This window comes from Oryx dammah, unplaced genomic scaffold (assembly GCF_014754425.2).
Source record: "Oryx dammah isolate SB20612 unplaced genomic scaffold, SCBI_Odam_1.1 HiC_scaffold_3, whole genome shotgun sequence".
NCBI classification, from domain to species: domain Eukaryota; kingdom Metazoa; phylum Chordata; class Mammalia; order Artiodactyla; family Bovidae; genus Oryx; species Oryx dammah.
Window position 1 is genome coordinate 34,949,892 of NW_024070187.1, and position 144,179 is coordinate 35,094,070.

General features: G+C 39.9%; 1 protein-coding gene across 1 annotated transcript; it reads left to right on the top strand.

The window, feature by feature from the left end:
- The first annotated feature begins 20,542 nt into the window (after nt 1-20,542).
- GPRIN3 (GPRIN family member 3) lies at nt 20,543-86,285 on the top strand. Its single transcript, XM_040237860.1, has 2 exons — nt 20,543-20,721; nt 82,859-86,285. Exon 2 carries the CDS (start codon nt 82,974-82,976, stop codon nt 85,317-85,319), a length of 2,346 nt encoding a protein of 781 aa, XP_040093794.1. The 5' UTR covers nt 20,543-20,721; nt 82,859-82,973; the 3' UTR covers nt 85,320-86,285.
- The last annotated feature ends 57,894 nt before the right edge of the window (nt 86,286-144,179 follow it).

Sequence of the window (144,179 nt, forward strand, 5' to 3'; positions counted from 1 at the left end):
ATAAGTTCTTTGTTCTCAAATATTGAAAAAGTGTTTTAGGTGAAACTGACCCACTCCCACCCCTGAGGATATTCACATCCTAGTCCCCAGAATCTGTGAATATGGTACCTTACATGCTAAAAGGAACTTTGCAGATATGATTACATAAATGATCTGGTGATGGTGAGATTACGATGGATAATGCTTGTAGGCCCAATAAAATCATAAGTGTGCTAATAAAGAACATGGGCAGGTCAGACAAAGGAGAAGACTGTGATGATTGAAGCAGAGGGTGGAGTGATTTGGCCACAAGCCAAGGAATGCCAGCAACCCCTAAAAGCTGGAAGAGACAAGAAGACAGATTCTCCCCTAGAGCTTCCAGAGAGAACCAAGCCTGCCAACATCTTGCTTTTAGCCCTGTGCAGTCTTTTTGCAGACCTCTGACCTGCAGAACTTGCAGAGGATGAATTTCTGTGGTTTCAAGCCACTAAATTTGTGGAACTTTCTTACCATGGAAACTGGAAACCAATACCAAATGTAAAACCAATTTATTTATAATCAAATTTCATTTTTTTTCTGAGCTCCATGAGAGCAGGGAGTTTTATATCCTAGCACCTAAAACAGTGCCAAAAACAGAGTATATGCCTGATAAAAAACACAATGAAGCAGTGAATGTTCATTGTGGTACCATGACATTTGACAAATATAGGAAAATTAAAAGTGAACCTAGAAGCGCATTCCTACAGGGAGAAAAAAAATGTTTTAAAATGTTATATATATTAATAGATATAAAGACAAGTATATCTTTGTCATGTGTTTACACCCCAAAGATGCAAATACAAGAGAATTATTAAATAAATGTTAAGGTGAATTGATTGATTATTCAGTCAAATTCTCTAATGCACTAGTCCTTTCCTCATATAATCTTTTGTTATTTATGAATGAGGAGGTCCAAACTCAATTCTGCTTAGCAAATGACTATATTTTTATTTTTCCTCACTTCTGATCACTCCTGCTATTCTCCTTGGAACTGGGCAGCGAAAGAATTAAGGAATCATGAATCATTTAGAGGTTGCTGTGGGGAGGAGGCTGAAGCTTATGACTCCTACAAACTGTGAAGTTCATGCCCATACCTCACAGCATCACTAAGACAAAAGATGTGACTATCCCCCTTCTCTTTAAAACAAAAGGCTTCAGATTGATCTTCTATGGCCACTTTGCTTATATAAGGTTTTCCCTCCCAAGGGAAGCTGATGGGGTGATGTTAGGGTAAAGGATTAAGAAAAGAAAAAGAACTCAAGTACCAAATTCAATAGATGCCTCTTTTCAAGTCTCACCTACTAAAAGCTTTATTAGTTAGGGTCAATGATTGCTGATGATACCTGGAATTACAGCCATGAGAGGCAGTACCATTAGATAGATATTATAAGTGTGAAAGATGTCCAAGGACAAGAGAGAAGAGGATGGGAGAGAAGAATTCTAAATCTTGTGGCTTAGCATAGTTGCTCGTATTTTGTTAAAGCAAATATTCCTAGTTAGTGAATAGGAATGTGCTTAGTTAGAGACCAGGACTGCCCAAGGTCTGAGTCCTCCATGAGATGGGAAATCAAAGAAATGAGAGAATTACACAGAACATTTACATGAATAAGACTGGGAGTAATATACAGTACTTATACCACATTCCAGGGGTCAGCTCCCATTACTTCATGGCAAAGAGATGGGGAAACAATGGAAACAGTGAAAGACTTTATTTTGGGGGGCTCCAAGATCACTGAAGATGGTGAATGCAGCCATGAAATTAAAAGACGCTTACTCCTTGGAAGAAAAGTTATGACCAACCTAGATAGCATATTCAAAAGCAGAGACATTACTTTGCCAACTAAGGTCAGTCTAGTCAAGGCTATGGTTTTTCCTGTGGTCAAGTATGGATGTGAGAGTTGGACTGTGAAGAAGGCTGAGCGCCGAAGAATTGATGCTTTTGAACTGTGGTGTTGAAGAAGACTCTTGAGAGTCCCTTGGACTGCAAGGAGATCCAACCAGTCCATCCTAAAGGAGATCAGTCCTGAATATTCATTTAAAGGACTGATGCCGAAGCTGAAACTCCAGTACTTTGGCCACCTGATGCGAAGAACTGACTCACTGAAAAGAACCTTGATGCTGGGAAAGATTAAAGGCAGGAGGAGGAGGGGACGACAAAGGATGAGATGGTTGGATGGCATCACTGACCTGATGGACATGAGTTTGAACAAACTCCGGGAGTTGGTGATGGACAGGGAAGCCTGGCATGCTGCAGTCCATGGGGTTGCAAATAGTCAGACACAACAGTGTGTCTGAACTGAACTGAGGGGTCAGAGCTCTTTCATATGGCTGCACACTCCCACCTGCAAAGAATTCCAGGCAATACAGTACGGCTTCAAAACTAAGAAGCAGAGAAAACAACTTTGGTAAAGATAAGTATTTCACGTGATCTGGCCTCTGGCCACCTCTATCAACTCATTTCCTATTGTTCTCCCCCCTCATTTACGGTGTTCCAGCCATTTTGGCCTCTTTATTTTTAAACCTATTAAACCAAAGTCCTATCTCAGAATCCTTGTACAGACTGTTCCTAACAACCTAAATGTAGTTCCCGTTAGATACTCACACGACTTGCCCTCTAATTTCATTCTACTTAAAACCATTTCTTCAAAGAGGAATTCCCTGACCCCCACCTCCATCTAAAAACAGAACCGTGTTGCTCTCTGGTCCCTCACTCTGGTTTTTTGTTTTCCTTTCTGTAATTCATCACTACCTGATATTATGTCTGCTTGTGTGCTCAGTTGTGTGTGTGACTCCATGGACTGTAGCGCTCCAGGTTCCTCTGTCCATGGAATTTTCCATGAAAGAATACTGGCGTGGGTTGCCATTTCCTATTCCAAGGGATCTTCCCAATCCAGGGATCAAACCCATGTCTCTTGCATCTCCCACATTGCCAAGCAGATTCTTTACTACTGCACCATCTGGGAAGACCATCTGACGTTATAATGTCTATTTATTTGTTCATTCCATTTTTATGTTTGTCTCACTAGAACGTAGACTCCTAAATGTCAGAAACTTTAGTATGTTTTCTTAATTGCTGTATTTACAGCACCTAGAACATTGCCCCATAGATGATAAAACACTCAGGAAGCATTTTATTGAATGAAAGATGTTTCTTAATAAAGACTTCAAATATATAAACACTGCAGTGATGCTATTTTCTAGTCACCCATTTTGAGCACAGCCAGGTTACCCTCTTTCACAAATATTTCTTATTCATTCCACTTCATCCCACTAACTCCTATCCGTCTTGAATTTAAATCAAGGATCCTCTCTTTTCCCAAAGCTCCAGCTGCTCTGTGCTCCACATTGCTTCACACATGACTCCTTCCTGTATGGAAGTCAACCGATGATGTGTCTGTCTCCCCCACAGTACAATTAATTCCTCCTGGGCAGGGCCGTGTATTCTTTAACTTTGTGTCCTTATTGCTTAGTATAATATCTGACATATGGTAGAATCTTAACAAATATCTGTTCAACAGAACTGTTCAATAAGTTTGAAGATTTCTTGCTGCAGAAAAACTTATCAAGAGAAAAAAAATCAACCACTCAGACTTCCCTAAGCAGATTTTATAAGAATTTGGCAAAACATGATTCTTCCCAGCTCCTTCCAAATTGTTAGAATACAAACAAAATTGTTCCTTGAATCATATATAATTAATGCAATGGTTATTAGAGCTGGATTATTTGTTTTGAATGCATCATTATGATGCAGTAAAGTGGTAATAGTTTAGTGTTATAGATTTAATTTGTACATTGAGATACATGAATAATTGATGCACACATCCTATTTATGTCATTTTATAAAATTTAGAACATAATCTTATTTTAAATGACTGTAGAAATTTTAGTATTTGTTAGTTTTTAACTTTGGATCATCTTGCTGTTGAATTCATGATCAGAGAAGCCAGGCCTAATGGTAACATTATTACTAGATGAAAAAAAAGATCGATTTCACATTGATATGCTTTATGGTGTAACTTGCAGCAATGTCTTATAAAGAAATGTAGAGATTCCTTATAGGAAATGGATAATTGGAGAGACAAGTTAATCCTGGAACTAACAAGTAGAGAGCTTCCTTCCCAGGTGGCTTAGTGGGAAAGAACCCAACTGCCAGTGCAGGAGATCCAGGAGACGTGGGTTTGATCCTGGGTCTGGAACCTCCCCTGGAGGAGGAAACGCAAACCACTTCAGCATTCTTGCCAGGAAAAGCCTGTGGACAGAGGAGGCTGGTGGGCCCCAGTCCACGGGGCTGCAAAGGGTCAGACATGACTGAGCACACACACACAAGTAGGTATGATAACCCACTAGGTGACTAGTAAAATCAAGTATTTTTTCTTAACTAGAGAAGTCTTTATTGCATTCATTTTCCATGTGTATAAAAGGTTTCTAGAAAATATGGTAACATTTGGACAAATGTAACTCTTGTCAGAGACACCTTCAATCTGTAAAAAAACAAAGCATATTATTTGTGTATCTAGACTTTGTGTATCCCCCATGTACATGTATATATTCTGCGATACAGACTTATATTTATGTGTCTATATTTATGCTTAAGGCATTTTCTTTCTCTATATAAATATACATATATATATACATACATATATATACATTATATATATATATATATATTTAGTATGGTTAATAACCATGCCTCCCAGGGTAGAGAATCATGGCTTTTAGAAATCCTGTTCCACTGTGTCACTTACAGTTCATGAACTGATTAGATGTTTGGTTCTGTCTTCACCCATGCCAAAAGAACAGGCTTAAGACACAGCAGCCAAACCAGATGTGAGTTTACAAAATGCATCTGTTCAATTTCTATTTGGATCTTTACCTAAAAATCAATAATGGCTCAGCCACCAACTCATCATGAAGTCCACCAAAGAAAACTGAGCCAACTGGATATCATAATATTAACACAGATATCAATGCATATGAGTCTATGAGATCACTAAAACCAAATACAGCTTAAATTTCTCTGGGGTCTTGGGTAGGCATCAATCCCATTGACTCATCAATAGTGAGTGCTGTAGTGACTTCAGGTTTCAGAAAGTAAAGTGAGAAACCTGGTACAATTCTACGTTTGGGTGAAGGAAGAGGAAAGACAGGATATAAAGAAACAATTTTTCTTTGAGGTGCCAGGTTTTCCTACCATTCTATCAGATAAATCAGATTTTCTATTTTGTTCAACTTTGGAAAACACCATGTATATAGAATACGAGTTGAGTTGTGCAATTTCATGATAATTAGATAAACTTAATCCATCTGGGGCAAATGAGATACATTCATCAGTCTAAAAAAATATGCTTAGGATATAAGTTTATTCATTCATTAGTTCAGTTCTTATTGATTACTGATGTAGTAGTGATGCGGAAGGCCAAATCACTGTTCATTCTTGCCATGGTTTCACATCTATTACATCAGAAGACAAGATCAGTAACTATATATTATTTTCATTTATATTTGGTTTATTTTTCTTCTGTGATGTGATACTCCACATTTCCAACAAAAGTGTTTATAGTTTTGCATTGAAAAATAATATTCCATCTAATTTAATGTAGCTTAGATCTGTCAAGAAGAAAGAGCAAGAGGCCAACCTACTGACTGACTAATAATTTTAGGCAGGGTCTCTTGGGGATTCAGTATCTGTATGTGGCTAATACAGGCCGGACATTTAGCTTTGCAGTTTGCTAAAATCAATTCCATCAGTTCATCTCAAGTGCAACAAACTCTGGGGGAGTTATTTGGACTGGAAAAATCACAAGAGATGGGCATGCAAACCAGAGTATCAATTTATTTGCATGGTTGATGTACTTGGCAGAGTAAGCATCATTGATCAGGGTAATGCACTAAAGAAACTAAATTAGAGATGAAAACAGTCGCTTGCATGCTCAGCCTTAGAATTATGGGAGTTAAGAATTCTCAAAAAAGTACTCCATCCAGCTAAATTAATTGTTAAGATAATATTTTCAAACAGCTTTACTGAGATATAGGTGTCTCTAATGCGAAGAGTTGACTCATTGGAAAAGACTCTGATGCTGGAAGGGATTGGGGCAGGAGGAGAAGGGGACAACAGGGGATGAGATGGCTGGATGGCATCACTGACTCAATGGACGTGAGTCTGAGTGAAGTCCAGGAGTTGGTGATGGACAGGGAGGACTGGTGTGCTGTGATTCATGGGGTCGCAGAGTCGGACACGACTGAGCGACTGAACTTAACTGAACTGAATAGTTCAGTTGGTAAAGAATCCATCTTTAATGCAGGAGACCCTGGTTCAATTCCTGGGTTGGGAAGAACCCCTGGAGAAGGGATAGGCTACCCACTCCAGTATTCTGGCCTGCAGAGTCCAGAATGTATAGTCCATGGGGTTGCAAAGAGTCGGACAAGATTGAGTGACTTTTACTTTCATTTCAGTTCAGTTCAGTTCAGTTCAGTCACTCAGTCATGTTTGACTCTTTGCGATCCCATGAATCACAGCACACCAGTCCTCCCTGTCCATCACCATCTCCTGGAATTCACTCAGACTCATGTCCATCGAGTCAGTGATGCCATCCAGCCATCTCATCCTCTTGTCGTCCCCTTCTCCTCCTGTCCTCAATCCCTCCCAGCATCAGAGTCTTTTCCAATGAGTCAACTCTTCGCATGAGGTGGCCCAAGTACTGGAGTTTCAGCTTTAGCATCATTCCTTCCAAAGAAATCCCAGGGCTGATCACTGAGATATAATTCACATGTCATACAATTCATCCTTTTAAAGTGTACAACTGAATATTTTTACTGTATTCACCTCTAATTTTAGAACATTTCCAGCCCCTCAGAAAGAAATCCTATACCCGTTACCAGTTATTACCCATTCCCTCTTCCCCTCAACCTACACCTCGAGGCAACAACTAATCTACTTTCTGTTTCTATTGATTTGTGTATCCTGGACATTTTAGATCAGTGGCTTCCTGCAATATGTGTTTCTTTGTGACTGGCTTCTTCACTTAGCATGTTTTCTTGGTTTTCCTATGGTGTATCATATATCAATACTTTGTTACTTTTTATTTCTGAATAAAATCATATTTTATGAATATATTAAATTTTATTTATCTTTTCATGGCTGATGTATATTTGGGTTAATACTAATTTGGGGCCGCCATGAACAATGCTGCTATGAACACTCACATACAAGTTTTTGGGTGAACATATGTTTTAATTTCTCTTGAGTATATACTTAGGATGGAATTGCTGGTTCATAGGATAACTCTGGGCTTTCCTGGTAGCTCAGAGGGTAAAGAATCTGCCTGCAATGCAGGAAATCCCAGTTTGATTCTTGGGTAGGGAAGTTCCTCTGGAGAAGGCATGGCAACCCAATCCAGTATTCTTACCTAGAGAATCCCCATGGACAGAGGAGCCTGGCAGGCTATAGTCCATGTGGTCACAAAGAGTCAGACATGACTGAGCTACTAAGCACAGCACAGCACAGCACAGGTTAACTTTATGTTTAAATTTGGGGTGGGGGGCCTACCAAACTCTTTTTCAAAGGAATTGTACCATACTTAATTGCTATCAGCAATTATAAGCATTCCAATTTCTCCACATCCTCACCAGCACTTGTTATTTTCTATTGTTTGTTAGTAGACATCCTAATGGGTGAGAGGTAGTATCTCATTGTGGTTTTGATTTGCATTTCTCTAACTAAGATCATGGCATCTGGTCCCATCACTTCATGGCAAACAGATGGGGAAAAAGTGGAAACAGTGGCTGACTTTATTTTTCTGGGCTCCAAAATCACTCCAGATGGTGACTGCAGCCATGAAATTAAAAGACGCTTACTCCTTGGAAGGAAAGCTATGACCAACCTAGATAGCGTATTCAAAAGCAGAGACATTACTTTGCCAACAAAGGTCCACCTAGTCAAGGCTATGATTTTTCCAGTGCTCATGTATGGATGTGAGAGTTGGACTGTGAAGAAAGCTGAGTACTGAAGAATTGATGCTTTTGAACTGTGGTGTTGGAGAAGACTCTTGAGAGTCCCTTGGACTGCAAGGAGATATAACCAGTCCATTCTAAAAGAGATCAGTCCTGGGTGTTCATTGGAAGGACTGAAGCTGAAACTCCAATACTTTGGCCACCTGATGCGAAGAGCTGACTCATTTGAAAAGACCCTGATGCTGGGAAAGATTGAGAGCAGGAGGAGAAGGGGACGACAGAGCATGAGATGGTTGGATGGCATCACCTACTCGATGGACATGGGTTTGGGTGGACTCCAGGAGTTGGTGATGGACAGGGAGGCCTGGTGTGCTGCAGTTCATGGGGTCGTAAACAGTGGGACACGACTGAGCAACTGAATTGAACTGAACTTTGGAGAAATAGCTATTCAGATCTTTTGTCCACTTTTTAATTGGAGCATGTATTAACATTTCATTTGTTTTGACAAGCAATGTTATATTATACAGATATACCACATTTTATGTATCCATTCATCAGTTGACAGATATTGTGGAATAATGTTTGTATTTCTATGGAGAATGTTGTGATGTCAGCAGGATGGAGAACCAGGGAAGTGTGTACTATAGAAATTAATCTGGTTTATGGGACTAACTGCTGAAAGAAGTAATAGTCCCTGAAAGAAACCAGAAATTTTAATAATACATAGCTAACATATTTAATGTACGGGGAAGGTGAAGCAGTCTTAGAAGTCTCTGCTCCCCTAAGAAGGTGAAGCCATCTTAGGCAAGGCAGCCAGCCTCTAGATAGCAGTTATACTTGAAGCCATGTATTAGTTGCACTCTCTTTCTAGCTGTGTGCATGCTTAGTTGCTTCAGTCATGTCCAACTCTTTGCAAACCCATGGCCTATAGCCTGTCAGGCTCATCTGTCCATGGGGTTTTTCAACAGGAATACTGGAGTGGGTTGCCACGCCCTCCTCCAGGGGATCTTCCAGGAGGTGCATCTAATTTAAAGCTGAACTTCACCCAATTACTGGAGAAACAGCACCAACGTACAATTAGCCCATTGCCCTTGCAGAAAAAGGATTGGCAAGGAAAAAGAATGGTCAGGGTCTTCAGCAAGCAAGCTGAAATGCCAGCAGATGGAGCATTACTGAGAAATCAGGCAGAAGTGGAACCACATGAACCAGGAAAAAATGGTAGATAACAGAGATGCAGGTGGATCATCATTGTAGGGACAGTAGCCCAGAGCCCACCTCAGTCATTTTATGTTCAATGCAGAAATTTAGTGATATTGTTTTCTATATTTTACCAGCTAGAGGGTGAAAGTCCACTACCTGTCTTGGTCAGACTTGGCTTTGGATCTGAAGTCTTGAGCATACATGGTAAAAAGCCTACATTAATAGCAACATGGAACAAGAGAAAAGCAGTGACTTCCAAGCCTCTGTAATCAAAAGATACAATCAACACTAGTTCATCTATCTGTCTGTCAGTCTATCAATCATCCATCAATTCTTTTCATTAGAAGAAAGTGGTAAATCCTCTTTTGGACCCTTTCTTTCAGCACTCGAACAGATTTCTGACCCTTTAGTCTAATACCAAAGCAAGTGGTTGATAGTGTTTAGATGCCATATTTTATGAGGTTGGGGCAGTGGACCTTTAAACATAAAAATCATCCCCAGTCTGTTAAGAAGATGCTACTATGAGAGCCTTACTGAGGGAATAGCAGGTTTTTGTCTCTTATCACATGCTAATCCCTGGTCACATACTAAATGGTAGAACGTCATGCCCAAATCCCATATAAATTGTTATTGCTGTATTTCTTTTACCATCCCTCCCCAATACTGTATATTTGTATTTACATAAGTTAAATGGGCATATAAACTTTCAACTCACTCTACAGTTTTCTTTACATAAGCTATATTTCAGTCCTTTTCCTGATGTTACACCTTGAATATATTGAGTGAACTAACTCTGGAGACCCCTTGCTGTTTTGGTCAATGGTATTTCTGATAAGAGACTTGGGATACACCCTAATCTCACTGTTAATTATTTTATTCAATAGTTAACCAAAATTATTTTTTATCTGTATTGTGCTTGATATAAGTCAAGGAAAAAATCCTGTCCTCAAAGAAATTACTGTCTAGGAGTGGTAGTAAAGAGGTGGACAAATAAATAGACAATGAATGCCTAGTAATAAACAGGTAGATGCTTTAGAAACACGGTTCAGTTCAGTTGCTCAGCCATGTCTGACTCTTTGCGACACCATGAATCACAGCACGCCAGGCCTCCCTGTCTATCACCAACTCCCGGAGTTCACTCAAACTCATGTCCATCGAGTTGGTGATGCCATTCAGCCATCTCATCCTCCGTCGTCCCCTTCTCCTCATGCCCCCAATCCCTCCCAGCATCAGGGTCTTTTCCAATGAGTCAACTCTTCACATGAGGTGGCCAAAGTATTGGAGTTTCAGCTTTAGCATCAGTCCTTCCAAAGAACACCCAGGACTGATCTCCTTTAGAATGGACTGGTTGGATCTCCTTGCAGTCCAATGGACTCTCAAGAGTCTTCTCCAACACCACAGTTCAAAAGCATCAATTCTTTGGCACTCAGCTTTCTTTATAGTCCAACTCTCACATCCATACATGACCACTGGGAAAACCATAGCCTTGACTAGACGGACCTTAGTCAGCAAAGTAATGTCTCTGTTTTTGAATATGCTCTCTAGGTTGGTCATAACTTTCCTTCCAAGGAGTAAGCGTCTTTTAATTTCATGGCTACAATCACCATCTGCAGTGATTTTGGAGCCCCCCAAAATAAAGTCTGACACTGTTTCTACTGTTTCCCCATCTATTTCTCATGAAGTGATGGGACCAGATGCCATGATTTCGTTTTCTGAATGTTGAGCTTTAAGCCAACTTTGTCACTCTCCTCTTTCACTTTCATCAAGAGCCTTTTAGTCCCTCTTCACTTTCTGCCATAAGGGTGGTGTCATCTGCATATCTGAGGTTATTGGTATTTCTCCTGGCAATCTTGATTCCAGCTTGTGCTTCTTCCAGTCCAGCGTTTCTCATGATATACTCTGCATATAAATTAAATAAGCAGGGTGACAATATACAGCCTTGACGTACTCCTTTTCCTATTTGGAACCAGTCTGTTGTTCCATGTCCAGTTCTAACTGTTGTTTCCTGACCTGCATAGAGGTTTCTCAAGAGGCAGGTCAGGTGGTCTGGTATTCCCATCTCTTTCAGAATTTTCCACAGTTTCTTGTGATCCACACAGTCAAAGGCTTTGGCATAGTCAATAAAGCAGAAATAGATGTTTTTCTGGAACTTCTTGCTTTTTCCATGATCCAGCAGATGTTGGCAATTTGATCTCTGGTTCCTCTGCCTTTTCTAAAACCAGCTTGAACATGTGGAAGTTCACGATTCACATATTGCTGAAGCCTGGCTTGGAGAATTTTGAGCATTACTTTATCAGCGTGTGAGATGAGTGCAATTGTGCAGTAGTTTGAGCATTCTTTGGCATTGCCTTTCTTTGGGACTGGAATCAAAATTGACCTTTTCTAGTCCTGTGGCCACTGCACAAAGAAGTACTTAACCCAATTCCAGAGTCTCAGATAGATTTTGTAGAGGAAATGTCTTTCCCTGAGACTTGAAAGATGCATAGACATTAGCCAAAAAGAGGTGGCGGGGGCGGGGGGTAACCCTGGCACAAGAAAGCATGCCAAAGGGAACAACCTGTAAAAAAGCACTTTATACATTTAAGGGACTGTATCAAATAGCCAATCAGATTCTCTTTCTTGGGAAGTTTGAATGCAGGTTGTGCAGTGAAAAAGACTAATTCAAAGAATAGTGGTGTAAGCAGAGAAGCAGAAAGAAACACAGTTTCAAGGTCATTTGCAGGCTTCAGAAAAAGAAGCAATAGCAGATGGCTGCTTCTAAAAGAATAGTGTGACCAAGTCACCAGAGACCTTCTTATTGGACCACAAGCATCACTGCCAAACACCAGGTGTGCTGCTCTATTCTGAGAGACATATGAAGCCTCTCTGTGCATCTGTTATAAGAGCCTACAAGAACTCTTTCCTTGCAGGAGACAAACCCACCTCGGAAATGACTGAGCAATGAAAATTTCAATAGTAGAACTTGAATCTGGGGATGGCTGAATGTAGTGGTTTAAATGATATCACCAGAAACGGAACTCATCTCTTTCTCTTCATCCGCCAGCCCTGCTTTCCTTCCTGTTGTCTTTATGTTTCCCTCCTGCAAACTTCTTCCAAGTGGCCCCCATGAGTAGCCTCAGTTTTACATTTTACTAGCCAGGGGACCCCATTCTCCCAAGAGTTCCAGCAATAGCTTGGGTCTATCTGTGAACTGACCACTGTGGCCTGGGACAGGTGAACCTTCTATTGCTCTATCCTAGGTCTTCTGTTCACCTTAGATCAAGGTCAGACCCACCTACTCACATGGACTGAAGTGTGGTTCCTCAGTGGAAAATTGATCAGCAAGGAGTAAATGGAAGCTTAGAAGACAGAAACAGCAGTTCCCTTCCATAAATTGTCCTTGTGTGTCCTTGTATCTTTCAAATAAGTTTGTAGTAGCTGATGTCAACTCAGCACATTTTTGTGGGGTTATTTGTGTTTTTTTTAAATTTTTTATTAATTGTTTGCTCCTCACAGCCTGAAAATTCCTGGAAGAAAAGTAATCACTTGAAAAATGGTCCTGTATAAAATAGATTTTTACATGTATGACATACAATTTGTAAATAGAAGTGATGATTATTACCCTTAAGCACATATGGCTAAATTAGCCAAGTGTAAACCAAACACTGCCACACTGCATACCTATGAAGACAGCGTAGGCACAACCAGTTTTCAGAGCCTAAAGTAATTTAGGACTTCTTGCTCATCTTAAAGTTAACTGTATACCTCTTTTTATAAAAGGATCATTCCATCGTCTCTGACTTTAAATAGACTGATAAACTTTAAATTGTCTAGCACAACAACTAAAGCATAGTAAGACCCTTTAAAAATTAAGTTGGCCTGGAATTCAAAAATTGTTAACAATCAATAGGCAATATGTCAAGTTTGATAACAGAAATAATATACCAAGATTTAATCCTTCTGGAATTCAGAGTCTATTAGAGGAGAAGAACAAATAAAAATACAAAATTATAGTACAATTTTTAACTACAACAAAGACTGGTACTAGGTGTGTCTACAGAGGAAGAAGTAATTAAATATGGGAATGGGTGGTCTGGGCAAGGATTCCAGGAGGTGATCGCTAAACTAGATAGATTCGGTAAGTGGCTCTGAGAAAAGGGCACTGAGGAGGTGGGTTGAGGCGGGCACAGATCAAAACAAAGTCATGGTGCTGTGGAACAGTATACTCTTGTGTTTTGCAAACTACTAGGGCAGGAATGGAAAATATGAGTTTAGGGAGCTGCAAAACATCACACTGGTATGACTAGCAGTTACTTGAGTGTCTCTTAGCCAATCAGTTGAACAAGCCTATTGTGAGAATATTTCTGATGGTGAGAATCTAAACATTTGACAACAGGGGACTGACTAAATATATAGTAGACTACTAAATACGACCAAAATGATGCTGCAGAAAGCCGTTTAGTATTAGAGGCAGGGAGAGGGAAAGAAAGAGAAAGAAGGAAGGAAAGATTGAAGGAAGGAGGAACTGAAGGAAGGAAGGAGGGAAGGAAGGAGGGAAGGAGAAAAGGAAAGAGAAGAAAAGAAGAATGAGAAAGGGGAGAGGAAGGAAGCAGGCGAGAGAGACAGAAGGAGAAAGGGAGGAAACTACGCAGGAGCCTGACTTAACATGACTTGCAGAAATCGAAAGACAGTCAGGTAACATCAAAATGGACCTTACAGTGAGTCTTCAGTATTTCCATCCTGATTTCTCTGTGAAAGAACTGCTAAGGGCTGATCCTAGAGCCTACCTTCCTTCTCTCTTAAAAAGAGAACCTCAGTTTCAATCGGGGCACTGGGACATCTAGCCTAGAAAAACCAAAGCAAGCCTGTTCTTCCTGGCTACGTGCTCACTTTCACAAACTCCTTGAGTGATCTGGTTACTGGATTCTGGTCAATGACTTGGAAATAGGAAAATAGGTTCTGGAAAATATTTTTTCCTCCATAAAAAGAATATGTTCCCTTTTCCAATGGAATCCTTTTCTTTCTATTATAGAGAAGAGAAAAGGTTTTTTTCCCTCTATCCTCCTAAGGTCTCTAACTGGGGCCCTGCATATTAGACAGTGAAAATACATATTAATAAGAGAAAAAGAAATAGAGTTTATTAATATGTATCAGGCATAGATGCAGAAGAAACCCAGTGATGAGTAACTCAAAGAGGCAGTCAGAACTTGGGCTTAAAGAGCATTTTCACAATAAACTTGTATAGAAATGACAAGACAAAGAAAAAGGAGGGTTAGGCTTTTAGGGGCAGCAAACTGTGGGAAGGCAAATATTAGGGGGAAACCTAATGAAAGGGAAGAATTACTTTAATAAGATTTGCTTGCAGACATCAAGGTGCAAGGTTTCTGTCCTCTTCATGGCCTTACACTAACCCAGGAGAGGGGCTTTAGGGTAATCCTCACTTCTCAGAAATTTCTGCTTTTAGTCATATAAGGGAAACTCTAAGAAAGCTTCTTTCTGCAACTGTTGGTTCTCATTTTCCTCTGGTTCAAAATAATCTTTATGCCTAAGCAGCATATTTTGCAGTGGCATATTTGAATCCCCTACACTGTCTTGAATGTGGTTTGTAAGGATATGGTTTTTAAGGCAATGGCAGCCATTTTGTAACCATGCAGTGATAAAATCTATTTAGAGTCCAGTACTGGGCAGAATGGGCTTCCCTAGTGGGTCACTGGTAAAGAATCCACCTGCCAACACAGGAGACATGGGTTTGATCCTTGGATGGGGAAGATCCCCTGGAGGAGGAAATGGCAACCCACTCTAATATTCTTGCCCAGGAAATCCCATGGACAGAGGAGCCTGTTGAGCTACAATGCATGGGGTTGCAAAAGAACTGGACACAATTTAGCAACTAAAGAATAACAACTGGGCAGAATGCGTGGATATAAAAGAAGTTATAGTCCCTGAGCCAAAAAGTGTAATACACAGTGTCAAGATACACACATATGAATTAACTAGAGAACAATTACAAAATAACTTACAGTATGACTCAGCGCCACCTAATGCAGCACTGATGGGAGTCCTCAAGAATTGACCGTTGCTAACTTCCTCCTGTCAATGCTTCCTGCCAATCCAGCTAAAAGGATGAAGTTTTTAGGCAAGATGTGACATTTAGAGAAGATTCTCATCTCAAATTCTTATCCTTTTAAAATACAGTACTGCCCCTGTTTAAATGCCCCTAAGACCTTTCAGTTAGAACCGGACATGGAACAACAGACTGGTTCCAAATAGGAAAAGGAGTACATCAAGGCTGTATATTGTCACCCTGCTTATTTAACTTCTATGCAGAGTACATCACAAGAAACACGGGGCTGGAAGAAGCACAAGTTGGAATCAAGATTGCCAGGAGAAATATCAATAACCTCAGATATGCAGATGACACCACCCTTATGGCAGAAAGTGAAGAGGAACTAAGCCTCTTGATGAAAGTGAAAGAGGAGAGTGAAAATGTCCACTTAAAGCTCAACATTCAGAAAACTAAGCTCATGGCATCTGGTCCCATCACTTCATGGCAAACAGGTGGGGAAACAGTGGAAACAGTGTCAGACTTTATTTTGGGGGGCTCCAAAATCACTGCAGATGGTGATTGTAGCCATGAAATTAAAAGACGCTTACTCCTTGGAAGGAAAGTTATGACCAACCTAGACAGCATATTCAAAAGCAGAGATATTACTTTGCCAACAAAGGTCAAGGCTTTGGTTTTTCCAGTGGTCATGTATGGATGTGAGAGTTGGACTGTGAAGAAAGCTGAGAGCTGAAGAATTGATGCTTTTGAACTGTGGAGTTGGAGAAGACTCTTGAGAGTCCCTTGGACTGCAAGGAGATCCAACCAGTCCATCCTAAAGGAGATCAGTTCTGGGTGTTCATTGGAAGGACTGATGCTAAAGCTGAAACTCCAATACTTTGGCCACCTCATGCGAAGAGTTGACTCAGTGGAAAATACCCTGATGCTGGGAGGGATTAGGGGCATGAGGAGAAGGGGACGACGGAGGATGAGATGGCTGAATGGCATCACCAATTTGATGGTCATGAGTTTGGGTAAATGCCGGGAGTTGGTGATGGACAGGGAGGCCTGGCGTGCTGCAATTCATGGGGTCGCAAAGAGTCAGACACAACTGAGCAACTGGACTGAACTGAACTGAACTGAAGACGTTTCACTCAGAAAGGAAACAGACTATCAAAAAAGCACTGGGCTGGACCCTGGGCTTTAGTCTTGGTAAAGGCTCTGAACAACTGTGGGACATCACAGAGTTTATTTAAATATTTGGCATTTTGATTCCTGATGTATAAATTAGAGTAATGATTCATTTAATTTACTGAGCCCTTAATAAATGAATGTAGTTTTAGGTGACAGAGATTTAGCAGCAAAAAGAAAGATAAAGTCCCTGCCCTCAAAAACAATAGAGAGACAATAAACAAATATGTACTCTATCAGAATGCAGTAGGAAGTCTGCTGGAAACACATAAAGCAGGCTAGGGAGGACAGGAAGAATGACAGGTAAAGGGGGAGGGAGCTGCTATTGCATACAGAGTGGATGAGAACACATCTTTGATAGGAAGGCTGTATTTCCTTCTCCTTGTGCCGTGAAGTATATATGTGTTCATGAGTCTGTGAACACATTGCCCTGCTTCTCCAGGGTCAGAGGAGAAGAAATCAAATAGCTGAAAATACGTAAAAAGTGCTTGGTAAGTTACTGGGCATTATGTGGACATGCTACTGCTGCTGCTGCTAAGTCGCTTCAGTCGTGTCCGACTCTGTGCGACCCCATAGATGGCAGTCCACCAGGCTCCCCCGTCCCTGGGATTCTCCAGGCAAGAACACTGGAGTGGGTTGCCATTTCCTTCTCCAATGCATGAAAGTGCAAAGTGAAAGTGAAGTTGCTCAGTCATGTCCGACTCCTAGCGACCCCATGGACTGCAGCCTACCAGGCTCCTCTGTCCATGGGATTTGCCAGGCAAGAGTACTGGAGTGGGGTGCCATTGCCTTCTCCGTATGTGGACATAAGGTATCGTTATTGTCATTATAATTTCAGGTTAAGTCTAAACTCCGTAACTTGACATTTAAGACGCTTTACAAAACAATTTTTCTAATCTACCTTTCCAGCTTTATCTCCACTCCCCTGTATAAACCTAACTTCCAAATAAAATTTTCACTTTAATTCACTTGGCAATTAATCATGTACAGACTCACATTGCTTCTCCTATTGTTTCTTCTGTTCAAATCCATTATTATTTTTATTTCCCACAAACCCTGTGTTCCTAATAATATTTTAAAATTGTGTATGTCAGTCTTTCTATAAATTCCTTGAGGTATTCAATAATATGATTTGGCTTTGCTTCATGTACTGGCATACTATTTATCATCACTCTGATAGTTATTATGCTTTGGAATTTGGTGTTATACTCAATTTTTTATGGGTTTTGAATTGCTTTATTCATCATGGAACAACGTACCTTTGAGAAGCAGAATTTTTTTTTAAAAAATTCTGTATTGCTAAAATGAGCCTGTAACTGTGCTTAGGACTTGCCTTAAGGATTACCCGAGTTCCACTCAGACCAACAAGCACCTCCTAATCCTCTGTGTCCACTTCATGACCACATGACCACCATCCTAGCCATCCTCTTGGCTTTTTCATGGCCTTGGGGTTTCTCTTGCTGGTATACATTTGCTATTGTCTCTTGAACGACTTTCAAGTGAATTTTTGCATTGAAAGAACTTCCCAGCAGTCTGAGAAATCAAGCAGAAGAGATGGGTGAGTAAAATATAGTAGAAACTATAGGATAAGTACTAAGTGAAGCTTTGGTAGACATAATGATCCTACCAAAATAGCTAATCCCTGGAACCCCTGACTATCTTACCTTGCATCACAAAAGGGCCTTTGCAGATATGAATAAATTAAGGATTTTGAGATGGGGATATTATTCTGGGTTATCTGGATTAACCCAAAATAATCACAAGAGACTTTATAAAGGAAGGATACAGGAGAGTTAGAGTCAGGGTAGAGGATAAAAGAGGTCTGAGTGATGTGGTCGCAAGCCAAGAAAGGCAGGTGCCTCTAGAAACTGAGCAAAGAACAGTAAGGAACAGATTCTCCCCTTAGAGCTTTCAGAAGGAATGCATAGCCCTGATGAAACTTTGATTTTAGCCCCATAAAACCAATTTTCAGGCTTTGTACCTCAAAAACTATAAAATAATAAATTTGTGTTATATTAAGCCACTAAACAACAGGAGAAAACTACCCTGGGTTTGATCCTTGGATTGGGAAGACCCCTTGGAGAAGGGAACAGGAACCCACTCCAGTATTCTTGCCTGGAGAATCCATGGACAGAGGACCCTGGCAGGCTACAGTCCATGGGGTCACAAAGAGTCAGACATGACTAAGTGACTAACAAGAAACTAATACAGTAGTTTAATAATTTAAAAAAAAAAAAAGCCTGAGCTAGGGATCTGTCACAATCTAGCCCCTATCACATATTTTTAGTTGTGTAATATCAGGAAAATTGCTCTACCTCAGTTTCCTTTCCTGTAAAGTAAAATTATACCTGCCTTACAGAGTCATTATGAAGACAGATGAAATCATTCATATGAGCATTTTGTAAAGTACTTTGTGCTATGTAAATGTGAAGTGTAAAACCACAGAGTTGGACACGACCGAAGTGACTTAGCAGCAGCAGCAGCAACAAGGGTTGGGTATAGAATGAAGATAACCATCCTTATATGTTGCATCATAATCATTCTCAATAACCAACAAGTTATTTTAAAACTGGTAGAAGTAGCCTACTGCCGGGATGGCCACCCAGCACACTTGTCACAAACTTCCTTCTATTAACCAAACTGGACATGGCTAATGGGCTTCCCTTGTGACTCAGATGGTAAAGAATCTGCCTGCAATGCAGGGGACCTGGGTTCGATCCCTGGGTTGAGAAGATCCCCTGGAGAAAGGAATGGCTACTCACTCCAGTATTCTTGCCTGGAGAACTCCATGGAGGAGCCCAACAGGCTACAGTTTATGGGGTCACAAAGAGTCACATACAACTGAGCAACTAACACACACACACAAAGGACTGCAACATTCTTTGTGCAAGAGCCAAGACACAGCCTTAGAATCCTTCTTAACTTACCTTTAGGAAGTTACAATCAATCATCTAGGGCTGGCATAAAAGAAGAAATTTATTAAAATCCCTCACTTAATGGTTTAGAAAGTTTGGTCCCTTGGCCAGCAGCACAAACACCCCCTGTGAACTTGTTAGTAACCACAGATCCACAGGTCCACCCCAGGCCTACTGAGTCAGAATTTGCATTTTAACAAGATCCCCAGGTGATCCCCATGAGTGAGAGGATCTCTTTTGCAGTGTTTTGAATTCCAGTTATGCAGTTACTACTGTGTGACCTGAAGCAAAGTGTCTAAATCACTGAAGCTTTAGTTTTCTCATCAGTCAAGCGGAGAATATCACTCACTTCACTGGGTCCTTAAGAGAATTACCGAGGCTGCATATAAGACATTTTGCACAGTGTCTGCCAACAAATAGTCGGTGAACATTACTTCTTTTCAGTTTCATTTGCACCATCTGCAGCTGCTAACCATACTACACATCCATTCAGTGTTGCTGGAGCCACTTTGAGTGGACGCTTTCCAAAGCCATCTATGCCCAGGAGAGGTGAGTTGGGGCGGTAGGGGGCAGGGGGCAGGAACACTGTCCGCAATGCCATCTCCAAGTGCGCGGGGTATCGTACTTTTTGCAACACCGAGGAAACCTCGGGTGGTCTCCTCGGTTTCAGATCTCTGCACGTGGCTCTCCTGGAAACCGTGTGCTGGAGTCTGGCGGCCTGCGGGTGGGAGCGAGGGCCAGAATTCCTGCGGAGCTGCTCTGGGCCCCGGCCCTCTACCTTAATCTCCTGAACTTTCCGCCTGCTGCCGGTCTCCTAGCAGCAGCACCGCAATCCGCCAGCGGGGACCCGGTTGCCCCCTGGCCCGCAGCAGCCGCCGCCGCAACCCCTTCCCACGGGACGGAAGGCTGGGCGGGGGCGCGGCGGGGGCGGAGCTTGGCGTGCTGCTGCTGCTGCTGCTGCTGCTGCCGCCGCCGCCGCCGCCGCCGCCGCCGGTGCTGCCGGTGCTTCGGCCGCCGCTGTCTGCGCTCCTGCCGCCCCTTCCTCGGGTACTCCGGCAGGGCAGCACTGCCCGGCGAGGACAGATAAGCGCAGCCCCGGCCTGACGGACGAGCAGTCGGGGACGTGAACTCCCACCTCCAGTTTGGCTCAGTGCCGGGCGGCGGCGGCTGCAGTCCCGGAGTGTGAGGTGGCCCCCGCGGTCTCCGCCCGGTTCCTGCGCGCCGCCTCTGCTCTTTGCATAGTAATTTCAGTTCCTGCTAGCACCCGGCTCCCTCCCGGAACAGGTCTGAAAAGGACCGCCGCTCTCGAGCCCACTGAGGCATCGGTGGGGCGCTGGGAGCCGCTGCGTGTGATATGCGACGGGAAGCCCTCGCCAAAGCGCAGGCAGCGGCCCCGCCACGCCAGAGACAGCCAGGCAACAGCAGGTAGGTGACCGGCGGCCGCGGGAGGAGACGCCCCCCGCGCCACCTCTGCCCATCTTGCAACCCTGGGAGACCACAGCTTGCGGTGTGATCGGTACTGATGGGGGATGGATTCGGTCCCACATTTTGCCTGGTGATCCTTTTTGCCTGTTGCTCTCGTTCCCATCCCGTCCTGAGCTCCAAGAGGGGCAGCCTTTCTCGCAGGTGATGAATTTCTCGGCAAGGTCATTGCTCCCTTAGGCTCTGGCTTTGAAGGTAAACCGGCGAAGACGCCTGTTGTTCTTGTTCTTGGGAGAGGGGGATTTGCAATCAGGTCTGCATACTGTGAATATCCAAATAGGGGTGTGTGTGTGTGTGTGTGTGTGTGTCTGTGTCTGTGTCTGTGTGTGTGTGTTGTGTGTTTGGCAATACTACACAGGCATTTTTCTCGTTTTCCTACACTTACTCCGTTTAAAGTCAGCATACTATCGTTCTATATAATATACATGCATTTGTATGCGTGTGTATACACACATTACATATATAGTTTTTCTTGAGATAGGCAGAGAGAGAAGGGCAGTCAGAGGCTGATAAAGGGAAATCATTGTAGAGACCTGTTCAATATCTAGAGGTGAACTTTGGAACCACATTAAATCAGGGTAGACTAGAGGCTATAAACAGTTCTTTGGAGATGGATTTTAGAAAAGAAATCACTGAAAAACACTGTCAACCAATACACACAAAAGATCCCTACGCCATCCAGGCAGATCGAAAAGATACAGGCAAAATTTCAGACGCAACAATGGGCAGTGAAAGAGTGGGGAAAAAAAAGAAGGGGGAAGAATTTAGACACTGGAAAGTGATTTTGGCTGGTAGGAAGGCAGCAAAGTCTGGTCAGGTTTAAAGTGCTTTTTAGAGGGGCCTAGGGAGAAATCTTGGCTTGGGGTGTAGGTAGTTCAAGGTTAAGACGATGTAAATGTCCTGAGAGTAGCATAGGTAGTGGGGGAAAAGGCAATGGTTTGGAGGGGGAGGGGAGAAAGGAGGCTCTGAAAGTCATCAAGAAGCAACCACCTTTATTAAGGTATACTCTTCTTCCTGTTAAGGCAATACCTTGGATATTCTCTATCTATTAATAAATATTTTTCACACCACATTTGTTAAAGATCCATTGGATCGTGTTTTCATTTTGTTTTTGCAAAGAATCTGGGTCATGGTGGGACTGGAGGAAACTGAAGTGTTTACAACACCAGCAAAATTTGGAGAGAGAGTTGATTAAGGCTTTAGCTTCATGAAATATTTACACATCTCTTGCGTGGGCTTTTGTTTGCTCTTGTTGGTAATGCTGCATATTTTACTTTGATAATGATTTGAGTGTACTTCTTCTGAATGTGCTTATTTTCCAGTTATAAACTCTTCTTTCTTTTCCATTGTGTTCACCACTGGCCTGCCCTGAGTAGCAGCTGTGGGAATAAAGATACATGAGTCACAGCATAAAGAAGAAAATCTTCTCTGTTGCTATCTGGGAATGGCAGGAGTTTGTATTAGGGAATATTCTTTTCAAATAGGATCGCAAAGAACATTTTTCAAGAGCTTTGCTGCTTTTAGTTTGTTGGCAGGTGGGGGGCGGGGGGGCGGAGGTTGTTGATTCATAAACAGAAAAAATAGTAGTAATTGCCATGGCAAGCCTAGATGTTATATCATTGGAATTTATTCTGGAAACAGTGCAAAGGAACTTATGAAGATCCATGCAGAATGTGTGTGTGAGACTTCACCTAATCACTAACTAGACTAATGAAAATGATGAGGACAAAATTGCAAGTGCATGGCTTCATGTGGGAAATGGAGATCTGAGGCATGGTCAGAACCCCCAACTGGAGGTCAGGGTGGGTTCCAACCAGCAGTTTTTTGTTTTATTTTAAGAGGCTAATTACTTTACAATATTGTATTGGTTCTGCCATACATTGACATGAATCCACCACGGGTGCACACATGTTCCCCATCCTGAACCCCCCTCCCACCTCCCTCCCCATTCCATCCCTCTGGGTCATCCCAGTGCACCAGCCCCAAGCACCCTGTATCATGCATCGAACCTGGACTGGCGATCCGTTTCACATATGATAATATACATGTTTCAATCCCATTCTCCCAAACCATCCCACCCTCGCCCTCTCTCACAGAGTCCAAAAGACTGTTCTAAACATCTGTGTCTCTTTTGCTGTCTCGCAAACAGGGTTATCGTTACCATCTTTCTAAATTCCATATATATGCGTTAGTATACTGTATTGGGTTTTTTTGTTGTTGTTTTTTCTGGCTTACTTCACTCTGTATAATAGGCTTCAGCAGTTTTAAAATCTGAGTAATTTTTTAAAATTGCCTCAGTACAAGTGCCCAATATACTTATTTGTCCCTTCAAAATACCCTTGTTTGTGCACTAAATAAAGTTGAAAGAATGTATTAGACACAGCTATCCTTCACTATATGAATTTCCAGTCACAAAATCTGCACCCTTCAGGGAAACACTAAAATCATGGTCATAGAATCATAAAGTCATGAATGATTGGCCTTGGAGGGTTAAGACACACAATTCCAGTCCCAGATCACACTCAAGCTTTTTCAGTGGCTGTTCTTTATGCGGTCACTTGTAGATTCATTTATGCCTTCTCCATATTTTTATCTTGAATTCAACATGGCCCTAGATTGTAGAATAGAAGTCTCAGCCTGTAAAACTCGGGAGGGAGGGAGGAAGAGCGCAGGGTGCTATGAAAGTCACATTGTGGGAGAGGAGAGGAGTAAGGACAGTTCCCAGGGATTTGAAGGATGAGGAACTAGCCTGGTAAAGATGAAAAGAAGGGCATTCCTTGTATAGGGACCAAAATATACAGTGGCCAAAGAAGAACAAGTAGTTCTAGGTGGCTGAAAAACTGAGGAGATGAACGTGGAAAGATGGGGATAGAGAAGGAAGTGGATCCATCTTCAAACTGAAGTCCAGAAGAGCTGTTAACTCATTTGATCCAGACGAGTTAGGTAAATACATTCATACTGAGGCTCTGTGTTGTTCACATTACCCAAGCTTATCTTTTTTAAATGTCTAGAAACCATATTTACCTGAATTTATAATAGCCTGATTAAAAGGGAGATATGTCATTGAGAAAGTCAGAATTCTCTGTGCCTAAATTTCTTCATCCACGAAATGTCTACCATCTACTGTGCATATTGTGAAAATAAAAGAGAATGAGGGAATGGAGATTTGAGTTTTACAGAAATTCAGGGAAGCTTATCTTTTGACCAGCAGTGCTCAAGGCAAAAGAATGAAAAATACTGTATAGGCCAAGCGTTTAATTGTCCCAGATGACTCCAAAAGGCAAAAAAATAAATAAACCAAAAATAAAAGTAATGCAAGAAAAGTCAGAGGCCAATGGCCACAGATAATTATAATTTTTTTAAGTAAAGGAAATATATATAGCAGTCCCAGAGTAATCAACTGGTCATAACCCACTATGAGGTCATTTACTGGGTCTGATAGCATTTTTATTTTCAAAGAACAAAATAGAATAAAACAATAGAAGGGTGAATAAATATTGTTCTTGTAACAATATTTGTGTGTGTGTGTGTGTGTGTGTGTATACACACACATTGGACTATGGTAAAATGGATATCATATCATGCATCATTTTAAAAAGTCTGAAAGCTACTGCTTTAAGTGATGCAGAGATGCTTCCAGTTTGCAAGTCACCTAGAGATCTACATAAGCATTTACACCATATTCTGAATAGCAATCCGAATATAGGGCTTCCCTTGTAGCTCAGTCAGTAATCTGCCTGCAATGCAGGAGCCCTGGGTTTGATCCCTGAGTTGGGTAGATCTTCTAGAGAAGGAAATGGCAACCTACTCTGGTACTGTTGCCTGGAGAATCCCATGGACAGAGAAGCTTGGTGGACAACAGTCCGTGGGATTGCAAGAGTCAGACCCAGCTTAGTGACTAAACCACTGAATAGCAAACTTGTCCTGAGAGAGTCAAGTCATCATAATTTACCAGTAAACTCATGGCAGTAAAGTCAGAAGACAGGGAGATCCTTAGGAACTGAATTAATTTAGAAAAGTTCAAAGTGGAGGTAGATCTTGAGGTAGATCTTAAGGTAGTTTATGAAAGATGGATGGATCCAGATGGGCAGTGAAGAAGAGATGGTGATATAGGAGGAGAAGTAAAGAAGGAGGTGGGGATATGTGAGATTTATTTAAAAATCATTAAAAAAAAGAAGAAGAACAAATGATTATCAAGGTAGGGGGAGAAAATAACAGCAGAATTTCTGTTTAGATTAAAATACGACTCGAAAATAGTTATTTATTTTCTATCTAAGGTTTCTTTTCTCAGTCCTACTACTTTAAGAAAGCTAGACAGAAAGGCCATAATGTCAGTCACTTATTTGTTATTTTCTGCCATATTTTTTATTTCTTTTGCAATAATTTACTGGATAAGCCTTGCTTCAAACGAATTTAATAGCTGAACTACTGAAATTATATGACACACCACAATATAGCATGATTACTTCATTTCTCAGAACACAAAGTGTGATCAAGTGAGTGTCTTACGTGGAGCAAACCCTGCTTGCACTGTTCTCAACACCCTTCTTTCCTGAGCGCCTTATAGGTGCAGCCTCCCATGCTTGATTCTGGCAGCTCTGTGAGGATGAATCAGACCACCTGATACTCAATCCCAAAAGGAAGGGCAGAAACTGCCAGACTTTCTTTTATAGTTGCTCTGTGACTTGTCCATCATTTTAACTAAATCTGTAAATATATCTGTATGCATTTTGAGAAATTAACATCTACTGTACAAACAGTTATTTTAAGAAGATAAAATCAGAGAAGAAAGTATTTTATATGTGTTTCTGAACACTTTTGGTGGGCTTCTCTCAGCTCTTGCTGTCTTTCCTAAGCAATAAAACAATCTTAGGAATTTGATACCCTCTTGAATAAACCTGTACCTTTAACCAAAAGAACCATTGCCAGTTAAAAATAGAGCCTCATGTGCTTCAATTAGTTGATTTGGAAGGCAATTAAATATGGAAATTCACTTTTTATAAATATGTCTCAGACTCCTCTTTCATCTTTCTCCACTTCAGAATGTTTACATAAGTAATAATCTAACTTTTTTGCATGAGTCAAGTCTGGGATAATAAAAACATGTACAGGCTGCATTTGAGTTGAAAAGGCATTTGTTAAATGTCATGGAGGAAGACATAAATACATACATATACATACATACTGTTACAATTCAAAGTACTGTCTTGAATGCCAGTGAGAAAAATTTTCACAGCTTTTGATCTGGGCATGTTACAGTTGGCAATACAATAGCAGCTTTCTAATTTTACATGCCTGTGATTAGACTGACAGCTTATTTTGAAGCTAGCAGCATAACTGAGGGCCTGAATTATTATTTCCAGTCAGTGATAACTGACCCTTAGCTGGAGGCTTAGATGCTGTGACCTGTGGAATCTGAATCTATAGGTAGGGCTTAGACATCTAGATTCTATAATAGTTAACAAAGGATTTTAATAGCCAGTTGTGGACACTCCTGTTTAGTGTCCAGCCTTTACTTATAAGGAAGAGGAAAGATTACAGATGAGTCCCAGAGAAGTTAATAAATTGTCCTAAACCACTGGGGCAAAACAACCTAGACCTCCGCTTTCTAGTTCACTGATTCTCTGCAAAGGGGACGAGGAGCAGGACCTGAAGTGAGGGTCTGCAGGGCTCCTGAGTGGTAGGGGAGGGAGACCCCATTACTCCTGCCTCCTTCTTCCTGGGTTGTGAGTCAGTACAGTGATCTCTGTCTCAAGGGTCTAATGAGGCAGAAGAATTTTGAGGATCTACTGTGTGATCTGAGACCAGGCACTTTCTTGGCCTCACAAATCAGATTCAGTTTTAAAATGTTAATTCTTGAGTCCTAAACCTCGTAGATCCCCAAGCCATCCCTAGGAAGACTGCCTTAGTCAGTAGTCGCAGCTGGTGACACTAGCAGAACCAAGCAAATCCTGAAAAAACTCAAGACTAGAGAGTGAAAATCTATAAAGTCACAAGCACCTTGAGGGACCTCAGGACTGTTGCTAATTCAGTAATGGAAGGCTGGACAGAGACCTCCAGACCTCCTTAAAAAATCACATCTGCATCTACTAATTTTCTGGAGGGAAAGGAGTTAGAAAACCTTTTTTTGTTTGTTTTAAGCCTGAATTGCAAATGGTCCAACAAAGTAAGAGATCTAGTTTAGGGGGTATTAATCAAGATGGTTTACGTGGATAGATTCTTGATTGTTTTTTTTTTTTTTTTTCAGAATATTGACTTCTAAATAGACTCAAATTAAGCTAACCATATTGTGTTTATGGGAGACTCTTTCTTTATAACAAAACTTGGAGTAATGAAAGGCTTGAGGGAGTTAACTGTGTTCAGTATATTTTCTGAGTAATAAGAGCATCTTTCTGTTTGAATTCTTGTTGAAATTTTTTCTGAAATCTAATACCCTATGCTTGTGTGTCTGCCTTAATAAGGACAATATGGCAAATATTATCAGAATTCAGAATTTTGTATTGCCTCTGGGTTTTTATTCTGAATTATATCTGTGTAGGACAGGGCTGTGGAATATAACATAGGATTTTTGAACTGTTTTTTGTTCATTCTGATGTAAATGTGTTTTCTCATCATGTACTTTAAAAATTTTTGTTGTTCAAAAATGCAAAAGATATTTGATTCATTGTGGGTTTTACTTTGTTGGACTTTGATCTTTGCTTTTGCTGTTACATCATTTTGGAATGCTTATTTCTTCATCTGAAATTAGTTTCTCAATCCCCTCAAAACATGGTTTAAAGCTCAATTAATTCAGCAAACTCTCCATGCTTCATTTAGACCTGTTTCTAACTACTGTTTTATACATGAATTCGTAATTTATCCTTACTTGTGTTATTCTCTAAGCCTCCCTTCCTTTGAATCCTATAAATGATTTCTCCTTGAAATAGGCAAGCAAAAAATGAAGTGACTAGAATTTTTATGCTAATGAGAATTTTAATCAGAGCTAAGGTTAATAAATTGATGTCCATTTCCCCCTGCATCCTTGAATGAGTAAAAATTGCTTATGACAGATGGGTGTGGAGGACTGGCCTTGTTTTCATGTTGAACAAGTTCTGAAAGCAGTCAGAGAACAGAGAGAAATCTGTCAGGGTCAGGGTCAGGGGCTAAACTCTGACTGAGTGAATATGCCTCTGCCTTTTCCTTTCCCTTGGGGGATGATTTCTTGGCTGCATATGTAGATTCTCAAAGCGGGAGAGTCCTTTGTCTTGAGCACCTGAGGGGCCTGGTGTGCTTCACTTAAACCTCTCAGACGGGGTTGAGGATGTATGTGTGTGCTGTGAACGTGTGTGCTAAGTTGCTTCAGTCAGATTCTTTAGTGCTGAGCCACCAGGGAAGCCTGAGAATGTAGGTACTAGATCAGAAATTGAAAACTGGCCAGCAGGAAGATCATGTTCTATCTGATCTGCAGGTATTTCTTTTTAATTAAGCCAATAATTTAAAATAAGAAGATCTATTATAAAAAGAAGACACCAACCCACACTCTCTAAGCCAGAGTTGAGTAACAGTATGTGCCTTTATTACACTTCAAACTTTATTACACTTCAGACCCCACTGCTCCCTCATCTCCCTGACACTGAAACTGCGTATAATCCCTTGTACTCAACAGCTTCCCTTAATTGTGCGAGCTATAGATACTGGGTTCTCAAAGCCTGAACTAGATGTTTTCTGAGTACCACTGAGCTCTCCAGTGCTCTGAATGTGTTCATGAAATTGATGGGACTCTACACAATAGAGAGATTATTGTGCAGTGTGTAGTTAATTCCTATACACTCTCATGAGAATCTAAACAGTTCTCATCATCAAAATATATAAATTCTGTGAAAGGGTAATGAATGCAAACTGAGTTGACCTGCTCTGTTAAGAACAAACTAGTGGAAATTTTTGTTTGCTTGCATGCTTTTTATGGTACCACATTGGAAAATATAAAACAAAGAAACAAAAAGTTTGATCAGTTATCAATTTTACATTGGATTGCTTTATGTATTGAAGTACAGTTGAATTATAATATTTTGTTAGTTTAAGGTATAAAGTGATTCAGTTATGTGTGTGTGTGTGTGTGTGTGTGTGTGTGTATATTCCTTTGCAGATTCTTTTTCCTTCTGGGTTATTACAAAATATTCAGTATAATTCCCTGTACTATATAGTAGGTCCTTGCTGGTTAGCTTTATATATTTTAATGTACTATATCTTTGTTTTATACACAACTCTTTCTGTAGACACTACACATGTGTAGCCTCCTGAAAGCCCAAAGCATATCTCAAGCTTTCAGTGGATGCTGTGTTCTGTTTCGTAGACTGGGGAGTTGAGAATAAACTGTCAGGGGTGGTATTGACTTGTATCCCAGTTTGTGACTGTGTCTGTGCAACTGAGGAAGGGTCATCTAATGATGGTAGTTGGTAATGATTCCAACCCATGGCTATGGCGGCCCAAATCCCTGTGCAGTCTGACCACTACACTGTGTGGAACTGCTCTGTTAATATGGCTGAAAATGAAGTGACCCTGTCAGTGTTGATTTATTCATGTTGCAAATAAAAGCAAATGTCCTTTGGAGACAACAGGTGGAAAATGCAGGCAGATCCCTGAAGTAGAGAAAGCCCTTCCCAGCTCTCTGAAATCTCTCCTACTTTCTCAACTTCAGCTGCCACTCTCTTTCCTCGTGCACACTTCATGCCTGCCACCCCCTCATCATGCCTCCCACTTTACTTCTAAAAACATCCTCGCACCTAATTATTAATCCCAAAGTGTCGGTGCTTCAGCAGCTTCACTCCAAGAAGACAATGCTGAGAATAGTATCAGTGGAAGCCAACAGAGGACACGGTGCCACATCAACTCTATGCCTCCTTGGGACAGAGTGTATTTCCTTTTTGAATATTGTCTAAGTCTTCAAGTAATAGGCATCATATCCCCTTAAGTATATTGATAATATATATAAAACCAGAGGTGTCCACTGACTTTAATTGACTTACACTAAAACTTTTATGTTCTCTTATGAAACCATCCTCCTTTTCCCCTGGTGGTTATTTTGACGTTTAAAATTGCAGCGATGGGCTTTTAAAGATCATCCCTCTGGGGGTTGTGGCTTTTGAGTGCTGGGTCCAGGTCTCAGGAGGGATGATAAAAGTTAGTAATCTGAATTGGACTGGGTTGAGGGTACATCAGTACTTCCGTTTGGTAAATCAAATAAAAACATTCCTCAAACTGGAAATAGGAATTCAGTTAGGAGCTGAAGTACAGAATGTGAGAAGGGATTGGCAGAAGGCCCTGATTTAAGGAAGACGGATGTTTGGATCATTTAGTAAGTTGTTTTTAAGTACTTTATAAGTAAGGCCCTGTGCTATGTGCTAGGGATTCAGAGTTGGATAAAACGTAGTCTGAATTCTCAAATAATTCCCAGACTACTGGATTGATAAATTTATTGATAAATGTGGCTCAGCAAAGTGACAGTGGGCTCTTTTTCTGGTCAGGATCTCCAGGAATTCCCCCAGTAGCTTAACAACCAGGCTCCTTTCTCAGTCCTAACCACACACACCCGCACGCCTCCCTCTTCCTTACTTAGGCCTTAGTGATTCAGATCATTTTCCGTCCATCTTCACAGCTTCACTACCTGTTCATCACACCTGGGTTCCTTTTTTCCCCAGCCAGGCCAGCATGAAAACTGGAAGTCTTTCCGCCACTGTACTTCCTTCATGAATTTGAAAATAAAAACGTAGACAAATGTATTTTCAACTTTATCCTGCTAAAAACAACTAAGAAACAGAGGATCACAAGAGTGACCAAGATGGGGTAGATAGAAGATCAAGAAATCTTCTGAGTTTCTGCTGGTGTCTAGTCTGAATACTATAGGGAGTTTCCTCCCCATGAGTACATAAGAAATTCTGTGTAACTCCATCCCCTGTCTCTTTTCTCTATTCAGGAAAATATCTACAAATGCAAGTGAGGTGAATGAGAGTAACATTATTATAGAAATGACTTTATTATCGAGATCAGCATGGTTGACATTAGAGAGAACTGCTTTAATTATTCTTTTAATAAATCATTTACTGTCATTGATACTTTATCTTTGCTCATAAACTGTTTGTGATACACTAGTGAATTATTAGATGGTTTAAAGGTCATGGTTTTAGAGTACTGCTTAGATTCTCAGGGATCACGTCCACCCTGGGGGGATTACTTTGAGTTAGATCATTACTGGGTTGTGTACCCACTTCAGGGCACTGAAAATACCTGGCTGTTTTCATAGTTGTTTGGCAAAATGCCTCATACCCTCACACTGTCTTTTGTTTCTGAGGTGGTGCTCATCACTTTCCCCTGGTTTTCCTCTTTGGAGTTAGGGCCCTGGAGGTTCAGATGGTAATCCATGTCTCTGCAAAGCCCTGGTGAATGAGCCCATCTCTGTGTGTTTGCCCCTACTCGCAGAACTTCCTAGCCTTGCTGCCTAGAAGGTAGTAGTGCAGGGAGAAGGGAGACGGTACCTGGATTACAGAACCAGTGATGACAAGAGAACAAAAGGCCAGCCAGACACGAGAGAGAAGAGGAATTTAAGTGGGATAAATGGGAGCAAGAGACCAAAGGACCCACTCAGGCCACTTTGCCATCTTGGTTCCGGAGCATGAGAGAATGGAATACGTTTCTTTTTATCTATTTGCTTTCCAGTGTAAGGAAACTAAAAGGAGCAGATCATGCTGTGCTTGGTCTCTCAGTTGTGCCCTACTCTTAATGTCCCCATGGACTGTATCCCGCCAGACTCATCTGTCTAAGGGGTTCTCCAGGCAAGAATTCTGGAATGGGTTACCATGCTCTCCTCGAGGGGATCTTCCCAACCCAGGGATCGAACTCAGGACTCCCACATGGCAGGTGGATTCTTTACCGTCTGAGCCACCAGGGAAGATTATAGGTTTGTATTATTAATGACCTCCAGCTCTTTCAAAACTTCATTCTTTAGGCTCGTCTGCCAATAGCATCTGCTAAACTCGTTTCTCATTTAAACAGATCTATGAGGTTTGGACTTCCCTGGTTGGGTCAGTGGTAAAGAACCCACCTGCCCTTGCAGGAGTTGTGTGTTCAGTCCTCGGGGCGGGAATCCTCTAGAGAAGGAAATGGGAACCATCCCAGTATTCTTGCCTGGCAAAGCCCACAGACAAAGAGCCTGGCAGGTTATAGTTCATGGGTTTGCAAAGAGCTGGACATGACTGGGCGACCACACAACAACAACATGAGGTTTGTATAATACTATTATCTCCCCCATTCTGGAGAGGAGGAAACCGGTTAAATAACATGCCCAGAGTCCCTCAGATACTAAGTGATGGAGCTGAGAATCCAGAGTTGTCTAACTTCAAAGGCTACACCCTTTACCACTATGTTATATACCTTGCAATATATTAATATGAACGTTATTAATACTGTGGGTCAAAATATAAGGAATGGACAGGATCTTACAGACTATTTTTTCCTATCTCAGATTTCATTTTGTGTTATTTAAAAAGAAAATGTGAAAGCTTCTAGATCAGTGATAAGTCATTCTTTTAGCAAACAGGGTGAGCTCATGGACAAACATTTTAAGTTGAAACTTCATAAGCCATAGTATGGACAGAAAAATTGCAGAACAAAATGTCTTATCAGAATATCCAGGTGACACATATGTTGTACAAACAACATCTTTGTTTCTTGAAAGAAAAACCAAATATATTGTATGCAGTCACATGTTTACACATGTGCACATACACACATATAACAAGAAAGAAAACCGGGCAAGTCTGTGTTTAGCTTTACCTTTGGACTTTGGACCTAGAAACTATTTATAGAACTAGTGTTTCCGTGATTGAGGTTTTAATCACAGTCATTTACTTATGAAAGTGAGCGATTCCTTATTATAGCTTGCCGCTAAGTGTTCTAGTTGCAGACTGAAGGATGAACAAACGGTGGTCTATGCACAGGAGGCCCATTTAAACAAGTTTCTTCTTAAAACTCTATTTCTAATAAACTAATGGTACATGACAGGAGGATTAGTATACATAGATTTGTCTGTTTCAAACATGATAATTCACTCATTGGTTTAAAGTCATTATTTCTGCTTTCATTTTTTAAGTATTAATAATAAGCAATTGATTTTTTCTAGTTAAAAATAAAAACAAAACAGAAGTCCCCTACAGGCACTAGGCTTATTACTGGACTCTTACCATCAATCTGGAATGTCTTTACCACTTGGTGTTGTTTCAAAACCCAAACTCTTTGTTCCAGAGTGTGGCACAGTAGAATGCACTGCTTTCCAAAGTGCAAGAGATTTCTACCCTGACCTGTGAGATGATCTTAGGTAGTATACATATTTACTTTGTATTGAATAGTTACAAATTTATCTTAATAGAAAAATACTTAGAGTAAAATTTTAAAGTATATATTTTTAAATATGCTATATGAAAAATATATCACTGACACAACAAACCTGTGACTTTATGGGTACCATTTCCTAAGGCTTGGCTAGTATTTTTAACTAATGCACCAGTTACATTCAATTGAATGAAAAATATTAAGTAAAAAATCATTTAGAGAAGAGGGCTTCCCTGGTAGCTCAGTTGGTAAAGAATCCATCTGCAATGCAGGAGACCCTGGTTTGATTCCTGGGTTGGGAAGATGTGCTGGAGAAGGCATAGGCTACCTATTCTAGTTTTCTTGGGCTTCCCTTGTAGCTCAGCTAGTAAAGAATCTGTCTGCAATGTGGGAGACCCAGGTTCGATCCCTGAGTTGGGAAGATCCCCTGGAGAAGAGAAAGGATACCCACTCCAGTATTCTGGCCTGGAGAATTCCATGGGGTCACAAAGAAAACTATTAAGTAAAATATTTTGTAAATGAAAATATTAGGTGAAAAATCATTTAGATAAGAAGTACCTAAACCAGAAATCATGAGGTTCACAAATGTCTCAATCTGTGCAGGTGGTATATGAAACCACGTCATTGCCCTAGGCATCTCAGATTCTCTCTAGAAATGAAAAGGCTGGTCCAGAAATCCGTAAGATCAACTCGAGCTCTAAAGCCCAATTATTTTTAACAGACTTGCATTTTTTTTCTTTATCCTTGGGCCCATTTACTGAAATTTTAAGTCTTTCAGCCTTTTCTGGATCTTAAAGATATCCTTCTTATCTGCCCCCCTCCTCTGTCAGCACCAAGCACTCATACATTCATTCATTTATGCCAGGTACTCCTGAAACAAATATTCTATGGAGAACTTACATACTAGGTAACGTGGGCAAACAAGAAAGCCACACAATTCTATACCCTTGACTTCATTCTTAAATGAGTATACATGTCTGTGGTTCCCACTAAAGTTAAAACCCTCAGAAACGCTGGACTTCCGTCATCAATCTATTCTTTGTACTTCCTGAATGACTAAGAGATCCTCAATGGAAAGTCCCTTCATTGATAAAAGCATATTATCAAGGCTCATATTACAAATTTAAAACATGTGCTGTGAAAATCCTGAGTAGGATTATATATGAGAATAGACAAAAAAGACTTTCTATTTTTCATAGCTAGAATGGTCTAATGCTTGGGCCATTTTGAACACGAAGGGAAAAATACAGTACTTTTTCTGTAGAGGGTAATAGAGTTGGTTGTCTGGACATTTTTACAGGTATGAGTGAAATGAGGAATTTTAACACATCAGGTGTTTTTTTAATTCAGTGACACTGAGGGAGGAATTGAGTTTCAGCAGTGTTTACTGTTTTTCTGTATAACTTACCTCCAAATACATAATGCTTAGTCGCTTATCGTGTCTGACTCTATGACCCCATGGACTATAACCCTCCATGCTGCCCTGTCCATGGAATTTTCCAGGCAAGAATCCTGGAGTGGGTTGCCACTTCCTACTCTAGGGGCTCTTTTCAACCCAGGGATTGAACCTGCGTCTCCTGCATTGATGGGCGGATTCTTCACCACTGAGCCACCTGGGAAGCCCCAAAACATAATTATGGTATAACTATTATTATCACTATTTTCCTTTGGGAATTCGTCCTTGAGAAACATTTGAGAAAGTACTGTAAAGCACCTGAGTGTGGTGAGTAGAAATTGTCACAAACATCTGTGTGATGTAGGTAGAGTTCTTTTATGCTTGCCAGCAATTCATAAGATTTTCCTGTACTGGTAAAAAGGATATAGCTGTGGTTTCCTGCTGGGGTTTTTATATAATAGTGAGAAAAGCATCAGAGGATCAGTTCGTTGTGGTCGTTCATGCACTGCTGCTCTTTTCTTTTTTGCAAAAAAACAGGAAGTTGAAGTTTACTCTTTACTCACTTCAATTATGTTTAATAAGGACTTATCCATGTCCTCCTCTATAGGAGGATATTAAGATGAAAAATGCCTTTAAAGACCATAAACTCTTAATATTAAGAAAAAGTAAAGAGGTTGATGCACATACATTATGATTAAAAACTGTGAAATTGTTTTCAAAATTTTAATGTTTATGTTTTATCTTAGCATATATAAGATTCCAAGTGTCACATTGAAACATATTTTGAAGAAACAGCTAGTTAAAAACAGGTGGTTTTTAATGCTAGTAATTACACCAACGTTCAAATTATAATAGTTTCTTAGTTCTGTATTCTCTAGTGATAGCCCCAAATCTTGATTTCCTAGCCCAGTAATTTTGAGGGGAATTGGGCAGAAGAGCATAGTCCAAGTCCTTTTCTCAAAAACAAAGTAAAATTGTGTACTTAGATTTAATAAATCAATATGATTACACTTAACACTTTAAATGAGTGAACTCATTTAAAAAGAAAGAAAGCCATGCACAAAAAAGAACATTTGTAACCAAGTATGTATTCTGAATGGGGCTTTCCGATGGAGGAGAGGCAGAAAATGTGGGTTCGATCCCTGGGTTGGGGAGGTCACTTGGAGGAGGGCACGGCAGCCCACTGCAGTGTTCCCGCCTGGAGAGTCCCCAGGACAGAGAAGCCTGGTGGCTACAGTCCATGGGGTCGCAAACAGTCAGAGACGACTGAGCAACTGAGTGTGCATGCACACGTATTCTGAATAAAAATGATTTAATGGAAACTGTATCAGTTAGGAAAGTAGTACTGTATGGTCCTGAGCACACCGAAGAACTGATGCTTTTGAACTGTGGTGTTGAAGAAGACTCTTGAGAGTCCCTTGGACTGCAAGGAGATCCAACCAGTCCATTCTGAAGGAGATCAGCCCTGGGATTTCTTTGGAAGGAATGATGCTAAAGCTGAAACTCCAATACTTTGGCCACCTGATGCGAAGAGCTGACTCATTCGAAAAAGACCCTGATGCTGGGAAAGATTGAAGGCGGGAGAAGAAGGGGATGACAGAGGATGAGATGGTTGGATGCCATCACCAACTCGATGGACATGAGTCTGAGTGAACTGCAGGAGTTGGTGATAGACAAGGAGGCCTGGCGTTGCATGCAGAAGAAAATTTGTATAAATAGAAGAAAATGTTTTAAACATAATCCATGAGCAGACTGGAACCTGAGTCCTTCAGTTTAAAGGATTCTCGCAGAACTCAAAAACAAGGGGCTGTCTGACAGAGTCAGACATGAGTGAGCAACTGAACTGACTGACCGCTATGGTGATATGGAATAACGGGTTCATTATAAATTTTAGACCTTGCACAATTGTGAGAGCTTATAGAAAAGTTTATGAAAAGTAGTTGCTTTTGCGTCTGGTATTGGGTCTGAAGTCATCATAGGTTAACAGAGCTGGTGTGTGTTGTGTGTGTGTTAGTCAGTCATGTCTGACTCTTTGTGACCCTGTGGATTGTAGCCCACCAGGCTCCTCTGTCCACAGAATTTTCCAGGCAAGAATACTGGAGTGGGTAGCCATTTCCTTCTCCAGGGGATGTTCCTGATCCAGGGATGGAATCTGGGTCTCCTGAATTGCAGGCAGATGCATTGCCATCTGAGTTAGTAACAGAGCTGGCTACTAACGGAAGCCCTAACAGCGCTGGGTAGTGGGAAGAAAAGCTGGATGTTAAGAGAGGACGGGCAAAGGCAGACTGGAAGCTATGTCGGACCACTGTCCCATCCAGCCCGTGATCTGGGAGAACTGTGGAAGGAGCTGGCACTCTGCATTGCAAAGCTGTTCATGCACCTGGCCCAGAAGGTGAAGATGGGGATCCGTGTGCTCAGTCAGGTCCAACTCTTTGCGACCCCATGGACTGTAGTCTGCCAGGCTCCTCTACCCATAGGATAGAATACTGGAGCGAGCTGCCATTTCCTTCTTCATGGGATGTGGATTTGGTGGGAGGCAAAGAACCACAACCTGGCTGCTACTTGACTTCACCAAGGTGAACTGGAAGATCTGTGCCCAGCACCTGTTGCACCACATTGCCCTTCTGAGAGTAGTAACACTACTGCTTCACTTCTGCCTTCCAAAGCTCACCTCGATTTTCCTTGTAGTCAAGTGTAATGAAGAAACATTTAGAGAAGAGAATTCTGGAAATGGTTTTGCATCTAAGCTAAACTGCCAGCTGGTACAAAACCATCACGGAAACTAGTCAATAAGTAGAAAGTAATGTCTAAGGTCAGACAGCCCCTTGTTTTTGAGTTCTGCAAGAATCCTTTAAACTGAAGGACTCAGGTTCCAGTCTGCTCATGGATTATGTTTAAAACATTTTCTTCTATTTATACAAATTTTATTCTGCATGCAACTATGAGTTGTTGGTTTACCTACACTCAAAGACTAAAGCTTCAAAAGTAGTATCTATTAAAAATAAAGTTCCTGGATTCATGTCATTTAAGCCACTGAGCTCATCACTTCAAAATATATATCATCTTGCAATACAGTAGTTAATGAGATTAACTCAGCACATGGCTGAATGAGGTAATGATGAACATATTTTCTGCCACAAAAGACTCCAAACTCCATTTTTAGATTTCCGTAGGTGCTACAGAAGGTTCATATAATATAATGTTACAGAAAAGAAAAGGCTCATTTAGAGACAAGCTGCCTTCTCCACCTCTTTGCGACCCCATGGACTAGCCCACCTGGCTCTTCTATCCATGGAATTCTCCGGGCAAGAATAATGGAGTGGATAGCCATTCCCTTCTCCAGCGGATCTTCCCAACCCAGCAAGGAAGCCTGGGTCTCCTGCACTGCAGGCAGATTACCATCTGAATCACCAGGGAAGCCCAATGCAGCATGTATCATTTGCCTGTTGTTGCAAATCTCTGCACTTGGGTTAGGGTGACAGTGCACTCTCTATACACAGGTGGCTACGATTTACTCCTTGTGCATGCTCGGTCCCTTCAGTCACGTCTGACTCTTGGAGACCCTGTGGACTGTAGCTCGCAGGCTCCTCTGTCCATGAGAGTCTCCAGGCAAGAATACTGGAGTGAGTTGACATGCCCTCCTCCAGAGGATCTTCACAACCCAGGGGTCAAACCTACGTCTCCTGCATCTTCTGCACTGCAGGCAGATTCTTTACTGCTGAGCCACTGGGAAAGCCCAAGATTTACTTCTTACCAAGAATAAATCTGTAATCTAGTGAGAGAGAGAATACAGAGATTCAAGTGAGGGAGAGGAGCAAGTGTTTAATGTGGGCTTAATATGGAAGTGGAAATATTCTGGTTCTAAAAAGATGAAGTGTTAAAATACTGTCCCACACTATGCATCTAGAATGAGAAGGACAAAACAAAAACTTGACAATACCAAGTGTTGGCAAAGATGTGGTATAACTGGAACTCTCACATGTCACCAGCAGGAATACAAAATGGTACAGTGACTATGGAACGTATTTTGGCAGTTGCTTATAGAGTTAAACATTCAGTTACCCCATGATCTGGCACCTCCACTCCTATTAACTTAAGTGAAATTAAAACCTACAGTAACCCAAAGATCTATTTCTAGTGGCTTTATTCATAATTGCCAAAACAAGACATACTGAAAATATAGCTCAACTAGAGAATGTATAACCAAACAGTGGCACACTTGTGCAATGGAATACTATCCAGCAGTGAAAAGGAAGAAATTATTGATACAACCAACAGCACAGATGAATTTCAAATATATTATGCCAAATAAAGAAGCCAGTCTGAAATAGCTCTGTACTTTTACTGTTACGTGACAATCTGGAAAAAGCAAAGTCAGAAGTGGAAAACAAATGAGTGGTTAAGAGTGGGGGAGAATTTGACTACAAATGAATGGTCAATAGTCAAGGACTTTCTTTGGGGAATGACAGATAGTTTTGTATCTTGACTGTGGTGATGGTTGTACAGCATTTGTCAAAACTCATAGAATTGTACCCCCCAAAAGTAAATATTACTGTACATTTTTTTTTAATTCTTAAAAAATAAAGCCAGCTTTGAATCATGGTCCAGAGTTTAGCATCCTCTTTGTTCTGAGATCAGAAAATCAAGCCATATGGAGAAGATGCTAATCCTATTCTCTGTTTATTGACATAGAAAAATGTACAGACTGAACAGATTTGTGCTCTGATGTCCAGAAATCTTGGGTTAGTTTAGATCTCAAAACTCTCTTTAAAAGGATGGAGGCAGGGATCATGGGGCCCTGAATATCAGCTAAGGATTCTGTTGCCAAAAATGCTGTTACGTTAACCACATGGTGGATTTGGTGAGGGTATTGTGCGCTTGCTGTGTCTTCTACTGGCTGTGTGTGAATGGGCTATGACCCCTTCTCTCAACAATCTCATGTTCACAGACCCTGAAGGTGATTGCTCACTCCAATCTTATTTATTAAGGTCTTATAATATGGGACGTGCTAAACTACATGCTGTGAGCACTAATACTGAGCTACTTAGAGTCTGTATCAAAAATGGAGCTTACAACCTAGGGTGAGAGATAAAACATGATAAATCCTGTAATAAAGGTCTTCTCACTGGACTGTGGCTGTTGAGAGATCGAAGTCACCACTTCCTGCCAGGAGCATCAGAAAGGTTTACTTTGAGGAGAGGATGGTGTTTGTCCTGAACTTTGAGATTCTTAGTTCCTAAGGTCTTTGAGAAATGGGTCTTTTCTATCTTATTTATTACTTTCCTCCATATTTCATCCAGTCCCTGATACACTATGTTTTATTTATACATCAATGTTTTATAATTAATAAATGAAATAAAAGACAGAGGTGGAGAACACACACTAGGGGAACATGGGCTGAGCACAGAAATTCAGGCAAAGGTTTGAGAGATGCATGTTTGAGAAAACTGAGAGTTGTTCTGTCTGGCTGGAGTATAGGGGGCTTGTGGAAACTAATGTGGTGAAATCAAAATGGTGTTGAAATCAAACTGGAGGTATTCTTCAGTGCATGTTAAATAATATGAACATGTTTCAGTATAGGAAGCCTCTGAAGGATTCTGAGCTGAAAGTGAAGTAATCAGTCTTTTAAGATAATGTCATTTGACAGTGATTATAAGACAGTGACTATTACTGATTATATAAGCTATATTGAAGCAAAGCGAAAAAACCATACCTGAGGCACCTATACCAGCTCAAGCATGACTTGGAGAGCTCAAGGGTTGGAAGATCGAAACTGGAAAACAAGAGTCAGAAGCCCTGGGTTCAAGTCCTAACTCTGCTTCTAAGCTATGGTATAAATCACAGAAGTTCCTGAAGCCTCAGTCTTTTTAATCTGTAAGGTTAATGTGGAAATTATAAGAAAGAATATCTGTGGGAGCTTTGTATATTCAAAAGAGCTATATAAATGTGAGAAGTATTGTTATTTGAGTCTTGGTTATAGGAAGGAAAGTTGCAAATTTTTCTGGCAGAGCTGTGACAGGAGTTGGGGACTGCATGATTATAGGGGATGAGGGATCTGAAGCTGTCAAAACCATTCCAGGATTTTAAGCCAGACCTGGCTGGGTGACCACTGGTGCTGTTAATAGGAACAGAGATGTCAAGAGGGAAAGTTCATTTTGGCAGAATGATGTCAAATATGGGATAGCCAAATTCACCATTCAGTCGCTGTACCCTGTTGAATTTGGGATACTGGCATAACATTCAGGTCCACAGTTGTAAAATGTAGGAGGATGGGAGTGTGGGGGAAAGTGGTGCCTGTAAAGAGGTTACAGCTATTAGATTAGCACCATTAGATACCCTAAGTGTGAAAGAGATTTCCAAGGGCAGGAAAGAAGAGGACTAAAGAGAAAAATTCCTGATAAAACCCATGTTTAAGGGTCAGAAAAGGAAACAAGGCTAAGGCTACAAAGGGACTGTCCAAAAGTGGAAATGAAAGTCAGCTAGGAAGAGTGTCAGAGAGAAGGGTTCAGTGGTGAAAACTATGCCTGGAGTTCTCGGCAGATGAAGAATAAAATTCAGTTTCCTTATTTTAAAATTGATAAAATAATACTTTCCTTGCTGGCTTGTTGTGGAAAATAAATAAGACAGAGCAATATCTTATACATAATAGTCTTAAAATAGGAGCTGTTACTACAGCATTCCTATTGCTATTAGAAATGAAGTCTCATTTTCAATATCTTTCAGGAATTATAAAAAAAAATTAATTACCCAGGCCTTGTGAGTTTTGTGTGTGTCATGTTCCTTTCTAAAACATAAATCATAGGCTAAATTTGCAGCATAATTAACATCTACCAACCTTTAAAGCATAAAACCTAGCTCCACTATCATTTAAGAAGAGCTCCATACTGTCCTGACAAAAGCATACTATTTTTCAGTGACTCATGAAGGTGTCCTTCTTGAAAAAAATTTCTTCCATCCCTGCCAAAGTTAAATCAAAGCACAGATACACAGGTTAAGAACTTGCCTGTCTGTTTCCTGCTGCTGCCCTAATGTGAAATGTATTATTTATATGGAATTAATGCCATATCTCAATCCTGAAGGTGGACATGTAAACTTTGTTAACTCGGAAAATCACTAGTGAAGGGGAGAAAAATTAAAAGAATATCAGTTTGATATATACACTTTTACACTGTCTTATGAATAAGTGACCAGACAGCATAGAACAATCATAAAATCTATTTGTACCATGCTGATTATTTTTTAGATTTTTATCTAAAAGACTGAGCATCTCTGCTTTGATTCAGGTAAAAACCAGTTTACTTTTAAAACAGGGGAAAAAAATCTTCCAGGATCACATCTTGTGTCTCATCTCAAACCAGCCACCTTGAAAATGTACGCTATTAAAGAAACAAGTGAGAAAGCACAAGAGGCTTGGAGACATCGGCAGTTACTCTGGGGAGCACTATCCAAGGCAAGGAGCAGGATTCTGTATCTTTTAAGATCCTCAGGGCTCTGAAATTCACTGGCACATTGAGCATAAGTCCCTTGGTTTTCAAAGCCAGATGTTCTGGGGCTTGTTTTCCTGGTGTAGGACCCCAAGCTCAGCCCTTTGTAGGCTTGGACCCTTTGCTCCTTGGGGAGGACCTCTGTGATTGTGACGTTCCTTCCATTCATGGCTCACCAGTCCAGGGGGATGAGTCCTGACTACACTGTGTGTCTGCTCCTCCTACTCATATTGCTGATTTCTGCTTTGTGTCTTTAGTTGTGGAAATCTTTTCTGCATGTCTTCAGGTTGTTCTCATGGATAGTTGCTCTGTAAATAGCTGTAAGTTTGGTGTGTCTGTGGGGGAGGTGAGCTCAGAGTCTTCCTACTCTGCCATCTTGGCCACTTTCCCTCTACAATTTTTGATTAATCATTTAAACACATGGAGTCATGTTCCATTAAATTTCAGAGCCATGAGGATCTTGAAAGATCACAGCATAATAGCCCCTTATCAGCTTTTCTCTGAGTCCTGGCACAGGCAGCAGTTTGAAAGAAGCCAGGGTCAAACCTACTTGATGATCTTGGAGAGCCTCCTGGAAAAACAGGAGGCAACTGGGACTCCCCCTGGGAGCCTTCTTTGGGAACTCATTCTACCAAGATAACATCAGCGTTGGCAATCACTATTTTGGAATTGTCTCTATAACCTATTTGTGCTAGGGACACAGCCTTGCCCACCAATAGGCAATGCCAACCCCCAAAAGACTGTGTAGCACTTTATTTATAATGAAAAAAATCTGTATATAGGTGGACCTGAGCAGCTCAAAACCACACTGTTCAAGAGTCAACTGAATACACAATGGAATATTAGTCAGCCATAAAAATGAAAGCTTGTTATTTTTGACCACGTTGATAGATCTAGAGATGACTGTGAAAAAAGTCGATAAAAAAGCAAATACTGTATGATCTCGCTTATATGTGGGAATCTAAAAAATGAAACAAACAAAATGAAATGAAACTAGACAAATAAACAGAAAACAAATGGGTGATTGCTAGAGGGAAGGGATGCAGGGGGCAAAATAGGTTAAGGAGATTAAGAGGTACAAATCTCCAGATAAAAATAAGCCACTGGGATGTAATATACAGCATAAAAAAGATGGTCAATAATATTGTAATGACTTTGTATAGTGACAGATGGTTACTAACTTGTGGTGATCATTGTATGGTATATGCAAATGTTGAATCACTGTGTAGTATAATTCTAAAACTAACATAATATTGTAGGTCAACTATATGTCAGTTAAACTATGGGACCTCCCAAAGAAACTAGACAAATAAACAGAAAACAAATGGGTGATTGCTAGAGGGAAGGGATGCAGGGGGCAAAATAGGTTAAGGAGATTAAGAGGTACAAATCTCCAGATATAAATAAGCCACTGGGATGTAATATACAGCATAACATTTTTTGTCATCATTTGATATGAGTTGCTGCCCCAACACTGAAACCAGGCACATTTTCTTCTAGATAGCAATCAGTAAAAATCAATCTTATCATGGAACCAGCTCATCAATATTTCTCTTCTTTTCTCTTTTTTATTTTTTAAATTATGAAAGTATGATAACACATTTACAAGAGACTTGGAAAATACAGAACGAAGTTACATATAGTCCCACTATATATTGCAGTTATTTTTAAGTAGATAAATTAAGATCATCAATCTTTCTTAACTTTAGGATTTATTATGATTTGCTGAATTTTCAGAAACATCTCTAAATATACACATTTCTTTCTGTACTTTCATTCTACATTTTAGTTAGTGATTTATTTTTCACTTATTTCAAAGTATATGGCTTTGAAATAATTTCTAGAATAAAATTAAATTTCTTAACCTGGCACTGAAGTCTATTCATAATAGACTTGGGCTGAGAGCCATATTTCCCAATGAATATCCCAACCCATACCCTATTTTCACACAACTCCCAGCTCTCCTCCTTTATATACTCTTAAGTTCCAGGCATAATGGACCACAGTAAGTCTATAATTTCCCATCTTTGAATCTTTCCTTAGGCTGTCTCCTCACTCCCAAAGCTCAACTTTAAAACCTCAACTAACATCTTTACCATGTGCTATGAAATAGCACACCGTCCAGTTTAGTCAGTTCAAATGTGTAAGCCACAGTAGACTAATTTCTAATAACATATAACCCCAAAATGTCAAAGCTTAACGAAATAACATTATATGTGTTTCTTAAAATCTTTACCAGCACTTGCAAAAAGCCTTTGAATTTTACTCTAGTGTCAATTGAACATTTGCCCTCCTGTACTCTCCTAGCACTTTCCTTTACAAGACTAGTACGGTAGTTGTTCTTAGAGGTATATCTTCCTTAAAATGTTCACTTCTAGAGCCTATCAGCCAGCTTTTTGGCATAGCCCACCCCCCAAACTTAACATAATGCCTTAAACATAGAACTCCTCAATAAATGTTTACTTAGTTCAGTTTTCCATTGAGTTCAGTGTTGAAATTCTTCAGGAATTTGAGACTAGCATAGTAGAATAAATAATAATAATAATTTGCTTTATAAGTATTTTTGTGGTACTTCTAAATCCTTTTAAAATTAACAGTTTTTTTTTTAAGTGGCTTTATTGTATCTAAGATATTTATCATATCTAAAGCATCTTTAATGTAATGAAATAAAGCATATATTTCCCAGTCAGTACTTGGTGACTTTTCTTCCTTGAGGTTTTTGTTTTCTACTCATTCTGAAAGTCAAAAAACTCCTGGAACCAATGATAAGAGATAAAATAAAAATAGGAATGTATTTATAATGTATAAGAGGAAATGTACATAGAAAATGCAAATACATTGAAGCTGGAGTCACATTTTTAAAACGAAAAAAAAAGGGCAAAGGATCTATAGTATTTTTTTAAAGTAAGCTTTCCAACTATGAGGTAGATTCTCAAATGAAAAGAACCTTTATCTGATGTGATAAAGACAGAGTACAGGAAAGCATCAATGAAAGGTGAATTTTGCTGGAAGAGAAATATCAAAGCTTGTCTGAAGTCAGTCCCAGCCAGAGTATGAGGAATCAAGAAGCTGAGGACAAGATTTCTGGGTCATCATGATAGAATGGTTATAATGAGCATCACCCACCTGATACTGTTATCTATATAACTTTAACAAGATGATCAGCAAAAAACCACAATTTTGTTGAAGCAGTTCAGCTTTTGAAATGAACATTTTTGTGTTTTGCAAACCAGTATCCTTGACTTTTATTGATAATTCCTTTTAAAACTTTTGTTAAAACATTCAGAGAACATGACAACTACTTAAGTATTGTGTCCTCTTAATTTTTATGTGTAATTACATGAGGAAAATATATTCCTTCTATTAAAAAAAAGGAGTGAGTGTGATTGAGCAACCTCTATGAAAAGGAAAATGTCTATCAGTTAAGAAAAAGATATATAGATATTTTGTAAAAGAAAAAGGGAAAGGGCTGAAAAGATAAGCAACTGATGAAGTCAAGCTAGGAAATGATGTATCTAAGTGGAAAACTAGTGTATGACTTCCTTGTCCACTGAGGATAGATTAAGCAGCTGGAGTGGCAGAGTTAGAGATTTAGGCAAAGAGTGGATGTTCTAAATAGCTTCTTGCTCATAGAGATTCCCTACCAAACACCCAGTTTCTCTGCCAGTTCTTGGATGCTGAATTACTTTATGTGCCTTTTCCCCAATCTGTGTCAATTCCATTTTGTATAAAAGGTGAATCTTGATCATTTCTTTTGGGAATAATTATGCAGAAAGGACATAGTAAGATTTGAGAAAAGCAAAAAGAAGTGCATTATAGGACAGAGTCAAGAACTGAGATCTTTTCAGTGCAGCCTAAGTTTCCAAAATATTTTCAGAATTAAAATGTCAAGTTATGGACCATGATCTTTGGTTGTTCTGTGATTATGGAGTGGATGGAGTAAGGGAAGGCAGGTGGGGAAGGGGCAGTGGACTTGGAAGGTTACCTGGCAGTAAGTTTATTAGTAAGAAACTACAAGTAGTTGTACTGTGACTAACACTACGTATGTTGCTGCTGCTGCTAGCCAACACCATGTGCAAAGCCTTCTTCCAAGAGCTCACAACCACCCCATGAGGTAGATGCTACTTCCGTCCCTGTGTTATAAGCTCTAGGCACCGAGGAGTTAAGTCATTTACCCAAGGCCACACAGTTCATAAGTGGCAAGCTGGGTGTGAATCCAAATCATCAGATTCTAGAAAATTCTTAACAATCTTGCTAATGGAGCCTCTCCCACAGAGAAATGTTTCTCAAAGATAAGGTCCACTGTAACTCTAAACTGCTAGTAGTTCTCTAACACATCGAGTTCAGTCTCCTGCCTCTGCTCATGCTGTTTTCTTTGCCTTGAGTGACCTCCTCCCTTCCACCCTTTCCTTCATGTGGCTAACTCTTCACCCTTCAGGTCTCAGTTCAGGGGTCATCCTGCTCAGCAAAGCTTTCCAGAACCCTCCTGAAGGTGGTGGGGTCCCTTCCCTCACAGACTTATATGGTGTCTTATGAGCACCTTCATCACTGCACTCCCCTGCTACTGTACTGCCTCATCTTGACATCTTGGATAGCCCAGCTAACTCATCCTTCACATCCAGTCAGTCATGGTGCACAGGAGACTTCATAGCTTCAGTATTTCTAGATCTGTCCCTTCCTCTCTATTCCTGTGACCATACCCTGGTTCTCTCAGTGCCTCGTGCAGTCACCTTCTGAAAGGTCCTTTTCCCTCCAGTCTCCACACACCTGCCCTGTCAGGCCCTCAGTGACTGCCTGTTAGCAAGGGGAAAAGCCCAGCGCAGTCTCACTTTGTTGCTCCCTTTAGTTTCATCTCTTGACAGATGGCTGTTTTGCACTGTCAGCCCTGATCTGGAGCTCCAGCAATGCTCAACAATACATTGTTCCAACCCCACCCCACCCTCGACCACTCCTGCCAACAAGCTGTCTCTCTCTTCTAACATCTGTCCATGAGTTGTTCTCAATGTGCACATGAAATGCCGTCTCCCCTTCACTGACAACTCCTGCTCAACTTTCTTTTTTTAAAATTGAGATATAGTTGATTTACAGTATTATGGTAGTCTAAGATATACAGCATAGTGATTCAGTATTTTTACAGATTATCTCCATTAGAGTTATTATAAGTTATTATAAGACAGTGGTGATAATTCCCTAAAATATAATCTATTTTATACTTAGTAGTTTGTATCTGTTAATCTCATGCCCATGATTTGTACTCCCTCCCCTCTGCCCATTGGTAACCACTAGTTTGCTTTCTGTATCTATGAGTCTTTTCTGTTTTGCTACTTACGTTGGTTTTATTTTTTGGATTCTATATCTAAGTAATATCATATAATATTTGTATTTCTCTGTCTGACTTCTTTCACTAATCCTGATATTCTCTAGGTCCATCATATTGCTCTAAATGACATTATTTCATTCTTTTTTATGATTGAGTAATATTCCATTGTCTATTTTTCCCACATCTTCTTTATTCATCTGTTGATGGACATTTGAGTTGCTTCCATATCTTACCTATTGTGAATAGTGTGCTCTGAACATTGAGGTGGATGTATCTTTTCTAATTAGTGTTTTTGTCTTTTTCTGGACATACCCAAAGTGGAATTGCAGGATCGTATGATAGTTCTATTTTTACTTTTTGAGGAAACTGCATACCAGTTTCCATAGTGGCTGTACCAATCTATATTCTCACCCAAGGTGTACACAAGTTCCCTTTTCTCTACATCCTCACCAGTATTTATTATTTGTAGTCTTTTTAATGATAGCCATTCTGACTGGTGTGGTCATGTTGATATATGTTCCCTCTATATTCACTTTGATGAGAGTCTTTATCCTGAATTTTGTCAGATGCCTTTTCTGTGTCTATTGAGATGCTTGTGTGCTTTTTATCCTTCCCTTTACTAATATGGTGTATCACATTGATTGATTTGCACATACTGAACCATCCTTGTGTCTCTGGCATAAGTCCACCTTAATCACAATGTATGATCTCTATTATATATTGTTGGATTCAGTTTGTTAATATGCTGTTGAGGATTCCTGCTTGACTTTCAAGGCAGCTTTGCTGTCACTTACACTCAGATTCCCTAGGTAGGCCCTCTCTCAGTTTCACCAACAGTGTGATCTCCTAATGCCCTGTATCTCATTCTTTCATGAAGCTCATTATATTATATTCCAATCATCCCTTTTTGTTCTTCCTTCCCCCCTAGGGAGGAACTTCCTGAAGGTGAGAACTGGTATATTTATCATGATACTGTCAGTGCCTGGGATGTAGCAAAAGCTAGATAATGTTTGATGAATGAATTAATGAGTTAATATACATGTTTAAATGAAACATATATAAACACATATAAATAACATTATTTCCACCTTTTGTGCCTAGTGACTTACCATTTCTCCTTCCACCTTACTCCTCATTAAACCTGGAGCTGTTCTCGAAGTCCACTTTGTGTGTACCATGATCTGTGTGGTTATTTCCACTGATTGCACAGATTGGAATGCGTCTTTTTCGTCTTGTGTTCCTGTTGAAATCTCTGGCACTTAAATTGCCTCTGTCCCCAGCAGATGCCAGCCCCTATAGGCCAGAATGAAGTTTTGCTCATTTCTGTGTCTTTCTGGTACCTATCACAGGCCCAGCACTAGTGTATGTTAAAAATTTTTGAAATAGCTAAAAAAAGTAGTATGCTTCATATTTAGTACTTCAGGCCCTTTATTTAGCTGTATAAGAGTTGAATGGATACAAAAATAATTACTGGGAAGGCCTACCTTCATCTCATCTTATAGCCTTCAGTTAAGCAAGAGGTTTTACAAAGCTACATGCTGAGGCCCTTGGCAAGCTTTGTTAATCCTAATAACATGTGGTCTTCTTAGACCTGAGCAGATGTGGGTGATGTTCTTATCACTTTTAGAAAAAAATGGCCTCCGTTACCATCTGAGAGTAATATAATTGCATGTATGACAAATTATTATATTAATGAATTCGTAAAAGCAAACAAGTCCAGCTCGTTATAACTTTATTAGGTGAATTTCCACAGATTTGTGAGATTTCTGACATAAATTCATAATCCCCATGATAATCAAGTAGGAATAGCCCACTAAGCCATTTCAGGCCATGAAGAGGTCATTTTTAATGAAAAGCACCAACACATCTGCAAAGTCAGTTCTCAGGCTAGCGCCTACACATTTTGGATTGATCCTTTCTTAATGAATTCTTCTAAACCTGTGGGTTTATCCCAATAAAGGATGTGCACTGCTGAAGCAAGAGAGAGAACACAACTGCTCATGGTCAGGCTGACAAGGCATGATGTAAACTTTCCTGGATTCCATTTATTTTACTGTTTAAAAAGGATATAGAATATTTATTTTTGTTTAAAACTGCTAGTCAAAGCAGTGAATAAAAATGCAGAGCAAACAATTCATGAGTTGAGATGGCATGGACATGATTCTCATCATAGCTAGTGAATAAAACTAACTTCAATAATAGAAACAACTCTTCCTTTATGTTAAAGTGATTTTGTTGGCAATACACTGCACATTATTGGTTTAATGTGAGATCTTATTTTCCCATTAACTTATGTCCACTCTACTTGATGATTTATAACTTTCTATTTGAAGGAAATAAAAGCACACTTCTTTTGAGGCATGTTAAACTTTTACCAGTGTTAACTGCACGCTTTTTTTTTCTTGCCAGTGCCAGGGAGGATACCAGGCCTGCCAGGTAGGCACTCTCTTTACCCTCCTAGACCTTACTGCTTAACAAATAAAAACAAAGGAACAAAAATCAGTGTTTGACAGCAAAGCAGTACCTTATAAAGGGGCTATGCACCTGCACTGATGCAATGAGAACAGAGGGTAGGTATCTAAATCAGGGGTTGGGGAACGCTTAGGGTGGGAGAGGTCTAAAAAAGTTACCCAGAGGAGGAAATGCTGAGCTGAACTGAGGTTCACAAGGGAATAAAAAGCTAGGAAGAGTGTATTAGTTTCCTAGGTCTGTCATAGCAAAATGCCACAAACTGGGTGGCTTGAAACAACAGGGATTTGTTCTCTTACTGTTTTGCAGGCTAGAATCTGAGACCAAGGTGTCAGCAGAGTTGGTTCTTTCTAGTGGCTCTAAGAATCTTTTCCATGTCCCTCTCCTAGCTTCTGGTGGTTGCCCACAGTGCTCAGATTGTAAAACATATCACTCCAGGCTCTGCTCCTGTCTCTTCACAGGAGCTTCTCCCCGGTATTTGTGTCTAGGTCCATTTTCCCCTCTTCTTAATGAACTAGTCGTATTGGATTTAGGACTTAACCTAACCCAATGTGACCTCTTCCTAACTTGATTATATCTACAAAGACGCTAGTTGTAGGTTAAGCTCACATTCACAGGTTATGGGTGGACCTGAATTTTAGTGACAGTATTGAGAGTACAGAGGACATTCAAGAAACAGGAAGTATCATGGATGCTTGTCTACAGTTGGATTAAAAGGTTCTGGAGATCCTAACAAGTTATGAGGCTTAGAGGCAACAGGAGCTTCATTACAAAGAGTTTCATGTGCCAAGCTTAGGAATTTGAATTTCCTCATGGAATGTGTGGGTGTCACAGAAGGATTTTAATTCTGGAAGTTACATGATTATATTTGCATTTTAGAAAAATCTTTCTGGCAGCAGTGCAGAGAATAGAAGAAGGTACAGATTGGAGATAGAGAGATTATATAGGAAGTCCTTGAAATAATTCTGGCAAGAAGTGATAAGTGCCTACATCACATCAGCAGTAGGGAGACTCGAGAGAAAGTAGTCGATAGAGGAGATATTTAAAAAGCAGGATCTCTAAGACATGGTGGCTAGTTGGGTGTGAGGGAGAAGAACAGAGAGAAAAGAGTGGCTTTGAAGTTTCTGGCTCTATGTGAGGAGATGGAGGTGACATTCGCTTAGCTAGTTGAGAAGAAGGAACATGATTAGAGATCAAGGTGTGTTAGCATTTGAACCTACTTGAGAGGCAATGGCACCCCACTCCAGTACTCTTGCCTGGAAAATCCCATGGACAGAGGAGCCTGGTAGGCTGTAGTCCATGGGGTCGCTAAGAGTCAGACATGACTGAGCGACTTCACTTTCTCTTTTCACCTTCATGCATTGGAGAAAGAAATGGCAACCCACTCCAGTGTTCTTGCCTGGAGAATCCCAGGGACAAGGGAGCCTGGTGGGCTGCCTTCTATGGGGTCACACAGAGTCGGACACGACTGAAGCGACTTAGCAGCAGCAGCAGAGGTAATAACACTTCTAAGTAGAGGACTGCTGTTTTGGAGGTTGACAATTCTGGCTTGAGATATGAGATTCACAATCATATAAGTAATGGTGCCCCTCAAGTTGAAAGTAAAAAGTGAGATGAGCAGAAGTTCTGGGAAATGCCAACATTTAGGAAATTAACTGAGGAAAAAAAAAAAAGCCAAAGACTGCATTATGAAGGAGACGTTTATAGAAAAGAGAGGAAAACCCAAGGAGAGCACATCACAGATAGAGCTTCCAGAAGGACAAGGTGTTCAGACTGTCAATGCTGCTGAGAAGTCTACGAAGATAAGGAGAGAAAAGTGTTTGTTTTGGCAAAATACAATCATTGGTGGTTTTAGCAAGGGCAGTGTTGGTGGAATGACAGGAATGACAGAGGAAGAGAAAAGACCTTGGTGACCTGGAAGTGTCTCTACGGGAAGGGAGATATGTAGGGGTCACGGACTGTCATTTCAGGATGGTGGATTGTGAGGAATCAGAGCTCTGGTGGAGTCAGTGGCCCCATGGGGCTAGGGAAGAGTTTTCCCCTGATGGAGATTTAAACATGCTGTGATTCAATTCAAGTGGGAGAATATGAGGTCTCCAGAGTGGCCTTGGGGCAGAGGTGGAAGGTGGGAAATGAGCAGGGACATCTCTCCCAAATAAAGAAGTCTATGAGGACATGTTCTTAAGATAGTTGTGGGATCTCTCACAGAGCTGCTGTGTGGTCATTGTGTTATATGAATAAATATCTTTCATTCTCCATGAAATGGGCATGTTTTGCTGGCTACCTTTCCCAAACCTTAGAACTATCACATGAGGGGACCTATCCTGCTCCAGGCAAGGTCAATTATGCCTCTCTCCTTAGGCTTTGCATCTGGAGCATTTAATTGATGCAGGCAGGGGTTTGGGAGGTGGCGGTGGGGGTAATTAGAAATAATTTATCCAAGTGACAGTTCTTTACCATACCCTGGTTTCTTCCCTCTTCTACCCTGCTTCTGTAGCCTTCTCTTCCATTCTTCGACTACCCTGTGTCTTTTGATAGGCTATAGTGCCAAACTCTGGGAACCACATGGCTTGAGGTCAAATCCAGACTAGCCACACTCTAACTGAGTGATTTGGAGCAAGTTACCATTTAACTTCTCTGTGCCTTGGTTTCCACATCTGTGAGACTAGTGATGATGCCTATATATGGGGTTCTCTAGGAATTGATGATTTTAATGTGTAGAATGGTATCTACTCAAAGGAGGTGCTCTAGGTATTGTTATTACTTTTCTGATAAATTCCCCTTCTCTGAAAGCTAGTCAGGATCATCTGTTTCTGTGTGCCACCAAGGAATCTTTATGGATACCTCCTTTATTCCAAATGAGTAACATTATATGGTATTATACTAAACTTGAATATCTCATGTAATTAATACTTTCATAGGGATTGACCACTACAATGGTTTAGAGATGAAAGTTCTCATTTAAGTATCAGATAAAGGAGGTTAGCAAGAGACATTAATGGCATATTTGTACAGAATTTTAGAGAACAAATATGGGTGAATTTTTAAAAATTATTTTGAAATGTGATAACTCCACACTGTCAATTGATAGAAATGAGATGGATATGACAGATCCTTTCTAAGTTCATAATACAGTAGAAAATACAGTGACTGGAGCATCAGATTTGAAGGCTTATGTCACTTATGTCTCCTATAAGAAGGTAGTATTTCTCTCTGAGTCTCAGTTTCCTCAGGCAGAAAATGCTCATGGCCAACTGACATTGAATTCTAGGGTAGTTTGTTAAATACCAATATTGCATCAAAGATAAGGAAGCTGATAAAGCAATGGGATTAAGATCTCCTTTAAAGGAAAATAGGGGATAGTGAAAAAAGCCAAGGAATAAATCTAACAAACTCTGGCAGATAGAACTAAGGAAAAAAAGCTACCCAAGGCTGTCTGGACCAAAATACAGAAGAAAACAAGTAAAGTGTGGGTCACAGAAGCTAAAAGAGACACACATTTCAAAGAAGAAACATTCATGTGTTGAACCTGGCTAAGAGGTCAACTAAGATGAAGCCAGAAAGTGTTTTGGATTCACATATGTCAAGGTCACCAGTGATGACAGTATGAGGCTGGGTGGAATGCAGGGATGAAGGCTTATGAGTCAAATCATGAGCAACTAGTGACAAGAAAATATTATATATCCAGGAGCCTCAGAACCCAAGGACAGAGGATGGAAAAAAGGAGGTTGAAATGACTAAGGCCCAGCAGATGGCCCAGCAGACAAACATGACAATTTTTTCTTGTCTGATTACTGCAGACAAGTAATTGGAAGGTCACCATTGTGGACTGACTCTCCAAGGTCCCATGACAAAAGGGGAAAAGCCAAGTTGAAGATCTGACAGGTGGAGCAGTGAAGGGCAAGCAGCCACATAGAACAATATCTGCACAAGAAAGCATAGTGGTTCAGAAGCAGAAGAGTTCAGCCTGTGTTCCCTGGGGTTCCTCGCCTCTCTCCTGGAATGCACAGTGTGTAGACTGCAGACTGTCCCTTGGAGACAGATGTTCTGCTTTTGCAGATCTCTCATGCCTTTCCCTGGGGTCATCTTGCCTCCCACCTAGACATAGACCCCACAAGGGCAGAATCTGCCACTTCTCCTGAGAGGTTAGCCCACAAAAAGAGGAAACAGTGGCCACTTTCTTCACCATTTGGGCTAGAATCTAAAATTCCTAAAACATTTTGAGAATTCAGCTGTGATCTCAAAAGCCACTGTGATGGAGAATGGACACTTCTGAGTCAAAACACTCCCCAACTTTAAAGGTTCTGGGAGAAAAATTCTTTGGGCTGAAGGCCCTTCCCAAATGTGTGAGAAGCTTATGAATGAACTGTTGAAAAGGAAAAAAGACATTAAAAAAGTGTTATGTTTAGGTCTGCCCAAACAGGCACGTATGTATGTGTGTGTGCTTAGTCACTCAGTCGTGTCCAGCTCTCTGCGACCCTATGGACAACAGCCCGCCAGGCTTCTCAGTCCATGGAGTGGGATGTCATGCCCTTCTCCAGGGGAGCTTTCCAACCCAGGGATCCAACTCAGGTCCCCAGCATTGCAGGTGGATTCTTTACCATCTGAGCCACCAGGGAAGCACTAGAACACTGGAGTGAGTAGCCTGTCCCTTCTCCAGGGGATCTTCCCAACCCAGGAATTGAACCAGGGCCTCCTGCATTGCTGGAGAAGGAAATGGCAACCCACTCCAGTACGCCTGCCTGGAAAATCCCAGTCATGAAGAGTCAGACACGACTGAGTGACTTCACTTTCACTTTCATGTATGGGAGAAGGAAATGGCAACCCACTCCAGTACTCTTGCCTGGAGAATCCCAGGGACGGGGGAGCCTGGTGGCCTGCCGTCTATGGGGTCGCACAGAGTCGGACGCGACTGAAGTGACTTAGCAGCAGCAGCAGCTCCTGCATTTCAAGTGGATTCTGAGCTACCAGGGAAGCCCCCAAACAAGCATATTTGACACATACTTTTTTTTCTTTTTTAAAAAATGATTCAGTTATACATATACACATATATATGTATTCTTTTTTAGATTTCTTTCCATTATAGGCTATTACATGATATTGAATATATTTCCTTGTGCGATACAGTATCCTTCTTGTTTATCTACTTTATGTATAGCAGTGTGTATCTGTCAATCCCAAACTCCCAATTTATCCCTCCCTGCCCACCTTTTCTCTTTAGTAACTATAAGTTTGTTTTCTGTGTCTGTGAGTCTATTTCTATTCTGTAAATAAGTTTGTTTGGATCATCCTTTTAAATTTCACATATAAGTGAGATCATATGATATTTGTCTTTCTCTGTCTGATTTACTACACTTAGTATGATAACCTCTAGGTCCATCCATATTGTTGCAAGTGGCATATTTTGCACTTTGGCACGTACTGCAAGTTGGCCAGAAGGTTTGTTTGGGTTTTTCTCAGGAAAAAAAAAAAAAAAAAGCAGTGTGATATATATGCATATCACATCTCTCTCTCTATATATATATATACACCACATCTTCTTTGTCCATTTATCTGTTGAGGAACACAGGTTGCTTCTATGTCTTGACTATTGTAAATAGTGCTGCTATGAACACTTGAGTACATGTATCTTTTTAAATTAGTTTTTTTTTTTTTTGATATATGCCCAGGAGTGGGATTCCTGGATTATATGGCAACTCTATTTTTAGCATCTTAAGGAAGCTCCAGACTGTCCTCCATAGAGGCAGCACCAATTTACATTCCCATCAACAGTGTAGGATGGTTCCCTTTTCTCCACACCCTCTCCAGCATTTATTATTTGTAGATTTTTTGATAATGACCGTTCTGAGTGTGTGAAGTGATATCTCATGTAGTTTTGATTTGCGTTGCTCTAATAATCAGCAATGTTGAGAACCTTTTCATGTGACTATTTGACATCTGTATGTCTTCTTTGGAGAAATGTCTGTGGAAATCTGCCCATTTTTTGATAGGGCTGTTTGTTTTCTTGATATAGAGCTATATGAGTTGTTTGTATATTTTGGAAATGAATCCCTTGTCAATCACATCAATTGCAAGTATATTTTCCCATTCTGTAGGTTGTCCTGTTTTGTTTATGATTTCCTTTGCTGTGCAAAAGCTTTTACATTTGATTAGGTCATATTTGGTTATTTTTGCTTTTATTTCTATTACTCTAGCAGATGAATCCAAAAAAATTACTGCTGTAGTTTATATCAAAAAATGTTCTGTCTATGTTTTCTCTAAGAGTTTTATAGTATCTGGTCTTACATTATCATATCCAGCCTTACTTTTGACATGTATTCTTATATGCTATCATTTTATGAGTATATCTTCCCTCTACCCATTATGGGAATATTAAGTATATGTTTAAACTGAAGTTGCAGGGGCACAACTCCTGCTGCTGGATTCTTGGCAGGCAGAGCATCTCCCAGCTAACATATCCATTCTACAAATGAAGGTGGGAGAAATGATCCACCTGCTTTGACTTCCTGTCATAGGGATCTCAGAGAAGAGGCTAGGAAACAATGACAATTCGCCTGACAACAATAATAATAATAATAATAATAATAATCTGTGACTGGTCTTTCCCCATTTCTTTGCAGATTATGAAGAATTCACATTATTTTCTAGTACATTTATGTTTCTTCTCTTTTACTTTAAGAGGCTTTGGGGTAAGTGAGGGAAGGATATACTTCTCATGTGTAGCAGATTACTTGTTATTTCTATAGAGAAACATAAGAGTGATGTCTAGTTTATCAAAAGAAACTAACCACCATTTATATTACCCTCCCCCAAATGAAATACTTGAGTATAAATTTAACAAAATATGTAGAAACTCTATGAGGAAAGCTATAAGACTCTATCTCAAATGAAGAGATATTTCCATGTTCAAGGATAGGAAGATTCAAAAATGCCAAAATGCGAGTTCTTCCCAACTTGATTTATAAATTTAATGCAACACCAATTGAAATCCCAGCAAGTTATTTTATGATCTTGCCAAACTGATTCTAAAGTTTATGTGGAGAGGCAAAATACCTAGAATAGCCAACACAATATTAAAGAAGAACAAAACTGAAGGACTGATGCTACCAAACTTCATGGCTTCCTATAAAGGTACAGTAATCAAGGCAGTCTGATCTTGGTTAAAGTACAGACAAATAAATCAATGGAGTAATGAAATGTCATCAGAGTTCAGATTTTGGCCCATATAAATATAGTCAACTGATCATCAAGAAAAGAGCAAAGGTAAGCAAAAAGTTAGTCCAGATACAGACCTTGCACCCTTCACAAAAACTAATTCAAAATGGTGGATCATAGACCTAAATGCAAAAAGTGAACTATTAAACTCCTAGAAAATCACAGAGGAGAAAACTCAGATGACCTTGGGTATGATGATGACCTTTTAGATATGACACTAAAGGCACAATCCGTGAAAGAAAGAATTGATAAACTGAACTTCATCTAAATTAAAAACTTATGCTCTATGAAAGATGATGCCAAGAGAATGAGAAGACCAACTACAGATTGGGAGAAAATATTTTTAAAAGACATATCTGGAAAACGACTGTTAACTCAAAATATACAAAGAACTCTTAAAATTCAATGAGGAAACAAACAATCTGATTTTAAAATGGGCCAAAAATCTTTAAGAGACACTTCACCAAAGAAAATATACAAAGAACAGATAAGCGTATGAGAAGCTGCTCCACACCATACCTCATCAGAGAAATGCAAATTACAACAACAACCAGATGCCATTACACATCATTTAGAATGACTAAAATCCAAAAAATCAAAGTAACACCAAAGGCTGGTGAGGATGTGGAATAAGAACTCTCATTCATTGCTGCTGCTACTGCTGCTGCTAAGTCACTTCAGTCATGACCAACTCTGTGCGACCCCATAGATGGCAGGCCACCAGGCTCCCCCATCCCTGGGATTCTCCAGGCAAGAACACTGGAGTGGGTTGCCATTTCCTTCTCCAATGCATGAAAGTGAAAAGTGAAAGGGAAGTTGCTCAGTTGCTGGTAGAATGCAAAAAGGTGCAACCATTTTGGAAGATAGTTTGGCAATTTCTTACAAAATTAAACATACTCCTAACATACAATCCAGCAGTTGCACTCTTTGGTATTTACTCAAATAAGTTGAAAACTCATAGCTACACAAAAACCTCCACATGGATGCTTATAGCAGCTTTATTCATAATTACCCAAACTTGGAAGCAACCAACACATTTTTCAGTAGGTGAATGTAATGGTTTATCTGGACAATGGAATATTATTCAGTGCTAAGAAGAAATGAAAATACATGGAAGAACCTTAAATACATATTGCTAATTTCTGAAAGAAGCCAATCTGAAAAGTCTACATACTGTAAAATTCCAACTATATGATATTCTGGAAAAGGCAAAACTATGGAGATAATAAAAAGATGAGTGTTTTCCAGGGGTTAGAAGGGCAGGGAGGGTGCTTGCTTCTGCAGCACATGTACTAAAAAAGAAGGGCAGGGAAGGGAGGAATGAACAGATGGAGCACAGAGTGAAACAGAACACTGACACAACTCTCTGTGGTTCCCCTTATGATAGAAACACGTCATGACACATTTGTACAAACCCACAGAATATACAACACCAAGAATGAGCCCTAATGTAAACTGCAGACATTGGATGATGTGTACATGAAGGTTCATTGATTATAACAAATATGCCACTCCACTCTGGTGGGGAATGTTGATGGTGGGGACTTTATGCATGTGTGGGGGCAGAAGTATATTAAAAAAAAAAAAACACTCTATATCTTCTTATCAATCTGCTGTAAACCTTAAACTACTCTAAAAAATAAAATCGGAATTTAAAAATTTTTAATAGTATTTCTGAAGATTAGAAAAATTTATCCTTTAAATATTATATATTCTAAAATGTAGTTATAGTTATTAGTGATGGTTGAATTAATCTTAGCTCTCAACTCATTTTAGTTTATGAGCATTGGTCTTTAAAGGACTCTGCCTTGTTAGTTAATCAAATAATTAATTTCTCTTTTTCCTTCTACCCCACTTCTGTCCTTTTCCTCATCATTCACCATAGCTCATCATGCCATTTTTACATGTCTTTATAAAAAGGATATTATATCAATATATCTATTTCTATTGCATAAAATTTTTTAAAAAGAAACTATTGAGGGTATCATTTTCAGCTAGTCTTTCTTCATGTATAAATAATAAGGAAAAGGAAAATCCAAATTCTAAGCAATAACAGAAGTGTAAGTGCAACAGTAATTAACAAAATGAATCTCTAACTAAGACAGGTTACATTAAAATGTGAATTAGAATATCATTAGCAAAACCATAATAATTTAATTAAAATAAATATTCTGAAAGGAACCTAAAGATCAGTGTATATTTTAATTTATATGTGGAATCTAAAAGATTAAACAAATGTAAGAAAAAACAGAAACAGACAAATAGAACAAACTGATGGTTTCTCCCTGAGGCTAAAGGGTTCAGAGGATGGGCAAAATAGGCGAAGAGAATTAAGAGGTACAAACTACCAGTTCTAAAATAAAAAAGTCACAGGGATGTAATCTACAGCACAGGAGATATAGTTAGTGATAGCACAATAACTTTGTATGGTGTATAAGCTATAAAAATAATTGAATCACTATGTCATATACTTGAATCTAATAAATGTTGTAAGTCAATTACACTTCAATAAAATGTTTTAAATCAATTTTAAAAAAATCAGTGCATAGATGGTAGAATACAAGGAGTAAGAATTGTATAAAGTATAATTACACATGATTATATCTAGTATATAGTAGGTGATCAATAAATATAAGAGAATGTTTACTAAATTCATTGTTAGTATCAAAAATACTCTTATTTGCTATATGGCAGAGGGACAAAGCTCTGAGACAGGTAATTCTGTTTTTAAGCAAGAATTTCCTGGATCAAGCCCCTTGAGACAGGTAAGGCTCAGAGAACCTTCCCTTAAAATTAAGTCTGCCTGGCCTAGGTTAATTGTAGACATTATGGAACTGAGAGCTCCACATGAAACTGACCCACTGTTAAGATCAGTTAACCAGGTTGGGGTTTTGATTTTCTCTTTTTTTTATGAAATGTGTTGGCAAATATTAACTAGTCCGATTAGGACCCAGATTGCATTACGGTGACGACATTACAGTTTGTTATTCCTGTTGACATGGACAAGGAGATAAACAAAGGTCTATTTCATTAAGGAAGAAATAAACAGCCGAGTAAGGGGTTGCATAATTACTCTTCCTAGAGCTCTTTGCAGGGCTGGCAGGAAATGAGTGAGGAGGAAGGAGGGCTGCTCTCTGCTCCTCCTCCAAGGATGGACACAGTTCTCATCATGTCAGCAGGGGCACAGACTACCAGAGCAGATCTAGTCCAACTGTCGGGGAATTCAAATCTGTTCTCAAGAAGGAAGAAGAAAGCTATCCTATTGTCTTTTATCTCTGATTTGATTCCTTTTTTCCTACTGATACCAAAATTACTCAAATACAACCAGGATCAAGAATGTGCTGGCACTGAGTGGCTGCTGGCTCTAGTCAGGATGCTACTATTTTATTATTGATTAGAATATCTTGAATAATAAAATGTAGACATCCTTGGTAAAGCTTTAAAATTAAAGATCCAGCATTTGTTCTATTAGTCAAGTCACAGTGCCAAACCTGTCTTCTATTTGAGTTCTCTTCTCAGACAAAGGCACTGCTTTACTCTAAAGTTGCTTTCATCCCCCCCCATACCCATGTGTGATTGTACACACTGAGCGTGCACACACACACACACACACACATACATACACAGAGGTTGCCTGGCCCCATCCTGGAAAATGTAGAAGTCACCATGGCACTGTATTTGCCAGAGCAAACTGAAGCTCCTCTGGCTACATCTATAGCTCCTATTGCCTGTCCATGAACTTCAGATGATTTTAAACTCCAATTTGTTGTGGCTGTTGGATTTAATGCTACAGTTGGGATTGTCTGGGACTTGGGGACAAATTTACTAAGTTTGCAGATGGCATAAACTGAGATAGTTATGCAATGAATTTACCAAATCTTTTTTAAGAAAAATGGAGGATCTACCCAAAAGATGTGATTCCTTCCCTCTTTCCTATTTGCAGCATTTCTAAAGCTTTACATGTTAGATTCTGTGTGGGCACCAGAGTCCCAAGATGACCACATGGTTACCTCTTATTTGAAGCTCTCAGTTAAGCTGTCTGTTTTTCAATCTTTGGGTCACTATAGATATAAATTTGAAGGATTTTAGTCAACACTTTTAAAAAATTTATTTTATTGACACATAGTTGCTTTACAACATTGTGTTCTTGGTGTATGATTTAGTTTTATATATATAATACTTCATATATATATATTTATATTTATTGGCTTAAAATTCAACATTCAAAAAACTAAGATCATAGCACCCAGTCCTATCACTTCATGGAAAATAGATGGGGAAAATGTGGAAACACTGTCAGATTTCATTTTCTTGGGCTCCAAAATCAATGCAAATGGTGACTACAGCCACAAAATTAAAAGATGCTTGTCCCTTGGAAGAATAGCTATGCCAAACCTAGACAGTGTTTTAAAAAGCAGAGACATCACTTTGCCAACAAAGGTCCATACAGTAAAAGTTATATTTTTTTCAGTAGTCATGTATGGATGTGAGAGTTGCACCATAAAGAAGGCTGAGCACCAAAGAATTGACACTTTCAAACTGTGGTGCTGGAGAAGACTCTTGAGAGTCCCTTGGACAGCAAGGAGATCAAACCAGTCAACCCTAAAGGAAATCAACCCTCAATTTTCATTGGAAGGATTGATGTGAAGCTGAAGCTGAAGCTCCAATACTTTGGCCACCTGATGCAGAGTTGACTCATTGGAAAAGACCCTGATGCTGGAAAAAATTGAGGGCAAGAGGAGAAGGGGGCAACAGAGGATGAGATGGTTGGATGGCATCACCCACTCAATGGACATGAGTTTGAGGAAACTCCGAGAGATAGCGATGGACAGAGAAGCCTGGCTGGTGTGCTACAGTTCACGGAGTCGCAGAGTTGGACACAACTTAGCAACTGAACAACAACAACAATATAAGAATATATATACACACACACACACATATATATTCTTTTTCATATTCTTTTCCATTTTGGTTTATTATAGGATATTGAATATAGTTCCTGTGCTATACAGTATGCTCTTCTTGTTTATCCAATCTATATGTAAGTCTGCATCTAGTCAGCATTTTTAAATGGGATGGAATTGAAATATCAGAAGTATTGTTTTAGTACCGTTTTATTTTAGTGGGCTAAACAACTGGATAAAAATGTGTGTACTGGATTGTGAGGTAATTTTTTAAAGATACATTGTGTCAAAAAAAAAAGCTCAAAATCCACTAGTATAGCTAATATATTGACAGAAAAATTTGTGAGAGCCGAAGTATTCTATTGAAGCAAAAATCACATTAATTGCAGTTGTTTTCAAACAATTAGAAACGCCATCAGGAAATCAGTGGAAATGAACGTTTGAATTGAATGGCCAAAGAGTGATTAAAAATATGAAAAGAAAATATTATTTTTATAAATCATAAAATAGTAAGTGCTAAGATAATCATGACTGCCATAGTGATATGACCGACCATAAAACTCTGAAAGGAAATTCCTTATGGGATTAGCAGAGTCCTATGTGGTGTGGTGCAGTGTGACCTGTCTCAGTACTCAACATCAGCAGTTCCATTTTGTGACTCTATTGCCTTCCTCTCTCTATCCACTCCCTGCAGTCTTATATTAAAAACCTAATTTTTACGGCCTTCTCACCAACCTGTAGGCCCAGTTTCCAGTTTTTGCCATTATTCACTCTAACCAGTTAGAATTCAAGTCCTGGTATTTCTTCCTTGAAAAGATGTATCACATCCATGTCCTTCCTCTTTGCACTCCCCTTCTCACTGTTAGTCCAGACTATTGTTTTAACCACCTGTCCATCGCCTTGCTTCCCAGGCTGCGCAGTGGTAAATAATCCGTCTGCCAATGGAGGAGACTCAAGAGTCAGGGGTTTAATAATCTCTGGATAGGGAAGATCCCCTGGAGTAGGAAATGGCAAACCACTCCAGTATTCTTGCCTGGAGAATCCCATGGACAGAGGAGCCTGATGGGCTACAGTCCATGGGGTCACAAACAGTCGGACATAACTTAGCCACTAAATAACAACAAAAAGGGTTATTGTGGGTTTTAAATGAGATAAAGCTTATGAAGTCTTTAGGACACAAGAACACCTGGAGCATAGTATGTGCTCAATAAATACGCTTCCATGTCATAACACATTGCTAACCTATATGATGGAGTGTACATGCTTCCAAACAATACTCATCTTCCCTTAGTGTGACATGCTGAATTTGTATTGTCAAATCCTCCTGATTCACAGACTTGCCACTGTAGCTGTCCTGGAGCATGACAGCCTCCGAGATGTTTGCCTTCTCCCTCAATTGCTACTTCTCCCATGCACTCTAATCCTTCTCTGCTGTGCCACATTCCAACTTCTGCATCATTTCATACCTTGTTTTCTGCCTTCATTTGGCCTTTAGCAATATGTGTGATGAGGTATTGTTTCTTCTATGTGTATCTCTAAGCATGAGATTTATAGGAGAGGTGCCATAGCAAATGAAAAGCTAAAAATGCCAAATATGATGAATTACATATAAGAAAAAATATGTTTGAAAGAGCAACAGATAGATGAACCATCTGTATTTCCAAACACAGTGGGGTCTACATTTGTCTGGCAAGTTTGATAAGCTAATTTGATTCTAGTTAACTGAACTTTGTTTTCTCCGCATCAAAGCAGACTGCAGGGAGACCGACTTAGTCACCAGATTTGATATAGGCCCCAGAGGTTATCAATGTGAAGCCACTTTCTTCACACCTGAGAAACTGTACTAAGACCAGCAGATGAAGTAAAGCCTTTTCTCTCTCTTTTCCCCCACTCCTTTTGTCCTTTTGTACATCAATTTACCACATCCCTTTCCTCACTGCCTTTAGACTTTTTCATGTCACTATGTATTCTGCTTTGGTTATTTTAAAATAGTAATTAATCAATAGGTCTCATAATATTTCCCCCCCGAAAAGTAAAAATACTCAAGCTAAGCATAAATACTCAAGCTTTACATGCTATTGGTTGGTTGAATTAAGCTGACAGTTATACAATAGAATTTTCAATGAAAGGGACATGTATTGCCTAAGTTCCTCAAATATTTGATTTAAAAACTTAGTGCAATGAGAACTCTACTGCTACAGAAAAATATTCCTGTCACTCCACAAATATTTTTGAACACCAATTAGGTATGAAACCACAGAACAAGAGATTGGATTCTTTGATAATGCCTAATCATTTTCTTGGGGCTTCCCAGGTAGCTCAGCTGGTAAAGCACCCGCCTGCAATGCAGGAGCCCCCAGTTCAATTCCTAGGTTGGGAAGATCCCCTGGAGAAGGGATGGGCTACCCCCTCCAGTATTCTTGGGCTTCCCTGGTGGCTCAGATGGCAAAGAATCTACCTGTAATGCAGGAGTCCTGGGTTTGATTCCTGGGTTGGGAAGATCCCCTGGGGGAGGGCATGGCAACCCACTCTAGCATTCTTGCCTGGAGAATCCTATGGACAGAAGAGCCTGGTGGGCTACAGTCCATAGGGTTGCAAAGAGTCAAACATGGCTGAGTGACTAAGCACAGCACAGCACAGCCATCATTGTCTTGAAAATTACATAGGAATCTCTGTCGCTCAATCTGTAGTTTTTTCTAATACTTGAGGAGGCTTGAAGAACTGTATTTTGTCCTGTATGGGAGAATATGGTTCTAAATAATGGGGATCTTAACCATGGACCATGGATCTTAGCCTTAATCCAACCAAAATGTCATTTAGGCATAATAACCTATTGTATCCTGCCCGCTCTGGTTAAGAATTTCTGTAATAAATTTCACAGTTGAGGGATTAAGCCTTAGAAATAACTATGAAATGAGTGAATACAAACTACATTAGCTTTTTGTAGGAGGGAGGAGAAAGACCAGGCAGATGGGGTTGTAGAGGGATGGGGTAGATGTTTTAACACAAACCTAGTTCCAGAAAGGGGCCTAAAAGAGAAGTTTGGTAATATACCTTTGAGACGAATTACTGTTTTTTTAAATAACTCTTTTACATATTGGGCTTCCCTGGTGGCTCAGACAGTAAAGAATCTGCCTGTAATGCAGGAGACTCAGGTTCGATCCCTGGGTCAGGAAGATCCCCTGGAGAAGGCAATGGCTACCCATTCTTGCCTGGAGAATTCTATGGACAGAGGAGCCCAGCAGGCTATATTCCATGGGGTCACAAAGAATCAGACACGACTGAGTGACTAACACTCACATATTAAGCGTGCTAGCTGCTGAAGAAAAGTCATTATTGCACAGCTGAATAATTCACCAGACTTGCAGAGGAAATCCAGCAGGATAACTGCTACAGGAAGGATAAGAAGCAGGAATTGCCTACAGTGGTCATCTTTGAAAAATATATTTATGCCAGAGTATTAAATATTGTCTTAAAAATCAAAAGAAGTTTTTCCTTCAAGGAAACAATAGCTAACTTAGAAATATTTAGCAATTCCTTCTCAGTGGGAATAAATTCTGCCATCCCACCTTGCCTGAACCTTGATAGCAGGTATATAAAGCATACCTCAAAATTATATGCTTCCCCCTTTTCTCCTTCCAACTGATATTCTTAAACGTTGCCTTAGAGTCATTCAAGAGCATATATAAAATTTCACTATTTTTCTTGCTTTCATAGCCAATTTCTCAAGAGAGGTATAAATATTTAATAACTGGCTCTCTAGGAAAAAAACAGCCCTCCATTTATGGTTTGGCAGTTTCTGTGTTGCCAGTATTACAGTATTCTGTAAATACTCCCACCATGGTCAGTTTCAAGCTACATGATGTTACTGATAGAGTTACTGATTATGGAGATCCAGCACGGCACTGCTTGCAGGCCTGCTATTCCCATCATTCATCACTTAGGCACCTTAGTAGTGGCTCCATAATTTCTATATAAAAAGGAATACACAGGACCAATGTAATTGGAAAGAGAAGCTGCATATTAAGTGCACTGTTTTTATTGGGTTTTATGTTTATTTGGAGTTAAGAGGCGCAGACAGACAGAGCAGTGGAAGAGCAGCTAAGAGGAGTAACCCCGTTCATGCCATTTGCCAACTTTCGCACAGACACCCATTAAAAGTCTTCCAGTCCAGCTTTGGTCCCTGTTCAGTTTTTTTTTTTTTTTTTTTTTTCAGGTTAGAGCTTCTTTATATTTTAAAAAGTTTTTATTTTATACTGGAATGTAGTTGATTAACAATGCTGTCATAGTTTCAGATGTACAGCAATGTGACTAAGTTATACATATACATGTATCTATTCTTTTTTAAATTCTTTTCTCATTTAGGTCGTTACATAATATTGAACAGAGTTCCCTGTGTTATACAGTAGGTTCTTGTTGGTTATCCATTTTAAATATAGCTATGTGTACATGTGGTTCCCTATTCTTTAATCATCTTGTCAACCTTCCCAACATCCTCCCAGTCGCTCTGATTTGAAATCTTGGAATCATCTTTGATTGCTCCCTAGCCTTGCTTCCCTCCCACATGGCACCTCTGCCATACTTTTCATATCTCTTTTCTCTTTATATTCTTTATATTAACATTGATGGACTCTCCCTACCTTTTTAGGTGGCAGTAGCCTTGTAACAGATCTCCCTCACTGGATTCTTTTCTACTAGTCAGTGTAATTTGAAATCTGCTTCATTTGTAAACTTTCTAATTGTCTCACTGGCCTGTTGGAAAAGCTCTAGTAGCTTCCTACAGCCCACTGAAGAAACCCAAATTTGTTAACAAAGCCAATAAAGGCTTTCCAGTCTCACCTAATGTATGGTATCAGCTTTTAGCTCCCCATAGCCATTTTTATGTAACTACATACCAGTACTGGTTGTTTCATACGTAGCCTTGCATCCGATAAGTCAGGCACACGTAGGCATGTACTAACTGGTAAACGTTTTTAGTGATACTCCTGCTTATAAGTACACTATATTTGAATTTTCAGGACAACCTATTCTTCCTTGAACAACTAGTATATTTTCCCCATGTCTGTGTCTTCTTTTTGTGGATTCTTCTGAATTCCTCCCCACTACAGTTGAAATCTTCTCTTATCATTCAAGGGCAGACTCAAATTCATGTAGAACTTAAAGATATTAACAAACAAAAAGAGGACATAATATGTCTTAAAACAAGCAGTAAGAGAGAGAAATGACTGTGCCTTTTCAATGGCTTAAACCAGAAGCCAGAGACTTACTGGAGCCCAGAAAGGAAAGAATGCCAAGGGCTGATGAGGAGCAGTAATAAGTAACTCCTAGAAAATGCATGTTAATGCTGTTGAACCAGAAACATCAGGGTGACTGTAAACCTTCTAAGGCAGCAACTACCTCAATGAGGCAGGTTTAACCCCAGATTTCTTCTCAGGTATCCAGTGGAGTCTCATTGTATACTTAGGACTAGAGGGCAGAACTGATTTAGTTAGACAAAGTAAAGAGCTGGTGTAATATCTGAAAATCCAAAGTGAATCAAGAGAAAATAAGATCTGAAAGTGCAATGGTAGAGAAAAACATCCTTCTTACTGATACTCTTAGCAATGGGGAACCCAGAGTTTTGACCTGGGTTATAAAGTAGGAAACCTCAGGGTTCTGGAGTTTGATTTGGCAGTAATATTTTTCCATTCTTATTCTTCTTTACACTTTTTACTAAGTTTTACACAGTGGAAATAAGACTACAGGGTTTTAAAAGTACAAAAGAATAAAATTTTTTAAATCACCCATAAAACTACCATATATCGACACACTAATATTTTCTATATTTCCTTCTAATATTTTTTCTGCATATGTGTTTTCTCTACATATTACATTAGATATAAATTTCTTACAGCCTATAGCATCACAACTTACTGATATAATTGATCAAAACTAGAGAAAATAAATTATGAATATGTATATTGATAATGTATAATGTATTGATATGTATATTATTATTTTCCTTCCAACATAAAACATTTCAATTTTCATCATTCACTAGCCTTTTGACACAGGGCAGATGGAACCATTAGTTGGAGTTTGTATCCTTTTTCTTATATAAATTCATAAGGGACTCTTTGATACTTTTCTGTTTCAGTTTTATTAGAGTAAAGCAAAGAATTTCTAATTAAGAATAAGAATACTAAATGTTGTTATTTTCCCCTTTTATAGCCATCTTACCCATTCCTAATTTGATCACTCCTTTTTTTTTTAGTGACCTACCTTTGTCAAGTCTTACCAAAGCATTCACCTTGGTTTCCAAGAAGCAAAAACAATTTTGTCATCAAATTTTATCCTTTTTTATGCAATACAGTAGTCAAATGATGTGGTGGTGAGAACACAAGCAATTGAAATGAGCAAGTTTAGGAAAAGCCACTGACTCTTGGTTTTAATACAGTATAAGTGATGGAAACAGAATTGGGCAGGACCACCAGAGAAGGGGCTACCTTCTGTGAAGGTTCCATGAGTCATGATTCTCACCAGTAAAGCCTACATTGAGAATGGAAAGCTCTTTAGCTGGATGGAGGTTATTTAGAGAGCTCCTGCTGTATAACCCTCCAATAAATGTCATTGTTCACCAACACTTGCAGGTTGTTTTGTTTACTTCTTTAGGCTCACTTCCCAGAAGCAGAATTATACATAAACTTAGTAGGACTTCAGAAGTAACAGAGAGTGGAAATCAGAGATTGGCGATTTAATAATGCGCTAGTCTGGAGGACCTCATTGGGAAGACAATACCTGAGCAAAGGCCTTTAGAAGCCCTGTGCTGTCCCTTCACCTGATTTCACTCCCTTGCCCTCCTACTCAGCTCCAGCTGCCACGCTGAGCTCTTCACCCTTACCGGCAAGTTCCCACCTTTGTACTAGTTGTGCCCTCTGCCTGGAGCACAAAGGATGAGGTAAAAAGTGCCATTGGTACAACAATGAACAGTTAACTACAGGAGATGAGAGATAGGACAACTGGTTTGGGTTGATGTAATCAGAAAAGGTCCTAGGGAGACATTATAATTCCAAAAAGCTATGCATATTTACCCCTCTTGCTGTCTTTAATATGCATACATCATGAATTCATTTTTACTTCATTTTGTGCTTTTGGAAGCAGTAGAGTGTGGGTTCAGACTCACCAGGATTTGAATTCCAACTATGCCACTTACTGAATTTGCAACTTTGGTGAGCTGGATTTCTCTGAGCCAGTTTTCTCATCTGTAAAATAAAGATAATAACCCTCTTTGAAGCTTGTTGAAAGAAGAGTAAGCAACATACAAGGTCTGACAGATGATGAGAGAGGATGTCACTATTAAAAGACAACCAGATCAGATAGTGAAGGACATTTTTTAAACTGTGTTAAGGAGCATGTATCTTATTTTATAGGTAATAGAGAACCATTAAAATTGTTTTGCACAGAGAAGTGACATAGTGTATGTTTGTTTTAGGAAGATAACATGGGCAGCAAGTGGAGGGTACGTTTTCAGAATTAGCTAAATGAGACCACGTAGTATGGTATTGCACTGTTGTGAGACATGATAAATTCAGCTAAGCCTGGTAGAGACAGAAGCGGTGGATTTGATAACTGGCAATTAAAATATGTTTTCTAAGCTTTATATCTTAATATTTAGTCAATTCTCAAAATATAAACAAAATAACTTTTTAAAATCATTCTCATTGATGTTTTGACCCAGTTTCCCAGAGTCTGGCTTTAGGCCATTCTTGGATTTATTGTTCGAAGTATATATGACTTGAGGACCAACTGCTCAAGCTACCAGGAATAGGAAAGGAGGGAGGGAAAAAAAGGAAATCAACTGATAAACAGGAGTCAGAGAGTCTGGGAAAAGATCTTAAGTAAACTTTATTTTGTGGCCCAACAGACATCGCTTTAAAAAGCATTTCTCAGCTGTTGACTTTGAAAAATAATTATATCGCCTAGCTTGGAGCTTGTAGATAACCAAGATGGATAAGGAAATTATGGTTTCTTTTTAACTGGTTGCATTCCAGACTGATCTCCTTACAGAACAAAGAGTAGATGGAAAGAGTGTGAAAGGACAGATCAGCACAAATCCATCAACACTGATAGAAAAGATTCAGGGTGCAGATTTTCTCAGTTTCGCCTAGGAGGGGAGCACGAGCTTTTAAATTTTTAATTATTTTTTAATATGTGTACATTCATATAACTTAAAATTTTAAAAGTACCAAAGAATATGAATGCAGTCTTCCACCCATCCTATTCCCCTAGACACCGAGTTCCCCTCCTCTGAAAACAATTTCTTATTTATCCTTGCAGAAATATTTTATGTATACACAAGCAAAAGATACTTACTTTTCCCTTTCTAATATAGTTAGTAGCATTGGAAACATACTGCTCTGTATCTTAGGGATTTTTTTTTTTTTAAACTATCATTATGTTTTTGTCTTACTTGTTGTTTTACCTAACAATATGTTTTGGACTATTCCATATTGGAGAAGGCGATGGCACCCCACTGCAGTACTCTTGCCTGGAAAACCCCATGGATGGAGGAGCCTGGTAGGCTGCAGTCCATGGGGTCGCTAAGAGTCGGACACAACATGAGCCACTTCACTTTCACTTTTCACTTTCATGCATTGGAGAAGGAAATGGCAACCCACTCCAGTGTTCTTGCCTGGAGAATCCCAGGGATGGGGGAGCCTGGTGGGCTGCATTCTATGGGATCACACAGAGTCAGACACAACTGAAGCGACTTAGCAGCAGCAGCATTCCATAGCAATATATAAAAGTTTCCTCATTAAATCTGACTGCTTATATAGCAAAGAATCTGCCTGCAATGCAGGAGACCCCAATTCGATTCCTACGTTGGAAGATCCTCTGGAGAAGGGATAGGCTACCCACTCCAGTATTCTTGGGCTTCTCTTGTGGCTCAGCTGGTAAAGAATCCTCCCGCAGTGCAGGAGACCTCAATTCGATCCCTGGGTTGGGAAGATTCTCTGGAAAAGGGAAAGGCTACCCACTCCAGTATTCTGGCCTGGAGAATTCCATGGACTATAGTCCATGGGGTCACAAAGAGTCAGACACGACTGAACAACTTTCACCTAGTTGAACTTATATGGATGTGCCATAAATTTTGTAACTAACCTGCTTCCTATTAATGGATATTTAGATTGCTTCTAATCTTTTGTTATTTCATGCAGTGAATAACCTTGTACATGTATCAGTTAGTACATGTATTTTACTCATAAGTACCTAAGGTGAAATTGTTGAGTCAAAGTGTATTTGACCTTGTATCTTTGATAAATAGTGCCCCCAAAAAGTTGTATTAATTTGCATTCTCAAAAAAATTTGCATTCTCACAGGTAGAATATGAAGAACACTATGTTTGACATGAAAGCAGAAAACTCTATCATTAATTCCTATGTACCTGGAGTAAATTCAAAGGCTGTCACATCCACTCATGGTATTCATTCTTAAGATGCTGCTTTCTATCCAAGTGGATACATTTGTCTCCTAGATCAGTGGTTCTCAACTGAGGACAGTTTTGCCTCCCAGGAGACATTTGGCAATGTCTGGAGACATTTTTTATTATCACCAAAAGGAGGTGGAGGTGTCACTAGGGTACAGGCACAGGACTGTCATTCCTCTGTCCCTCCCCACAAAGGGTTATCTGGTCCAAAACATCAGTAGTGCAAAGTAAGAACACCTACCATCGATCATGTCTACCCCTCCCGGTTGTATTAAATGTATCTTACAAAACTGCAGCTCCTCGAAAAACTGCAGCTCCTCGACTCTGTAACCAAATGAAATAATGAGACCTCTGTGCTTTCATAGTACATTTGCTTTTGTTTTTTTCCCAACATTTATGTTGTATTGAAATTAATGATTTACAGGAACTGTGAGCTCCTCAAAAAAGATAAATGTATCTTATTTATATCTGAATATCCAGCATCAAGAAGGTACTCAGCTTATTAAATGAGTGAATGGATGTAAAACTACTTTCTAGTTGTCTCATTGTGACTTAAAGTGTGACTTACTTTATATATTTATTTTTTTACTCTTACTTGCTCACTTTCTGTTACTTTCAGTTTTCTTCAGACTTACACAAGTAATTTTTTCTAGCAGACAGAGGAATTGTACCAGGAGGTGTCAGCTGAATAAGAAGTATGGGCCCCTCCCCTGACTTAAACTTCTGTAAACTCTGGTTTATTACCATATCATTAATCACTTAATTATAGACTAGCTTGTTCATTTATAGCTTTGGATTGAATTTGTCTTGTCTCCTCAAATGGACTGAAATCTTCTGAAGGGCAAAATCAAAAATTTTAAGGACCTCAGTGAGGCCTAACTTGGGACTTTACAGACTATAACACAGGAGAGCAACAGGTTGGTTCGTCTTTTTTCGATAATCACAACTCAGACCTCACCCAAAGCAGATTCTGACCTCAACAAGGAAGCTGCTGCTGCTGCTGCTGCTGCTAAGTCGCTTCAGTCGTGTCCGACTCTGTGCAACCCCATAGACGGCAGCCCACCAGGCTCCGCCGTCCCTGGGATTCTCCAGGCAAGAACACTGGAGTGGGTTGCCATTTCCTTCTCCAAGGCATGAAAGTGAAAAGTGAACGTGAAGTCGCTCAGTTGTGTCTGACTCAGTGACCCCATGGACTGCAGCCTACCAGGTTCCTCCGCCCATGGGATTTTCCAGGCAAAGAGTAATGGAGTGGGGTGCCATTGCCTTCTCCCAAACAAGGAAACTACTCCTCAAAAGCGGAACACCCATGGGAATTCTCTTGAAGTCCTGTGGTTAGGGCTCTATGCTTCCTCTGAAGGGGGCACAGGTTCGGTCCCTGGTCAGGGAACTAAGACCTTGCAGTGCAGGGCAGCCAAAAATAAATAAAGACTAACCATTTGAAGGGGTTTAAAAAAAAAAAAGAGCAGAGTATCCCAGACTCTCCCAGACATGCAGGTCAACAGCAGAAGGTCTGTGCCGCGAGGGATCCATCAGCTTCCTCACTGGCTTTCTCCCTCCTCCCCACCTTGTTCTCTAGGAGAGGATGAAACAAGAGGAAAGGGAGCAGGGCATGACCTTTGAAAGAATGACATGGCCATAGGGACATAACAAAGACAGGTTAGAACCAACTAGGTCCAAGATTCAACTTGCAGTAAACCTTGAGTTTCACGACAGGCTCACTGTAATATATTAGCATGTAAATGACATACCCACCAGCGCCATGATAGTTCTGAGGCGGAAGAGAAAAGGCCAAGAATTGGGCGGTGGCCCAGTTCCTAGAAATTCCTGCCCCTTCCCCAAAATAATTAGTACAGTCCTCCCACTTCTTAGCCTATGAAATTACTCAGCCCATGAAAACTAACCAGGCCATCTTTTGAGTTTCTTTCTCTGTCTCTCTCTGTCCCTCTCTTTCTCTTGCACTCCCGCACACTCTCGCATTCTCTCCCCTTCTGACGTGGCCCATACTCCGCCTGTGTGTGGGCGGATAAATAAATCCACTTCGTACCTGTAAGTTCCTCTCGGAATTCTTTCCCAGGTAAGCAAGAACCTCAAATCCACTGGCCTTAAGAAGAGCCCTGACTGACGGTTGGGGAAGAGCTTTCTTTTCACATCTGTCCGGTCACCACAAATCCTGCCATCAGACACTTTTCATTGTCCGATTAAAGGCCCCAGTGTGACTTGAACTAAGTGGCCAGAGTCACCAGTAAGCTTTCCTACCGCTGGCTGCTAGCTGCGGTCTCCGCTCAGCAGCCCCTTCTAGGGCTGCCACACGTGTTGAGGCGCGTGGCCAGAAGGGAAGTGGTGGAGCCAGAGGCCAGGTTTTAATGAGCCGCACCTGTGTGGGTGGGGGAAGGGTGGCAACAGGCCTGCAAGGTCAAAGGAAACAAAGACGAGAATTCTGGTTTGTAAGCTCCGTGGCACTAATGGATCTTGGAGAAAATTGGGCTGCGGGGCAGCTTTGATCCTGTCTAACACAGCAGTTTAAAATGCAAATGCAAAAAGAAAAAGTTGCAAATACTGACTGCTGGGTTTATTTCAACAGCTTGTTGTTTATCTAAGTTTTAGCCCTGAGATCCTGTTGCCTTCTCTTTCCAGTCAAGACAAGCTTGCAACTGAAGACCTTCAAAGCTGAGTTTCGAGAGAAAACATTCAGATTCAAATATCTGTAAAGCAAGCCTAGTAAATGATAAGAGACACCTTGATTAGGAAAAGGTTAAAAAAAAAAAGGCAAAACAAATGTTTAATCATTCTTCCCTAGAATAGTTCAAGTTGAAATATCTTAAGACGTTTTTGAAACAGCAACTTTGATATTTAGATACCTTAGATACTTAGGTATCTTGGATATTTATAGAAATTATCTTAGGTAACTTTAGATATCTCCACAGGTGGGACAGTGGAGCTACCGAGGGGTTAATTTTTGAAGGTTACTAAAGCTTGAGTCTTGACTTTAATGAGAAAAAACCCCAAAAGGTCACATTTCCTGCATGATCTAAAAAGAATAGAGTTCACTATTGTGTTTATTTTCAAGTTAGCTAAAACTTTCCTCTTCAAATGATGGTGTTTGGTCAGGGGTTTGGGAGAACATATTGTAAACTTAAAATTTAAGTATTGGGACGTTTAAGATGGCTTTCTAGAAATAGATTGCATGGTTTCTACCTTCTTAGGTAAATGACTCCAAAATAATATGTTTAAATGATAATAATTCCTGATTGTGTATCTGTTATTTTCCAAGAACCAGCAGAGTGTTTATTTAAGCTCTGTAACAACCCTGAGGCAGATAAATTCCATTTTGTGATGTTTTTCCAAGGCCTCAGACAAAAGGATATTAAGGTGCAGTCTTAGAAAGTTTTCTAGACATGAATTTCCTAAAATTATCTACATACGTGTATGTGTGTGCACACATATGTGTTTCTAGAAAGAGTACATAGTTTTCATCAGCTTCTCAGAAAACTCCGTGACCCTTAATGCATTCAAATTGGATAAATCATTATGAAGAGCAGGAATTTGGTCTACCTCTATTAGCCTGAGCTAGTAAATGGTTTCAAGGCTATGTTTTTTGAGTTTTCTCTTGTTTCTTTCATTGTCTGACTACGCTTCTTTCTTGCCCAGGTCATTGAGCTTGCCTCTAGAAGAAATGCCCATCTCTCTCCTGTGTAAAATTGGTTAACAACTTGGACTCTGGAGCCATATGGTCTGGATTTAAATCTGTTCTCTCTTACTGCTTGCTTGCATGACCTTGCCTCAGCTTCCAGTTCTGCAACATGGAACTCAGAGTAGGACCATCCACCTGGAGTTGTTCTGAGTCAAACAAATGCACATAAAGGACAATGTTAGGAATATAGAGAACAGTAAGGGAGTGCTTGCTGTACTGTGTGCTTCTAATCAGTTGTGAACTTAGAAGTCATCTTTTCAAATCATATTTGACAAAAAGGGAGGATATATTTGTGGTCTTCATGCTTTTCAAAGCTCATTTTTACATCTTTGTTTTTGTCCATCCCTGCTTACCATGGAATTCAATGAGATCACAAGCCATGCATTTGTTTTTCTGAAAAACTGTAGAACAAAAGAAAAGCTGAATGGGGAAGGGATGCAGCCTGTTTCTCATGTGCCTTTATTAAAATAACCATTATAACCAAAAGTCTGGGACACTGTTGTTGGCACAAAGCAGAGACTGCCTGTCTCTTGAGCCTTCTGATTGACTTTAGATGCAGTTCGAAGGGAAGAACCAGTTTTTCAGCTGATATCTTTGAAGAGTGCATTTGAGGCAGCTAATAGTGTGAGGGTATGATTTTTTAAAGAAAGAAGCAGCAACTGCTTTTCCTAGCCTGTGGGTGTTTTCCTGGGACTGAATCACCTCCCCTTAAAGCTGTGCACTGGCAGGATCTGCTGGGTTCAGAATGCAAATGATCTAGGCAAAGGTTCCAAGTAAAGGGAGCAAATAAAATCGGATTGAATAGGAAACCAGATGATATTTTTTTCTTTATCCTTTTTTTTGAGGATTAACAGTCTCTTATCTCTTACCCTACTGTTCTCCAAGGGTCTTTGTGATCACCCATCTGATGGCTGCTTTCAGATGAGTGTAAACAGGGACACCAGGGTCCCTGTAACACTTTGCTAATGTCACTAAAGAGTTCTGATGACATCCTGGAGCCCTTGTTTGAGCAGCGCAGATGTCATTAAGTGGGCAAAGGTCATTGCTGCCACAGGATTGTCACCGTGTATCTGCAGCATATTGGCATCTTGCTGGCCCAGGACTGCCAAGCCTCTCCCCATTCTTGTTTGCCTCTAATGCTCTTCCCGCCAGAGCAGCTTTGGAGCAAGTCACAAAGGGCTGCAATTCCCTGCTGCCCGTCTTATTAAGCGTGGGTGTCTGTTATGAAAATAGGCAGCGCGGCTGAGTAGTGGAACCCACTATTTTCAGAATGAACAGCGGCGGTGTCGGCTTTCAACAAGTTGAGCTTTTCATAAAGTGACCAGTGATGAATGCCGTTGTAGTCAGTACCATCCAAGCTGCTGCAAAGTTGCAAACCACTTACAGAAAGAAACTTCCCTCTCCTCTGAAGATACTTTTCTTTCCCCTCTTTTTTTACATTTTCTTTCCAGAGTTAGAGATAATAAGGAGGCAGCATAGATGGGGCCCAGGCATTACCGTTCTTAAGAATTCAATTATAACAGGACTTAGATTGGCCTCGAGTCAGTCTCTGGGCCTCAGTTACCTGCCCTGTGAAAAGTCAGTAGTGTTTATCTTGCAGGCTTGCTGTATTGCGGACAAGTTTAAGTCTTTGTTCACAATTTTAAAGGCAAAAGCGCCGAAGGGACCTGCTGTCAAAAGTCCAGTTCTTCAACAGACTTAAAAACAAACTGACTTAATGATACCATCAGCTTCTGTGGAATTCATGCCCAATTCAGAAAGAAGGCATAGTGCCCCAGAGAGTCTTGTAAGAAAATTCTTATTTGCTGCTGCTAATGAGATGAGATGATAAGGACTCCTTCCTTTACTAACCTCAAGTTGGGCTCCTATGAGCCTATTTCTTAATTAGATCTCAGTCTTGGTCATTCTCAATTTGTTGTTGTTCAGTTGCTAAGTCATGTCCAACTTTGCGGACCCTATGAACTGCAGCACGCCAGGCTTCCCTGTCTGTCACTATCTCCCGGAAGTTCATTCAGACTCATGTCCATTGAGTTGGTGATGCCATCCAACCATTTCATCCTCTGTCACCCCCTTCACCTCCTACACTCAGTCTTTCCCAGGGTCTTTTCCTGTGAGTCATCTCTGTGCATCAGGTGGCCAAAGTATTGGAGCTTCAGCTCCAGCATCAGTCCTTCCAATGAATATTCAGAGTTGATTTTCTTTAGGATGGACTAGTTTTATTTCCTTGCTATCCAAGGGACACTCAAGAGTCTTTGCCATCACTACAGTTCAAAAGTATCAATTCTTCAGCGCTTAGCTTTCTTTCAGTTCAGTTCAGTCGCTCAGTCGTGTCTGACTCTTTGCAGCATGGACTGCAGCACACCAGGCCTCCCTGTCCATCACCAACTCCTGGAGCTTACTCAAACTCATGTCCATTGAGTCAGTGATGCCATCCAACTATCTCATCCTCTGTCATCCCCTTCTCCTCCTGCCTTCAATCTTTCCCAGCATCAGGGTCTTTTCAAATGAGTCAGCTCTTCGCATCAGGTGGCCAAAGTATTGGAGTTTCAGCTTCAACATCAGCCCTTCCAATGAATACTCAAGACTGATCAGCTTTCTTTATGGTCCATCTTTCACATCCATACATGACTACTGGAAAAACCACAGCTTTGACTGTATGGACCTTTGTCAGCAAAGTGATGTCTCTGCTTTTTTATATGCTATCTAGGTCTGTCGTAGCTTTTCTTCCAAGGAGCAAGTGTCTTTTAGTTTCATGGCTGCAGTTACTGTTCACATTGATTTTGGAGCCCAAGAAAATAAAGTCTTGTCACTGTTTCCGTTGTTCCCCCACCTATTTTCCATGAAGTAATGAGACCAGATGCCATGATCTTAGTTTCTTGAATGCTGAATTTTAAGATTGCTGCCTTCAGCAACAGTCCCCCTACCCTTGATGTCTCTTCTTAATCATTTTCCATCCACTGACCTGCCCCCACCCCACCCCCACTCACACACAAACCTACTCCTTGGTTATAAATCCCTACACATTTTTGTGTATTTGGAGTTGAACCCAGTCTTTCTTTCCTCCTGCCATGGGCTTTACCCCTATTGCAATAGCCTAAATGAAGTCTTCCTTATCATTTTAACAAGTGTCAGAATAAATTTCTCTTTAATATAGATCAGAGTTTGCATGCGTACTTAGTTATGTCCATTGTGTCCAACTCTATGTGACCCGATGGACTGTAGCCCACCAGGCTTCTCTTTCCATGGGATTCTCCAGGCAAGAATATTGGAGTGGTTGCCATGCCCTCCTCCAGGGCATCTTCCCGAACCCGTGTCTCTTATGTCTCCTGCATTGGCAGACAGGTTCCTAACCACTAGTGCCACATGGGAAGCCCCAGATCAAAGTATAAATATGAAGTTTTTTAAAGAGGTTAACACTTCTTTGGTGCTTAACATGAGCCAAGAAATTACTTGTTTTAAAAGCTAAGTCTGTTCCTCACAACAGCTCAGTGAGGCTATATTATTATTATTAGCCTCAATTTATCGGTTACACTGGGGCCCTGAGATGTTAAGTTACTTTCCCAAGCACACAAAGCTAGAGCTATATGGTGGAACTGATATGTGGTGGAACCCAGGGGGCCTGGCCCCAGGGTTCATGTTCTTAAACACAATGCCCGCCTGTCCTCAGAAGACTGAAAATTAGGTTGGGAAGTCTACTCTGTCAGTGCTCTTAAAACAAAGCTCTCAAACTTACCTGTCCATAGGAGCCAGGGTAAATTATGCAAAGGAGTGAAGCAGGCTAGGTGAGGAAGGGTTGTGTGGAGTCTGGAATGCCCCTGCCCTCTAGAAAGACTGACCTTTACATCGCCACCTTGTGTTGGTATCTGGAAATGCATGTCTTCTGAGGTGGAAAGGTGGAGAAACAGAAGAGAGAAATATGGATTTTTATGAATGATCTCTTCAGTAGACAAAGGGAAGAGAAAAAGGGAAAGGAGAGAGAGGGGAAGAGAAGGGAAATGGAAGGGAAAGTTGTGCAAGAAACACATAGACAGACCTGCAGAAGGAATTTATTCAGTCTGTGGGCCACCTCATTTAATAACATCATTTTTAAAGGTTATTAAATCTTATCACAATGGAATCCTACTGATTTTAAAGACTTACTCCTTACTCTAAACCACCAAGTAATTACATTTTTTTAAATAACCTATTTGTGTAACCTATTAGAGACTGTAGATTTCTGCTATTTAATTGGAGAGGAAAGGAGCAAAAGGAGGAGAATTGTTTCTTGAGGTTAAGCAGTCTGTCCAGGGCTCATGGAGATGCAGTGACAATTACAATAGCAAATATGTTTCAAGTAGTGTTGATTTCCTATCTACTCATGAATCAAGAGATTTCAAATTACATGCGTTAACCAAGCAATCTGGGCTTTTCTTCTTGAATTGATGGATAATTTAACTGCTGCTAACAAAGCAAACAAAAAGAAAATGTTCTTTTAAATGTAAACTAGTATAATCAGCTCTCTGTGGGAAATGGGGATCAACTCGGTGACTTCTGAGACTTCAGTGAAGTCCCTCACTTTTCTAAGTCTTCCAGCCTTCAGTTGCTGGACTCTGAGGTGTTCATATTTTACAGTCCTCTCTGGCAAGCCAGGCTTCTTGGCTCCAGCCATGTAACAAGGGATATCCCCTAATCAGATGTTCTGACCTTCCAACTTTTTTAGGAGGTGGCCAATGGACTTGTTTTTAATTATTTAAAGTCTTATAAATACGATACAACTATTTTATTTCCAAAAAATAGCACTCTTTTAAATAAGTGTTTTCATTACTATTTCATGTCATGGCTTAAATTTGCTTATTATTTTGAAGTTTGGCAGGGCTTAATAATGGCCGTTTTGGAGGGAAATGGGATCAATTAACACCTTTTTTTGTGCACAAGGCTCTGCATTGTGTCCTGAGGAGTGAACAGAAAAGAATCAATAAGATCGTCCCCTTCCCTCCTGGGACTTGAAGGACTTCTGGAGAAATGAGACATTTATACAAGCAACAACAGTACAAAAACAGTACATGAAAAGCACAATACAAAGAACACAGATGGCCATAGCTGTAGAATTTTGAAAAGAGAGAGAGATTTTATGACTTAAAAGGCCTTAGGAGCCTTCAGAAAGGATGGGGTTTAAGTGGGGTTTTGAAGAACAAGTATGCTTTTTGAAGATGAGGTCAGAGAGTAGTACTAAAGATTTAATAAAGACAGATGCCAAAGAGGCAGAGGGAAAATAAGCTTGGGGCACAAAAAGTGACTGCAACAGAAAATTCAGAAAGGAAGAAATGGAACATAAACCTGGGGAAGTGATTTGAATGAGCAGAAACCAGTCAAGACCAAGGATGGGAAAATATTTAACCCATCAATATGAATAATGAAATTAGAAGGAAGAGCTCTTTGGGAAAGAAGATAAATTGGATTTATTGTTAAATGTCATATGATTGAGCAATCAAATACCATTGAACCAAAATACAAAAGTATTTATTTCAAAATCTGGGCCCAACCAGATTGACTTTGCCTTACTTTGACCCTAAAGCTGGAGTTATGATTGTGATGTTTGATTTATTATCTATCACATGCAAAAAGTAGGATCTTTGAACTTTGGAGCTGGAAGAGCCCTTAGAAATCATATAATTCTTTTGCCAATGAGTTAATTTGGGGTGCAGAAAGATTAAGTGATTCCCATGAGGTCATAGAACCTGTGAGTGATAGAAGTAATATTAAAACAGTCATCTGCTAATTTCTGGACTATAGCTTTGTCTTCATCACATAGTCTGGTTATTCTTTCTAAAAAAATGTTTATGCATAAACACACATGAATAAATTTTCATATATACTTTTAAAGACTCAGATATACTTGTTAACATCCAAAATTTCCCCACTTTTGGATACCTGCATCTCTTTTTCCCTATTTTTAAGTCACAAAACTCCATTTCCCACCTAATATGTCTCATTATGTGTATTTTCAGAATTTATATAATTATACACAAACACACACATAACACATATGTATGTAGAGTTTTAGGTCACTGTTTTACAGAAATGAAAACATATATTCTTTTATGTACCTTGCTTTTCTCATTCAACCATACCTTGGTGAAATTTCTCCCAAGTGAAAAGTTATAGCCTCATTAGCTATTTTAATGGCTGTATAATGCCCTACTGTAGAGCTATATATATCATGATTTATTCTGCCTCTCCACCTATTTAAGGAGACCAGTTTGAGTTTTTTGCCTCTACAAATAGTTCTTCAATAAACATGTATGCATGTGTTAGTCACTCAGTGGTGTCCAACTCTGTGATCTCATGGGCTGTAGCTCACCAGTCTCCTCTATCCACAGAATTTTACAGGCAAGAATACTAGAGTGGGTTGCCATTTCCTTCTCCAGGGGATCTTCCCAACCCAGGGATTGGACCCAGGTCTCCTCCATTGCAGGTGGATTCTTTACCATCTGAGCTACCAGGGAAAGCTTTTTTAATAAACATACTTGTATATGTATCTACATATGCTGGTATTTTATTTCTATTGATAGGTTCACTGAGTGAAGGACATGTGTATTTTTAGTTTTACAAGCTAAACTACTTCCCTAAGAAAGCTGCAACAATACACATTTGCACGTACAATTAATAGAAATACTTCCTTTCACAAGGTCTTCCCAGGCCATGGTGTTACAACATTTTTTAAAAGTTTTTGCAAGTGCAGTTGATACAGAGTAAAATCTCATTGTTTCTTTATTTGCATTTCTTTGATTACAAATGAATTTGATCATCTTTTCATCAGGTTGTTGGCTATTGGATTTCCTACCTTATAAACTGCGCTTCCATATCCATTTTTCCAATGGATTATTTTGTCTCCCTATAAGTTTTTAAGAACTTCTACTATATTTCAGATATTTTTACCTGTCCTCTAGGGTTGAAAACACTTTTTAAACCTATTGTATCTGTTTGTGTCATCTTTTGCCATGCAAAAGTTTTGTCATTTTTTTTAGTCATCTGTGCTGATGTTTTCTCTCATAATTCTGGGTATATTTTCTGCCTGGCCAAAGAAACCTATCTACCTTGCTTCTAGATATATTTATGAGCCTGTATTTTCTGAACAGAATTTTTTATTTAAATATTTATATTTTAACCTTTAATCTCTCTAAGTCTATCTAAGATTTAGTTTTGGAATTGGTATAAGAGGGAGTTTTCTTTCAGATGACTAAAGAGTTTTCCAGCCCTTTATATTATTTTTTTTTCAGCCCTTTATATTATTTTTTTTTCAGCCCTTTATATTAAATAATCCATCCTTTTGTCACTAGATTGAAATGCCTCTTTTGTCATATATTAAGTCCTCATTTTGTATCTAGATCTATTTCAAGATAATCTAGTCTACATATCTGTTTGGGCTTATTTCTTATTTTAATACTTATTCATTTGATTACAGTTGCTTTATAGGATTTTCTGATATCTGATAAATCAGATTACACAAATGACTTGAAGTAGTTATCAAGTGCATATGTAAGTATTAATATGTTAAAAGCCTATTTTCTAGACAGCAATGGGATGAAGCAGAAACTAACATATCAAGATAATACTTGTACAATTAAAATAATTTTTCCATAATCTTTCTTCCCAAGATCTGCATTTATATCAACAGTTATGGAAAGAAAAGATTTCCTGTGCTTGTGAGATCCTATACAAGTGACAAATTGGTATAGTTTCAACCCTCAGATACTGTACTGTATTAATGGTACTGTTTCCTTGATTCACAGATTGGTCCTTCAGAGGAATCACCCCTGATTGCATCTTCACTTTGAGCTTCGGCTGCTTCCCTATAGGAGCGCTGTCCAGGTGCGAGCTCCAAGGTTTTTCCTGGAGAGAGATTCCATGGGGACTGTACCTGACCCTCTGAGATCAGCCAAAACATCCCTGATTGCAGCTTCTGGAGAAGAAGAGGGCCTGGGAGAGGTGCAGGCTGCCTCACCCCAGCCTCGACCAGAAGTCCTGTGTGAGAACACCAATGGCCTTTCCAGCACTCCTGCAGAGCCAGACCTCAGCCCCAGAACAGCTGCCAAGGCCCTGATGCAGGCCGGTGAGCATGTGCCCTCGCCGCCAGCCATGTCCTCTCCTGACATTGTCAGTGAGGTGGGGAAGGCATCTCCCACACTCAACTCTCCTGGCAATACTCAGCTGTCAGGGGGCAGAGAGCCCACAGCACCAGCCCTGTGTTCTGCCGCAGGCAAGGACCTAATACGTGCAACATTTACAGTGCCAGCCAATCAGCCCATCCACCCGGATGTCCCAGGTAACCAGCTCAATGCCAGCCCCCAAGCAGGGCCTGAAGATACCCTGGTGAAATCACAGAGAACTGCAGATGAAGGGCAACCTGAGAAGTCAAGTTGTCCGGTGGGGGTCATCTGTGGCAAAGATCAAGTGCCCTGTGATTTTCCTTCTCAAGAAACAGTGCAGGGAATAGTGCAAACTGAAGATACAGCGTCCAGGGCGTCCAGTCCTACTTCCGCTACTGCAGGTGGACCCGAAGCAGAAAGGCAGCAAGCTGTCTGCACTTCCCAGACAAGGTCCTGTGGCTCTCCAACAGGAGAAGATGGATGTTCAGGGAACAAACCACCCTCTGCCGCCACCTCAGACATCCAGGCCATGACTTCGGTGATTCCTCAACCATCCCACCTCCCTAGCAACGGATCGACGTTTCCTCCAGATCCAGAGAAGGTGCCGCTGGCAGCACAGCCTCAAGTGTCAAGGTTTAAAGAAGCAAGTACAATGACCAGCCAAGCTGAAAATGAGATCAAGAAAACCCCGCCCAGGGCTCAGCAAGATGCCGAGGTGCAGGCAGTGGCGAGTGTTGAGAGCAGATCGGCATCCACCAGCCCCAGCATCCTCACTGCATTCTTAAAGGAAACCCCTGCTCCAGAGCGGTTCGAACAACAAGAACAGCTGCGTGTCATTTGCCATGGCAGTGCGAACCACACATTGGAGCTGTCTGAGAACACCCTAGCCCCCCAGGAGGCGGGTCAGTGCCGTGACCTCATGCCAGCGGTGCACATCCAGACAGGTACAGCTGTTTCTGCAGCTTTCCAAGGAGAAAGTAAATCAGGGAGCCTACCGGGGGAGGTCCTTAAAACCTCAGCCATCAACGTGTCATCCCGTGATGCTCAGGAGACGTGTAAAGAAGACAGGAAATCAGCGGGAATGACTCTGGCGGGGCAAGAGGTTACCTTTAGACAGCTTTCGGGTACTAGTTCTAGCTCCCTGAAAGCTAGCCCCAGTGACCAGATTTCTCTTAGCGCAGGACGTCAAGTTGAAACAGGTCATGGATTAGGGAAATGTGAAACGAAGCCATCTGAGTTTGCAGTGGCAACCACCAGTGGCCACAAACCAGACCCCGACTGCAAACTCTCCGACTCCTGTGGCCCTGCCAGCAAAGCCGACCAGTCCAGGAGCTTGGATCTCACGAATCAAGGGGATGCAAGAGAGAAGCAGCTTGCATCTCCTCAGATAATGAAAGAACAGGAGTCTCCTGGCATCGATATCCTGGAGGTGAGGGCAAGGGCAGAAGCCAAAAGCCTACTGCTCAATCCTAAATCTCAAGAAAGTGGAGGCCTGGCATCAGGTCCCAGCCCTACACCCTCCCCAGTTAGAAGGAGCCAGGAGGGCACCGGGGAAGAAAACAGACAGACCAAGACAGCTGCCAGCCTAAGCCTGCCGTCGGATGCCATTGGGGACGCTAGTCCTGGCTCTGGCAAAAGGACCCCTTCTCGCTCCGTCAAAGCCAGCCCCCGCCGGGCCAGCAGGGTCAGCGAGTTCCTCAAGGAGCAGAAGTTAAACGTGACGGCTGCTGCCGCGCAGGTGGGACTCACTCCAGGAGAGAAGAAGAAGCAGCTGAGTGCCGAGTCCAAGCTCCATTTGAAACAGTCCAAGCGTGTCCGGGACGTGGTGTGGGACGAGCAGGGCATGACCTGGGAGGTGTATGGCGCTTCCCTGGACCCCGAGTCCCTGGGCATTGCCATACAGAACCATTTACAAAGACAGATCAGAGAACACGAGAAGTTAATCAAAGCTCAAAGCGGCCAGAGCCGGAGGTCCATCTCCTCAGATACTTCTTCTAATAAAAAGCTCAAAGGCAGGCAGCACAGCGTTTTCCAGTCCATGCTGCAGAACTTCCGGCGCCCCAGCTGCTGCATTCGTCCCGCTCCTTCTTCTGTGTTAGATTGAAAAGGAAAGTGTCCAGAAGCCCTTGGATACTGCTACAGGCTTCAGAGGTGTCCATCTGTCTATGGCAGAGCTTACTTAATTTTTTTTCTGAGGGGCCAGGAAGAGAAAGCATTAACTCACAGAAATTGCTACTAAGAATGGCCGGGGTCCTTTGCTTGGGGCTCCATAAATAAAAAATATTGTTTCAATTTGAAAGGAAGTGAAGAAGTAAGCTTCACTGAAGGTTTACAACCTTAATTAAGAGGAAATAACACTGTTTTTTTTTAATATGATGTTTTTAGAATAACATGCTCATTACACATGTGTCATTTTATATTACTGCCTCAATTTATCACACTATGGTATTTCCATTAAACCCCCTGCTTTATATTAAAAGTAGCAAAGACACTGTTAGCAAAAACAGTTATACTTTGTAGTCCATTGCAATAAGAATGCTGATACCACACAAAATTTAAGTAGGTGATGAGAAATATCATGGAAAAACAATGGAAACAAATTTGACTCATTCCTCGGCTAGAGGATATAAATAAAAGTACTTACATGCATAAAATGCCAAATATGAAATAATATTTGTAAACATCTGCATATAACCCTTTTTATAAACCTTGTTATACCTGTTAATAAATGTAAGAAAGTTATATTAGGAAAAAAGTTAGCAAACCATTTGAATATGCCCACATAAAACATGAATTTATGTATATACATTTTCCTGCACTAAGGGCAAGGGTCATCTCTGTGATTGTGCTTAGATTAAATTCATATTTCCTTGCCCAAGAGGAAATACATGTGACTGAATTCTTGAAGAGAATTATCATATTATTGATAATACTGAATTTTATGTTGTTCAGCTGTCTCCAATAACATTCTGCTGAGAATGTTAAGGTTCTGGTAAGGAATTATAAATAGCCAATTACCAAACACTCCTTTTCTTGTGTTGAAAAAAAGAAAGTCTCCTGAGTAACAAAACAGCAGGTTTAATTGTGGCTCCTGTTAACAGGATGCAGTTTGTATTTTTGTTTTGATTTGGTTTGGTAGCTTCTAATAGAAAATGTAGTCAAATAGAAATGAACTCCCTTGCTGCTTTTGTATGCAGACTAATATCGTCTAATTGCTTAAGACTAATCTGTGGTAAAAAGGTAATCTCTTCAAGCCTATTAATTTAAAGAGAAATACTGTCATATCTCATCCTTCCAACCCATTAAAAGAAGCTGCCTTTACTAAAACATCATTTGAACTTTGGGTGAGCTTAGTCCACTTTCACTTTTCACTTTCGTGCATTAGAGAAGGAAATGACAACCCACTCCAGTGTTCTTGCCTGGAGAAACCCAGGGACGGGGAAGCCTGGTGGGCTGCCGTCTATGGGGTCACACAGATTCGGACTCGACTGAAGCCACTTAGCAGCAGCAGCAGCAGTCCTTGAGAACATAGGCACCTGTTTGAGCTGAGTCCTCACCTGTCTCCATAATGGAAGCGTGTCCTTGGGGCCCATGAGTGTTGTGCAGGGCACTGGCTGGGGTGACCAGTAGTGGCTTGAGTGGGGCTAGTGGGAAGAGGGGAGTGAGCCCTGGAGGTTGTTGGTTTCCGCCTTGCATTTAGAGAATCACTGTTAGTGATGAAGGGGCATTGGCTATTTTCTCTAAACTCACTGCCTTGATGAGCCAGGAAAGAATTGTCCAGCTGTGTACTATCTCTCCAGAGATTTATAAATGCCATTTATGTAGTAAATGCAAAGTTTCTATTTTTTTTTTTATTTGGATTCTCTTTTGCAGATTCTGAACATATTGCAGGAGGATATCATACCTCAACTTTAACACCACACGCTACATCAGACATAAATTAGTCAATAGTCATCCATTTCTTTCAAAGTAATTGGACTGTCTATGAAGCGTACATAAACAGACCACAGAGCCATTCTCAGAGTCAGAGCCAGAGAATGGCAATTACAGTTGTTAGAATTGAAACTTACAATAAATTTTTTAAATAAAGCACATGTTTGTTTCTTACCAGTTGGCCTCTACTAAGAAGGCTATCTAAGTAGAAATTACCATCAAATTAGCAACCAAATTTATTATTAATGAATTGAGTCTAAAACTCTCTCTTTGGGCCTTAAATACCCATTGGCTGCAGTGTTCATGTCACTTCTGTAGGAGATGCCTTTGCCAGAGTTTGACCTCCCTCCTGTCTCACTCACTGGCTGTCTCCCTCACACGTGCTGTGTACACATAGAGAACACCCTCTGTACACAGTGGCAGCTGTCAACAGCACCCACTCCAGATGGGTGGGCCCAGGTCACCCTCTGCTCTGAACTGGCTAGAACAGGCTGTCCTTGCATTAAAATGGGAAAAAAGGAAGAATTTAGCATCTGGTAATAACATTAGTTTTCATGAGATTGGAGTAACCATGTGATTTATAAATAGTGAAAGGAAACAGAGGCCAAAGAGAGTTATAGACATTGTTGTTGTCACACATTAGAAGCAAATTAATAAAATTCAATAAATTAAAACTTAATGTGTGCTAGAGTCACTTTGGTTTTTCTGGGGACTAAAACTAACCTTTACTTTTTAATCTTCAATTTTTTACTTTCAATCTTTACCACACTCTAAAGATTGTCACAAAATGTTACAAAAGCTTTCTTCTCACTTACTGAATCTTATGGAAGGAAAAGTCCTGGAAAAAACTGTCACAGAAATAGCTCATCAAATAGATTTTAAATAAGACAGGAGCCTATTCAAAATAGTGGTGTTTCTGCATTATGATCCCCCAAAGATTCTCAGGATAAAACCGTGTTTTGAAAATACTCTTTCACTTGGATCTATGACACATACCCATTCAGGACATCATTTGTGATGCCTTAGGTTCACTCAACAAATGAAGTTGCAAAACAATTTACATGGCAGACTCTTTGAACTTGCTCTGCTATTCCTTACCTGCATGACACACACAGTGTTGAAAGCTGTTTTTGTCCTTATTTCTTTTAGTTATCTTTTGGTCCTTTTAAATGTATTTTAGTTGTTGAAATAAATGGAGGAAATACTTTATTAAGTAAATCAGTATAAGATATTTTTTAAACCAGCAGTGAAAAAGAGATGTCTTAGGCCATCCATATGTTTTACATGTGAAGATATGTACCCAGTGAAAATTTTTAATTTAAATACCAATTTTTCTATTTTATGACTATAAGAAAAATGTGATCACTTCAACTGTTATGTATCTATTTATCTTCAGTGTTTTTCTAATTGTCTTTCTGGAGTATTACCCGTGATGCCACAGACCAACTACTTTACATACACTGAAATCCTAATTAAGCTTTGTGTTTTGGATCAGTGGCACATGTTAAACATTTTAGGTCACAGTGGACCAGAAACCTTTTTTGTTTGCATCCAAAATGAAATATTTATTAAAAAAATTACTGTGTTTTCCTACCTTGACAAGTCAGCTATATTGAATATAATTTGATTTCTGATCTTTTATCTTTAGAATGGTCTAATATTTATCATTTTGGATATCAGTGTTCTCCGTGTTATAGGTTAAATATCATAACTGGAATAAATTGGACTGAATATGCATGTGTACCATATACCCTAGAGGTTGAATTTTGGAACCAAATTCTTAATAAGAGCTTGTCATCTTAAGAAAGAAGAAGAGGGAAACTGCTTTGGGTTGCATCTAAGAGTATTAAGGTTTTTATTGTTCTAGCTTATTCTGATGGTCTTCCTCTCATCTCTGGGATTTCCTATCATTTGGGAAATATTTGTATATACCATGTGAAGACTAGAATATGATGTGACTTTAAGATTTGTTTACAGAGGACCTATTTGAGTAGGCTGTTAATGTAAATTGTTTGGCCTCTGTTGTATCCTGTTTGTTACTGTTTTGCTTCCAAAATGTGAGAAACTGTCTTTTCTTCCTCCTACATATTGTGCAAGTGTTTAACAATTTGTCCATTTCTAGTGACACGTAATTTACCACAGCCCTTGTCTACTTTTTAAGAATCAGTATAAAGGAAAACAATACATTAGGATAAGGTTTGCATATATATATATATATGTATGTGTGTGTGTGTTTACTGAATATCACAAATGTCACTTGTAGCCTTGTGTAGGCCTCTGCGTGTCTGATTTACTAATCATCTACAGTGCTGCCATGGAGATAACGCTGTTTACTCTCTCCAGCTTTGTCCTAAGCGGTATTTGAGAAACGGAGCCTATGAACTTCCCTTTGTGATAATAATGCAGTAAACTCAGCAGTATCTTGGATAAATAAACTGGCCATCTTGTCTCTATCCCTGTTCTGTCTACACAGTGAATCAGAAGTCTTGCCCTCCTCTGCCTCAGTGCTTGCTATTTTATACGCCCATCTGAGCATTTTCTTTTCTGTTAGCAATATTCTTGGTTCTATGTGTGGCCCTTTGGGTTGAATCTCCAAAGGTGGGTCAGCTGCTGCCACCTGGCAAATAACAGGTGACGTGCCAGATCTCCTGTCCAACTTTGTAACTTTATCCTTCTTCATGAAATTCTGAAGCCAGCTGAGTAATTTATGAATGTTATTGTATAGACACATGGGCTGAAGGATATCTACAAAATTTTAGACATTATTTTTGGCAAAAGGGGAAAAATTAGTCTTGTAAAGACTGAAACAGATTTCCATGAACTTTACCCTACTGTTGGAAAAAATGAATTCTCCTTGGCTAGAGAAATAAACTTGATTTGCAATGACCAAGGACATAAGTGAAGATAGACTGAAGTGGAAAAATTCTGTCTCACAAATCAGTGACATCTACCAGAGTTCATTACAGCTACTTTTAACTGTGAACATTCACCAGCTAAACTACTCACTTGCCACAACCAAATAACCTCTCTCAAAGTAAATCCAGTACATTGGTATATATGTGTAGATAGAAACAAAACAAAAAAACCCTGAAAAATTACTGTTGGCTGTTAGGTAAATCAAGGTGATAATTAATCAAAAGGACATTTAAATAACGGCAAGCCTTGGTGAAATGACTGTGAAGGCCAGAATGGTGCAACAAGGTGTTATTCCCAAGTTTGGTGTGTTTTTCTAAGACCCAGATATCTCAGCTACTCATCCTGAGAATAAAGACTGTTGATAATGAAATTAAAGTCAAGCAATAATGTGCCAAAAAGAGGCAGTTATACCACCAAGTGCATCTATTATGGGCACACCATTATATATTTATGGTTTGCTCTATGAAGACTGACCATAACCCACGGGATAAAATAAGCAAAGGCATAATTTCTGCTTTCTTGCTGGAAAAACTTATGTAGGAGCTCCATAAAGAGATACAGCACTAGTGAACATTAGATCGTATGGTTAACAGCTCTGTTTTAACATTAGTCAAGACCAAAGGAATCACCAAGAGTCTTGCTAGCTTAAAATTCAAGACAGCTTCAACCAGAAATGTGGTTGAAATGGAAGGTGAAATGTATAGTAATTACTCTCCCTGGACATTAGCCTATAAGAAAGCAATTCAGTTAACTCTGCCTGGAAGATGAACAGATTTAGCTATGAAAAAAATGGGTTCTCACATGAGGAAGCTGAAACGTGAATACTCATATCAAAAGTGGCCAGACATAATGCCTTACAGAATATGATGTTGTAGATGGGCGTTTCTAAATACTAATTCTTCACCAAGTATTCTTTTGGGTTCAAGCCCGAAATCAACTGGCTGGAATAAAGATCACATATTTCCGACTCAAGCAACTTAGCAGCAGCAGCAGCATTTTACACTTTAGAAAAAGGTACTGATGGTCAACCAGCATGATGATAGTTGTGATGACAAAGACCCTAATGATTTAAGTGTGTTAAAGAAAATTGAGTGGGGAAGAAACACTAACTTCTTTCTCGATCTTTTAAGATATGGGAGGCCATCTGCTTATTTTGGAGTGAAAAGAATAGCTTGCCTTTTGACCTTGCTGCTAGCATTACTCTTTGTTCCTTTAAAAATTAAATTATTTTTAAGCAAAACTTTTGAGAAGTTAAACATTTTTTTATGGTTCATATTGTTTTTGTGTTATGTATAGAGCAAACTATGAAATGAGCAGAAGGGGCTTACCCACTTAGACTTCTTAGCATTTATTGAATCACATCTTTGAGTAAATTATTTTGTAAAATGTTTTCCATCATTTCTGATGTTGTTAACTTGGGAGATTACAGTATTATTCTCACACTCCCCATTCCCTAGAGGGTTGGAGAGACTAAGTCTTGTTTTTAAGGGCATCTGGAAATACCTTTCCCAGTTATTTGAGAAAGGTCATCAGGGCCTGAAAACCCAAGAAGGAAATATACTAACAATTACTAAACTTCTAAATGTATTTATCTCTGCTGTACTAACATGTAAACACTATATTGTGCATTACCCTGTAGCTGGTTGTGGTACATAAGTACATTTTGTAAGTATGTACAGTCTGTGAGCAGTTGGTTTTCTATTTTTATGTGTAGGAAAAAAAAAAAATTCTGCATCCCATTTTAAGGCCAAGTTCTGTCATCAGGTAGGCACATGGCCGAAAGTGAATAAAACCAACAAAAGTGTGCATGTGTGTTAAGTAACAGAATTTGTCCTTTCACTTTTGAAGGTCAGAAAGGGCTGTTGTTTTCTTCTTTTAATCATCTCCCAGAGTAGATAACATAATTGTCACAAAGGCTGAATGCAGTCATCAGTAGATTGGCCTGTTACCAAATATGCCAGGGCTAATTCCCCATGCCATTAGTCACAGGTAAGGTCAATTCTTTGACCACTGGGTTGATTTACATTCCTCACACATCTTCTCTGTGTTGTGTGATTAGGATGTACATACTATGGGTGTGATTGTGTACATACCTTGTATGAATTATCTAAATTCTCAAAGCAGTGGAAAGCAGGAAGAAGAAACAGTTGGTCAAAAGCCTCAAAAGGGCTCATCAATGTGTATTTTCATTTTCTACACATAAAAATGTATACATAACTGTAAATAGCTTACCCACATATATATGCACACGTAAATGCATTTTATTCATACTGGTACATTTAAATCAATCACAAAACAACTAATTGAAAGTTGCATCTTTTCATGACTGTTCGGTTTCACACGGATTGATACCAGATTAGATGCTCCTCATTTAATGGTGTTACTCCTTCGTAGCACGTTTGGCGCTTAGGAAAGCCCAGCCCCACTGAGTCCCGAAAATCTAGGTGATCTTTTACTTGAGACACAGACAGGTACGTGAGCAGCTTCAAAGGTTTAGTGCTCTTCTTTAAGTACCTAGTTTCATATCTGGAAATGACAAACACTGGGGAAAACCAATTATGCTTCATAGACTCGTTTTGTGTGTTTAGTGGCATGTTTATTTGCACAGGCTCAGAAAAGCTCTATATTGTAGAGCTGTATCCCTGGATTTCAAAAGAGTATATAATCACTCGATGTGAAACATGTTTGCAGGCATTCTTCTCTTGAGATTGGCAAAACAATGTTTAGCAACACCAAAGAAAAGTCAAAGAGTAAAGATTTTGTTACAAATGATACTGGTAGAATAACAGGATGTTAGCAATTGGGATTTCCTTAAAATGGACTCAAATAAGTGACTGTTATTGACAATTGGTGACACTGGACTAGATAACAAGATTAGAGTCATTAGCCAGCAAATGTCAATACTGGACAAGAGTAGTCAATTTACCACAATTCCAGTCAGTGAATTGATGTTGTTTTAGTTTCTCTCATTTCTTCAAAAAGGAAGTACTCTATTAGACATTGAAAAGTCTAATCTGGTCCTTAAAACCTAATATGATTTGATCCTGATATTTTGACACTAATAATTATGTTGGCTGGTATTAGGTTGAAGTTATGAAAAGAAATACCAGAATTGCCATCAGCAGAAACTTTTGTGTGGCAAAGTACAAATATAACCACTTCTCAATAGAAAGTCAATTATACCATTTCATAGGTACTCATATTTTAAAGACTGAATGTGCCATCTTTATATCTTAGATTAAAAAAAGATAAACACCATAAAAACACTACAATTACAACTACACCTAGCTGTGTTTTTTAACTACCAAAAATGGGTGTTATAAAAGCATACTTGAAATCTTGATGTCAATATTTACTGTTGCTTAAAAGATAAATTTAAATTTATGTAATTATTTGGAACTCATGTATTAAGTGCCAACCAGAAAAATTATAGATGTCAATATAAGAATCATTTATGTGTGTACTCAGTGGAGAAAGACCAAAAGTGTAGTATGATGTGAAATCACTGAAGAAATAGTAATAAAGTGAAATTCCATTTATGAATCTAAAGTTATGTCTTTTCATGATGCCTATAGACAAATGTCATTAAATTGCTTATTTAAGAAAGTCCCCATCCTCTGTAAATTGACCTATCAATAAAATTTCATTACCTAGGAAAAAAGATGGAATGTTATGATTTACATGAGGATAGATCAAGATTTTGAAATTACCTGCACATCCACCCTCATTTTGGATTTGAGTTTTGAATGGATAAATGAATGAAATTCAACTGATGACTTAGTTTTATCCTTAAAAAAATGTCAAATATGATTTTGTTGCTTTTTTTCACTTTCCATAATAAATGTAATATAGATTAAGAGATACAGTCTTTGTTTTTTGTTATTATTGCTTCTGCCATTGCTGGCAAAGTTGTTCCTTAGCCCTAGGATGTTCAGGATCAACTGATTTTCAGTGTGACACACTTCTGCAGTAAAGCTGAAAGTATTTACACTGAAAGTATCAATTCCATTAATTAAAATAGAATTCCCATGCCTGCAGCTCATCCGAGACAGTGTTTTTTCCTGCTCAGCGTGGCACAGTGATATGTGTATACATGGCCCATGTGGCTGTCCATGTGTGAACTTTTTCTCAGTGAGAGGTGATGAGAGGTTGATGTTCATGGAAATATAGGAGAGGTAGAGTGCAGGGTACATCTACTCTTACAGAAGCAGAGAAACCTATATTCAAGCTTATATTGTCTCATGCCTCTGCCCATGCCCACCGAGGTGTGTTGCTGTGGAGTTTCAGCTTTTCAGCCTGCTCCTTGGTAAATAAATCAGCATCCTGCAGTTTACGTTCCCAAAAGGAGACAGAAAACCCAGCCATGGACTTAAATCCAGTTTAACCATTAATAAAACTAACACTATAGTTAGATCCCTTTTTGCCTCCTTGAATCTATGTTCAATTCATTGAAGAACTGGTGAGTTGGATAGATAAAACATTTATGAACTCCAAGGCTCAGATGGGAAAGAACCTGCCTGCAATGTGGGAGAGACCCAGGTTTGATCCCCGGGTTAGGAAGATCCCCTGGAGAAGGGAATGACAACCACTCCAGTATTCTTGCCTGGAGAATCCCATGGACAGAGGAGCCTGGTAGGCCACAGTCCGTGGGGTCACAAAGTGTCAGACACGACTAGCACTTTCATTTTCTTTCAATCTTAAAAAATGATTTAGTGAACTTTCCATGAACCTTAAACAGTGATTGTTTCAAAACTTCCAAGGGCCTTGCTCTCCGTCCAATGACTGTATGTATAAATACACACTATTCCAGCCTAAAATGATGTCCTGGGGCTGCCATTATCTAACTCTTGAACACTGAGACATTCATTTTGGCAAATGAAACTTCATACATTTCCAAAGATATAAATGCTATTTGTGGAGAAGTTAGATGATGCAAGGATCCTCAGGAGGGCTGAGATGTTTTATCTTATGCCTGTAGCTGTTTATGTGCCACCAGCAGGCATTCCTATCATTAGGTGCCATTTACAGCCAACTGTTCTCACACACCCACATCTTTAATGTTAAGTAGTAAACACAAAACAGGCTTAGCATAATCTGGCTTCACTGGACTGACTGTGAATTCAAAATACTTATTTCTTGTAAAGAGTACACCTTTTGTAAACCATGTAGGAACTCTTTAAGTCTAACATATATTCTTAATGAACTCATGAATACCGATATTGTTTAAGAGGTTAAAGCGTCTGCCTTCAACGTGGGAGACCCGGTTCGATCCCTGGGTCGGGAAGATCCCCTGGAGAAGGAAATGGCAATCCACTCCAGTATTCTTGCCTGGAGAATCCCATGGACAGAGAAGCCTAGTAGGTTACAGTCCACGGAGTCGCAAAGAGTCGGACACGACTGAGCAACTTCACCTTCACCTTAATTTTCCTTAAAACCATTCGAGACTATCAGTAAGCTAAGTTAGAGTTCTAAATTCTTTAGACTCTTTGAATCATCTTAATGTCCTGTAGCCAGTTTTTCTAAAAATATCATACAGGACTAACATAGTAGAAATTCATATTATCAGGATGGAAGCTGTAAGTGCTCAAAGAAATTTCTGGTGGGAGTACTGGCTTCCCAGGGATGATATTTTCCTATGCCTTTTTTTTTTTATTCTAACTTGACACCTCTCAATCAAACTACACAAGAACGTTGGCCTGTCATTCAAAACAAGAAAAAAAAACCTAAGCAGAATGTCACTGTCAAAGATATTCTAAGTGTTTAGAAGCAAGATAAGACTTCTTAAAAGGCTGAAAGTATTTGGTTATTATCTGTGTTCTTTTTTCCTAAAGTCAATACAAAGAGTGATGATCAAGGGCTAAATATTCTGCTGGGCACTTCTACAGATATCTCCACCTTGGGAAGTATTGTATAACATTGCACATTTTTTCAGGGTTGGATACTTGAAATGGATGTTCAAACAATGGATGTTCAAAAAGATATCATGGTAATTACCCAGGCTTAGAACCAAAGAATCCTGGGTTAAATTTCAGCTTTAAAACTAAATTTCTTGGCCCAGTCACTTAATCATTTTGAGCTCCAGTGAGTTCACCTGTGAAATGGAGATAACAATACTTTGCAAAATAATGAGGATTAAATGACACAGGGAAAACAAATGTTAGTTCCTTCAGCTACTCCTTTGAGTTTTGTATTCTTTGCTTGAACTTTACCATTAGATTATAAAAAGGCTGGCATTTTGCCACTTTCTTCTGTTTAGTAAACTTTTTTAATAAATCTAGAAAAGCACTAAGACTGGTTTAAATATGACTATGACATACCTAAATTGTCACTTTAAGCATATTTCCCTTTTTGTTCAAAACATAAGGGTAACACTATTCCAACGTTTAGAGTTATCAGATCCTTAAGAATTAGTAAAAGATTTTGATTAGTTTAACTTTGTCACATCAAATATGATTTTTAAAATATATAAAGTTAAATGCTAATTAAAATATTACCAATTCAAAAAAGGAGCAAAGGGGAGAAACAATTGGTAACTTTACATGAATATTTGAAACTTAGATATGATAAAAAAGATTCCATATGCAAATTAAGAGAGGTGATATAACTGACAAAATATTGGAATCTAGAAAAATAGGAAGAACACCTACAAACCAGTTACAAAAAGATGAATACAACAGAGAGATTCATCAAACTACACAAGCAAGCATCATGAACGTATGAAAATATGCTCGACTCCACTAACAAATCTCTACCCCTCACAGCTGAATGCTGTTGGAGGAGACCTTCCAGATTTACAAAGGCTGAGTTAGGAGCTTTACATGCAAGAGTAGGAAGAGAATGCTTCACCTGTACTTAAAAAAAAATCTGCAAGTTGGAGAACTCTGGAGATGTGTGCATGGGAGAGAGGGAGAGAGAATCAGTGTGTGTGCGTGCATGCACCCAGAAACAGCACGTGTTTGCATGTAAGGGAGGCGGGGGCACAGGGAGAACTCTTGAAAGAATTCGCAGAATGCCCACCAACGTAGGTTCAAATAAGCCCTTGCCAGAGAGTGCAACACTCAGCAAAGTATGAACTTTCAAGATCCCCTTTGTTCCTACCTCTCCCTGGTCTTCATCCAGATTATCTGGCAGAAATAGAATCTTTATGGGGTGTAGAAACAAAAAGCCAAATCACAACCCCCTTCTTCCTGTGGGTCTGTGAGGCTGATAAGGAGGGAAACTTCCAGTTGTAAACAGAATAACGATTATTCCATGAGACTGGGCATTTAAAATTTGCATTGAGACTGCATTTGCAATTTGAATGAACTGTGCCTGCTGAATCGGGGAGGGTCCCCAAAGCTGAAACAGATGATGTCACTAATGATGACCTTGCCACCTGATGGAAAGCTTTGTGTGGACAGAAAATACTGGAAGTTCATGTGACTGAGCCCTGCTACCTGCTTGGCCCCTGAAAACAATTGTGTTTGCAACTGCCACTAGTCCCGAGGCTCCAAATCTACCCCAGATTTTAGAAATCAGTGACATCAGACTTTGCATTGGTCGTGGAGGCAGGGTCCCAGGTGATTCCTCTTCCACTTATCCAGACCCACTGCTGCTGCTGCTGCTGCTGCTGCTGAGTCGCTTCAGTCGTGTCCGACTCTGTGACCCCATAGACAGCAGCCCATCAGGCTCCCCCGTCCCTAGGATTCTCCAGGCAAGAACACTGGAGGGGGTTGCCATTTCCTTCTCCAATGCATGAAAGTGGAAAGTGAAAAGTGAAAGTGAAGCTGCTCAGTCGTGTCCCGATTCTTCAAGACCCCATGGACTGCAGCTTACCAGGCTCCTGCGCCCATGGGATTTTCCAGGCAAGAGTACTGGAGTGGGTTGCCATTGCCTTCTCTGCTAGACCACTGAGGTAGGCAGAATTCTAAAAGGGCCCGGGAGATTCCCTGCCTCTGATAAGCACATACCTTCCCTCAGTTATTCAGTCAAGCACAGCTGTGGGGGTGATTTTGTAATTAAAGTCCCAGGTCAGCTGACCTTAAAATAGAAAGATTATCTGCGTGGGCCAGACCTAATCACCATCAGTCCTTTAAAAGATAGCGTTTTTTCCAGCTGGTACCAGAAGTCAAGGAGAAACATTCTGTCTGGCCTGGGGGAAAGCAAGCATCCCATTTGGCTAGCAGAGAGGAGGCCAAGTGGCAAGGAATTGGGACACCTTCAAGGGGCTGGGAGTCTCCTTGCCAGCTGACTAGGAGAAGTAAAAACAGCAACTCAGCCCTACAGCCACAAGGAAATGAATTCTGCCAACAGCCAATGAGCTTGGCAGAGGACTCCTAAACTCAGGTGAGAATTGCAGCCCGGACCAACACCTTGATTTCAGGCAGGCAGGACCCGGAAGAGAGTCCAGACATGCTGGACCTGTACTTCGACAGTGCCGCAGAGGTAAAGAATCCACCTGCCAATGGAAGAGAGGCAAGATATGCTGGTTCGATCCCTGGGTCAGGAAGATTCCCTGGAGGAGGAAATGGCACACCACTCCAGAATTCTTGCCTGAAAAGTTCCATGGGTGGAAGAGCCTGGTGGGCTACAGTCCTGTAGGGTTGCAAAGAATCCGACAGCAATCAATGACCAAGCACCAGCACAACAACAGAAATTGTTAAGATAACAAGTGTATACTGTTTTAAGTTGCTGAGTCTCTGGTAACTTGTTACATAGCAGTGGAAAACTGATACAACTCTCAATTACAGATTTGAAATTGCCAAAGACCAGTTGGGAAGTCAAGAACTTGTTTCTATCTTTGCCACCCAAATCAAGACACAGGAAGCCTTCCATTCTGGAGTATCCATTTTCCGGAAACATCCGATGGGAGCTTTAATGGGTAAGTAGCTGAGGCACTTTAACAATGAAGCGATCCTGGATGTTTTTAGCTGTGCTGGTTATCTCCCCTGTGCTCTTCACCCTGACTCATCCTGCTCTGTGCACTTGGAGGCTGACCAGGGCAGACGGGTACCATAGTCCCTGTGCCATGCTGCTCCCCATGGCACCCATGTGCGGGCCGCAGATGGGTAGTAGGGAGAAGAGAGAGGAGGGCTGGGACATTTATTTCCCAGATTGGCTCCATGCATTGTGTCATGCTTGACCAAGCCAGAACCCCTACTGACAGACCTCTCCATTAGGTGACTCCTGGTTACTTCTCCTGCCCTTGACTTCTCAAGCTTAGGACTCATGTGCTGGGGACACCCACCCCGTCACTAGACCCCTGGTCCTCCACTACTATTTAGTGATTGCCCTAAAACCTACCTATATTTGCGTAAATCTCTTCATAGAATTCTCTTCAGTTATGCTATTTTAAAATGCCAGCAGTTTCTTAACAGACTGTTAGAGTAGTCAAAGTGTCCATTTTTAAATGATAAAACGTGGGACTTAAGATACATTTCTGTATCTGTTGGGTGGCTATGTCCAGCTGTGCCCTTTGACCTTCAAGTATTATTAGCTTCTTATTCCCACCTCCCTGTTAGAATACTGCATAAAATTGGAAGACCATGTGTTGGTGTAAATAATGTAGATCCTATGAATACAAGATTTTCTTTACTGTATGGTGTGTATGCTTTGTCACTCAGTTTGTGTCTGACTCTTTGTGACCCCAGCCTATAGCCCCCCAGGCTCCTCTGTCCGTGGGGATTCTCCAGGCAAGAATACTGGAGTGGGTTGCCATGCCCTCCTCCAGGGGATCTTCCCAACCCTGGTCTTCCGTATTACAGGTTGATTCTTCACAGTCGGAGCCACCAGGGAATGTCATTTTCAGTAAAGGAGAAGCCTCCTGGTGTGAAATAGGTACCAGGATGTTACAAGATGCCTCAGATACCAGTGCGTGGCAGGGCTTTTAAGATAAACATTTAATGAAATGATATGCCTCATCTTCCCCATTTGCAAAACAGGACAATTAGTATTATTTGTCCCCTACTCACAAATTAAATTAAATTTCATATATAAAAGATTAACTTTAGTAATTTTTTTCATATTATTGCTATTAATAATAATAACTAAGGTGTATTGATGGTTGACTACACACTAGTCTTAATTCTAAGTTTCTTAGATACATTTCCTATTCAAGTCAGTTCAGTCGCTCAGTTGTGTCCAACTCTGCAACCCCGTGGACTGCAGCACGCCAGGCCTCCCTGTATATCACCAACTCCCAGAGTTTAATCAAACTCATGTCCATTGAGTTGTTGATGCCATCCAACCATTTCATCCTCTGTCATCCCCTTCTCCTCCTGCCCTCAATCTTTCCCAGCATTACGGTCTTTTCAAATGAGTCAGCTCTTCACATCAGATGGCCAAAGTATTGGAGTTTCAGCTTCAGCATTAGTGCTTCCAATGAATATTCAGGACTGATTTCCTTTAGGATGGACTGGTTGGATCTCCTTGCAGTCCAAGAGACTCTCAGGAGTCTTGTCCAGCACCACAGTTCAAAAGGATCAGTTCTTCAGCACTCAGCTTTCTTTATAGTCCAACTGTCACACCCATACTTGACAACTGGAAAAACCATAGCTTTGACTAGACCAACCTTTGTTGGCAAATTAATGTCTCTGCTTTTTAATATGCTGTCTAGGTTGGTCAACTTTTCTTCCAAGGAGCAAGCATCTTTTAATTTCATGCTGCAATCACCATCTACAGTGATTTTGGAGCCCCCCCCAAAATAAAGTCTTTCACTGTTCCCACTGTTTCCCCATCTATTTGCCGTGAAGTGATGGGACCAGATTCCATGATCTTGGTTTTCTGAATGTTGAGTTTTAAGCCAACTTTTTCACTCTCCTGTTTCCCTTTCATCAAGAGGCTCTTTAGTTTTTCTTCACTTTCTGCCTTAAGGATGGTGTCATCTGCATATCTGAGGTTATTGATATTTTTCCCAGCAGTCTTGATTCCAGCTTGTGCTTCATCCAGACCAGCATTTCTCATGATGTACTCTGCATATAAATCAAATAAGCAGGGTGACAATATACAGCCTCGACGTACTCCTCTCCTTATTTGGAATCAGTCTGTTGTTCCATGTCCAGTTCTAACTGTTGCTTCCTGACGTGCATACAGATTTCTCAAGAGGCAGGTCAGGTGGTCTGGTATTCCCATCTCTTGAAGAATTTCCCAGAGTTTATTGTGATTCACACAGTCAAAGGCTCTGGCATAGTCAATAAAGCAGAAGTAGAGATTTCCTACTACTCTTCACAATAACACTGTGATGGAAATATTATTATAGTCCTGCCCATTGTACATGTGAATGATAAAATGCAATTTGTAGATGAAATGGAATGCAAAGGATTCAGTGCACATAGCTAGTGGGTGGTGACACCAAGATTCAAACCTACTCAAGCCTGGTGTTATTCACTTACATCTCACGAGTTCACTAAGGCTGCCTTACAGTACACAAAATGCTGATGACCAAAAAAAATTAGGGGGCAATATCAGGATGTTAGATACTACTTCAACAAAATCTAGGGCTTTTCTCATCATCTACCTATTGGCCCTTACAAAGTTGTATTAACTTCCAAAGTGTTATGTTATGCCTCTCTCAAAGGTACAAATCTTCTCTAACCAGGGGAGGAGTATTAAGAAAAGAGAACAATTACTTCTTGGAGAAAATGAAGTTCTCTCAAATATATTTCCTCTAAATAGTGTGGAAATGGCAGGGAATTAAAAAAAAAAAAAAACATGTTTAGGTATCAAAAATATCCATTCATACTCTATGAGAATCTCATATTCACAATCACAACAAGTAACTTTATGCTAAGACTGCAAAAAAACAGGAGAATGCTTACTGAAACTGTATAAAATTACATGCCCTTTTCTGGGAAAAGAAAAAAAAAAGGATTCAGTTGTATGAAGGCATTATTTTATGTGCAATCTGAAGTACAGTTAACACAAATTGATTGAAAGTTATTTCTTGTCTCATAGCAAATGAGATTGCTTTCTACCCTCACAAGTGTTTTAATAATTAATTATTAAGTTAAATTTTTATGAACTTTAGAAATGTAACTCAAAATATATGAACAAGCCTTGAGCATATTTTAAAATAATTAATACAGTTATTGGAAGGTATAAATTTTTAATTATAGCTGCCTTTGTAAAGAAACCAAGACCCAGTACAACCTCATTTTTCCCTTGAAGGTGAAATGCTCATTTAAAGATACTAATTCTAATAACACTGGGCAAATGTACGGACTGAGACTTTTAAAGTAATTATGAATTTGTAAGAGATGTAATAATTTCATTTTGAGAAGGTTTTTGACTTAAGGTGTTTGAACTTCTCTGGTGGCTCAGATGGTAAAGCATCTGCCTACAATACAGAACACCAGGGTTCATTCCCTGGGTTGGGAAGATCCTCTGGAGAAGGAAATGGCAACCCATTCCAGTACTCCTTCCTGGAAAATCCCCTGGGTGGAGGAACCTGGTAGGCTACGGGCTATGGGGTCACAGAGTCGGACATGACTAAGCGACTTCACTTTCTTTTTTTTCCAAGGCATTGGATGACTTGGAAGAAATAGTCTCAATTTTAAAAAGGTGAAAACAGATTATTTCTTCTTCTGAGAACTTTCCAGGTCATTATAACCAGTTTTGCCTTTAACTGGGGGAATTTTTCTACACTAGGTCAAATGTCAACCAGAATCTTAATCCAAGAACCTATTACAAACTTAAACAAAATGACATCAAAAGAGCCATTGTTTCATTCAGTAAACATAAATTAGATACCTCCACCAAGCATGTGTGTGATACTGACAAACAGGTGTGTTGAAAATGTGAATTACCCACACTCTAATAGCTTCCCAGATATGTAAACCACAAAGCACAGTGATATCAAAAAGGCCACAGTGGAACTCTTATCAGTTACTACAGGAGCCCAGAAGATGAAGCTCTGACTCCCTCTCTGGGGTTCAAGCTAGAAGTTAGAGGATGGAAACAGGAGAACACGGTGCATAGAATGTCACACTGTGCATTTGCACTCCTGTGTGGTTATAGTAACTTGTATTGAAAATGAAAGTGAAGTCGCTCAGTTGTGTCTGACTCTTTGTGATCCCAAGCCCATGGGATTCTCCAGGCCAGAATACTGGATTGGGTTGCCATTTCCTTCTCCAGAGGATCTTCCCGACACAGGGATCGAACCCAGGTCTCCCACTCTTCAGGCAGACTCTTTACTGTCTCAGCCTCCATGGGCTTCCCTGGTGGTTCAGCTGGTAAAGAACCCGCCTGCAATGCAGGAGACCTGGGTTCGATCCCTGGATTGGGAAGATCTCCTGGAGAAGGGAAAGGCTACTCACTCCAGTATTGTGGCCTGGAGAATTCCGTGGGCTGTATAGTCTATGGGGTTGCAAAGAATTGGACACGACTGAACTTGTATTATAATGTCACAAATTATTTGTCAGTGAACGTGTTATATCATAATATTGGTAAGGTTGAATGTATGTTCTCACACATTCACACATTTATCGGTGAGCTGTGATCATTTTAAGTGGGTAGTACCATGAAAAATAATTGAGTGAATTAACACTTAAAAATAATATATTTACTATATAAAACATGTATTAGTAAGATATGAGGTAATATATGGTGAGGTATGGTTTGTAGAAATGAGCCCTCTTTATTCAAAACCCCTAAATCATGTTTGGAACCAGCAGTTGAGGGCAGTACATCATGACCTAATATAATGTTTTAGAGTATGCTTTCTTATAGAAAAAAAATGTGAGGCCATTGTTTCCTTTCACTTTGACCCTATTGAGTTCATGATCTCTGAAACATGAGTGTGACAAAGAATACCATATGCCAGGGTAGGATTAAAAAGGTCTATGGCGTTCAGTGTTTGATAACACAAAACAGTAAGTCACATGACATTCTGGTCAAAACAGGTGTGAACCTAGAAGGTCAGTTGCTCATTGTAGTCACCTTGGGCCTCTGATAAAGCCCACCCTGAGGTGCTCAGACTGCCTCCTAGGACTTGCAGTGTGAGGGGGCTGCCTCACACAGCCATCTCCGGTATGTAAGGGTCTGAGGTGGAAGCAGTGTAATGGCCGTGCACCTGTGGCAAGACCGCACTGGTGCCTCTAAGAAGTCGGGTCGGACCACCGGCCCCCTCACTGTCCACATCTTGCCTGTTGTGACAAACCTCAAAATGAAATGCCAAGAAGCCACAGAAGTCAATCAGAAATTATGCCATAAATCAAAAACTCTCTATCATGTCCTTCCATGTTAAAAGAAACGGTTATTTTCCAGTCTGGAACTAAGGGGTTAGAGGTTGCCCACTTCCGCCTCATGATGCCTATCTCATGTGTGACGCATGTCGTCATCACAGAGAAAGGCAGGTTAGCGTGGCCTGGGTTTTCTTTCTATCTCTACTTCCCCTCTTGGGATATCGGAGAGTCTTCAAAATGAAAATTCTCTCAGTTTAATGTAAAAGGGTCAGAGAGAAGCAAACCTCCTCTTTTCACTACTGACTATTCAGTCTGCAGATTTCAGTTTCTCCTTCCATAGTATGAATAGGATTCAAATCTGAGTCCTCTGAGTGCACATCATTGCCTATAGTAGAAGATGGTATCTCAAAAATGTTAAGAGTTTGTAGCTATCAGCCCCACTCCTCCTTCAATGCCCCTCCATCTGGGCACACAATCCTGTATTTCTTTACGATGAGAGGGAGAGGCAGAAACTCCGTCCTTTTTAAGATTTAGCATTGGATATCTCATACCATTGCTCCTGAGATATCCATTAGTCAAGGGCCAGATTCTAGGGAGAGAGGGAGCAAAAGAACATAAATCCCACTGAGAGGAGTGTCAGTCACCTTGTAAGGAAAGCGTGTGAGACTGAATAAACATACTGATGTAACCATCTTTAGAGCATATAATCTTCAATCTGTCACACCCTCTCTCCAAGTAAGAAGGGCCCAGTCCTTAGAGATATAATGGCTGTTCTCTTCTTCTCAGGGCAGGGAAAATAATTTTATTTATTCTCTTACAAGGATGAATAAAATGTTTCCTCTTAAAAGAAATGAAAATTGCATTGAATATATTCATATCCAAATGGAAGTATATAAACTTGCTTCTGCCAAATGAATCCATCAGTGGGAATAATTAAACCAAGGTTTGTGTAGGAATTGGCAGAATTAGGAGGGAGATTGTGGACTCAAATTTCTGATTAGGTTGCTGTAGTCTATAAGAAGTAAATATTTTATCTTCATCCTGTTTCTGGCACAGAGCTAACCCTGTTGGAATCTCCTAAGTGGTGAGAGCTTTAAAGGTGTCTTTTGTTCTGTAACTTAAGGTGGGCTTTGGACCAAAACCTAAGGATGGGGGCTAGTTGCCAGGGGAACTAATCATGTGATTAGAGGTTCACTCAGAGAAGGATTCTTGCCTGGAGAATCCCATGGACAGAGAAGACTGCCAGGCTACAGTCCATGGGGTAGCCAAGAGTCAGACACAACTGAAGTGACGACTTAGCACGCACACACACAGAAGGAAAGGCTTCCCATGAGAGTCCCTTGGACAGCGAGGAATTCAAACCAGTCAATCCTAAAGGAAATCAACTCTGAATATTCACTGGAAGGACTTGTGCAGAAGCTGAAGCTCCAATACTTTGGCCACCTGATGCAAAGAGCCAACTCGTTGGAAAAGACCCTGATGCTGGGAAAGATTGAGGGCAGGAGAAGAAGGGGGTGACAGAAGATAAAGATGGTTGGATAGCAAAACCAACTCAATGGATATGAGTTTGAGCAAAGAGATAGTGAAGGACAGGGAAGCCTAGCATGCTGCAGTCCATGGGGTTGCAAAGAGTCAGACATGACTTAGCAAATGAACAACAGAGCAGGAAGAGGGGCTGGAAGCTGGTTCAATCACCAACGGCCAGTGAATAATCATGTCTATGTAATGAACCCTCCAGAAAACCCAGAAAGGATGGGAATCAGAGAGCTTCCAGGTTGGTAACATAAGAAGTTTCAAGGAGACTGCTGAAATGGAATGCACATGGAAGCTTTGTGCCCTTCCCCATTGCCTTGCCTTATGTATCTCTTCCATTTGGCTATTCCTGAGTTGTATCTTTTTATGATAAACCAGTAATCTAGTAAATAAAATGTTTCTCTGAGTTCTGTGAGCTGCTCTAGCAAATTAATCAAACTCAAGGAGGGGGTCATTGGAACCTCTGACCTATAGCTTGTTGGTCAGAAAGACAGGTGGCAGGTGGCAGCCTGACTGTCTCCAGGTAGAGAGTGTCAGAATTGAGTTGAAGTGTAGGTCACCAGAATTGTTTGATAATTTGAGGAAACATCCCCCACCCCCGATACACATACACACTAAAATTGGATGATGAATCTTTGAGAACAATTTAGAACCAAAGAGTACTTTAATTGTTATAATATCAGGAACTAGTAACTTTATATCCATCATGAAAATACGTCCAAAAAGTACATAATAAATAATGCTTTATAAAGCATTTTTAAAATAATTTTTATATTATTTTTAATAATAAAGGTAACACAATATTGTAAATCAGCTATACTTCAATTTACAAAAAGAATACAGTAGGTAAAAGTTTATTAGAAAAAATACTCAGCAGTTTATTGGGAGGTTAAGTCTCTTGAAACAACTTCCCTGTAGAGACAGAAAAACAGTGTGGATAATTTGGCTAAAACACCCTTTGAATCCCAAACTCAAAAAAAGAGAAAGAAACAACAATTAATTTAAAACATTTATACCACAGAATGATCTAAGACTTGGTTATTAGTAAGAATGGAATAGCATTTCATTTTCCTATTAATAAATATAGAGTACAGAGTAAATTAACAAAAGAGTTGTAGACTAAGCTGCTGCTGCTGCTTAAGTCGCTTCAGTCGTGTCCAACTCTGTGCAACCCCATAGACGGCAGCCCACAAAGCTCCCCGTCCCTGGGATTCTCCAGGCAAGAACACTGTGGACTTGAGTAAATTATTCTAAGGGAGGAAAAAGAATTTTTCCACTATCTGTCTGAGTTTTTACCTGAGACCTCCTTAGTAAAACATACATTAATAAGAAAAAAGCAAGCAGGTTATTAGCATGTATACTTCATGAATACATGGGAGAAACCCAGGGAAAAAAAGTGCATCTCTCTGAGGTAGGTTAGAACTCATGCTTACATATCATCATAGGAAAAAGGGAAGATTGACCTTTCTGGGCAGGGTAAATGATTTTTAGGAAAAGTGAGTGGTCCCTTAGAAGAATCGTTTGAAGTTACGATAGTTAGTGACAAAGTTTGTCTGGGTGTCTCCTGTGATGAATTCCTCAGGAGAGGATTCATGATAATTTAGTTTCTTTTGGAGGATCTGTCTTTAGGCTTATAAGGGTAGTTCAGAGACAGCGTGTCTGAACAGTTGCCATTTCTCAAGTATCCACAGTTCAAAATGATCAGTATACTAAAGGGCACATTCTGAGGTGGTGCGTTACTCTTTATTATCAAGAATTTCTAGTAAAATGATTGATACAAGTACCTGCCTTCTAGGAGTTTGAAGTTCCTTAAGTAGGTGTTTTGTTTTTTTTTTTTTTTTCTTATACGTTTCTGAAATCTGTTAAATACTTTAGGTTTTCTACATTTAATCATCTATATTTCCTCTCTTGCAAGAAATTTTCAGTTAAGCAATGATAATTTCAGTCCAACCTTTGTCTAACATACTGCATTTTGAACAGACATGGTCTAAAGAGAGAACTGGTCAAATTTGAGAGCAGGGAAGCAAAAAGAAAACCTTTGTAGATGGTTCCTCAGTTCTGTGCCCTGAAAGAGAAAATGTAGCTAAGTTTCCAAGGTCCTCTCTGGAATTTGAGACCTTGATAAAAAGCCTTTTCCCTCTCTATGGACTGGGGGAGACAACTCCTGCAGAAAAGAGAGAGCCGCCCTACCCCATGCTTGAGACCCCAGAGTCAGCTCAGACCAAGGTGTAAAAGCTTGGAGTGCCTGAGAAAAACCAAGCTGTGACTGCCCTCTGCTGGACAGGCCTAGATGACCAACGTCTCTGAGACCCCATAGGACAAGATGCCAGTTCCCCTTCACTCTCCCTCGTGCCTACTAAGCTCATCAATACTCTCACTAGGCTACTTGCTACAGCCTCTATGCCACCATTCTGGCTCTTTCTTCTCCTGAGATGTGTACTGTGGCTTCTTAGGTAGTGCTAAGTAGGCACTGTATTTTCACTTTCCCCAATTTTTAAGCAAGGTGACATTCTGCCCCAAGTCTGAGATACCATTCTCTCCTCAGTTCCACCCAAAACTCCAATGTACTTTATCTCTAGGATGTAATGGACTACCAGCAAATTTGACTACTTTGCAATTCACTAATTGCTCTTTACATTTGCTGAGTTCCCTTCTATGTAACAGATGGCTATGGGATAGTGATCTTTAAATTGACTGAGAGAAACAGAGAATCAGAATAGAAAACCATTGAGTTAGAAAAAGAGAGCTGAGTTCCAATACTAACTTTATCACTCCAGGCCTCATTTATCTCTGTCTGTATGGAAAGAGATGAACTATATCACTATTTCCAATTTAAGGTCCTTAAGAGTTTAAAATGTAATCACAAATATCTGGGAAATATAAACAGCCTATGCATATGTTAGACAAAACATCACATTTCTAAAGACATAATTATATAATTATTAGTAAAAATATATAATTTAATAATTATTACTTTCAGTTCAGTCACTCAGTCATGTCTGACTCTGCGACCCCGTGGACTACAGCACTCCAGGCTTCCATGTCCATCACCAACTCCCGGAGTTTGCTCAAATTCATGTCCATCAAGTCGGTGATGTCATTCAACCATCTCATCCTCTGTGGTCCCCTTCTCCTCCTGCCTTCAATCTTTCTCAGCATCGGGGTCTTTTCAAATGAATCAATTCTTTGCATCGGGTGGCCAAAGTATTGGTTTCAGTTTCACCATCAGTGCTTACAATGAATATTCAGGACTGATTTCCTTAGGATTGACTGGTTGGATCTCCTTGCAGTCCAAGGGACCCTCAAGAGTCTTCTCCAGCACCACAGTTCACAAGCATCAATTCTTTGGTGCTCAGCTTTCTTTATGGTCCAACTCTCACATCCATACATGACCACTGGAAAAACCATAGCTTTGACTTCATGGACCTTAGTCGGCAAAGTAATGTCTCTGCTTTTTAATATGCTGTCTATGTTTGTCATAGCTTTTCTTCCAAGGAGTAAGCGTCTTTTAATTTCATGGCTGCAGTCACCATCTGCAGTGATCGTGGAGGCCCCCAAAATGAAGTCTGTCACTGTGTCTGTCACTGTTTCCATTGTTTCCCCATCTATTTGCCATGAAGTGATGGGACCAGATGCCATGATCTTAGTTTTCTGAATGTTGAATTTTAAGCCAAATTTTTCAGTCTCCTGTTTCCCTTTCATCAAGAGTCTCTTTAGTTCTTCTTCGCTTTCTGCCATAAGAGTGGTGTCATTTGTCTATCTGAGGTTATTGATATTTCTCCCAGCAATCTTGATTCCAGCTGTGCTTCATCCAGCCTGGCATTTCACATAATGTACTCTGCATATAAGTAAATAAGCAGGGTGACAATATACAGCCTTAACATACTCCTTTCCCAGTTTGGAACCAGTCTGTTTTTCCATGTCCAGTTCTAACTGTTGCTTATTGACCTGAGAAATTGCAGATTTCTCAGGAGGCAGGTAAGGTGGTCTGGTTTTTTTTTGTTGTTGTTGTTATTATTACTTTGGTACTACACTAATGCATTTGGTTATTTTTGCTTTAATTTGTAAATTATCTACATAATACAAAAATCTTGGGACCACATCCTTCTGTGGATTTAAATGACTTTATCATTTAATCCAAAATTTATCTGATATATCACCCTCATCTGTATAACTGTCAGGTACCTCCTTAATCATTTCTCCCATAGTTACTTCTGAGAATACCTGGAGAGTTATACAAATACCCACAAACCAGTGAACTCCTGTTTGCCCTCCTATCAACTCGATGATCACTCCCCTCTGCAAATCCAAGATCGTAAGCACCAGCACCTTGGTTGCAGACACTGTCTAGGGAGGTCCGCCAGGCCCATGAGGTTGTCTGCTTGACTTTCAGTGCTACAGGACCCTTGAGCTGCTGATAAGCTTGTATACTCTGTGGTTTTTGTTACACTGAGGTGAAGCCAGATTCAGCACAGAATGAAGGGGAATGGCTTCTCCCCATAAAGCCCAGATAAAGCCATGGACCCTAGCTAAGTTGAAAGCTAGAGAACATATGCTGTCAACCACTGTCTTACAATCTCTGAAGCCCCACCCAACCCTTCTTCATTCTCCTGGACAGGAAAAAGAGGGGAAAGCATTCTCCTCTCCAGACTCTGTTCCCCCACACATGAGTTAATCCACTGGGACATCAGAGCTCTTGGTGAAACAGATTAATTCAAGGGAGTCAGTGGAGGAAAAAGTAATACAAGAAAATCTTAGTGGTGATAAAATTTGAGAACTCTGAGCTACAGGTGACGCTTAAGCCCCCATTCAGCACTCTCTTGATGGTGTAGCCCTCCTGGCATCACCTTGTCTCACAGGGAATGTGGGAGTTTTCTTTATTGGCTTTCTTGGAATACTTCATCCCTGTTATTGTTGTTTTTCAGTCACTAGGCCGTGTCCAGCTCTTTGTGACCCCGTGGACTGCAGCATGCCGGGCTTCCCTGTCCTTCACTCTCTCTTGGAGTTTGCTCAGACTCACGTCCATTGGGGCAGTGATGCCATTTCTACTGCTCTGACCTGCCACCAATTCCACACTTGTTCTTCATTCTCTTTTTTCCTAACATGCATTACGCATCTTGTCTAAGCAGTACAATTTCTATTGTTTGTAGTGATTTTATTTTTCCTACTTAGATGTCACCAGAAAATAATTTGATATTAATGAGCTTCTTTATATATTATAAAAAGACAATATCCTCAAATTTGAGTGCTTAGAGATAGATGCTTTAGAGATATCCCCTTATTTTGTGATATCATGTAATATATGTGATAGATCATTCTAATACCATTTAGATAACAAAGAATATGGACTATTTTATTTGTTGCCAATAAAACGGCAAAACAAAGATTTAAAACCAGTTCAGTCTTCAAATCCATTATCTTAAATCTCTACTCAGGAAAGCTAAGAAAAAAGGAAGCAAAAAAGGCTTTTGCAATCAAAATAAATTTCACATAATCCATGCACTAAAGCTTATTAACTCTTCTCTAAGGGAATCTCTCAGACTCTGAATCAGAGCCTAAAATATTCATGCTAATCCCAATCCCATTTCTAAATTATCTGTTTTCTAAATCTATGTCAGGTAGAAAACAGCCTGTTGATAGCTGTGAGAGGAATAAATGATGTAATTATCAGATTCAGAGGAAAGAGACAGGAAACTTATAAAAATTAGTCTCACAAACTGAAACATTCCCAGAAGGGTAGGACTGCTTAGAGGCACACAGCGGTACATTCTAATATCAGATGAGTGCAATCGTTGGTGTTCATAAATTCTGAGGGCATTTTGTCACTCTTATACCCTACTTACAATAACGCCATTAAATTTTCCAAAAGACATGAATCAGCAAGGAGAGAGGGGTCTGGAATTCTCAAGGAGGAAGAAAGGACAAACTTTTTTCCTTCTCTACATTCCTTAGGATTATATAACAACAATGTATTATGTATTATGCCTGAGGACAGTCTCTGGATTAAACCTTCTGGCTAATTCTGTTATCTTAAAATGTAAATTATGGGAGTAGGTCTGGTGAGGTCTTTACAACCTCCAGACATTCTTTGGATTCACTGGAGAGTATATAACTCCATTGCTAACATTTACAAGCGGGTACTCTTTCTACCCCCTTCTGATGCCTATGTCAGAAGCTTTCTCTATCTCCTTTATACTTTAATAAAACTTTATTACACACACACACAAAAAAAGCAACTGCAAGTTCTCGTTTATACACCTTTTTTCAAAACTTAACTTTCTGCATTGAGTATTCTAGCACCACTGTTGGAAAACAATTGATTTTATCCAACACGAAAGTTGAATTTTTAAGAGTATGTAAATCTGTTTTTGTAAAGCTCAAGAGGAAGCAAAGTAAAACACTGTTTTGTTTAAAGTGAAAAGTGAAAGTGAAGTTGCTCAGTCATGTCTGACTCTTTGCGACCCCATGGACTGGGGCCTACCAGGCTCCTCCATCCATGGGATTCTCCAGGCAAGAATACTGGAGTGGGTTGCCATTTCCTTCTCCAGGGGATCATCCCGACCCAGGGATCGAACCCAGGTCTCCCGCATTGGAAGTAGACGCTTTTAACCTCTGAGCCACCAGTTTTGTTTAAAAATATGTGATAAAATAATTTTTTAAGCCATACATTATAAAAACAAAACTTTTATACACAAAGAAATAATGGTCCTAAAATTTGAAATAGTGCTTTCTTCCAGGAGGAGACAGGGAGATGAAATAAGCAAGTAACCCAATTCAAAAATGGACAAAGGATTTGAATACACATTTATCCAAAGAAACTATCAATAAACCAATAAGGACATGAAAAGATTCTCAACGTCATTCTTTACTCATTAGGAAAATGTGTATGAAAACCACAGACACCATTTCTCACCCACTAAGGTGGGTATATAAAAAAGACAAACAGTAGCAAAGGTTGCCAAAGATGTGCAGAAACTGACACTCATGCATGGCTGGTGAGAATGTAAAATGACAATTATATTGGAAAACAGATTAGTGTTTCCTAAAAAACATTAAACAAATTTACCATGTGACCTTGCAATTCCAGTCTTTCATATCTACCTAGGAGCAATGGGTAAATTCTATGATACATAAAATATCTCAATAAAACTTTTTTTAAAAGCATAGCAGATTTCAACTTTTTCCTCTAACATTTTAGTAGACTACCCACATTATTCAAAGCCCCTGTGAAATTGTTCTTAATTGAAGCAACACATGACTGTGCTGCTCGTCTCCTTCTAGTTTGCATAACTGACAGGTGGAAAGGAGAGGCTTAATTACCCGCAAATTACTCTCATTATCATTCCTTCCAATTTAAACAGCCAAAGTGTGGTTGTGAGTAATGTCACTAAAAATGTGCCAGTTTGCAGTCCTAAAAACAACAGGAAAAATACTGATGACTGGTGACCTTTGAGTCATTGGCCCTGGTAACATGGGCACAGTCAGCTTGTAGCTTTGCCTCTGCCTTGGATCAGCTAGACTGTGTCACATGTTTTACCTTAAAGTCAAAGAAAAGGAGTTGATAGTAACTCTTATTTAAAAGAAAATGATCAACTTTTAAAATTATGTATGTAGATGATTATCTACAGGGCAAAATGGAAAAGTAGATAAACATGAACATGGCTGAAATGCATGAAATCCAAAAAGAGAAAAGAAGAGTCACCTGAAGACATACCTGCTGTTCCTCTGAGAAAGTATTCCTTTGGTTCTTCACGTAGAACTTGATAAGGTTCAACATGTCCTCGCATTCGTATTTCCCTGGAGACTCAGGTGACTGTTTCTGTGATGGTTGTTTTGAATGGAGACATATTCTAAATTTATGTCTAGTGTATTATTGCTCTGTGGAGTTTATGGTGGTTGTTTTTTTAATATGACTGTGCTGAAAGCCTTTTAGAAGAACATCTAGGATGAACTTAATGGCTTTGTTTATGCTGTTTTGGAGAGCAGGTTCTTTCTGCCCTGCAAAATGAAAAAGTTATTTGGGGAAACACAACATTAGACTGGCATATTTTTCCTCAGATCTGTGGTAATGTTACCATGAGGCTAGAACTGTCAGACCAAGACAGCAAAGCATTGAGAGTGCCATTAGCACTGAAATGCACACAGCCTAGTTTTCTATTACTAGTGATGCAAAAGGAAAACACCGCAGAGCAACAAGAGAACAACATGAATTATTCCCCCTTTTATCTATCACTTTATATTCAACCAGACAGAAAGGTAAAGAGCAATGGAGAGTTCTCCATTTGCCAACAAAGCAACTTAGATTCATTAAACATCATCATACTTAGAAGAAGTATCCTGGACTTAGAATTAGACATTGTTCAAGGACTTCCCTTTTTTGTGGAATCTCTTCCTCTTGAATCTTCTCCTGATAAAATTCATTGCTTGAGTTTGGAACCGAGAAAGGACATTAGTGGGAAAAATGGGGGAAATCTGAATAAAACCCGTCATTTAGTAAATAGTATTGTATCAGTGTTAATTTACTAATTTTGCTTATTGTGCCAAAAGTATGTAAGATGTTTCACCTGAGGAACAACTGGGTGAAGGGTACAAAGGAATACTCCTTTGCAACTGTTCTGTAAACCCAAATATATTTCATAACAAAACCACTCGAGCATACAACCTAAAGAGAGTTCCTAAATGTAGAACAACAAAATTCTACTCTTCCTGTGAGAACTGGATCAGATATCTTCCCCATAATGTCTGTTTTTATCCGCTACCAGTGAGACTATGTTACATGCTCTGATGGCCTTTTGTTTGTTTACAGCACATACCACATTCTAACATTTATAATTGATGTCCATGTTTTATCTCCCCTGTTAAGAAAGCAGAGAGCGTTAGGACCAAAAAAAAAAGGTGAGTTTAAATCCTAGTTTATCAACCTTGGGTGAATGACTTAGCCTCCCCAAGTCTCAGTTTCTTCATCTAAAGAAGTGAGATTAACCAGGTTAATTATAGATTAACCTCTCATAGATTCGATGATCTCATATGCCTAAAGATCTTTGGGAAAAGCAGAGCACCTCATAGAAGCTCAAAATATATATTTATGTATTGATCCCATTATCCTTATTATTAGACTATTTTTCTTGGTATCAGGGACATTTTCATCGTAGTTCACAGTGACTTGAAATATGGATGCTCAGAAATGGGTTAGTGAATCGAAGTGATTCCAGAATATGTTTTTTCAGGTTGATGTGTATGTCAAACATTCTCATTTAACTCTCTATTCCAATACTTTATTTCTCTAAATTATTATTTCACTTTTTACAGCATTCTCAATTCTCAAAAGTATGCATGAATACTCAATTATATCTAGCCCAAACCATTGACATTTCTCATGAAACTACTATAGGAGAAAAGGGTTTTTTTTTTTTCCATATAAAGTTATTGAGTAAACCTTAAATGTTCCCCTTTTCTATTTCTCTCTCTGGAGCAAGAATTTGCCTCTCACTACAACTCAGTAACCTGCGTCACATTCTTGGGCTTGTCAGTGCCTGTTTCAGGGGACCCTGCTCAAAATCTGCAGTACTTGCCCTGGTTTATTAATAACTTCATTTCCAGTCACTAAGCAGACTCTGTATATTCTAACCCTACTCATACCTATGTGTCTGGGGACTTAGCAAAACTGAAGAGAGCTGGAGTAAAATAACATGACATTTTCACTTACTTTTTATATGAATATTATGAAAACATTTATTAGCATAAATCTAATTGTTTTCTCATTCATTCATCCATTCTCTTTGAGAAAGGGTGATTGATTATTTAGTACCTACCAGCCACTAAACAAAATACTGAAAATATGAAGAAAAAAAAAAAAAAAAAGTTCCTACCCTAAATAAGTTCGTGTCCTCTAGACAAACAAACTTGTAAACAGCTCATTAAAATGCAATGTGGACTGTGCAATAAAAGGACGTTACGGAACATTATGGGATCATAAAAGAAACATTTCAGTCTGGGGAGAAGAGGCGCATCATGACTCCAAAGCATAGTTCTCAGCCAGAGCTGCCATGGAAATTATCTGGGCAGCTTTAAAAAATACTGATTCCTGGAGCCACTTACATACATTCGATTATGATTGGCCTGGGGTGATGGGGCCTCTATGATCCTAAAGAATGAGAAGAAACTAGCCAGGCTGAGGACTGGGAAAGTGAGGAAGGGCATAGAGAAAGGGTATGTCAAACAGACAGCAGCATGAGCAAAGCCATTGAGGCAAGGAAGAGGAAACTGACAAGCATTCCAGTTTTGTGAAAGAGCAGTGTTGTAAGTAGGCTTTTGATCTTCTGAGAGCAGAGGTAGGAAGTGAGATGAGAGGTGAGCAAGGAAGCCATGTGCTGCTTCAGGATAACAGATTTGGGGCAAAGAAATGCCATGGTCAGATTGATATTGTAGATAGCTTCCTCTGCTAGCTGAGTAGAGGGGGGCGGGATTTTATTGGGTTGGCCAAAATAATCGCTCAGGTTTTTTGGTATGATGTTATGGAAAAACTGGAACAAATTTCTTGGCCAGCCCAAGCGATAGCCACGACTGGAGGCAGGGAGAATGAATCTGGATGTGCAAATGAGACACAAAGGCCAGAGTCTTGCAATGGCATTAGGAAGAGATTCCTAAAAACTGTTTGGAAAGTCATATTAGCTGGGCTTAGATACTGTTGGGGTGTGGTGAAAGAGGTGAAAGGAAAAATCTGGTGAATGGGTGAATAAAGGTTACTTCCTACTGAGACAAGTTGGTGATGGCAGTAGGTTTAAGAGGAAATGTGATCTGCTCAGCTTGGAACACAATGCATTTGAGACACCTGTGGAGCTTTGAGATGGAGATATTGTACTAGGCCACCTGGTCCAGGTTTCAGGATGGATGAGAGCATGGTTTTGGACTCATTCAAGGTTGCTTTTGCTTTGCCTGGATCCTGAAGCAGCATATAAGCAATGCAAAGATAGGGATGTGACAGGCTGACATAGTTCCTCATTGTCTCTCTTTTATCTTAAGGAGACACATTGCAAATGCAGTGTCTTGGCAGTGTATGTGAACAATTTTTCCACTGAGAGAAAAGAATTACAGCTCTATGGGCTTTCCTGACTTTTATACCCTCAGCCATGTCAGCACCCAGCAATGTTTGGTAACATTTGAAGCTCCAATTCTGCTGTTCCATAGACCATATTACACAACCTACTATCTGGGTTCTGAGGCTTGAAGTTCTTGCCTTATTAGTACCAGAGAAGATGCCTTATCTACCCAAGTCAGTCTGGTCACATATATCTCGTAGGTTCTTTTAGTTATATCTCAATAGGCAATGATATTTGGAGGAGTATGAATAAGGGCTAAGCCTCCCTGTGACTTCAATACCAAGTTATAAAGAAAGCAAGTTGCAGACCAAAGTCTGCCATAAACACAGATATTTATTAGTGTTCCGCTCTCTACTCTCGTAACAAACCATCCTAAAACTTAATAGACTATGTTAATAAAAAATTGATCAGTCCATCTAAGAAATGGAAAATTTTCTTCAGGCCAAATTTGAGGATTATAACTCAGGACGAGCACCTCAGAAAGCTCTGAGAACTCTTCTGCCCTTTAGAAGTCAAGGCACAGTTATATAACTTTTTTGAGACAGAGAGCTGTACATTAGATGACGTATGATTGACAGTTTACATAATCCAGATCTAGGCACCATGTGACCCCTCATGAGATGAGGAAGGAATGGCATCTTTAAGGAATTGCCTTGTTGATGCTAGGGGAATGTTGCTTCTTGTGGTTGAGCAGATATTTCTGCTCTTGGGAAAGGATACACAATGCAGAATGTGGGGAGAGGGAAGGCCAAAGGGGAGAGACAATTTTTGTTTTAATTTTTTTTGTCTTACCATAAAATAAAAATGTTGTTTCAAAGCTGAAATAACAATCTTACTATTAATATCTCACAGTTCTGAGGTATAACTGATCTCAGCTGGGTGAGTTTTCTTCCTTGGGATCTCTCAGTTGTCGTGTCTGCTCGGGTTCTGGAGCACAGACAGATTGAATATCCATGATGGCTACTCACATGGCTGGTTTGAAAGCTGGCTTTGGTTGGGAGCTCAGTTGGGGCCACAACACCTGTGCGTGTCCTCTTTTTTGTGGCCTGGCTTCTTCCCACCACACAGCATCTGGAAGCAGGGCAGTTAAGGGCCGTACCCAGAACTGGCAAAGTCATTTCTGCTGTACTCTATCACCAACCATTCCAGCAGCCACAGGAATAGTCCATATTCAATGGAATGAAGAAACAGGTGCCTGTAGCTTGATGGGAGAGTGATATGGTCACATTGTAGAAGATCAGTCTGTGAAAATACAATCAGCCACAGTTAGCAAATTGGCACAATGCAGTCATGCAACCCATTCTTTAAGAAAGATGAAGCCTCAGCTTTTCATCCTTTTTGTTGCTCCAAAAATCTTTTTCATAAAAAGCTTCACCTGAGGCAAGTGTAATACCATTCCAGAAATAGGGTTTGGCTGACTGGGTTTTTTGTTGGTGGCGGTGGTGGTATGTACCTGGCATCAAAGAATATGGACTCCTTGAGGCCCATGGAGCACCTCAGGGATTAAGCTCAGGACACTATCCCAAAGTGAACAGGGCTTATTAAACTCAGGTACCCTGTGTATTCAAGGTTGGTAGATGTCTGAAATATTCAGCACACGTATTCCCAGGTGGGTCAGTGGTAAAGAATTGACCGGCCGGTGCAGGAAAGGCAGGAGGTATGGGTTCGATCCTTGAGTCAGGAAGATCCCCTGGAGCAGGACCTGCCAACCCATTCCCATGTTCTTGCCTGGAAAATTCCATGGACAGAAGAGCCTGGCAGGCTACAGTCCGTGGGGTTGCACAGAGTCAAACTCAGCTGAGTGAGATGGCACACATATACTTCCCCACTCTCAGTGATATTGTGAGATCAACGAGTATTTTTAGGCAATATGTGAAAAATCATCAGCAGGCACTGGGAAACTGCTGCATTTGTCTACACGGGAGTTTCTGGGAATAGGTTTGTTCCTCACCCAGCACAGATGCCCAGAGACCACTGGATATGAAATTCTGAGCCTTTGCAGAGACCTCAGGGCTGGCTATTTTAATTTAGAAAGCATCGGATATAAAATTTTAAGCCATTTTTAAACTATTAAAAAAATATGAAACTGGATGAAATCCCCCAGGAAGGGTGAGTACAGTGAGAAAAGCAGTGATTCTTGGTCAGTGTCTGTGTCTTCTTAAATTTCTTTCATCAATGTCTTATAGTTTTCAGTGTAGAAGACTTTCATCTCCCTAGTTAAATTTATTAGTTTTATTCTTTTTGTTGCAGTTGTAGATGGGACTGTTTCCTTAATTTTCTTCCTGATGTTCTGTTATTAGTGTATCAAATCACAACATATTTTGTGTATTGATTCTGAAATTTTACTGAATTTGTTTATTCTAACATTTTGAGCGGGACTTTTTTAGATTTTCATTATATACTTTCATGTCCTCTCTAAATAATATAACACTTCTTCCTTTCAAATTTGAATGCCTTTTTTATTTTTATTTTTTCCCTAATTGCTCTGACTGAGACTTCCATACTATGTTGAATAAAAGTGCAAGAGTAGGCATCCTTGTTTTGTCCCTAATCTTAGAGGGAATGGTTTCAGCTTTTCACCATTGAGTACAAAGTTAGCTGTGAACTTGTCTTCTATGGGGGCTTCCCTTGTAGCTCAGTTGTTAAAGAATCTGCCTGCAGTGCAGGAGACCCGGGTTCGATCCCTGGGTTGGGAAGATCCCCTGGAGAAGGAAATGGAAACCCACTCCAGTATCCTTGCCTGGAAAATCTCATGGACAGAGGAGCCTGGTGGACTGCAGTCTTAAAGGGAATGGTTTCAGCTTTTCACCACTGAGTATGAAGTTGGCTGTGGACGGTCTTTATTATGTTAAGATATGTTCCCTATTTACCACTTTGTTGAGAGTTTCATCATCATTGAATGCTGAATCTTGTAAAATGATTCTTCTGCATCTATTAATATGATTAAATGATTTCTGTCCTTCATTTTGTTAATGTGATGTGTCATCATTATTGATTTGCATATGCTAAACCATATTTGCATCCCTGAAATAAATTCCATTTGTACATGGTATGTAATCATTTTAATGTATTGTTGAATTTGGTTTGCTAATGTTTTGTTGAGGATTTTTGCATTTATGTTCATCAGGAATATTGGCCTGTAGTTTTCTGTTCTGGTGGTGTCCTTGTCTGGTCTTGGTATCAGGGTAATACTGGCCTCATAAATGAGTTTGGAGGTGTTTCTTCCTCTTCTTTCTTTGGAAGTGTTTGAGAAGGATTGCTATTCAATCTTTTTAAAATGTTTAGTAAAATTCACCAGTGAAGTCATCTGGTCCTAGACTTCAGTTCGTTGGGAGGTTGTTTGATTACTGATTCAGCTCCTTATTAGTAATCAATCTATTCAGATTTTCTGTTTCCTCATGATTCAATCTTGGTTGATGGTATATTGTTAGGAATTTTTGTACTTCTTATGGATTGTTTTGAGGATAGACAACCCTCACGCTTTTATGTTTAAAAGCTGAAAGTCACTGAGGGAATTGTGCTTGGTCATCCTTTTGGAGAGTGGGATGAGACTTGAATAACTTTAAGAGAAGAAACCAAAATAGTCATAGAAGAAAGGATGTGGAAATCTTCAAGTAGGAAGGCATAGCCCTGGAGGAGGGCATGGCAACCCACTCCAGTATTCTTGCCTGGTGAATCCCCATGGACAGAGGGGCCTGGTGGGCTACAGTCCATGGGGTCGCAAAGAGTTGGACACGACTGAGCAACTAAGCACAGCACAGTGCAGGAAGCCACAGAAATTTCCACATGTCCTGGGAGAAACAGAGAGCGGTGTCTCCTATCTCTGAAGTCATCTTAAGGCATAGCCAAACTCAAAGAGGAATTAGATATGGGCTATACAGGAATGCTGGATACCAGGCAGAGTGGCACCCCACATCAGAGAGAACTAGCAGAAAATAAGCACAAAATAGTAGAGCTGCCAGCCTTTGGCTGGGCCCACAGGTTTAGACACTGAAATATCAACGTTATATAAGAGTAGATAGTCTCATGGTCAAGGCTTTGGGGGAGTGGCATTATAATACTGGTATCCATTTGGAAAACAGACACGATGGAGCCTGACGAAATTAACCATGCTTTAGCCAGTTATCTTCTGAGATAAGGCCTATACATGTTTTAAAATTACATGTTATTATTATAGCATTCTTGTCCTCTCATTGCCTTGACTAGAGGTTGGTTCTCCACAGAGGATGCTGCTCTTTCTGCAGGAACTTGTGCTCCCAGCTCTCATGTATTGAAGGGTTACATGTAGGGCTGTCATGGCATTCTCTGGCAGTTCATTGCTTCCAGACCTTGGGAATCCTACCTTTGTAAAGCTTAGGTATCTAGCTAGAGCCTTCAAAATGCCTTTGCTGTCAATGACCTGATCTTCTTACCTCTTCCCCTTGTTTATTCAATGTCTTGGGTGCTTGCTGACCCATCTACCCCGCACTCATACCACTGGAAGTTTCAAGGAATATGTAGACTGTTGAATAACCAGCTTGTGGACATGTGACCTATGCTTTCACACAGAGCTCCACACTGAAAAGGGCTCAACACTTGGTTAAATGTTCTACTTCTGCCATCTTAAAGTTCTCAGCATTTTTTTTTTCTTTTGTCCATGCCAAACCACTCTTGTCCAAAAGACCCATCATTAATTTTTCTTAATAAAAAGGGACTTCATCTTAATTACAAGGTTGTATTTAAGATGGCAGGTTTTTCAGTGTAGGGGAGATTTTGAAGCTAAGTGTTCTATCAGCTCCTGCCGATATACTTGTCCCTGTCTCATTTGTTGTTTACTCCTTAAGAAATATACAGTATATTGAAATTACAGCTTCCAAGGACTGCTGTTAAGCTAATCATGAAAACTGTATAATACTAGAGTGTTGCCTCTCTGTGTGTCTTTCATTTAAATGACAAAGTTGGTACTTTCTTGAATACCTTTGTGTGGCCTGGACCGCCAGTGTCTTTGTGAGGAAGATTAGGTGAGCAATAAGCATGATTTTCCATCATCTTGGAGATGAAACAAGGTGAACAGCAACTAAATGACTTGTCCAAGGACAATAATGACAAAACTTGCTGTGGTGTTCAGAATCTCAAATTTATAATTCTTTAAACCACTGTTCACAGTGTCTGCTTGGCAAGCTTTTCCATTTCTTCTCCACCAGAGGGGAAGGCAAACAATTGACCTTATTTTTTCCAAAAGTGAAGGTCTATTTGCTAAATATGCTATCTAAAATTCATGCGGCTTTTTCATTTGATGATATGGACAACATTTGTAAAATTTGTACACAGCAGCATATGAGTGCCTATAGACGGACCCCTTTCTAAGCCTGGGGTTAATTTAATTTTTACATTTGGGACAAACTGACATATGTGCCCTTCAGAGGATGCTCTAAGGTTGCAATGCCAGTTAGGTAATATTTGCAAAAATGATTGCAATGGACTGAATGTGACCCCCAAAATTCATATGTTGAAATCCTAACCTCAGTGTGATGGTTATTTGGAGGTGGGGCCTTTGAATGGTGATTAGCTCATGAGCAGGGCTCCCCAGCCTCCAGGATCTAATGCCTGATGATCTGAGGTGGAGCTGATGTATTAATAATAGAAATAATAATAGAGGTAAAGTGCAAAATAAATATAATGTACTTGAATCATCTCGAAACCATTTCCCCACCCCAGACCATGGAAAAATTGTCATCCACGAAAACTGTCCCTGGTGCAAAAAGGTTGGGGACCACTGGTGATGAGGACTGAGTCCTCACAAAGGGAAACAGGCCCCGAGGGGTCCCTTGTCCCTTTCCGTTCTGCCTTGTGAGGACACAGCAAGAGAACAGTTATGAAGGAATCAGGAAGTAGGTCCTCATCAGAGTCAAATCTGCTGGAATCTTGTTCTTGGGCTTCCAGCCTCCAGAACTATGAGAAATAAATTTCTGTCACTCAGAAGCCACCCAGTCTGTGGCATTTTGTTATAGCTGCCCTTACCCAATGGCATTATGCAACCCTAAAAACGAAAGAAATTCTGTTACATGTAACAACATGGATACCCCTCAAAGACTTTATGCTAAGCATAATAATCCAATCACAAAGGACAAATACTGTATAATTCCACTCTTATGAAGTATTTAAGAAGTCAAAATCATGGAATGAAAGTAGAAAGGTACTGAGGATAGAGTTTGTTTTGTAAGAAGATAAAGTTCTAGACAGCTTTTCTGCTTTTTTCTGTATCCGTTGTTACAACAATGAGAATATACTTTACACTGCTGAATTGTGTACTTAAAAATGGTTACAGTGGTAACCAAAAACCATGAGAGGGAAAAAAAAAAAAGAATATCAGAAGGTAATAAGTGCTGCAGAGGAAAATAATACAGAAGACCCAGGAAGCACCTGTTGGGAGGTGGAGAGAAGTCCAGAGGATGGGGTGCTGAGGAAAAGACTTCCCAGATTCAAGGCATCAGGGAAGTCCTTGCTGACATTTGAGGACATGTCACCCATGTGGATAAATGAGGGAAGAGCGGTGCAAACAGAGGGAACTGCAAATGGAAGGCCCTGAGGCATATGATGTCTGAGATATTCTAGAAACATCAAGAAAGTCACTGTGGCTGGAACCAAACAAAGGCTAAGGTGAGGGGTCAGTGATGAGGTAGAAGAGGGTTGAAGCGAGAGAAAGTCACAGATAATGGAAGATAATGGAAGCCATTTTGAGGAGTTGACTTTATCAGAGTGACATGGGAAACCATAAGTAAAGGCAGACACAGGCAGAACAGTCCAGAGCTATTAAAATAATCCAGGAGGGAAAATGGATTTAAGATGTGTTTTGAAAGAAGGACCACAGAATCATCCTGACAGATTAAACAGAAAGGGAAAGGGGGAATGAAGGATGATGCCATGATCTACCCTCACATGTTGCTCCTATCTGGTCTCAAGTGGCCTGTGCTCCACTCACTATCTCATTTTGGGGGTGATTTGCTCAGATCTGTTCTCAAAAATTTACTACATCTCATCTCATTTATTACCCTGCTTGAGAAATAAAACCCCTTCCACATAAGTCATAACTACAACCCCAAGCCTTAGTCACAAGTATAATCCAAAAGCAACAGTGATAAAATCTAAGGAGTCATATCAGTCAACTCACCAGATAACTGTATTTGGGTGAGCTGCCACTGCTAGAAGGAGGAGGCCCCAGACCCCTGGAAATGACTCATTCACATAAAATGCATGAAAGGAAATAGGAAGTTTATTCTGAGATCAAACCCTGAGATGTACACAGTAGAATTCAAAAATCTTTCTTCTCCAACTTTTATATCATTTCTTCAGAAAGCATGTTATATTCTTGGGAGGAAGATAGATTGAGTTGCTCCAAAGCCATTTATTTGAAATCTCTAACTAATAAATCTCAGATGATGACTGTTCTGGCACATTTGAAGGACTTCCTGTATCATTTAAAAGAATATGTCTTCAGTTCAGTTCAGTTCAGTTGCTCGTGTCTGACTCTTTGCGACCCCATGAATCACAGCACGCCAGGCCTCCCTGTCCATCACCAACTCCTGGAGTTCACTCAAACTCATGTCCATCGAGTCAGTGATGCCATCCAGCCATCTCATCCTCTGTCATCCCCTTTTCCTCCTGCCCCCAATCCCTCCCAGCATCAAAGTCTTTTCCAATGAGTCAACTCTTCGCATGAGGTGGCCAAAGTATTGGAGTTTCAGCTCCAACATCAGTCCTTCCAATGAACACCCAGGACTGATCTCCTTTAGAATGGACCGGATATTCTCCTTGCAGTCCAAGGGACTCTCAAGAGTCTTCTCTAATACCACAGTTCAAAACCACCAATTCTTTGGCGCTCAGCTTTCTTCACAGTCCAACTCTCACATCCATACATGACCACTGGAAAAACCATAGCCTTGACTAGATGGACCTTTGTTGGCAAAGTAATATCTCTGGTTTTCAATATACTATCTAGGTTGGTCATAACTTTCCTTCCAAGGAGTAAGCGTCTTTTAATTACATGGCTGCAATCACCATCTGCTGTGATTTTGGAGCCCAGAAAAATAAAGTCTGATACTGTTTCCACTGTTTCCCTATCTGTTTCCCATGAAGTGATGGGACTGGATGCCATGATCTTAGTTTTCTGAATGTTGAGCTTAAGAATATGTCTTAGTCTGAGCAATTACTGGGTATGTCAAAATAGACTAATTTCTATGACTAAAGTAGCTCCAAAATCTCAATGGCATTACCCAAGGAGATGTATTTCTTACATGCACACAGGATCCTGAGTTAGATGCTCCTGGTTATCTTGCTTTCCCAGGAGGATCCACTTCACATGGTGACTCAGAGAGTCAGCCACACGGGCAGTGTGGGAATCACTTTCAATATTCTTTTTTTGTTTTTTTTTTTTCCTGCCATCTCATGGGCCTTCATTTCCAGACAAATGGACAGAGAAAGACAGAGTGGAAGAGGACACAAGCATTTGACATCAGGTGTACAAGTGGCAACTTCCATTTACTTTGCTGTAGCCAGAACTCAGTCACATGCTCTCAAGCTGTAGCAGGAAGGGTGTAACTGGAGCCTTCCTGTGTGCACAATAAGCAGACAAAATGATAGATGGTGAATAAATAGTGTCGTTTCTGCAATTTCCTATTTGTATCTTTATTTTTTTAATTTTTAAAAAAATTATTTGTTTTTTAATTGAAGGATAATTGTTTTACAGAATTTTGTTATTTTCTGTCAAACATTTTTATTTAACTTCTCGCCTAACTCAAAGCACATGACTTAACAATTCTGGCCTTATTTTTAAGGATCATGAAGACAAGCAGCCCAACATAAAATCTCTAACTTTCTGTTTTTGGAATTTGACAGAAAATCAGAAAGACATGTATACATATATCACATATTTGATCCCTTCAAATCAATATTCTGTTTTTTTCAAATCCACTTATGTTGAAATGTGTCACAAACAAACCAAAAATCATAGAGAATAATGTAATGTCTGCTGTGTCTCCTAAGATGATTGGGCTTTTACCATTTTAATGATGTGATGACTGTGGAACAATGTCTCTATGGTTTTATTTGGCATTTCTCTGATAACTAGTGAAGTGGAGTGTCTTTTCATGTTTGTGTTCTATTTGGGTTCCCTGTGATCTACCAGTTCACTATTGTTTCTCCATAATTCTATCGTATTGTATATGGCGATGGTGAGTTCATCCCTAAGTTGGGCTCAACTCTTGCAATCCCATCTATCCATGGAATTCTGCAAGTAAGAATACTGGAGTGGGTTGCCATTTCCTTCTCCAGGGGATCTTCCCAACTCAGGGATCAAACTCACATCTCCTGCACTGCAGACAGATTCTTTACATTGAGCCACAAGGGAAGCCCTGTATTGAATATATATTTTTATATTGATATGATATGAATTGATTGATTCATATCAATATGATTGATATGATATGATGGTCATGGTGAAGTGGTACTGAATGCTACGTAAGAGCAGATGGTGCTACAGTACTGCTGCAGTCTGACCCTTCTCTTATTACCTGTAGCTATTCCATTTGGCCCCAAATTAACATACCCCACTCAGCACAAAATAAAATCCTGCATGCCACCAATACCACCCTTCTGAAAGACAGCCTGGTAACTACAACTATGCATTACTCCTGGAGAGTTGCAATAGTAGAGTCCCAGGAAGAATTCTGGTCAATATCATGAATATCATTTTCTCAATTTCACTGTATTTCTGAGGAGATTCTATTGCATCAGTGGTATTTCAGGGTCCATTATAAGCAGGCATCTAGTCAGAATCTTAATCCCAATTTGAATTAAATAGTCAAAATTTGTATGAGTAAGCACAAAAAAGGTGCAAGAAACAAAAAAATGAGTGAACAAAGAAAGGATGCCATCGGCTGCAATTTTCTGGTGATCTTGCTGAGCTACATGGAAAGTTTGTTGCATGTGAGGATCTGCTGTTTGCAAAAGTGTCAGCAAAACCTAAATGGAAATATCTCCTTGCTCCAAATGTGCTTAAAGCAAATATGCATAAGTACCTATATTTCACTATAAGCAAACATGCGTCAGGAACTTATATTTTACTAACACCATTGGAAGCTATAACAACCTAGATTTCTGCATCTGAAAATGCAAAACAGGGAAGAGGCACAGAATGCTTGATAAAGCAGTTGCCTTGTCAGAGGCTCCATTTATTCTCTTTTCTTATGCACAGACACCCATTTTATATTTGCTTTTCAGCATGAGCAGATAATACCGTAACATATTTGCCTTCCGGCCAAATAACTTGTTTAATGAGACCAGCATCTACTGGCAGATCACTGAAGGTCACACCAGCTTAACTGTATTGCAAGACTCCTGTTTTTATAAAGACAAGCTTCACTCTTAATAGAAAAAGATTTAAACAGATGCATAGCAGGGTCAGAAGAAAATACCTTTTTCCTACGGGTACTGCTCTGACTTAGTTACCTAAAAACTAAAACATACCCTCTCTTCCTAAGTCCATCTGCCTTTGATGGTATCTTTGGAAAGAAGAGAGAAACCCTTACTGGTCATTACTACGCAGCAGTGTTTCTTGATAAGGGTGAGAGTTGAGGAAGCTGTCTGTCTTGGAGGAGTTGCAAGTCCAAAAAGCTCTACCGAGGTGTAAGGAAGGAAAGTTTTCCTTATCCCTCTTTAGGGTCTCTGGCTGCATCTGAAAATTAAAGGGATAAAAACAGATTAACAGAAGAAAAGTATACACATTTATTTATTATATATTTTATGTGATTTGTGAGCCTTCATGAGGAAATGAAGACTCAAAGAAATAGTTCGACCTGGGTATTTGATGCTAGCTTTGATGAAGGGTGAATAGTCATGGAGCAGTATGATAGGTTAAGGATTATGGGTAAGCATAGCAAACTGGGAGCACTTACATGTCCTTTCCATTCAGATTCTTCTTGGCATCCTTTGTATTCAAAGGTAAAGATGCTCCTTTCCTCCGGATATAGGAAGATACCTCTCACATGAGGAATTTATGATCTGCTTTAGGAAAGAGGGTGGGGACAAAATTAGCGTGATCTTGCTTCTGCTGTTTTCTCCAACTCCCTCAGCTTAAAATACTTAATATGTCAAGGTATCATATTTTGGAGTAGCCCGCCTTGAATCCCACCAAAGGGAACCCTGCAATGTAAACTGACATGGGCAAGACACCCAGCTGCTGATCTTCCTCTAGTCTCACACAGATCTTCCTAAGATTGAGTTTCCTTCTACAAAGTACCACATCCTCAGCATCCTCGTTCTGCTGAGAGAAGACTGCCTCCGCGCACTGCGGTGGAGCTCTGGAAACCCTGACCTGGAGCCACAGTCACGGCCTCATCAGGGCTCATGTTGACTCTTTCATGGTGAGGTAATTGGCCCCTCCCTCTCCATGACACCATTTGGTGCTAGACCAACTCCAGATTTACAACAGCAGTCTACAAGAAAATGAGATTTCATTGGGAGGAAAGGAATATGGAGTCAAATGTGGTTTCATATCACTTCTTTCTTAGAGTCTTATGTTTTCTCACTTTTATCTCAGATGGGTATACACTTTGCTTCTTTAGTTTGCTTGGGTGATCATAAGAAAGTACTTCATACTGGGTGGCTTAAACAGCAGAAACTTATTTTCTCATAGTCCAGAAGTCTGGAAGACCAAGGTCAATGTGTTGGCTAGGTTGGTTTCTTCTGAGGTCTCTCTGAACTTGGCTTGTAGTTGGCCATCTTCTGTCTGTGTCTTCACATGATCTTCCCTCTATGTGTGTCTGTGTTCATGTCCCCTCTTCTTAGAAGGACACCAGTCATATTGGATTAGGGCCTAATTGAATGGCTTCATTTTATCTTAATTACCTCTTTAAAAGCCCTGTCTCCAGATACATTTCTGATACCAGGTACAAATCCAGATACCACTCTGAGGTCCTGGGCCTTCAACATGAATTTATGAGGACTAGTTTCAGCCTATAACAATTTTCAACACATGCTTTCTAAAATATTTTCTTATATTTTTTAAGAAATGAGTTTAGAGGTTCTCTTTGTTACTAGACTCCCCCTATACTCCTATACTTCTATTTGCTTTCCTCTTCAAAATTGTTTTTTCTCATTCTATCAACTAAAGTTGTACTGATACTGTCACACCAGGAGATCATAATACCACCATCCCATCATGCTAAGGGGCTTCCCAGGTGGCTCGGTGGTAAAGAATCCGATTGCCAGTGCAGGAGAGGCAACAGACATAAGTTCGATCCCTGAGTTGGAAAGATCCCCTGGAGGAGGAAATGGCAACCCACTCCAGTAGACTTGCCTGGAAAACTCCATGAACAGAAGAGCCCGGCAGGCTACCATCCTTGAGGTCGCAAAGAGTTGGACATGACTGAGCATAGTACAGCACAACACATCATTCTAAGAGGAAACCACATACACCTCCTTATGTTTCTAACTGAAATAAACCCTGTTTAAATGATGACTGTGGGTCCTTCAGCACCAACTTTAGTAAATGCATATCCATCAATCACAATACCATAAAAGGTCTGTTCTTTGGCATGAGGACACTGGCTTATCAAAGTTCTCAGTAAATTAACTGAAGTTGACTCTTCCAGATTATTTTTTTAATTTGTTTTTCTCCCAGAGTCTATGAGTAAATAAAAGGACAGCTATTAATCAAAAATCCAGAAACGTATCCATGTGTCTGGAAATTTTCAATTTTTTGAGAAGTTGAGCTCGAAGTATTCCTTAACTTAATCTGCTTCTTCACCCTCTCATTCCTTCTTCCCCCACGGGAAAGTAAACAACAGTCATCTGGCCATTTCCTGTAACTGAATTCAATGGCCTGAATGTTTATGTTCCTCCAGATTTGCATGTTGAAATGTGAACCCCCAAAGTGATTGTATTGGAAGGTGAAGCTTTTGGAGATGACTAGGAGATTGGGATTAGTGTCCTTATAAAAGAGGTCCCATGGATCCCCCCAGCCTCTTCCACCGTGTTACACCGCAAAGGACGGATGGCCACCTGTGAGCTTGGAGGAGGGCTCTCACCAGAAGCAAAACCTGGCCACGTAGACACCCTCATCTTGAACTTCCAACCTCCAGAACTGTGATAAATAAATTTCTGTTGTTTATAGGCCACCCAGGCTGTGGTATTTTGCTATGACAGCCTGAATGTATTAAAATATTGAATAATTTGACAGCTGTAATGCAACTAGTCTAACTCAGATTACTAAACTAGGCTTAGAATTGGAATGGACCATCAGAAAAATGGAAAAATGTGGAACGCTCTTCAAGAGATGGGAATACCAGACCATCGTACCTGTCTCCTGAGAAACGTGGATGAGGTCAAGGAGCAACAGTTAGAACCCTGTACAGAACAACTGATTGGTTCAAGATTGAGAAAGGAGTATGACAGGGCTGTCTGCTGTCACCCTGTTTGTTTAATCTATAGGCTGAGGAAAGCATGAGAACTGCTGTGCTGGATGAGTTACCAGCTGAAATCAAGATAGGTGCGAGAAAGATCAGCAACCTCAGATATACAGATAGTACTACTCTAATGGCAGAAAGCGAAGAGGAACTAAAGAGCCTCTTGATGAGGGTGAAGGAGGAGATGTAAGAGCTGGCTTAAAACTAAATGTTAAAAAAAACTAGAATCATGGCATCTAGCCCCATTACTTCATGGCAAATAGAAGGGGTAAATGTGGAAGTAGTGAGAGATTTCCTCTTCTTGGGCTCTAAAATCACTGTGTTGGTAACTGCAGCCATGAAATCAAAAGATGAAGACTATGACAAACCTAGACAGTACACTGAAAAGCAGAAACATTACTCTGCTGACAAAGGTCCATATAGTCAAAGCTGAAGTCTTCCCAGTGGTCACATATGGTTGTGAGAACTGGACCGTAAGGAAGATTGTGCATTGAAGAACTGATGCCTTTGAACTGTGGTGCTGGAGAAGATTCCTGAAAGTCCTTTGGACAGCAAGATCAAACCAGTTAATTTTAAGGGAAATCAACCCTGAATACTCGTTGGAAGGACAGATGCTGAAGCTCCTGTATTTTGGTCATTTGATGCAAACAGCTGACTCACTGGGAAAGTCCCTGATGCTGGGAAAGATTGAAGGCAGAAGAAGAAGAGAGCATCAGAGGATGCGATGACTGGATGGCATCACTGAAGCAATGGACGTGAACTTGGGCAAACTCCAGGAGATGGTGAGGGACAGGGTGACCTGCCATGTTGCGGTCCATGGGGTCGCAAAGAGTCAGACATGACTGGATGACTGAACAACAACAACAACAATGAGATCAGAAAAATACAACAACAACAGGTGGCTTGGAAAGAGCTGGCTAGCTTAGCCTTTATTATGCCAAGGTAACAGACCACTTGATAGGATAACCAATTTCAACATAAAGCAACAATTAAGGAGGTTGGAAGATGTCCATGAAATTTTTATGTCTCCAAGCCTATACTACACCTTGTTTCCATTTTCTTGGTAAAACATGGTTTTTTTTGGAATAAAGCACTTTTTACTGTGCTTGTTTGTTCTGTAGTTAAAGATTTAGTAAACTCAGCTATTTAAAATTTCTGGGTGTTTGGTTTTAAAGGCTCATCCATGTGCTTACCTCAGGAAACTGGCCCCCAAATAGTTATATCCATAACTACTCAGTACACAGAAAATGTATGTAGCTCAAATTTTGTAAACCAGATTTCCCTTTTCACTTATAACTTTAGAATTCCTTTCTTTCCTTTTACTTCTAATTGATCAAAACTGACTCAAAATATATAGTCAGTCATTTAAATTACTTTACCTAAAGCCATTTGGTTAAGAGGTTTATGATTTGTTACATGTTAAAATGACCTACAGGAAATTTCTTACTTTAAAATAAAATTCTTATCGCATGGTATATTAAAAGAACAACATATCATCAATGTTGGGTTCATTCTAGTTAAGTGGTGATAATTCAAGACTATAAAATATGTTATTATTACTTACTAAACCTTTCAAAATACATAAGAATTCAGCAGATGAACAACTATGGTAAAAAGCTGAAAAGTGATTTTTAACTACCACCTCCAGATTGTTAGAGTCTCTAGGATGGGAGTGGGGTTGGAAGACAATGAGATACTGTTTGAAAAAATATATATGCAGTCTATTGTTTTCATAATTTTTTAAAAAAACACCAGTGATAAAGGAAGGGAGGAAGGAAAAAAAGAAAGGAAGGAAATCACAAAAACAAATAGTAAGTATTTTTATAACCTAAAAGAGTAGTTAAATATGTGTCAAAAGACTGATAGATTATTGACTTTAAAAATCGTTAAATAACAAAAAACATATTTTTAACATTCAAAATATATAAACAATCTAAAAGATAGAAAACTGAAGGAAGTGTTTGAAACAAGGTTTAACAAAGGTTTAACATTCTAAGAACTTTACATAATTTCTGAAGATATAACAATGGGCAAAGGACACCAATAAGAAGCTTAGAAGTGGAACACAAGTAACAGTCAAAACTGCATAGCACAGTGGTTAAGTACACAGCTCTGGAGACAGAACTTTGCCTCTACTAAACCAGATAACTTTAAGCAAGCTACTTACCTCTCTGTGCATCTATTTTCCTACCTGTTTGTTCAGTTCAGATTTTTTTCATGCTAGGTTTTTTAAGTCAAGGAGCAGTTCCATGGAAGAAAAAAGAGATTTTACTTTAACATGAAGTTTTTTCAGTGTTCATTTCAAAACAGTTGCTAATTTTGAAACTTTTGATAAAAGGACATTTCTTGGTATACTTTAATCAGGTCCAATAAAGAGATTAAAAGGTATTCAAAAAGAGTAACTTGAGCAGTAATAGGGATAGAGGTCTTAATATTTTTCTTTTTCAGAATTTGGATGTTTGAACTATTAGTGATTCTCTGTTAGCACGGCTTTCTCTTCTGTGATTCTCTGTTTCTTAAATTCCTGGGTGAGGGTAATAGAGTTCTGACAGTACAATTCTCAGGAACTGTCAGAAGTGAGGTGATGGAATACCAGTTGAGCTATTTCAAATCCTGGAAGATCATGCTATGAAATTGCTGCACTCAATATGTCAGCAAATTTGGAAAACTCAGCAGTGGCCACAGGACTGGAAAAGGTCAGTTTTCATTCCAATCCCAAAGAAAGGCAAGGCCAAAGGATGCTCAAACTACCGCACAATTGCACTCATCTCACACACTAGTAAAGAAATGCTCAAAATTCTCCAAGCCAGGCATCAGGAATACGTGAACTGTGAACTTCCAGATGTTCAAGCTGGTTTTAGAAAAGGCAGAGGAACCAGAGAGCAAATTGCCAACATCCACTGGATCATGCAAAAAGCAAGAGAGTTCCAGAAAACCATCTATTTCTGTTTTATTGACTATGCCAAAGCCTTTGACTGTGTGGATCACAATAAACTGTGGGAAATTCTGAAAGAGATAGGCATACCAGACCACCTGACCTGCCTTTTGAGAAACCTATATGTAGGTCAGGAAGCAACAGTTAGAACTGGACATGGAACAACAGACAGGTTCCAAATAGGAAGAGGAGTACATCAAGGCTGTATATTGTCACCCTGCTATTTAACTCATATTCAGAGTACATCATGAGAAATGCTGGGCTAGAGAAAGCACAAGCTGGAATCAAGATTGCTGGGAGAAATATCAATAACCTCAGATATGCAGATGATACCACCCTTATGACAGAAAGTGAAGAACTAAAAAGCCTCTTGATGAAAGTGAAAGAGGAGAGCGAAAAAGTTGGCTTAAAGCTCAACATCCAGAAAACAAAGATCATGGCATCTGGTCCCATCATTTCATGGCAAATAGATGGGGAAACAGTGGAAACAGTGGCTGAGTTTATTTGGGGGTACTCCAAAATCACTGCAGATGGCAATTGCAGCCATGAAATTAAAAGACGCTTACTCCTTGGAAGGAAACTTATGACCACCCTAGACAGCATATTAAAAAGCAGAGACATTACTTTACCAACAAAGGTCCATCTAGTCAAGGCTGTGGTTTTTCCAGGAGTTATGTATGGATGTAAGAGTTGCATAATAAAGAAGGCTGAGCGCCAAAGAATTGATGCTTTTGCACTGTGGTGTTGGAGAAGACTCTTGAGAGTCCCTTGGACTGCAAGGAGATCCAACTAGTCCATCCTAAAGGTGCTCAGTCCTGGGTGTTCATTTGAAGGACTGATGTTGAAGCTGAAATTTCAGTACTGTGGCTGCCTGATGAGAAGAGCTGACTCTTTTGAAAAGACCCTAATGCTGGGGAAAATTGAGGGCAGGAGGAGAAGGGGAAGGAAGACAAAGGATGGGATGGTTGGATGGCATCACTGACTCAATGGACATGAGTTTGGGTAAACTCCAGGAGCTCCTGATGGACAGGGAGGCCTGGTGTGTTGCAGTCCATGGGGGTCACAAAGAGTCAGACATGACTGAGCAACTGAACTGAATGCTAACCAAAGTCAGGTCTGGCTGCTCAAAATTCCGTATAGGAGACAAGTGTTGGTAGAAATGGAAAAAATTGTTTTAATCAGAAGACCAGCAATCTTGAGAGAGGGTGGACTTGTGTTACAAATGTGTAGGCTTGTTGACCCTTGTCATCCTTCTTTGGATGCTACTGTATTCACAGTTAGTTCATGAGAGTACTAAAGAGGAAGCTGAGGAAAAGATGTGTTCATCTTCTAATTACTTATTTTTCATTTCTGTTTCTTTGATCTAAGGAAAGAACCAACAGGTTAGGCAAAGTGCTATGTGATCAAAAGATTTGAAAGGTGTGCTTAGGGTGGCAGTTAGTTAAAATATAGCTTTGCCAAAGTGACAAGACAAAAGAGGCCTCCTGCAGAGAGCTCCTTCCTGCAAAGAGCTCTTTTCCTGCAAAAAGCTACTTCAGTCAGTCAGTCAGTTCAGTTGCTCAGTCGTGTCCGACTCTGAGACCCCATGAATTGCAGCACACCAGGCCTCCCTGTCCATCACCAACTCCCGGAGTTCACTCAAACTCATGTCCATCAAGTCAACAATGCCATCCAGCCATCTCAAACTCTGTCATCTCCTTCTCCCCCAATCCCTCCCAGCATCAGTCTTTTCCAATGAGTCAGCTCTTCGCATCAGGTGGCCAAAGTATTGGAGTTTCAGCTTTAGCATCAGTCCTTCCAAAGAACACCCAGGACTGATCTCCTTTAGGATGAACTGGTTGGATCTCCTTGCAGTCCAAGGGATTCTCAAGAGTCTTCTCCAACACCACAGTTCAAAAGTATCAGTTCTTCACGCTCAGCCTTCTTCACAGTTGAACTCTCACATCCATACACGACCACTGGAAAAACCATAGCCTTGACTAGATGGACCTTTGTTGGCAAAGTAATGTCTCTGCTTTTTAATATGCTATCTAGGTTGGTCATAACTTTCCTTCCAAGGAGTAAGTGTCTTTTAACTTCATGGCTGCAGTCACCATCTGCAGTGATTTTGGAGCCCCCCCAAAATAAAGTCTGACACTGTTTCCACTGTTTCCCCATCTATTTCCCATGAAGTGATGGGACCAGATGCTATGATCTTCGTTTTCTGAATGTTGAGCTTTAAGCCAACTTCTTCACTCTCCTCTTTCACAAAAGCTACTTATACCAATGTAAAGATCTGCAAGTTAAGTGAGGTTTCCTGTAGCTAGGTTAGACTTGGACTTGGTTAGAACCTCTCTGGGTTTATTCCATCCCCTCCATATAATGACTTCTGTTCCAGCATCGAGCCTCCAAGTTCAACTGTATGGCCAGAGAGATTGAAGAAACACATTTCATAACTGCTTTGCCCTGAAATTTTCAGATGGACTCTGACTCACTCATATCAGCACATGAACAGAAATCTTAGCTGACAATGAGGTGATGACTCCAGACACTTGACAATTCCCAATCCATATCTTAATATACATTCCTGCTGTGCTTCAGTCTGGATATTATATCCATTCTACAATACATCAGAACACATAACTACTCAGATACTGGTGGTTAATGTAGCATACAAAACCTAGCAGTCTTTCTAAACAGCTAATACTTTAGAAGGACAAAAGACACAAGAAGGTTTTCTATAGTGGTTAAAATGCCATAATAGTAAGTATCACTAATTACATGCTTACTATTTGCCAGACACTATGTTGAACCTGATATAAAAAAGTTGTATATCTTTACAGTCTTTAAATCAAATTAAATTATATACCAAACCCAATCCTGCCAAACTCACTAGAAAATCTCAGTTTTATTCTTTGCTGGGATCACCCAAAAGCATGTGAGTTCTGTGTGCTTTCCAGAAAATGGGGAATAGCCTCTTGCTCTCTGGTCCCCTTTTTTGCAGCTATTATAAACTTCATAAAATGGCCAAGCAGGCAGTCTTAGCATTTCTGTGCCAAGCCTGGTTGTGGGGATGTTTCAAGGCTGGGAGTCTGGGTGCCTGGGTCCCACCTATGAGGAGAACTACGGAAGTGCCTATCAAGGCTATGCCACCACCTGCCAGGGCAGTAGATGTGGGCTCAGGATCCCGTTCCTCTTGGGATCCACAGACCTCTGGACTCATCCCAGTCTGGGAAAAGTCTCTCTCCTTCTCCTTGATACCTCTGCTTTCCTTTTCTCTGGTATATTTCCAGCAATGAGCTTAAGTTTACACACATACAAAAAAATCAAAAGTGTTTTTTTCCAACCCTTTTATGGTCCCTCTTGCTTCCCTGATAACTCAGTTGGTAAAGAATCCACCTGCAATGCAAAAGACCCCAGTTTGATTCCTGAGTCCGGAAGATCCACTGGTCAAGGGATAGGCTACTCACTCCAATATTCTTGGGCTTCCCTTGTGGCTCAGCTGGTAAAGAATCTGCCTGCAATGCAGGAGACCTGGGTCTGATCCCTGGGTTGGGAAGATCCCCTGGAGGAGAACAGGGCAACCCACTCCAGTATTCTGGCCTGGAGAAATCTATGGACTCTCAGTTCAGTTCAGTTCAGTTACTCAGTTGTGTCTGACTCTTTGCGACCCCATGAATTGCAGCACACCAGCCCTCCCTGTCCATCACCAACTCCCGGAGTTCACTCAGACTCATATCCATCGAATCAGTGATGCCATCCAGCCATCTCATCCTCTGTCGTCCCCATCTCCTGCCCCCAATCCCTCCCAGCATCAGAGTCTTTTCCAGTGAGTTAATTCTTCGCATGAGGTGGCCAAAGTACTGGGGTTTCAGCTTTAGCATCATTCCTTCCAAAGAAATCCCAGGGCTCATCTTCTTCAGAATGGACTGGTTGGATCTTCTTGCAGTCCAAGGGACTCTCAAGAGTCTTCTCCAACACCACAGTTCAAAAGCATCAATTCTTTGATTCTCAGCCTTCTTCACAGTCCAGCTCTCACAGCCATACATGACTACCAGAAAAATCATAACCTTGATTAGATGGACCTTTGTTGGCAAGGTAATGTCTCTGCTTTTGAATATGCTATCTGGGTTGGTCATAAGTTTCCTTCCAAGGAGTAAGCGTCTTTGAATTTCATGGCTGCAGTCACCATCTGCAGTGATTTTGGAGCCCCCAAAATAAAGAAGTCTGACACTGTTTCCAATGTTTCCCTATCTATTTCCCATGAAGTGATGGGACCAGATGCCATGATCTTTGTTTTCTGGATGTTGAGCTTTAAGCCAACTTTTTCACTCTCCTCTTTCACTTTCATCAAGAGACTTTTTAGTTCCTCTTCACTTTCTGCCATAAGGGTGGTGTCATCTGCATATCTAAGGTTATTGATATTTCTCCCAGTGATCTTGATTCCAGCTTGTGCTTCTTCCAGCCCAGCATTTCTTATGATGTACTCTGCATAGAAGTTAAAGAAGCAGGGTGACAATATACAGCCTTGACGTACTCCTTTTCCTATTTGGAACCAGTCTGTTGTTCCATGTCCAGTCCTAACTGTTGCTTCCTGACCTACATACAGGTTTCTCAAGAGGCAGGTTAGGTGGTCTGGTATTCCCATCTCTTTCAGAATTTCCCAGAGTTTATTGTGATCCACACAGTCAAAGGCTTTGGCATAGTCAATAAAGTGGAAACAGATGGTTTTCTGGAACTCTCTTGCTTTTTCCATGATCCAGCGGATGTTGGCAATTTGATCTCTGGTTCCTCTGCTTTTCTAAAACCAGCTTGAACATCTGGAAGTTCACTGTATGGGGTCGCAAAGAGTCAGACATGACTGTGTGACTTTCATTTTCAGGGTCCGTCTTATGCTGGGTCTGAAAATTAAATTGGTGACAGATTAATAAGAGAAAAGCATACAGTTTTATTTAATATTAAAAGTTTTACCTGACACAGGAGACTTCATAAGGAAATGAAGATCCAGAGGAGTGAGGCCTGAGTATTGCATGGCAGGTTTGGGGAAGAGTGGATAGCCCTGGAGGAATGGGCCAAGTTGAGGAGGTCAGTGCAGTAACTGAGGGAAACTCAGCAGGGCCTATTGTTCAGAGTCTTCCTTGGCATCCCTCTGTCTTCAGAGACAAGGATGTGCCTTTCCTCCTGGTACAGGAAAAGCATCTCTCACATGAGGGTTTTCTGAACTGTCAGAGAGGGGTTCGAGAGAGCTCAGACTGACCTGCCATTTTCTCTAACACCTTTCGTTTAAAATACTCTGTCTGCCAAAATGTGAATGGAGCATGGAGGAGAGCATGGCAGCCCACTCCAGTATTCTTGCCAGAAAAATTCCATGGACAGAGGAGCCTGATGAGCTGCGGTCCATGGAGTCACAAAGAGTCGGACACAACTGACGTGACTGAGCACATGGGCATGCACACCAAGATGTGAATGAGGTAGTTGTCCTGAAACCTGTCACTGTGAAAAGAAACTGTCCTTCTGCATCCCACCCTTGCCACAGAAATAGAGGGATTCGGGCACCTCAGAGAGGAAGAGGAAAGGAGGGGGAGGCTGATGGGGGGCAAAAAGGAAGAAGGAAGGAATAAATAGTAAGGGTTCGTTCCTGCTGATTTCTATACCATTAGGAAAATAGCTATAAATTAGTGTCTTTATGCCCTGTATCTCATTTAAGATTCACAATAACCCTATGAGACAAGTGCAGTTGTAATGTTCACTCTACAAATGAGCCAGCTGAGGCTTAAAACAGTCTGTGTCCTGCTCTAGGTTGTACAATTAGTAAATGATGAAGCCTGAATTGAAAACCAGCTCCACCTGATTCTAGAAGATAGTTTATGAACCGCAAGAAATACACCTCTTTAGCACAAACATCATATCATTCTGTGAATACAGCAGTGTGTCTAACAACAGGTCCAGCTCCTAGAAGGGACTCAGTAAGCGTTTACCAGCCGAGCAACACGTAGGCTGTAGTTTCTTAACACAATTTCATTTTCCTAAAATGTATTTGCCCTCAATGTGATTTCCAAAAAGAGCTTACCCAAAGTAATATTTTGTCAGAGAACACACCTTTTCCTAAAATTTGAGCACTTTTATAGCCATCAACTAAGGGTCAAAAGAGTGTCCTGTATATTCTTTTTGTCTGCTAAAAGGGGCACCAAAAAAGTAGTCATTTGCCAGAGGTCACTGCAAAGTTGGCCAGAATGAAAGCAGAATTGAGTTCAAAGCTATATTTACCTGTGCACTATGCAATGAAGTGAGGATTTTGTTTATTCAGAGAGAGAATGTTTCCTCTCTTGTGATAGCTACGATATGGTTCCATAGCTATGGATATGGTTCCAGGGTTATGGTAGCTAATTCCTTTGTTCCTTGTTTAACAGGGCTAAAAGGAAACTTGATAATTTTATGTATTAAAAAAGGTAAGGACTGAAAGGAAAAGTAGACCCTTGCTCTTTGAATTTTCTGTTAATTTGTATTGTCTTGGGAGAAAGTAAGTAACATAAATTTATGCTGTTTGTTGGTTGTTACTCCTTTCTATGAATTGAGTGCCTGTCCAAGCAGGAAGATTCCTTCTCCCTTCGCTCTACTGAGACCACTAAAGTCCAGGTGGTACTCGGGACAGTCGGTCATCATTTCAGTGGCCACTCCTAATGTGTGAGCAAAGTCTGAAATTGTTAAATGTAGGTGATTTACAAGGGATAGCCTACAAATTTCTCAGAAATTCTCAGGACATATTCCAAGAGTTGCTGTGTCAAACACATTCAGAGGATCACATCTGGTCCTGCCAATACTGTGCAGCACTTAAACCAAAGTGCTTAGCACCTTCTGTAGCACTTTTAAAATTTCAGTCTTGCTTTTAGCAAAAGATGGAAACCAAGTACAAAATGTTAATAAGAGCTCACTAGCTTTCAAGACAACTCTGGGGCTTAAGCCTAAATTTATGCAAGAAAGGAATTAGGAACAATCTACCCTTTGAGAAAGGAGTTTAGGAGTTTTGTTGTGTTGGATATCTAGATTGAGAGAATTCATTCCAATTTTTTTTTAAAATTAATACTTATCAAATAGTTAACACACCAACAGTAACACAGATTATGCTGCTACTGCTGCTAAGTCACATCAGTCGTGTCCGACTCCCCCATCCCTGGGAGCCCACCAGGCTCCCCCGTCCCTGGGATTCTCCAGGCAAGAACACTGGGGTGGGTTGCCATTTCCTTCTCCAGTGCATGAAAGTGAAAAGTTAAAGTGAAGTCGCTCAGTCGTGTCTGAGTCTTCGCGACCCCATGCACTGCAGGCTACCAGGCTCCTCCGTCCATGGGATTTTCCAGGCAAGAGTACTGGAGTGGGGTGCCATTGCCTTCTCCAAACACAGATTATAGTGCTGCCATATTCAGTTAGCTCCAGCCAGAGCTAAAATTTATCCTTAATTAATCTGATATTCTTTAAGTTACTATAAAAAAATTAGAATGACCATTAGAATTACTGAATTGACCATGACCTTTATGCAATTTATTATTATATTAATTTTGAATGTGTTTTAGGCTATATACTATAAAGCACTAAGAAAGCAGTGTAGTTCTGGTATTAATTTCCAGTCTTGTGTCATAAGGATGTTGGAGAAATCCTTTGAGACCAAGTTTAGGAGATTTATGTCTATATCTGATTCATGTATTCATCCATGTAACCATGGCTGCTGATACAGATCCAGATCCAGATTTAGAGACACAGTTGTTGGTGATGTTTTTTGTTTTACTGTCCTATGGTATTTTACTGACCTTCTTGTGATTCTTGTTCATAGAACCTGATGCCTATTTTGGATTATTATTTCTTTGCATCTCTCTGATAGCAGTTTCTCAAAGTTCACTTTATCAACCTTACCAGCACTTATCAAAAGTGCTTGATTTCCTTTTTTTAAAATAGTCTAGTTATTACTGTTACCCAGGAATTCTCACTCTATCTCAGCTGTGATGCAGTTATAAATGGCCTATGTGGGGAAACAGTAATTGTCCAAACACCCAAGAATTATGCCTACTACTCAAAATCATTGGAGTCTAACTTACACTATTAAAAAGTTAGATTGGTTGAAGATCCTGGGTTTTTAATTGCTTAACTGTTTCATATTACTTTTGTAGGTTGCATGTGTTAACACATATTTTAATTCTTGTTATTTAAGATAAAAAAACAAAATTAAGAATTACTCTATTTCCTTCTATGCATAGTAGGACTCCACTATTGACAATTTTTCTCCTAGTTCTGAGAAAATTGTAAAATTGGGGATTCATGGAATATGGTTTATATACAGTTTTAAAGAAACAAGGAGAAGAAATATGGCAGTGGTTTGTTTTCATTCCAGTAATGAAAATCCCATTGCCAGAATTCTCAAAGCTCTTTCTAAACATATCTTATTAAGCAATTAATTTCCATTCTCCAAATATTGTACCAAGCACAGTACCAGGGGCTTGTAAAAGAAAAATGAATAAGACTCAGTTCTTCTCTTCAAGGAGATGAGAATCTAACAAAAGAGAAAACATATAAATAATAAAAGATCATTTATCTCAGAAAAATTAATGTGTAAGGGAGTATTTCTAGAAAGAGTTGTATTTTATTATGTATGATCATATTTATAAAACAAAAATGACTTATTTTCAATTTCTTCAAAGCTTTGCTCACATGAGGCCTACATTGGCCCCTCTATTTAAGAACAGCATCTACCTCATGCTTTATGCTGCCCTAATTTTTCTGCTCTCCAATAGCACTTGTTACCTTCTGCCGTACGATGTAATTTGGTCCTTTCTTTAGCTTGTTTATCATCTCCTTCTACTAAAATACAAGCTCCATTATTCAAGGTTTTTTATTTGTTCATTGATGCATCCCAAGAACCTAGACACTACCTTTGTTTTGTAGTGTTCAATAAGTGATTATTGAATGATTGAATAAGCCTGTGATTTGGATTATACAACGTATTTATATTGGAGAAGGCAATGGCAACCCACTCCAGTATTCTTGCCTGGTGAATCCCCTGGACAGAGGAGCCTAGAAAGCTATAGTCCATGGGGTCACAAAGAGTCGGACACAACTGAAGCGACTTAGCATGAATGCATCCATGTATTTATATAAATGACTAGCATATATATGAGTATATATGACTAGTTTATGATTTGGATTAGATAATTCATCTGTTATATATTAATTGCCTAGCATTCATCATAAATTCTTATATGATTCTATATTATAAAACTAGTTTGTTTCCTGGTTCAGATTTTCTCAGGAATTAAAAAACTGAGAAAAGCTCTATCAGAAGGATAAAAATGAAACAGATGTATTTTCAGGCAACGAAAGACCCAATTTTTCATGTATTAAATGGAATCAGGATATTATGTTCAAATTATTGCTAATTTTAATTAGGTAACAAAATTGATTTTAATGTGAATAGAGCTAGGTAATAATAATCTTATGAAGTAATTAATCAGTTGGTAGTTGTGACTCTTTAGGAAGAGTTTAAGATTTCCACTAAATATTGTACCTTTAAGTTTCTGTTTTTTATAAGAAATTTGGTTTATTGAATTTTAAAGTTACTACATAACCTGGATTATTTGTAACTTGGCTAAATTTTTAGAAGTCAAAAGTCTAAATTTTATATCACGTTACTCTTTATATATATCACCAATCTGAAGAAGCTGTACGTTTTCCTGAATCATCCTGTTTTTGTTTAATTTTGTTTTTATTAGAATGAGAAAAAGAAATGTATTTTTAGGAACTTTTGGAACATGTTGGTAGATGCAGCCTATATAAATAAATAGTTTAATAAATTTGGCAAGTGAAAGAAATATAAAAAGCATATTGATCTATATGAGATATCATATATGGTATAAGAAAAAAACTAGAAAATAATGAAAATCTTTCACCTTTAAAGATAATGTAATAAGCAAAGACTTTAAAAATACTATTCATACTGAGAAAATAACTTTTGAGATAATATAAAAGTATTCTAAGTGCATGAAGATAGGATATTAAATTGAAAATTTAACATTGGAATTGTGCCTTTTTATATAGTGTTTTGATAGGTCTATACATTGCAAAATGATCACCATGATAAGTCTGGTTACCATCAGTCACCATACAAAGATTTTACAATATAATTGGCTGTACATTTCATCCTCATGACTCATTTATTTTGTAACTAGAGGTTTGTTTGTACCTCTTATATCCCTTGCCCATTTCAAGCATCTCCTCTCCCCACCCCTCCGCTACTCCCGCTGCCAGCAACCACCTATTTGTTCTCTGTAGTTATGTTTGTCCATTTGTTTTATTTTTTAAGATTACACATATAAGTGAAATTCTATGGTATTTATCTTTGGCTTTGCATCTTTGAATTAAGATTCTTTGTAGAAGATAGTAGGTTGTTTGGTTTTGGTCAAGGTGGGGTGTTGTGGGTTTATTTTTTAACTTTGGTCAACTTGTTTTCCTTTTTTAAAAAGAAAATTATTTTAAAATAACTCGATAAGAGAGTTAGTATGACCAAATACAAAATTACTATGGGGATTGTCACATGTTAATGTGCCTAAGAATCTGCTATGGAGCTTGTTTCAAATGCAGATCCTTAGGCAGGCATTGCTAAGGATGTATGAAATGAGGCCTAACTTCCTAACAGGCTCCCCAAATGAGTCAGAGGATATGCTGAGAAATATGGGTTCAGTTAAAAAATAATCATAAGCCTGAGACCAATGACATGAACTTATATTGATTTTGTCTAGTTTAAGTAATATAATCAAAATTCTCAATATTTAGTATATATACTAATTATAATATATATATAATTTATAAATAAATAGGCCTATATATTGATTGGCATATTTCATTTATTAAATGGTTATTTAATTATTTTTATATCTGAAGTAATAGATAGAGCATAGGAGTCAGAGCTTGGTTCAAATCTTGGTT

What these genes read in the sequence shown, in the direction of transcription:
- GPRIN3 (XM_040237860.1), top strand. Translation starts at nt 82,974, where the DNA reads ATGGGGACTGTACCTGACCCTCTGAGATCAGCCAAAACATCCCTGATT.